Source organism: Lepisosteus oculatus, chromosome 14, assembly GCF_040954835.1.
Source record: "Lepisosteus oculatus isolate fLepOcu1 chromosome 14, fLepOcu1.hap2, whole genome shotgun sequence".
NCBI lineage: Eukaryota > Metazoa > Chordata > Actinopteri > Semionotiformes > Lepisosteidae > Lepisosteus > Lepisosteus oculatus.
The window spans coordinates 24,866,025-24,997,220 of NC_090709.1; the positions used below are offsets into that span (position 1 = coordinate 24,866,025).

The 131,196-nt window shown below is 41.9% G+C and overlaps 1 protein-coding gene, 23 non-coding genes and 3 pseudogenes across 24 annotated transcripts; 16 read left to right on the forward strand and 11 right to left on the reverse strand.

Moving 5' to 3' along the window:
* Positions 1–346: 346 nt before the first annotated feature.
* Positions 347–465, forward strand: LOC138244197 (5S ribosomal RNA). Its single transcript, XR_011192810.1, has one exon. It is a non-coding gene; the product is annotated as a 5S ribosomal RNA (ribosomal RNA).
* Positions 466–1,002: 537 nt separating this feature from the next.
* LOC138218583 (5S ribosomal RNA) lies at positions 1,003–1,121 on the forward strand (annotated as a pseudogene).
* Positions 1,122–1,658: 537 nt separating this feature from the next.
* On the forward strand, positions 1,659–1,777 carry LOC138216791 (5S ribosomal RNA). The gene has a single exon (XR_011180503.1). It is a non-coding gene; the product is annotated as a 5S ribosomal RNA (ribosomal RNA).
* A 537-nt stretch (positions 1,778–2,314) lies between these two features.
* Positions 2,315–2,433, forward strand: LOC138218743 (5S ribosomal RNA; annotated as a pseudogene).
* A 537-nt stretch (positions 2,434–2,970) lies between these two features.
* LOC138218634 (5S ribosomal RNA) lies at positions 2,971–3,089 on the forward strand. Its single transcript, XR_011181524.1, has one exon. It is a non-coding gene; the product is annotated as a 5S ribosomal RNA (ribosomal RNA).
* A 537-nt stretch (positions 3,090–3,626) lies between these two features.
* Positions 3,627–3,745, forward strand: LOC138244198 (5S ribosomal RNA). The gene has a single exon (XR_011192811.1). It is a non-coding gene; the product is annotated as a 5S ribosomal RNA (ribosomal RNA).
* A 537-nt stretch (positions 3,746–4,282) lies between these two features.
* Positions 4,283–4,401, forward strand: LOC138218410 (5S ribosomal RNA; annotated as a pseudogene).
* A 537-nt stretch (positions 4,402–4,938) lies between these two features.
* On the forward strand, positions 4,939–5,057 carry LOC138216753 (5S ribosomal RNA). The gene has a single exon (XR_011180465.1). It is a non-coding gene; the product is annotated as a 5S ribosomal RNA (ribosomal RNA).
* Positions 5,058–5,594: 537 nt separating this feature from the next.
* LOC138218223 (5S ribosomal RNA) lies at positions 5,595–5,713 on the forward strand. The gene has a single exon (XR_011181483.1). It is a non-coding gene; the product is annotated as a 5S ribosomal RNA (ribosomal RNA).
* A 10,072-nt stretch (positions 5,714–15,785) lies between these two features.
* trnaa-cgc (transfer RNA alanine (anticodon CGC)) lies at positions 15,786–15,858 on the reverse strand. The gene has a single exon. It is a non-coding gene; the product is annotated as a tRNA-Ala (tRNA).
* Positions 15,859–19,308: 3,450 nt separating this feature from the next.
* On the reverse strand, positions 19,309–19,390 carry trnal-uag (transfer RNA leucine (anticodon UAG)). The gene has a single exon. It is a non-coding gene; the product is annotated as a tRNA-Leu (tRNA).
* Positions 19,391–22,878: 3,488 nt separating this feature from the next.
* trnay-gua (transfer RNA tyrosine (anticodon GUA)) lies at positions 22,879–22,966 on the reverse strand. Its single transcript is given in 2 exon segments — positions 22,879–22,914; positions 22,930–22,966. It is a non-coding gene; the product is annotated as a tRNA-Tyr (tRNA).
* A 5,566-nt stretch (positions 22,967–28,532) lies between these two features.
* Positions 28,533–28,625, reverse strand: trnar-ucu (transfer RNA arginine (anticodon UCU)). The gene is made up of 2 exons: positions 28,589–28,625; positions 28,533–28,568 (listed from the first exon to the last, which is right to left on the reverse strand). It is a non-coding gene; the product is annotated as a tRNA-Arg (tRNA).
* Positions 28,626–38,364: 9,739 nt separating this feature from the next.
* trnai-uau (transfer RNA isoleucine (anticodon UAU)) lies at positions 38,365–38,458 on the reverse strand. The gene is made up of 2 exons: positions 38,421–38,458; positions 38,365–38,400 (listed from the first exon to the last, which is right to left on the reverse strand). It is a non-coding gene; the product is annotated as a tRNA-Ile (tRNA).
* An 8,123-nt stretch (positions 38,459–46,581) lies between these two features.
* Positions 46,582–46,654, reverse strand: trnak-uuu (transfer RNA lysine (anticodon UUU)). The gene has a single exon. It is a non-coding gene; the product is annotated as a tRNA-Lys (tRNA).
* Positions 46,655–47,900: 1,246 nt separating this feature from the next.
* On the reverse strand, positions 47,901–47,972 carry trnaa-ugc (transfer RNA alanine (anticodon UGC)). Its single transcript has one exon. It is a non-coding gene; the product is annotated as a tRNA-Ala (tRNA).
* A 6,294-nt stretch (positions 47,973–54,266) lies between these two features.
* trnai-uau (transfer RNA isoleucine (anticodon UAU)) lies at positions 54,267–54,360 on the forward strand. The gene is made up of 2 exons: positions 54,267–54,304; positions 54,325–54,360. It is a non-coding gene; the product is annotated as a tRNA-Ile (tRNA).
* A 4,405-nt stretch (positions 54,361–58,765) lies between these two features.
* On the forward strand, positions 58,766–58,878 carry trnal-caa (transfer RNA leucine (anticodon CAA)). The gene is made up of 2 exons: positions 58,766–58,803; positions 58,833–58,878. It is a non-coding gene; the product is annotated as a tRNA-Leu (tRNA).
* A 2,753-nt stretch (positions 58,879–61,631) lies between these two features.
* On the forward strand, positions 61,632–61,744 carry trnal-caa (transfer RNA leucine (anticodon CAA)). The gene is made up of 2 exons: positions 61,632–61,669; positions 61,699–61,744. It is a non-coding gene; the product is annotated as a tRNA-Leu (tRNA).
* Positions 61,745–64,502: 2,758 nt separating this feature from the next.
* trnal-caa (transfer RNA leucine (anticodon CAA)) lies at positions 64,503–64,615 on the forward strand. Its single transcript has 2 exons — positions 64,503–64,540; positions 64,570–64,615. It is a non-coding gene; the product is annotated as a tRNA-Leu (tRNA).
* Positions 64,616–76,564: 11,949 nt separating this feature from the next.
* On the reverse strand, positions 76,565–76,658 carry trnai-uau (transfer RNA isoleucine (anticodon UAU)). Its single transcript has 2 exons — positions 76,621–76,658; positions 76,565–76,600 (listed from the first exon to the last, which is right to left on the reverse strand). It is a non-coding gene; the product is annotated as a tRNA-Ile (tRNA).
* A 730-nt stretch (positions 76,659–77,388) lies between these two features.
* trnat-cgu (transfer RNA threonine (anticodon CGU)) lies at positions 77,389–77,460 on the forward strand. Its single transcript has one exon. It is a non-coding gene; the product is annotated as a tRNA-Thr (tRNA).
* Positions 77,461–91,425: 13,965 nt separating this feature from the next.
* trnaa-agc (transfer RNA alanine (anticodon AGC)) lies at positions 91,426–91,499 on the forward strand. The gene has a single exon. It is a non-coding gene; the product is annotated as a tRNA-Ala (tRNA).
* Positions 91,500–95,975: 4,476 nt separating this feature from the next.
* On the reverse strand, positions 95,976–96,049 carry trnan-guu (transfer RNA asparagine (anticodon GUU)). The gene has a single exon. It is a non-coding gene; the product is annotated as a tRNA-Asn (tRNA).
* Positions 96,050–97,392: 1,343 nt separating this feature from the next.
* trnar-ccu (transfer RNA arginine (anticodon CCU)) lies at positions 97,393–97,464 on the reverse strand. The gene has a single exon. It is a non-coding gene; the product is annotated as a tRNA-Arg (tRNA).
* A 2,415-nt stretch (positions 97,465–99,879) lies between these two features.
* On the reverse strand, positions 99,880–99,962 carry trnal-uaa (transfer RNA leucine (anticodon UAA)). The gene has a single exon. It is a non-coding gene; the product is annotated as a tRNA-Leu (tRNA).
* Positions 99,963–111,335: 11,373 nt separating this feature from the next.
* Positions 111,336–112,698, forward strand: LOC138242531 (zinc finger protein 211-like). Its single transcript, XM_069198064.1, has one exon. It carries the CDS (start codon positions 111,336–111,338, stop codon positions 112,266–112,268), a length of 933 nt encoding a protein of 310 aa, XP_069054165.1. The 3' UTR covers positions 112,269–112,698.
* The last annotated feature ends 18,498 nt before the right edge of the window (positions 112,699–131,196 follow it).

Consider the following 131,196-nt stretch of genomic DNA (forward strand, 5'->3'; position numbering starts at 1 on the left):
CAGCTGAAAAGAGACACAGCGCTTCGGCTGTGGAGACTTGTTCGGCTGGCGTTAGGAGAGTCGCGTTTTTCAGAATTGTTTTGAGATCGTTTTCCACAGAGCTCAGATGTCAAAGCACAGCAGCAGCTCTCCACAGCGATCCTCTATAGCGCCCTTTCTCCCGCAGCTCCGTCCTCATTGGAAGGAAGCAAGAGTGAAAGGCTGAAGTGAAATAGAGCGGGGACGAAGGCAGTGAAGAGAGAGAACGTGGGAAGAAGAGAAAAACGCAAGAGAAAAAAAGCAGCGTCGTAAAAGAGGTGACGGAGCTGTCCTCTCAATAAGAAGGGTGCCAGCGAGCTTTACTCTCGCTTACGGCCACACCCCCTTGAGCACGCCTGATCTCGTCTGATCTCGGAAGCTAAACAGGGATGGGCCTGGTTAGTACTTGGATGGGAGACCGCCTGGGAATACCAGGTGCTGTAAGCTTTTAAGCGCAGGAGGCGCCCTATCCCCGCTCGCTCGCTCATTCCCCTGTTCACACGTGCAGTGCGGCTTGTCCGTCTGTTTATTTGTCAGCTTTGGCGAGACACGGGTGCTTGTGTATTAGCGTGAGCGTTTTTTATTCTGATCAGGAACAGTTTAACAAGTCCGCAAAGGATCGAGGAAAGGTTTATCGCCAGCTGAAAAGAGACACAGCGCTTCGGCTGTGGAGACTTGTTCGGCTGGCGTTCGGAGAGTCGCGTTTTTCAGAATTGTTTTGAGATCGTTTTCCACAGAGCTCAGATGTCAAAGCACAGCAGCAGCTCTCCACAGCGATCCTCTATAGCGCCCTTTCTCCCGCAGCTCCGTCCTCATTGGAAGGAAGCAAGAGTGAAAGGCTGAAGTGAAATAGAGCGGGGACGAAGGCAGTGAAGAGAGAGAACGTGGGAAGAAGAGAAAAACGCAAGAGAAAAAAAGCAGCGTCGTAAAAGAGGTGACGGAGCTGTCCTCTCAATAAGAAGGGTGCCAGCGAGCTTTACTCTCGCTTACGGCCACACCCCCTTGAGCACGCCTGATCTCGTCTGATCTCGGAAGCTAAACAGGGATGGGCCTGGTTAGTACTTGGATTGGAGACCGCCTGGGAATACCACGTGCTGTAAGCTTTTAAGCGCAGGAGGCGCCCTATCCCCGCTCGCTCGCTCATTCCCCTGTTCACACGTGCAGTGCGGCTTGTCCGTCTGTTTATTTGTCAGCTTTGGTGAGACACGGGTGCTTGTGTATTAGCGCAAGCGTTTTTTATTCTGATCAGGAACAGTTTAACAAGTCCGCAAAGGATCGAGGAAAGGTTTATTGCCAGCTGAAAAGAGACACAGCGCTTCGGCTGTGGAGACTTGTTCGGCTGGCGTTCGGAGAATCGCGTTTTTCAGAATTGTATTGAGATCGTTTTCCACAGAGCTCAGATGTCAAAGCACAGCAGCAGCTCTCCACAGCGATCCTCTATAGCGCCCTTTCTCCCGCAGCTCCGTCCTCATTGGAAGGAAGCAAGAGTGAAAGGCTGAAGTGAAATAGAGCGGGAACGAAGGCAGTGAAGAGAGAGAACGTGGGAAGAAGAGAAAAACGCAAGGGAAAAAAAGCAGCGTCGTAAAAGAGGTGACGGAGCTGTCCTCTCAATAAGAAGGGTGCCAGCGAGCTTTACTCTCGCTTACGGCCACACCCCCTTGAGCACGCCTGATCTCATCTGATCTCAGAAGCTAAACAGGGATGGGCCTGGTTAGTACTTGGATGGGAGACCGCCTGGGAATACCAGGTGCTGTAAGCTTTTAAGCGCAGGAGGCGCCCTATCCCCGCTTGCTCGCTCATTCCCCTGTTCACACGTGCAGTGCGGCTTGTCCGTCTGTTTATTTGTCAGCTTTGGCGAGACACGGGTGCTTGTGTATTAGCGTGAGCGTTTTTTATTCTGATCAGGAACAGTTTAACAAGTCCGCAAAGGATCGAGGAAAGGTTTATCGCCAGCTGAAAAGAGACACAGCGCTTCGGCTGTGGAGACTTGTTCGGCTGGCGTTCGGAGAGTCGCGTTTTTCAGAATTGTATTGAGATCGTTTTCCACAGAGCTCAGATGTCAAAGCACAGCAGCAGCTCTCCACAGCGATCCTCTATAGCGCCCTTTCTCCCGCAGCTCCGTCCTCATTGGAAGGAAGCAAGAGTGAAAGGCTGAAGTGAAATAGAGCGGGGACGAAGGCAGTGAAGAGAGAGAACGTGGGAAGAAGAGAAAAACGCAAGGGAAAAAAAGCAGCGTCGTAAAAGAGGTGACGGAGCTGTCCTCTCAATAAGAAGGGTGCCAGCGAGCCTTGCTCTTGCTTATGGCCACACGCCCTTGAGCACGCCTGATCTCGTCTGATCTCGTAAGCTAAACAGGGATGGGCTTGGTTAGTACTTGGATGGGAGACCGCCTGGGAATACCAGGTGCTGTAAGCTTTTAAGCGCAGGAGGCGCCCTATCCCCGCTCGCTCGCTCATTCCCCTGTTCACACGTGCAGTGCGGCTTGTCCGTCTGTTTATTTGTCAGCTTTGGCGAGACACGGGTGCTTGTGTATTAGCGTGAGCGTTTTTTATTCTGATCATGAACAGTTTAACAAGTCCGCAAAGGATCGAGGAAAGGTTTATCGCCAGCTGAAAAGAGACACAGCGCTTCGGCTGTGGAGACTTGTTCGGCTGGCGTTCGGAGAGTCGCGTTTTTCAGAATTGTTTTGAGATCGTTTTCCACAGAGCTCAGATGTCAAAGCACAGCAGCAGCTCTCCACAGCGATCCTCTATAGCGCCCTTTCTCCCGCAGCTCCGTCCTCATTGGAAGGAAGCAAGAGTGAAAGGCTGAAGTGAAATAGAGCGGGGACGAAGGCAGTGAAGAGAGAGAACATGGGAAGAAGAGAAAAACGCAAGAGAAAAAAAGCAGCGTCGTAAAAGAGGTGACGGAGCTGTCCTCTCAATAAGAAGGGTGCCAGCGAGCTTTACTCTCGCTTACGGCCACACCCCCTTGAGCACGCCTGATCTCGTCTGATCTCGGAAGCTAAACAGGGATGGGCCTGGTTAGTACTTGGATGGGAGACCACCTGGGAATACCAGGTGCTGTAAGCTTTTAAGCGCAGGAGGCGCCCTATCCCCGCTCGCTCGCTCATTCCCCTGTTCACACGTGCAGTGCGGCTTGTCCGTCTGTTTATTTGTCAGCTTTGGCGAGACACGGGTGCTTGTGTATTAGCGTGAGCGTTTTTTATTCTGATCAGGAACAGTTTAACAAGTCCGCAAAGGATCGAGGAAAGGTTTATCGCCAGCTGAAAAGAGACACAGCGCTTCGGCTGTGGAGACTTGTTCGGCTGGCGTTCGGAGAGTCGCGTTTTTCAGAATTGTTTTGAGATCGTTTTCCACAGAGCTCAGATGTCAAAGCACAGCAGCAGCTCTCCACAGCGATCCTCTATAGCGCCCTTTCTCCCGCAGCTCCGTCCTCATTGGAAGGAAGCAAGAGTGAAAGGCTGAAGTGAAATAGAGCGGGGACGAAGGCAGTGAAGAGAGAGAACGTGGGAAGAAGAGAAAAACGCAAGAGAAAAAAAGCAGCGTCGTAAAAGAGGTGACGGAGCTGTCCTCTCAATAAGAAGGGTGCCAGCGAGCTTTACTCTCGCTTACGGCCACACCCCCTTGAGCACGCCTGATCTCGTCTGATCTCGGAAGCTAAACAGGGATGGGCCTGGTTAGTACTTGGATGGGAGACCGCCTGGGAATACCAGGTGCTGTAAGCTTTTAAGCGCAGGTGGCGCCCTATCCCCGCTCGCTCGCTCATTCCCCTGTTCACACGTGCAGTGCGGCTTGTCCGTCTGTTTATTTGTCAGCTTTGGCGAGACACGGGTGCTTGTGTATTAGCGTGAGCGTTTTTTATTCTGATCAGGAACAGTTTAACAAGTCCGCAAAGAATCGAGGAAAGGTTTATCGCCAGCTGAAAAGAGACACAGCGCATCGGCTGTGGAGAGTTGTTCGGCTGGCGTTCGGAGAGTCGCGTTTTTCAGAATTGTATTGAGATCGTTTTCCACAGAGCTCAGATGTCAAAGCACAGCAACAGCTCTCCACAGCGATCCTCTATAGCGCCCTTTCACCCGCAGCTCCGTCCTGATTGGAAGGAAGCAAGAGTGAAAGGCTGAAGTGAAATAGAGCAGGGACGAAGGCAGTGAAGAGTGACAACGTGGGAAGAAGAGAAAAACGCAAGGGAAAAAAAGCAGCGTCGTAAAAGAGGTGACGGAGCTGTCCTCTCAATAAGAAGGGTGCCAGCGAGCCTTGCTCTCGCTTACGGCCACACTCCCTTGAGCACGCCTGATCTCGTCTAATCTCGGAAGCTAAACAGGGGTGGGCCTGGTTAGTACTTGGATGGGAGACCGCCTGGGAGTACCAGGTGCTGTAAGCTTTTAAGCGCAGGAGGCGCCCTATCCCCGCTTGCTCGCTCATTCCCCTGTTCACACGTGCAGTGCAGCTTGTCCGTCTGTTTATTTGTCAGCTTTGGTGAGACACGGGTGCTTGTGTATAAGCGTGAGCGTTTTTTATTCTGATCAGGAACAGTTTAACAAGTCCGCAAAGGATCGAGGAAAGGTTTATCGCCAGCTGAAAAGAGACACAGCGCTTCGGCTGTGGAGACTTGTTCGGCTGGCGTTCGGAGAGTCGCGTTTTTCAGAATTGTATTGAGATCGTTTTCCACAGAGCTCAGATGTCAAAGCACAGCAGCAGCTCTCCACAGCGATCCTCTATAGCGCCCTTTCTCCCGCAGCTCCGTCCTCATTGGAAGGAAGCAAGAGTGAAAGGCTGAAGTGAAATAGAGCGGGGACGAAGGCAGTGAAGAGAGAGAACGTGGGAAGAAGAGAAAAACGCAAGGGAAAAAAAGCAGCGTCGTAAAAGAGGTGACGGAGCTGTCCTCTCAATAAGAAGGGTGCCAGCGAGCCTTGCTTTCGCTTATGGCCACACCCCCTTGAGCACGCCTGATCTCGTCTGATCTCGGAAGCTAAACAGGGATGGGCTTGGTTAGTACTTGGATGGGAGACCGCCTGGGAATACCAGGTGCTGTAAGCTTTTAAGCGCAGGAGGCGCCCTATCCCCGCTCGCTCGCTCATTCCCCTGTTCACACGTGCAGTGCGGCTTGTCCGTCTGTTTATTTGTCAGCTTTGGCGAGACACGGGTGCTTGTGTATTAGCGTGAGCGTTTTTTATTCTGATCAGGAACAGTTTAACAAGTCCGCAAAGGATCGAGGAAAGGTTTATCGCCAGCTGAAAAGAGACACAGCGCTTCGGCTGTGGAGACTTGTTCGGTTGGCGTTCGGAGAGTCGCGTTTTTCAGAATTGTATTGAGATCGTTTTCCACAGAGCTCAGATGTCAAAGCACAGAAGCAGCTCTCCACAGCGATCCTCTATAGCGCCCTTTCTCCCGCAGCTCCGTCCTCATTGGAAGGAAGCAAGAGTGAAAGGCTGAAGTGAAATAGAGCGGGGACGAAGGCAGTGAAGAGAGAGAACGTGGGAAGAAGAGAAAAACGCAAGGGAAAAAAAGCAGCGTCGTAAAAGAGGTGACGGAGCTGTCCTCTCAATAAGAAGGGTGCCAGCGAGCCTTGCTCTCGCTTACGGCCACACCCCCTTGAGCACGCCTGATCTCGTCTGATCTCGGAAGCTAAACAGGGATGGGCCTGGTTAGTACTTGGATGGGAGACCGCCTGGGAATACCAGGTGCTGTAAGCCTTTAAGCGCAGGAGGCGCCCTATCCCCGCTCGCTCGCTCATTCCCCTGTTCACACGTGCAGTGCGGCTTGTCCGTCTGTTTATTTGTCAGCTTTGGCGAGACACGGGTGCTTGTGTATTAGCGTGAGCGTTTTTTATTCTGATCAGGAACAGTTTAACAAGTCCGCAAAGGATCGAGGAAAGGTTTATCGCCAGCTGAAAAGAGACACAGCGCTTCGGCTGTGGAGACTTTATTAATAAGGCCCCTCAGTAGTTGAGATCTCTGTTATTCCCATCTAGAAACATGCAATCAGCATGTTATTGCTGAAGCAATAGTCACAACATTATTCCACACCTGGGTGAGATGCGGGTTATGATGACAGTCATGCTTTCTACACCTTATACTGAGCTCAGAAATGGACCAAGCGGACATCTCACGAGCAGATCCCTCCGCGTATAAGAAAGGCAACTTGTCTCAGCAAAAATACAAAAAGGCAAAAATCCCACACTTGGAATGCAAACGTACCCTAAAAAGGAAACACGGTTTTAAAACGAACTTGATTTTCCCCTGGAGAAACCTTTTTATGGACACACATCGCATCTATTACACATGTAGAACTAAATATAAAGATAAAACTTAATATAAGAAGTCATGACATATCACACATGACGAAGTCTGGTCCAGAATAAACAGTTTACACTGACCCACCTTTATTTACCCTGGTCACTCACTTCTATTAACTGTTTAACTGGGTAACAAATTAATATTTGTTTCAATTTGGGATCTACACCTGGGAGCCCTGAAATGTTGGCCAGAGGGGAGAAGCTGATATTCAGACGTGAGAATATATTAAAATAAAGGATCTGATGTTGTTTTTCACCTGTCTAATCAAAGCTTGTTCAAAAATTATCTGATTATAGGACACACGAGTTTATAATCATACTCATTCCACTTTTTAACCCCGTATATATGCACAATATGAAACGTATATACACTAAATCTCACGTGTGACTCCCATAATATACATTTCTTTACGAAAATTAGGAACACTTACTACAATTATCAACCCCCCATGACGAGGCAATATTTCATACCTTTGTTTCTTTGTGGGTTCAAAGTTCTGTCCTGTCGTTTCACACGTAATGTTTTGGTAGTTATCTCAATTTTCCTTTGCAATTATCTCCAAGATCATCATCAACTTTTTGTAAAACGCTATGCACAACTGATATTTAAAGAAAGTCCTGTACCAAAACGTCTTCGTAGGGAAAGACAACTTTTTTTCCTTACGTTAGTCGCTACACGGTTACTCAAAAAATCCATTCACCGCCTTTAAAAAAAAAGTTTCGTTTTTTATTGTGGTTCACTGACATTTCTGTCACAATTCTGAGGGACCCCAAATAAAATTCACTTGCCGGTATAAAGACGCCGGCGAGGATAAGACAGGTATCGAGCCACCTGCGTATCTAGCGGACGTTTAAAATAAAAAAATGGCGTGTAATGTTGCGAAGGGCTACTGTTTTTTTTATAGTTTGTCGATTGTAAGGGACGTGGGCCGCGACAGAAATACTGGACGGGGTGGGAAAAGGTTTATTGTACCGCAACGGTCACAATTGACTCACCAGCAAAGATGGCGCCGAGGCCACATCGGCTCCCTCCCGCCCTGCCTCGCACCGAAGCTCGAGCTGCGGAGCGCGACGCCAAACCGCCAGTCAACGGGCGCGGGCGCCGGACATAGACGTCATAAACCCTTCCGAGGCGCAGGAATTATAGATCACTGTAGTTTCTTCTGGACCCGGGTTAGGGACAGTGTGCCCTCCGTGAGAGTCTTCTGAGGAAGCCAGTGTCTCATGGGTGTCCAGGCTTGGTACCATCTGTCCATCACAGGACACACAGACACACACACTCACACACCCTGGACAGGACACCAGTCCATCACAGGACACACACACACTCACTCACACACCCTGGACAGGACACCAGTCCATCACAGGACATACACACACCCTAGATAGGACACCAGTCCATCACAGGACACACACACTCACACACCCTGGACAGGACACCAGTCACTCACAGGATACACACACACACTCACACACCCTGAACAGGACACCAGTCCCTCACAGGACACACACACACAACCTGGATAGGACACCAGTCCCTCACAGGACACTCAGACACACACACTCACACACCCTGGACAGGAACCAGTCCATCACATGACAAACACACATTCACTCACACACCCTGGACAGGACAGCACTCCATCATAGGACACATACACACCAGGGCCAGTTTTCCCAGAAGCCAATTAGCCCAAAAGCCTGTCTTTGGACCCGAAGAACACAGGGAGAACATGCAGACTCCACACAGACAGCCCCCCCCCCCCCGGGTCCAGCCGAGCCCGGAGCCCCCCCGCGCTGAACCCCTCCGTACAGACGGCCGCACACAGCTCCGTTGTTCCCGATTCCCGAGGTGATCTGTTAAAAGAAGCCGGTGTGTTGCCTCCAGGTGACATTTCCTACTGGAGTCAGGACAGGAGGCTCTTCTGTACACAGAAGGGGATGGGGGTGGGGAACAAGCCGCCCAGCCCTGTGGTTGAAGCCGATACCCCGGCTTCTCTCCAGACACAGCTGGGTGAGCTCCTCCAGTCAGTACAGGGGGCTCTACTGTACACAGAGGGTGGCGGGGGTGTGGAACAACTCCTTTGTTCGGGGCCTTGGGGCATTCTTGTTGTGAAAGGCGCTATATAAAAAAAACTGAATTGAAATTGAATCTTACAGGTTTGGGTTTTTCAGAGATCTTGTCAGAGATCTTGTCTGACGTGCCCGTTTCAAAAACGTAACGACACTCCTCACGTCCGAGCGCCGCCGGTCTGTGACGTAACGTATCCTTACACAACCATGACGGTTTCATCATGGACAGCACGAAAGCCCGAAAAGTGGTTGACATTTTAATTTGGCAACGCCACGATGGATCCCAGTTTTTTTTTTTTATTTTGGAGGCCAAAAAGGACAAAAAAGGAAACGTCCGGAGTGGATCGATGGTCATCTCTGCGGTTGTTCTGATGTTCTGAAAAAACAAAACAAAAAAAAAAACGGCTCGCTTGCCCGGTCGTGTAGTGTTTCCACACCCCACGCAAATCAACTTCTCTTCGCCCCCGGGGGCTCGTCGCCCGCAGCACCCCTCTCACGTGATAGGGGCTTCCCCCGGCTGTGACGTACTTACCCTATCCCCTTCCGCCAACGTCATACCGAAGGTCGCGCTTCGGGCCGCGGCGATGTTGACGGACTGTCTTGTAGCGTGAGAAGGGTTTAAATTTCGACTTAAGGAGTTGGCCATCGTTATATTTCGCGAGGTATCATACGGGGGGAAAAAGAACATTTATATTTATCAACCTACTAGTAATACTGGGTGGATGTCACGTTCCCCAAAGTTCAGTGCCTCTCTCTAATAAAGTAGAAACGTGACATTGAACTCCGTTCGAAACAGGAGAAATCACCAGGACACGATACAACTGACGTCCGGAAAAGAAAAAAAGAACTCCTATTCCCATTTGTAATGACCCCGTAGTGTTTTTCCCGGTGTGCGCTCATCTTTCGGAGACCCGTTTCTCTCTGGTGTTTTGCTGTTGGAATAAATGCCGAGGTGACCCTTCTGTGTGGAGTCTGCGTGTTCTCTCCAGCGGGTCGTTTCCTACACCGCAGGGGCTGATCGAACCGGGGTCTCCCAATCGTCACAGAAGTGTGTGTCATTTTGGGTGGTGGTGGGGGGGTGCATCGGGGATACTGCGCCCCGAGGGGATAACCTCTCACCTTACTCCGGACGAAGGGAGAAGACCTGTACCTTCACGAGTCCAGGTTGTGAAAACTTCTTCTGGCAGTTCAAAACGTTTCGAAGAGACTACAGCGCTACCCTGTTTTCCATTTCTATCGTGTATTATTATACAGTCATAAGTATCTGTACTGATCACAGATCCCCCTCTCACTACCAGGACTGAAGCCCAGTGCAGCACGAATAATAATAATAATAATTAATCCGTCTGGACTCTCCACTCAGAGCTCTTCCCAGGTCAGGGGGATCCCCTCCAGCCCCCCCAGTGTGCAGCCCCCACGTGGATGATGCTCCAGTCCGCTCAGCACACAGCAGCTCTCAGTGGGGAGGAGAGCAGAGGGATGGAGCCAGTTCAGAGAGGGGGGGTGATAAGGAGGCCATGATGGGTCAAGACCAGGGGGGGAATCAGGCCAGGACACTGGGGTAACACCCCTACTCCTCTCCAGAAACACCCCGGGATTGTTAATGAGCACAGAGAGTCAGGACCTCGGTTTGACGTCTTATCCGAAGGACGGCGCCTGTTTACAGTCCAGTGTCCCCCGTCACTATACTGGGGCATCAGGACCCACACAGACCGCAGGGTGAAAGCGCCCCCTGCTGGCCCCACTCACACCTCTCCCAGCAGCAACCTCAGTTTTTCCCAGGAGTCTCCCCTCCAGGTACTGACCAGGCTTCTACCTGCTGGGCTCCAGTGGGGAGGGGGCTGCTAGCTGGGAGCTGCAGGGTGAGATGGCTGCTGGGCAAACGATGGCTAAAGAGCTTCCTAGGACACCCTGGAGTTCGTGGTCAACTTCCTTCTCTTCAGACGGAGGTGGCTTGAAATCTGTCTCGTTTCAAGGAGTATTGGACACGATGCCCCCCCTGCTTTAGCCCCGCTAACTGGTGGCACGCCGACAACGAGGGCTCTCGGCCTCAATCCATCAACCACAAACTCTCCGGGATGAAAGAGAAAGACAGACTCTGTTTGTTCGTTTCGGGGGGGGAGGGAAAAAACCAAAAGCTTTTTTTAAAAAACATTTTAATGATGCTTAACAAAAGAACAAAAATTACAATACAGATTAATGTCAAGGGACACCCCCCCCCCCCCCCCCATCTTACGATCATCACAGGACCTTAAAATAATACTTAATAATACAAGGTCATGCAGACGATCTGAGGACTCAGGTGGAGATAATGTGAAAGTTTTCCACAGTCCAGTCTGGGGTCCCTCAGCTTCAGTCCAGACTGGGGTCTGGGGTCCCTCAGCTTCAGTCCAGACTGGGGTCCCTCAGCTTCAGTCCAGACTGGGATCTGGGGTCCCTCAGCTCCGGTCCAGTCCAGTCTGGGGCCCCTCAGCTCTGGTCCAGTCCAGTATGGGGCCCCTCAGCTCCAGTGCAGTCCAGTCCAGTCTGGTGTCCCTCAGCTCCAGTGCAGCCCAGTCTGGGGTCCCTCAGCTTCGGTCCAGCACAGTCTGGGGTCCCTCAGCTTCGGTCCAGCACAGACTGGGGTCCCTCAGCTTCAGTCCAGACTGGTGTCCCTCAGCTTCGGCCCAGCACAGACTGGGGTCCCTCAGCTTCGGTCCAGACTGGGGTCCCTCAGCTCCAGTGCAGTCCAGACTGGGGTCCCTCAGCTTCGGTCCAGCACAGACTGGGGTCCCTCAGCTTTGGCCCAGCACAGACTGGGGTCCCTCAGCTTCGGTCCAGCACAGACTGGGGTCCCTCAGCTTCGGTCCAGCACAGTCTGGGGTCCCTCAGCTCCAGTCCAGTCCAGTCTGGTGTCTCTCAGCTCCGGTCCAGTGCAGTCTGGGGTCCCTCAGCTTCGGTCCAGCACAGTCTGGGGTCCCTTGGCTCCAGTCCAGTCCAGTCTGGTGTCCCTCAGCTCCAGTCCAGTCCAGTCCAGTCCAGTCCTTGGTGGGGAAGGCGACTCCGATCTTAGCTGGCACAGAACCAGGAAAGGAACCTGGAAAGAATATTGTTATTGCAGGTGTGAGGGACACAGACACGGACATCACCATGACATCAAACAGCAAGAGGAGACTCCTTCTTGAATCACAGACACGACCGGGCGGCGTCCCCCTGTCTGCTCACCTGCACCTCCTCTTCTTCTTCTTGTCCTTCCCGGCAGCCTGCTCCTCCTCTCCCTCGCTCTTCCTCTCCTGACACACGGTCTCCGCCGCCTCCATCGGCTCGTCCTTATCATCTGTCTCCACCGACATGCAGCTCAGGGACTTTAAAAAGACGCACCAGCACTTCTGAAGCAGAGACAGGAGAGTCACGTTAAGAGTCGGACTGGACACTCCAGGACATGAACACTGCACTGAGAGAGAGAGGGGTTCATACACACACACTGACTGGACACTCCAGTACATGAACACTGCACTGAGAGAGAGAGGGGTTCATACACACACACTGACTGGACACTGGACAGGAGTAAAGAGAGAATCAGAGCATTACCCACTTTCTTTTTCTTCTGTCTCACAGGAGGTGGTGATTGGACCTCCTCCAGCTGGAGTCCGAGTAGGGAGAGAGGGGGCAGGAGAGGGACAGCACAGGGAGAGAAAGAGAGAGACAGGTGAGTCAAGTGTCCCAAGAGTACAGAGACTCTGCTGAGATCACACTCGCAGTGAGTGAGCCAGGGTGTAGCCCACTAATACTGACCCACTGTACACCATAGGACAGAGAAGAGGAGGAGGAGAGAGACACACTGCCTAGACACCACAGGACAGAGAGGAGGAGGAGAGAGACACACTGACTGGACACCACAGCACAGAGAGGAGGAGGAGAGAGACAGTGACAGACAGGGCTGACAAGACAGACAAGATGGCGAAACTCCACCACAGACAGGACAGGAGGCAGGGTGGGACCAGCACTGACCTTCTTCCTCTCTCCTGCCGGAGGAGCTGTCTCCACCTCCTCTTCCTCCTGCAAGTCAAGAGACAGGCTGAGAGAGAGACGGGCTGGTGGGACATCGGCGAACAGAGCTGAAGGCAGAGAGCCGGGGAGACAGGCCCAGCTGGGACAACGCAGGACAGACAGAGAGACAGACAGAAAGGAAGGAGAGAGAGACACAAAGATGAAGGCACAGAAAGACAGCAGGCAAAGAGAAAGATTGAGATTGAGGGACAAACAAACCGAGAGAGAGAGCGGAAGGAGAGAGAGAGAGGAAGGAGAGAGAAGGACAGACAGACTGACAGACGGGGCTGAAAGAGAGAGAGACAGAGAGGCAGGGACAGACAGACAGCAGGACGAGAGAGAGACAGAGATCGAGGGACAATAATTTGGTTTCGAAATTTATTCTGAAAATATACAATCATTCACTCCTGAAAAATATCGAGTTCAAATTATACATTATGTACAATATTGTAATCAACATATGGCTAATCATCAAAAATAAAAAAAACTGTACTGGGGGACACAGCTGGCTGTGCTGTTCTGGACAGAACACACTGAGGTCCAGTTTCCACCTCCTGCAGGATCAAACAGCACCTCCACTGGCTCTCCAGTGAACAGAGGGACAGACAGAGACGCTTCAGGCTGCAGGGTGACATTGTCTCTGTGAGCTGAAAGACAATCAGGACAGAGGATGATATAAGAACACACTCTGTCAAGAATATAGAGCCCTCTAGTGATCCTACTGTAGACCTGCTCACCACCCACAGTGACGATCACAGTGCTGATACTGCTTCCATTAAGGTCCCTCACTGTGTAGTTGCCCTGATCAGCTGGAGTGAGGGAGCGGAGTGTCAGAGAGCTGTTCTGCACTGACACTCACTGTTCGTACCTGGGGCCAGGGAGCCCTGCGCTGCTCAGTAAGACTATACGATTCCGGACAGATTGTGCAGGATCAAACAGCACCTCCACTGGACCAGCAGTGTGGAGGGGGGAGACAGAGAGGCACCAGGCTGCAGGCTGTGGACTTCTGAGTGAGCTGAAAAGGGACAGGTAGAAACATGTTGAATATTTAGTTTTACAACAATACCTTGAGTTTGGACTGCGATCAGCTTCATTTTGTATTTCAGCTGTGAAAATGCAATTTCAAAAATGCACGCCACAGTCATGTTAGGTTCAAGTTACAGTTGCATCACAACTCAATACATTTGCAATTCACTTCTGAGATAATTGTTCCTGGTGTTTGTGTTGTGTATGCCTTGCAATGGAGGGGTGAGAAATAATGGACTTATTACATTATAATGAATAATAATTGCTTACACTTATATAGTGCTTTTCTGGACACTCCACTCAAAGCGCTTTGCAGGACATGGGGACTCCCCTCCACCACCACAAATGTGCAGCATCCACCTGGATGATGGGACGGCAGCCATAGTGCACCAGAACGCTCCCCACACACCAGCTATGAGTGGGGAGGAGAGCAGAGTAATGAAGCCAATTCATAAATGGGGGTTATTAGGAGGCCATGATTGGTAAGGGTCAATGGGAAATTTGGCCAGGACACTGGGGTAAAACCCCTACTCTTTTCGAGAAACACCCCGGGATTTTTAATGACCACAGAGAGTCAGGACCTCGGTTTTACGTCTCATCTGAAGGACGGCACCTGTTTACAGTTTTTCCAGTGTCCCCGTCACTATACTGGGGCATTAGGACCCACATGGGCCACAGGGTGAGAGTTCCCCCTGGTGGCCCCACTAACACCTCTTCCAGCAGCAACCTTAGTTATTATTGTGAAGAATGAAAGAATATTAGGAACATGAAAAGGTTGAATGTTTTAAATGCGTTTTTTTACTGAAACATCCGCTACAGAGATGCGCACACACGTCATTACAAACGCACACCTGCACAGAGACGTCCTCAAGCGCCTTGTTCACAATTATGGGCTCCAATAGGAACAAAAAACGCCAGCCTGACAACTCGAGCATTCAAACCAAGAACCCAACACGTACTTATGTTGGCAGCCTGTGCAGAAAAGCAGAAAGAACCACAAGCCTTCTCTATTGGGAGGAAAAACACACACTCCCTCTCTCACACTCCTGATTTCCTTAAATAGCTCATTCTTCATCTCTGACTCCTACATACAGTATAGCAGCGCTCAGTCTGCTTTGAATAAGCCATAAATCTAAGATTTGTTTTATCTGTTCCTCTTGTCTAGGCCTAGAGCTGCTTTTCATAAAAGAGCTGTTTGCATTAATAGCTAGGGTTACAGCTGAAGACACCAGCTTCATCCCCCAGTGTGTTATACGTCGGGAGCAAGAGAAGAGGGCCAGGCCGTGCCTTTTCATAGATTTTTCTTCTGAAAAGTCAGTTTCTCAGAGGCAGATTTAGCCCCTCATGCATTGTCGAGAGATAGACACGCCCGCGCGCGAACAGTTAGAGCTGCACCCTCACACAGAGTCAGACCCGCACAGACACGTCCTCTTGTTTAAACAAATACACAAACCTGACGGCGCTCACAATGATCCAGACACACACACACACACACACACACACACACACACACACACACACACACACACACACGACATCAGTAGTCACTCTTGCACACTGGACCCCAGCTCAGTCCTCACCTCCAGCTCCTGCAAACCGCTTCGAACAAACTGCATTAAGAAAATTAGGTTGCGTTCCGGTAGCAGGCCATCCTGGGCACCAGTGTGAGTTACACACTCATTTGTAAAAGCCCTTCCGCATCGTCGGGCATGCTTCACAGTGCTGGACCTGGGGTGTGGGTGCTGTCTGTGTGGAGTTTGCATGTTCTCTCCCTGGTCTGTGGGGGTTTCCTCCAGGTGCTCCAGTTTCCACCCACAGTCCAGGGACAGGCTGCCACTTTCACTGGGCAGTGCACCGTCACCGTGGCAGCATGGTGGGTCGGATCTGATTTCAGTCTTTATTTCCTTTTTTAGAGATCCTGTAACCAGGACCTGTTCACTGCCATGACGGACACAAGGAACAATAAAGCCGAAGTCTTGTTTCCCACAAGAAACAACAAAACCGAAGTATTGTTCGATGTGCCGGTACAAACTTTTAGGTTATATAGTCCTTCCTTGCTGCTTCAGACGTCATTCGGTGTTATGGTAAGGGGGGGGTCGTGGTATTTGGCCAGTTAAGAGACCCTGGCCAAATGGTCAGTTTAAGATTATGCCCCCTCGCATCTGGAATCCTTATCAGTTAACCCCCTTTCCTGCCATAAACCCCTGTTGCTTAGAAGTCTAATTTTCAGGCAGAACTGACTTAAGTTAACCCTATTTACATCTTGTCTCTTACTTCAGCCCTCTTCCATTTGCTAGTTAAAAGTTGTACAACCCATTTGTATGCAACAAAAGAAGCCAGTCTGTTTCCGCCCGTTTTCGAACCAAGGGCCTTTCGCATGCGAGGCGAACATGATAACCACTACACTACGGAAACGGTGGTAAGATGTGCCCAGCGGCCCAGTGCTGAGCTTCGCCAATGCGTTTCAGCTGCTTCCAGTGCCTTTATTGGAGTGCGCTGATGGACCGTGCTCTCTCTCCAGAGACCAGCACGCCTGTCATGGACGGAGCAGGAAAGGCGGTGCCACATTCTACAGCCCTCTCCACGCAATCGGGCTACTGAAGTGGAGAAAATCACCTCTCCAGAAAGTGCAAATATCATAGAGGTAGAGGTAGGGAGAGAGGAGGAGTACAAATTCAAGCAGAGGCCTGAGTGGAGCACTGTCGTATGGCCCTGACATCAATCCCTCAACTCTCTGCATAAAGCAGTGTCTTATGGCCATAACATCCCATCCCCACTACTCTCAGTGGAAAGCACTGTCGTATAACCATGACATCCCACCCCCACCACTCTCTGCATAAAGAAGTGTCGTATGGCCCTGACGCCCACCCCTCCACTCTCTGCGTTAAGCTGTGTTGTCAGGCCCTGACATCCCACCTCCGCCACTCTCTGCGTAAAGCAGTATCTTCAGGCCCTGACATCCCACCCCCGCCACTCTCTGTATAAAGCAGTGTCATATGGCCCTGACATCCCACCCCCACCACTCTCTGTGTAAAGAAGTGTCGTATGGCCCTGACACCACCCCTCCACTCTCTGCGTTAAGCTGTGTTTTCAGGCCCTGACATCCCACCTCCTCCATTCTCTGTGTAAAGCAGTGTCATATGGCCCTGACATCCCACCCCCACCACTCTCTGCGGAAAGCACTGTCATATAGCCCTGACACCCACCCCTCCACTCTTTGAATAAAGCAGTGTCGTCAAGCCCTGACATCCCACCCCCGCCATTCTCTACGTAAAGAAGTGTCATATGGCCCTGACACCCACCCATCCACTCTCTGCGTTAAGCTGTGTTGTCAGGCCCTGACATCCCACCTCCGCCACTCTCTGTGTAAAGCACTGTCGTATGGCCCTGACATCACACCCCCACCACTCTCTGCGTGAAGCACAGTCATATAGCCCTGACGACCACCCCTCCATTCTTTGCATAAAGCAGTGACGTCAAGCCCTGACATCCCACCTCCGCCACTCTCTACGTTAACCCCTGTTAACTCGCTTGCTGAATGATCTCTCAAGAAATCCCTGGTGAGATTCAACAGGTGTTTTCTTCAACAGCCACTAAAAGTCTGATGACCTTCTCTGGATTTCCTGAATATGATGTAAAATTAGTTCAAATCATTTGGTAGTTAACAGAACAAAATGCTTTGGAGGTACATTTAAAACAGCAGAGCAACACTGTAGCACTTCGTGTGTGACTGAGTTTAATTGTGTAAACCTGTCTCTCTATGAACACGAGCAAAGAGTTCTCACTCAACAGAAGATTGCGATGTGAGCACAATAATGTAAGACATCTGGTGATGCCAGGGATTGAACTCGGAACTTCTTACATGAAAACCATTGAACTACATCCCCTATGGCACAGATGGTGGAACTGACTTAAAGATGTGCATATGTTCACTGACCACAATCCACCCTTCATGAATAATTGAAATGAATAATTTATTTTTATATCCAGTCACATGGGCGACGGTGGTTGATTCTTCAATGGGGGAGAGCGTTTTTCTACCTCCTTACTCGACTGTCTTTCAATTATGTTTTCCTTGAAATCTTTTTGCATCTTTTAAGTGCTTGCGATTAAATTACGCATAGAAAAACAGCAGTACAGTTGATGTTCATGGACCGATGCACACAACTCCAGTGATAAAGCCCTGTCTGTAAATATTGTAGAAGAACGTTAAAGGGCGAAACAACGCTCCAACCACGGGAATGGTAACAAGAAGGATCGTGTTCTTATTTAATATGTGCTTTTGAATTGCCTTGTCAATACACACAGGCTTTAGAGATGGACAAATAATTTACAGTGGTGTTTGTAAACAAAGATGGAACATGTTTTTTTCTATACCAGGAAGAAAGGAGCAGACTCTTAAACTTTAAGAGACAGAAACAATACCTCATCACAGCTAACACTAATTAAAACAACATCACAACAGAAGAGTGAAGCCTTGGGTGAATCAAATTAGTTTTCATTGGTCGTCTGTGTCTTCATAACTTTGTAGGTGAGAGAGAGGATTGCGAAAAAGTGCGGGTGCTTCTTAGAAGTGTGTTGGTAGTACAGGTGACTTCCAAATAATTGAGCCGGGTTTTAATCCCGGCCAGTGCATCCCCAAACCTTTTCAAGATAATCATTTATCCGGTAGCACATCTCCTGAAACTAACATTCGAGGTAGGAAGCGTGCTCTTAAACACCAAAACACTCAAAAAGGAAGAAGCAGATCTCTGTACACAAGACAGTAGTGCGATATTAGAATTTCTGAGTTCTTGATGGATTCAGGCTCCTTCTCAGAGGTCCTTGCTCGCCAAATAACTTTACATCTGAGGAAGAGCACCACGGAAAAAAAACCCAACTCAACAAGCGAGCGTGTTGGTTGCTCTTGCTCTTAATGCAAGGAGCTGTTTTTTTTCCTTGCAATAATCATTATTAACCAAAAACAGCAGCACAGGTAAGTCGCATTTGTGATTATGTCACTTCTCTGCTTCAGCAAGGTCAATAAAAGACTCTGAAAGTAGTAAAGCAAAACTGAACTCAAAATCATATTAGGAATTCTGAGCGATATATCCATACAGGTAATCCAATAAGAACGTTGAAATATTTGAATATCATCTCTCTATATATTTCGCTGCTTTTTACCCGGAGTAAAACTATTGGATTGAAGGAATGCTAACCGCTGGGTTAAAATGTATAGTTGTTATTTGGAGAAATCTGTAAACTCGTGATCTTATATGTTTTAAAAGACAGCACAGGGAAAAACGACAGTGCTGATTATTTTCCAGAGACAGAGCACTGATGACCTCTCCGAGCTGATTGATAAAGCCCACCCAGTGGATACTCTAGCAGAACGTCAAAGAACATTCACCTTTGTATCCAATGAAACGACAGGAACAACATCAGGAAGCACAATCAATTCCCCTTTTAAATCTTTCCTGTAAGGTATGCTATGTGAATCCATGAAGTTAATCCTCTGATCTCTTTTGATCACGAACAAAGTATTTCTGATGGAGCGCTATGTTCAAAGATTTAATAAGCTTTACCCCTGCCAACGATTCGGCGTGAAGAATTAAAAGTTTCACAGACAAAAGCAGCTCACCACCACAGCCAATATTAAATGTACTTGCCGGTACACTATCATGTGCACTGCCTCAAAAGTGATCTCGGCAGACGTTGTTCCCTACATAAAGCTGAACGTGCCAAAGAGAATTTCTATTGAGAAAAAATATTTTTTCTGCCTTGATGTTAAGCCTGTCTTTTAGAAAGTCTATCTCTAAACACCTCCCGCAGCCTAACAAAAAGCGCTTTTACTGATTGTATTGCAGGTCTTAACACATTAATATTTGGCAGCAGTGGGATTCAAACCCACGCCCCCAGAGAGACTGGAGCCTAAATCCAGTACCTTAGACCACTCAGCCACGCTACCTTCCTCCATACCCATCTTCACATTGCTGGCTTGGACTAGGGGGGGCTTCAGCTCTTGTCGTCAGATCTAATGATATCATGACGTGGAAGTGACTGCACCTTCATCTTCCGAGATGCTTTCAATAACACAAACGCTACTTTCACTGGCACAAACACAGCAATAATGAAGGTGGTGGGATTCATCCTTTGTGCTGTTTGTAGGGGTGTAACTCTACGGTGATCTGCTGACTTGAAGAGCAAAAATCAAAATCCTCTGCTATTACTGTTGCTTTTTTCATAGTTTCTTCAAATCCTTCATTTGAACGTAGATTTTGAAGGATATTGATGATAATACCACATAAATTGTGGTTTTCTTGTGATCGCCAATTTTATTCAAATAACAGCCTTTTTTACAGTTCCTTGCGTGTTTCACAAGGTATAATAGCCCCCTTCGCACCCTCAGCTAACATATTTTAAAATTACAATAGCTTATACAGCATGCATGTTTACATTTATATTAAAATTAAAGTAAATATACAAGAATACATACAGTGCTAACCCAATAATTCTTGTCAGGTTCTGCAACAAATCTGCGTTGTTATTTTAACATGTTTCAGCTGAGGGTGCAACAGGAGTATAAATGAATTTTCCCGCCAGCCATTCAAAGACCAAATTCCATGAGTGAACATTATTTTCTCAGATGTTGCCGGCATTGGACTTTGCCGGTGGTATTGAATTATGTCCACAACTGTTGTAGTAGTTCCTTCTTGAAATTCGACACGTGCAAAGCACTCGTAATATCATAGGTGTTAAAGTTCGCTGAGTCTATTCGAGTCATGGTGTGTATCCCTGCCTATCATTGGGAGACGGGTAACTTTTTTACACTCAGATTCCAATCTTCAATGCTTTGTGTGAGAGCTTACATAACTTTCATTTTCTCACAATTTCTGACGATTGTTCCAAAGGGGCACCCTGTCAATTCCGAATACTTTTCAAAAATCTGCCTGCATGTTTGATTATTGTCATTTCACTTAGAAAAAGTTCAATATTGATCATAACTAAAGAAAATAATGATCACGAACAAAAAAGGGATAAAGATGCAAGTCGATCTTGAATCAGAGCTGGGTGAAATGGGCTTCTGTTCTGATATGGTTGTATGAGAAACAGGAGGAATCGCCAATCTCCTATAGAACATGAGTTGAATCAGGAGTGAGACATTTAGTATACTCGTGCATATGTCAACGCCTGACCTACATCGTAAAACTAACATTAAGTTGTCAGAGACATTCATTTATATACAAACAAGAGACAGACCAAGTAATAATTCTACATTAGTTCAGGTGGGTAAACCTGAACTAACTAACTAATAAACCTTTTAATAATTCTACATTAACGTGTCCTACATTGATCAGACTAATTGACATGGTCTGATTCAGAGCCTGTGCAGTTCGTGCTAATTACAACAAGGACAGTTCTGATCCCTCATCACCGAACTGAACACAAGTTCAGCTGTTCTCCAGTTTTGTTACGCATGGTTTTTCATTGCAATTGAGTTCAGAGCTGGAGCTGATCTCCAGACAGTACAGTGTTTTGGGTAAGTTGTCGAAATTCGCATGAGGCTGCAGACAACTTACCCAAAGTGTTTTCTATAGCTTTCAGGTGGAGTTCATTTATATAAAACAACGTAAGTGGTATAAACGCAACAAGCCAGACGGCAGTCCAACTTATAATTTTCTGACGCGAGGCCTGACGCGTTATTCATTATGCCACTGACCCTGCTATTGTAGTGCTAAAAAACACGTTTTCTACATTTATGTCTGTTCACTCTAAAAACTCTAAAAAGGACAAAGGGTTTGTGTGTCCCGCTAAAATTCCGCTTCATTTCGAATGCAAATAAAAACCGTTTTGTTCCAAGAAATCATAGATTTGTCACATCCTTCATACTATACTTCTCTCTTGTATTAGTAAAGCATTTTGATTTAAACTGAACAATATATGAAAGGTTTCATCTATACACTTACACATAATAAGTATACGAATAAATACTCGGAAGAAGCCGCAGCTCAGGTATTAGAGAGATTTAAAATCGGATCGGAGGATTTAGAGTCCAGACTGCAAACCAACAGCTTACACAGGTCTTTTATAGAACCCTTTTGATTTCCTCTACTTTGTCCCTGTGATGTCATTGTCCTGCTCGCAGCCGAGCCCGACACACGTCTGGTTTCTGTCGCTTGACGCACACCCTGCGGTCCATGCGGGTCCTAATACCCCAATACAATGAAGGGGACACTAAACTGTAAACAGGTGCCGTCCTTCGGCTGAGATGTAAAACCGAGGTCCTGACTCTCTGTGATCATTCAGGAGAATGGTGGTGGTGGAGGGGAGTCCCCATTACCTGTAAAGCGCATTGAGTGGAGTATCCAGAACAGCGCTTTATAAGTGTGCGTAATAATAATAATAATTATTATTATTATAATTGTAATGTAAAATGCAATAAAAAAAATATCAAACTTTGATTCAAAATAGATTAATGTAAAAACTGATAAAGCTAATGCTTTTTTCAGGGCTATAGCTGTAGCTGCGAGAAGGTTAAAAGCGCACAAGTGATCTGTCTTTCGTCAAAGTAATTGCCAGAGCAGTAAGACGCAGAGCACCATCCAGCAGCTGTAGACGATGTTCGGGGAAGAGCTAATTCTGTTTTTAGCACAGGGAGTGAGAATGAGATCAGTCCGGCTCCGAGCAGAATCCATCCTGGTTTGGTTACAGTGCGCCTGAGGATTTTTGGATCGCAACGTAAAAAAAACAATTGCTCACATCGTGTGACTTCCACGACAGGAAGGAAAGATATCACTTAAAAAAATCAGAACTGAAGATTTGGATCCTGGGCCTCAATTTGATCAAATAATTAAAATAATAATTATTAAAATATCAAATTGTGTTTCTGCAACATTTCGTGCACAGTAAGCCATTTTTATCTAAAAATAAAACAACAGTCACAACGAGAGCTTATACGCAGTCTGGGGTATATTCCCCTTTTATATTTTTGCCACTTTATATCGAACCTGTTATACTCCCAGAAGTGCACAGTAGCTTGTACAAATGTACAATTCACCACTGGTATAAACAGATGTGTGCCCTGTTTGCCTTTGTAAGCATTTGTTTAAAAAATAAGTTCACAATACGATAAAAACACAGAAAGCACAAACTTCATAATACAACGATACAAAATCAATACCAAATCATTATGCCAATTAAGTACCTATCCTTTGAAAACAGAGAACACCTTTATATCTACAAAAAACTTGACATTTGTATGTATTTTTGAATTACAAAGCAGACAGAGTAGTCCCTTAATTCAAAGATCGGATCTTGGCCAAAACAAGACAATCAGACGTGGGCTGAATTCGGATCAGGAACCTCTACTTCGTCGTTTATTGAACTTTTGATAAATGTCTGAATGAAACAGATTCGCTTTTTTAACTCTTTGATTAAAGTACACAAAAAGCACCTTCCTTCGAGCCGGAATCGAACCAGCGACCTTAGGATTCCCTAATGACTCCACTACAGTCCTCCGCTCTACCAACTGAGCTATCGAAGGGATGTCAAGCAATGCTCCCTAGCACATACTGCCCAATGTAGTGAAATGTTCCGGGTGATTTAAATCCCACTTCGACATTAAGTTTCCAACTCGTTTCCTTAGTCTTGTTTACCTTGAATTTAAGCCACGAACCAGGATTCTACTGTATAAACTTCCAGGGATATTACAAAATGTTTGATGGGGCATCAATCATTCCAGGCGGAAATTGACTCCTTTTTTTTCTCGAGGGATCATATTAAACATGTCATTAGTATCGAGAGGAGGATCACCATGAGACACAAAACAAATAGTTTCTTTCTGTCTTTATTAGAAAGTAGCGTTTGTGCTACATTAATAATATTTTCGTGGAAATAAAGAAGTTTCGAAATGTGGTTTTGAGTTAAATATTAGCGTGTTCATGTAATTAGTTTGTGTTTGTCATTACTATATATATATATTGCCATGTTACTAGAATTTGTAACTGAAGTTTACTAGTTGTGTTTTTTATGATGGTAAGACATTTGTTGATTACAATATTGTATATAATGTATAATTTGAACTACATATTTTTCAGGTGTGAATAGTTGTATATTTTAAGAATAAATTTCTAAAATAAATCATTGGCTTTATTTACTAGTTTCTACACCTATAAAAATCTTTCTTTGATGTATAATAGACCTTTAACTATATATGTATAGTAGTCTTCTAAATTTATCCGTATAATAGAACTACAACCATTTATGTATAATAAACATATAATCAATTTCATTCTAGACCAGTTACGGAGCACAGTTACACGTCTGGTATGCGTTCAATAGTCGTATATTCTACATCTTTTGCCCACTGGGATGTGCCGATTTTAACTTGGCAAACCAAGATACACATTTTCTAATGAAACCTTAATTAAAAGACAGTTTGTTTCTCGAAAGCGTGTTATGTAAAAAAAGAGAAAAACGAAAATATATGGATGGTAATCTTTCAAAGCTGAAGATTTTACTTTTGAAAAATTGACATTTTATGTACTGTATGCAGATGCATTCGCTGGTTTTAGAACTTTGCTGTACTTCCTGAATCGTTTTCAGTATTATAAAGTGGGTGTAGATTTTTCTTTCAGGTTAGGACGCGAGTGTGTACATGTGTTTGATTTTCGTTTCACTGATTCTCATTGAAGATTTGGGAATTAACGACGAAAGAATCAGTTGCCTCGGAAAGCAGAAGGTTTGGTTCTCAACGATATTGAAGACACGCCCATGTAGAGCAGCGGGTGATGATTTGTGCTATAAAAGACCAAGTGCTCAAAGTGACGTCTGCGTTTACCGTTTAGACTTTTCATCTCGGGCGCACTTTTAGAAAGCAAAGATAGAGCAGTTGTGTTGAATCACATTATAACAGCTGTCAGCAGAGTGGCGCAGCGGAAGCGTGCTGGGCCCATAACCCAGAGGTCGATGGATCGAAACCATCCTCTGCTATGTACACTTTATGCACGATTGATAAGCATACCATCAGTTTAATGAAGTGCATTAAAACTGTTTTTTTCTCTCGTGTGTATGAAAGCTTCACACTTAAGGTACTCTTTCATCTTTACCAATAGCAGATGCCCAAATGTATCTTTGGTTGTTCTGCGATCCTTCATAGTTTCCTCAATTCCTTCAAATGAACATCCATATCAAAGCAATTATGTATATATATATATTACAATTAAGGTACATATTAAAAATATCAACGCACATTTGTATAATGCTCATTTAATAATGATTGTCAAGGATTGTCAAGTTCTCCAACAAATCTGTGTTCTAATTTTAAAATATTTTTGCTAAGGATACAACGGGTGTATAAATGAATTCTCCCAACAGCCAGTTAAAGAAAAATTCCACACGTGAAGATGGTTTTCTTGGACATTGACTTAGGTACTTATTTGTTTACTTGTTGTAAATGCACACGAGTAAAACACAAAGATTTCCTGCCACATTCAAGAGGGTTTGCGAAGAAATCCCTTCAATTTTTAGCGGAGATTTTGTTTACATCATCACAATCTGAAGCACGTCCCTGAGTACGTTTGACCCACCAGCCCTTTGTTTAACAGCTGCACAGGGACACATTCCCGTTGCTTTTCACAACTCACATGTTTGTAGTTAAAGAAAATAAAATACTGTCATTTTCCTGCCAGCTGGCAGTATTTCTTCTGCACTGACTAAGAGTAACCAAGAAGTTCATTTCATCTTTCGCAGGCTGTAATCTACAGAAAAGGAAGTGAATACTTGTATTAAGCTAAATCAAGCCGACGGAGTTGCACTGCTGTTGTTTTTCTCCACTTTTCGTTAAAAGGAGAAAAAATCACTGGCATTTTTTGGAAGCATTTCTTCTGTCCTGAGAAGCAAGATTTGTATTTTATCTTTCAGAAGTTGTATGAATTTCTTGAAGTTCAGAAACAACTTGTTCCAGAAAAGAAATTAACACTTGCTTCAAAGTAAATCAAGACGTCGGTGTCTCTTGCTGTGTGTGCTCTTATCTGTCCATCTCTCTATCCTCTTCTCTCTGGCAGTCTGTGTAGAGTATCTGAATGGGATGTAACACCACTTGGAAAAGAAAAAAATTCTCAGGAAAATTCTCAGGCAGAATAAAAAATCATTATTCTCTTCTCAGTGAGATTCACAGCTCAGACTCACACTCAGACAGGATCTCAACTCCGTACTGCTCTCTATCCTCACAATCCAGAACCAGAAGATATTCAGACAATCAGTGCTGCTACATGAACAATATCAGACAGAACAGCCTGGACTCATGTCACATTTCCCCCTTTTATCTTTCCTCCCAGCCCTCTTAGAGACATAGAAGAGCTCCTGGTTCTCCTCTCTGTGAACTGGGCTCAGGGGTCACTGATCTGGCAGTTGTGGGCTCTGTTCCAGGTCGAAAGCAAGAAGGATCTATTAACGCTTTCCAGGACTTCCAAACTCTTCAGTATTACTTTCTTTACTGTATGTCAGCCTCCCAAAATGTTTATAAATGTTTTATGAGTGTGGAATTATCTTATTATTTATATACAGTATTTATGTAATAAACAACAGTAGTGACACTATGATCGGTATATTGATTATTTGTAGCCTATGGTCCGATGGTCGTGTCTACAATAGTGACCATTTGACCAGTCTGTAGCTCTGAGCAGTGGGACTCAGATCACACAGAAGACCCGCCTGTGTGTGATTCCATACCAGCCCTGGGATTCAGCTACTCTCACAAATGTCTCACAGACCGTTTTATAAATTTACAATTAGATGAAGTCATGTAACAGTTTTATAGATAATTTAAATAATCAGACAGCAGTTTTGGCAGTGGATACATCTCCACATGGGAGAAAGGAACTGAAATATAGGTGCTCACTGTAAAGTAGGAAGAGGTGGTCAGACAAGCAAAACAACTTTGCAGATAATGTGAAGTGACATTGTTTTGTGTCAATCAGCTCACAGATTTCGCTTCATGTGCCTTAAGCTGTGCAATTTGTATGGTTGTTGAATGAGATTGATTTCTTCACAAGCCCAGTCAATTGACAGTGGAGAGCTTGCCGACACACACCTTCATGAAGACTCTCTTCATTGTCAAGTCGCCTCCTTTGCATACAATAGTAGCACCGACACTAAGAGAAAGGATGAGAAATAGCGTTTATCAAGCGATTGCAGTGTTTGTTTGACTGAGGATCCTTGTGTGCTGAACTGGCCTCTGGAGAAGTGTAGTGCAGTAAAACAGAAGGTTTGTGTCACTCAAGATTGTTACAGAACAGAACAATACAATTACAATACTTTTATGAGAGTAAATATTACTGGTGCATCACAGTTCTTATAATGGTGAAAACAGGAGCACCTTCTCTACATTTTTGACTGAAGTATTTAAATGGAAAGAAATACTATCACTATGCAATTCATAAATGCAATTGACCTCCTCTAAATGTTCTAGTTTGATGAAACAATGTATGGAATTAGGTGACAATATCGGAATTCATTCAAATGCTCAGGATTAATTTTCAGCAACAAAAAAAGTGCTCGGAAATATTTTACAAGAATGAAACCTTACATTCACCTAAATAAACATTCACCATCTACATTAGCAGAGAACAGTAGGACAGAAGGTTAGTGTCACTGGACACTGCATCAGAGAGGCCGATCTCTTCTCCCTCATTATGCAGGCTTACCCACTCATGATGAACTGTCCTCCAGCGATACTCAGCTGCCATCATCGACTCAGACATGACGTTCATGTACATATTATACCTTAATATGGCACTGCGTTACAATAATTTGATCAAAACAACTGGTGAAAAAAAAGATAAAGACTTTGTCCAAAAAAGAAGCATTTATACCTTTCCTCTCCTACCAGCCATTACAAGTCACCTAGTTTTTAATTTAGAGCTAGATTAAAGCTCTAGTCTCTTTGGGGGTGTGAGTTGGAATCCCACTGCTGCCAAATAAGAAGCAAAAAACACACATTTGCTGCAGAAGTAACAGGAGAATTTGTGCCATTCAGCCTCATAGCGTGATGTCATTTTCTCAGGCTCATTTTTAGATGCTTGTGATCGAATCTATGATTCTTATGAGTGTGCCCTCCATAAAGGTAGCACAGATATAACGTGCCAAGTTTTCAGAGAATCGCATTAAATACAGGTCAGAAGAAGGCGACAAAGTGTCCGCTAGGCAGTTCAGCTATTTCAACGGTGTTCTCTGTTGTTTAGGTCCAGAATGACACCCGTTACAACCAGGAAACACACAGTGTCAGGCATCAAAAAGACTTCCCAAAACCCTGATCCTCTCCTTGATCCGGTGATGGCATCCAGACATTTCCTGCAACAAAGCCAGGATACGGTCTTCAACAACACGAGTGAAAGGCTAATTCCCAGCCTTTGCAATCCTTTGCAAAGAAGGACCGCATGTGCTCAGTGTTAAATGCGCTGTTCATTATTATTATTAATAATAATAATCTATACATTATATAGTGCCTTTAAAAGTGGCTTTTCAAAGTGCTTTACAGAATGAAACCAATAAAGTTAAAAAATACACAAGATAAGCAGGATGAGAATACACAGTTAGAGGAGACAATAGATGGTGGTATTAAATACAGTAGGAACAGAGGGGTAAAGAATAGTTCATTAAAGGCTCTTCTAAAGAAGAGGGTTTTGAGTCTGGATTTGAAGGAGTTTAGAGAAGGTGACTCTCTGATATCCTTGGGAATAAAGATCCAGAGCTTTGGTACAAAACAGGAGAAGGCCCTGTCACCCATAGAGTGTAGATGGACTGGGGGACAGATAGGAGACCAGAATTAGAAGAGCAAAGGTTGTGAGGTGGGGAGTAGGGCGATAACCCAGACAGGTACTGTGGTGTCAAGCCATGGAGAGCCTTATAGGTGAGCATGAGGATTTTGAAGTTGACAGGAAGCCAGTGCAAGGAGTCCAGGACAGGAGTAATGTGATCACAGTCCAGTGCTAATTTCTTTCTTGTGGCTGCTGGTTCATTTTCAACTGTGGACTCTTAAGAAGTCCTTTATTTGACTTGATCAACACTAATCCCTAGAGGATTTTGAAAGGTTGAATCAAAGTGATACATGACTCTGGTAGGACTCGAACCCACAACCTTTGAATGACTTCATTCTATCAAAGCCTAGAAGTCCAATGCGCTCTCCATTGCGCCACAGAGCCAACCGATACATTGCTATATAAAACAGCTACAGAAAGCTGTAACTCATGCTTCTCCCGTTGTCTTTAAATTAAGCTCCATAAATATTGACAATGAGTGGCCTGTTGTCTACGAATAGATACCGCTGGGATTCACACCCAGGGTCTCCTGGTTTTTAGTGAGGCGTCTTAACCAGCTAAGCCATGGTGCCAAACCTGCTAAATGTTATCCACAACTTCAACCACCTGTGAGAAACGGGCAACTGCAGTGTTACGCCTGCTGGCTCAACAGATAATCCTTTTCGAAGTTTAAGGAGAGGATTTCTTTGTCAATTCAATTAAACATTTTAGAAATGCTGAACGATTGATGTGTTTCACGCGCAGAAATATTTTATCGTTACGTACTTTTTCTGTGCAGTAAGTTCTCCTTCAACTCCGCCCAACAACAGAGGTCGTTTTTAATACAGGAGTAAAGGCACACTGCACATCAGCAAAACATCCCGTACAGGTTTAGGGAGAGCGACATCAGTGATTGGAAGGTTGGAAGTTTCGGGTCACTTTTTTATTATAGATTCAAGCAGCCCTGAATACCTTTTCAAGAAACATTTCAGAATCCCAGTCACGTCCAGTATGATTGCTACACAGGTCTACAGTATACAATCAGAATACTGTTTGTGCATTATATAAAACACACCGCCCAAAGCATTTCTAAAACAGGAATTACATGTTTCTGAATGGCCCTCCTTTATAAATAAAATAAAAGGTCTGAAGCCTGCTCCAAAGAAGCACTATATTCAGAGCTGACAAAGATGTGATAGGAAACATCTCGGAAAACGAAGATGCAGTCATTTCCACGCGTCGCACAACAAGAGCTGAACCCACCCGACTTTCTCCAAAAGAGTAAGGTGTAAGGAGTGTGGCTGGGTGGTCTAAGTGCTGGGTTTGTGCTCCATTTTCTTCGCTGGGTTAGGTTTGAATCTTGCCGCTGCTAAGTGTTGGTGGGTTAAGACCTTCCTTCTATTGCGACGTCAATGGGTAAAAGCTTTGCTTGGCAGTCTGTCGAGAGACTGAACTAGGTGTTTCAAGATAGTCTTTGTCAGCTTAACATCAAGGCATAAAAAAGCATCAGCAATGCTCTTTGGTCCCTTCAGCATTGTGCAGGGAACAACATCTGCCGTGATCACTTTTGAGTCAGTGTGAATCGTAGTGTGCCGCAATTGTTTTTAAAATTGGTTCTGTAGTGTAAGAAAAACCGGCCGTTCAGGGACACCAAATATGTAACTGTAGTGGCTCTCTGAAGGCACCAGTTCTGTAGGGTTTGGGCATTTACTGAGACAATTATTAATTGTAGCAGTAAATCACAAAGTTGATTCTTTTGATGGCTTTAGAGTCCAACCATGCGACATAACTCAAACAACGCACACACACAGGTGCTAATACACGAGGATACATTTATTAATACATAGAATATGCATGTAAACCTAACAGATCTTATCGAGAGGGTTATCAAAATACAAAAGATATATATTCAATCAGTTACAAAGTGTTACACATATCAAGAGGACATACGTTCAGTATATCATTCATTAAGACTGTTTCGTAAAGTGAACTTGGTTACAACTTCTACATTAGATACTCAAAACAAGTACATAACTCTTAGGAATTAAATTGATATCAACTGGTTTGGATAACAATTGAATTCTCAAGCTGTAATGCAGTGAAGTTGAATACTCATCCAATTTCTGGGGATTCAGATCTTCTGCGGGCACAAAGAAACAGTTGCAGGCTGTTGCTGTCCAATCCGCGCTCTCTGGCTCGGTGCCAGGCTGTGCTGTGCGGCTTGTGACGGTGCACTGCTGATGCTCACTGTTGGCTTTAACTAGCAAAGTTTGTGCACAGGAGAAAAGATGACTGTGGGTCCCAGAAAGTCAGGAAGAGGACCGGTTCATTCCTGATGAAGAGCTAGTTCTGAATAGTGATTCAGCTGTCCACAGTTCCGACCTGTTCACGAGGCCTGCTGCTGGTTACTCTCTGGCAACCTCCACTCTAGACTCTAAGAACAAAGGAAAGTTCTGGCACTCGGACACACTGGCCGTTCCGTGGTTGTCCGGGCTGAGTCTCAGGATGGTCAGGAGGCACGCTGCGAGAATGTCCTGCCCTTGGGAGCCTTCTGCTCCTGGGCCGTCCTGCCCTGGAATTCTCCTTTGAATTCCCTTTAGAACAGTCCACAGAATCCTCTCCAGAATCTTACTGATCTCACTGAATCTCCCTGAATCTCTGTGTTGCCTGTTTTTACCTGGAGGAACTTCAGCTCGTTGATTGGCTGAAAGTTCCATGGGCATCAGAGTCCCACGTGGGTTACTCGGCCCTACCAGCCCCTGATTGGTTGATCAAGGTGAGATATGAGTCACTTACTCCTGACACTTAGGAATGCAGTCCAGATGTCCAACTGGCACTCCCTAGACAGATAGGCACCAATGGATGACCATTGATCATGATAGCCAGGCTTAGCTAAGTGCATCCCCCTTTGGGAGCTGTCCTTATCAAGAACCTTAAATCAGCCTGCATGAATAGTTTCTCTGTGGCTGCACCACAGAGATGAACAGAGAAATGGGGCCTCATTTGGGAAGGCTCAGAACACTTAATTCTTTCTTATTAATAAGCCTCGCCGCTACAGTAGGCATGGTGCATTTGTCTGTGAAACTTGAATGCTGTGCTTTTTCACGCAGAATCATTGGCAGGAGCAAAGCTTATTCAATCTTTGCGCACAGCGCTCTATCAGAAATACTTTGTCCAAGTTTTGAAGAGATTGTGGGATTCTCTGCACACGTTCACATCGCGTACCTCAAACAACACCACCATTCGATGGGAAATTGATTCTACTTCTTGCAGTTGTTCCTGTGGTTGCGATAGTTACAAAGTTGCACTTTCCTCCACCTTCTGCTATAGTATTCATTGGGTGAGCTTCATCAATTGGCTCAGAAAGGTCAACTGTGCTTCGGAAAAAACCAGCAGCAGTGTCTTTATTTTGTCGGTGAGTATGGCTGTCTTTTAAAGCACATGAAAAACACGAGTTTGTGGATTTCTCCAAATAGCAACGAATTCAGTTGTGCAGAGCTTTACTGCTTTCAGAGGGTCTTTTACCGACGTTGCTGTAGTAGAGAAGTGACATAATCACAAATGCAACCATTTGTGCTGGCTGTTTAACTAAGTATTAAGCTTTTTTAACTATCACATGATTTTAACTAATTTAACATCATCTCCAGAAGAGCACCTCACACTGCTCACTGAGCTGATGTATGTGCCCATTTCTCAAAAAATTAAATATAATCTGAACTGATTTTTTTCTACTTTAAATGCTTTCCTACTCTTTTAATATTTCAGTTAAATCTTTTATTTTGAAGTACTTTCCATTGATATTAATCCTAGTCCCGATGAATGATTCTGGGACATGGTGCGTCTTGAATAATGTTCTTATAGGTTTCAGTTTGGAAAAGTGCGCTCTCCAGAAGCTACCGAAACCTCTAATGGTCACACAAAGCTTAATGCAATAGCAACGTTTGGGGTTGAAAAAGAATATAACTTGCTATGAATACAAACACTGTTCCAGGAGGCGTGTAAGGACTATTTTGGCTCAGATCACCAATTTACCTTACATTTCTGATCCATTAATATCGCTATTGAATGCTAAAGGTAGGTCCTGGCAATAAAAAAAACAAGAAATCATGTAAGGGAAAAATGTATTTTTTTTCATGGAGAAAACCTGCACCAGGAAATGTTTTGTTTTGAAGAAGTGATTTAACATGATACATGACCTAATTTACTGGAGTAAATGCTCACACTGCAAGGTCTGCTTTACTACAAGAGAGAAGTAGAGTGAAAGATGTCATAATTTCACTGCGTTGTTCAAGAAAACATCTTTTTCTTTGAATTCTAAATCAATCAGAATTTCAAAGTGACACACAAACCCTTTGTCTGTATTAAAGAGATGATATTTTAAAACTGATAAAAATGTAGAAAACACGTTTCTCACTTAGAAATTTAGGATGGGATTATTACTATTACTAGTAATTACTAGTTGCAGTGCTGAACTCACCATGGTGCAATTCAGTTACATGATTGGCCAGTGGTTTCATGGATAACGCGTCTGATTTTGCATCATGAGATTGGAGGTTCGACTTCTACTTCTACCGGGTTCGTGTGTTTTTAAATCAGGCTACTCAGAAATAGATGTCCATTATGTGAATGAACCGCACCTGAAAGCAAACGTTGGTCGGGTTTCCTTCTTTCCAGCATGAAATAGTAAATCGTTACAAAAGCACCAGCTAATGTCCAATTAGCATTAGTCATTTTAATTAACATGAATATACTGTAAGGTCTTGGTACATGGGATTGGATTTCATCCACAATTTAAAAAAGGGCAAATTATATTTATAGGCTTCAGACACATTTTAATACAAAAGTGACCTAAAACTCTGTAACTTTCAGGTTAGTTTGAACCTGTAATGAAAAAGGGGCCTGAAACTTCCATTCTGTGATGTAACTGTCTCTAAAGTCGGACGTGATGTTTCACGGATGTGCAGTGTGCCTTTTCTCTTGTCATGTTCAAAATGACTTGCTGTGTAATTTCCTGAATGCGTGTCCTGTACTGCTCTGTTATTTCATTTAGATTATCTATGTGGTGTACAGATAAAACCAAACTGCAAGGTCTAATTCCTGGGTTCGGCACCAGCTGAACCTGAACATACATCATCCGATCTCAACATGATTTGAACACACAACCTTTTGATGTGGTATCAGATGCACTACCATCACACCACTCCCCATAAGTGCTTTTAATTCCCCCAAGGAGAAAAATATATTTTTTTCATTCTCTCCTGTGAGAAGCGCCGCTCTTCCAACGAGGGTCTCTTCTTCCCAGACCACAGATTATTTTTCCTGTCCGGCTCTCACACAGAGAGCAGACACACTGTCTCCACTAATGTGTTTACTACATCTATAGATCTGACCCCCTTACAGCCCTGATATTCCTGGACAGGATCCCATATTGAGCAGTATTTCTCACGTTCTGAACTTACAGTGTGTACACAATATACTTTATACACAAAGTAAGTGTTTTCGTAACTCTTGGACGTTTTGTCAAAATGTTACTGGCATGCCAAAATTGCCCCCTCAACTGAACAGTCCCACCCCCCTCAGTTTTGGATAAAAGGTTTGGATAAAAAGTTTTTGAACACTTTCACTTACTTAACTTGAGCCGTAAAAAATAGTTGTACTTTGTCAATGGTCAGATAACTACACTAACCCCGAATTCACAGTTACTACATCAGACTGTTTGATGTGCAGGAGGGCTATCTGTCCAGGAACAGCACGTTACATAGTGTCTATGTTTTGGGGTGTCAACATTATTATGACCTTATTTGCTCAGGTGGACCAATGCCTTGCAGTAGTTTATCCTTATACTTACAATCGTTATATAACTAGGACTGTAGTTATAGAAGTTTGTACTTTCTGTTGGTTTTACAATGATTTCTTAATGATTCAGAACCTCGTTACCGTTGATGTTGTTGCAAAAATGAACACATATGGTTGATGCTCCAGGCAAAAATAATCACGTGAGTTCTGATGAACGTGGAACTGTTCTTCATCACTAAATACCAGATTGCTTGTCGTTATCTTCTAACATGAAATACTAATCAGTGGCATGCTTGCGAGAATTCACTTGGATGGTTGCAATGGCTCCGTTTAAACCGAAATATCACTACCCCCCTCAGGATTTCAGACCCCCCCTACAGATCATTCCCCTGGCGCCAGTCCTGGGTATAATGATGAACATAGCTGCCTTGCAAGCAGTGAATCTGGGTGTGATTCCCACCTGACCCATCAACAAACCTTTTCCAATGAATCTTTGATCAATTTAAAAAAGTCTTGAAGCTGGTAGGCTAGGGAAGAAGCACTGTTTGAGTGCACTGAGGAAAATGTGCTACTGTGCTGTGCTGCTCCAGTAGCGCAATTGGTCAGGTTGTGGTGCTTTTATAGTGGAGTTATACCGAGGTTGTGAGCTCAATCATCACGTGGAGTAGGTTCCGTTTTCAGCTGCAGAAACGTGCTGTTGAATTTATGTCGGTTCTTGTGTTACTTTTTCCTCTCGATGGAGCTGTATTAATGCAGGCACACCTGCTTCCATGTCAAGTTATTTTATCGTTGCTTACAAACCAACACACTGCAGACACCTCTGATATTGTCACTGCTTGTGGGCCACGTGTTCCTGCTGTCAGCCTACCATGATCATACACCTATAGAAATATTACTGCTGTAGTACAGGAGCGAAGAAACAAAACGAAAGCACACCAAGTTTAAAAAGGTCAAAATGTGTCAAAGCCCTTCCTCGAGGAGAATGGGGTTCAAACCTACTTGTGCAGAGTATCATGTATTAAGAGGAGATTGCCTTAACCACTAGGCCACCTCCATACACACTTCAGCCCCCTCCGGACATGAGTTGCCTCTTTCCCCATACTCAAGGGTAATTTTCCTCTTCCACCTACAATTTCAACATTTACCTTGTGAGATGTCAAACCACAGAGCCTGTGCTGCGCTTCAGTGTTAGCTGTAGTGGACACCCCATTGAACATAAAAAGCATATTGAACTCCTTGGACATAAGCCATTTCTCGTCACTTGCTCAGCGAGCAGGCTCAGCGCACACTGAATGCAGGTGTCTCAGAGCAATTGAGATGTGTCCAAGTGGCTGTAAAAGGGATATCTGATGCCAGTGCCATGGCTTAGTTCTCCGACGGCAGGCGTAGCGGCGCGCCGGTTGGAGTATTCTCGGTCGCATTTAATGGCAACGTCATGGCAACGTCAGCTCAAACCACCAAATGGAGACAGGCGTGCTGACAAGCTGACCCTGCTGATGCGGGATTAACACTAGGATGAGAGAATGCTGTGGCTTAGTTGGTTAAAGTGCCTGCCTAGTAAACAGGAGATCCTGGGGTTGAGTCTCAGTGGTGCCTGTCTTGCCACACAGTTTATCATTATGGAAAGCAACATGCTTCTACATTTAATTTAATGGAAGTGTTCATTTAATTTTTGGAACAACTTGTTTTTAAAAAAATCCATACAAATTGCGAAAGATAAAATACTCATCTGTTTTGTCAGTGCAGAGGAATTACTGCCAGCTGGCAAGGAAACAAAAACGATTTTTTTGTCTTTAGCCAAAAACCTGTGAATGTAGAAAAAAGGTGATGTGCGTTAGTTTTTATGGCACGGTCAGTCTGCATATCCTTCAGTTAAACATAACGTTGGTAAATCAAAAGTCCCCAGAGATGCATTTCAAATTAATCGGACCTCAACACCGTCTCCCCTAAATGTGATGGGGTTTCTTTGGATGTCCTTAAGCATCCTGATAGTTGCAGAGATTTCAAACTTTTGGCTAAAGTCAAACTACAAGAAGTTAATAGTTGAGCGCCTAAGTCAATATCACTGGGAATGTGACTATGTAAACTTAAATAGTATTTAAAATATTGCAATTTTGTTGTAGTTTAAAAAGATATTTTAGCTGGGGATCCTCAAAAATGATGAGGGTAGAAAAGAGAACTATTCGACACCATCAGGAGTGCTTAACGTGTGATAAAAGTGTTTTTTAATCACAAAGTGAAAATAGTGAATTTGTCTTTCACTTAGATGTTCATCAAAAGCTCATTAAACAATGAAGGAGAGGCTCGTGTTCCAAATTCAATTCGTGTCTCATTATCTTGCTTTGATTTTTAAAATGTACACTGTTGACTATACACTCTTCCTAACACGATTAAAGAGCCAAGTTTAGTTCAGAGGTAAAGCATCTCATGCATCGTATGAAGCTCTGTTTTCTATCACCAGCGTCTCCACTCTGATTTCTTTTTAAGCGTGATATCTTTTCTGTGATTTCTTTCGTTTGAATGCCCTCATGTGTGAATTTCAGCACAACACATAAACTCGTTTGTCTGTTTTAAAGAGATGCAATTTTTAAAACAGACAAAATGAAAGACTTATTAACTAAATACACATAGAAAACGTGCACCTAATTGAGAAAATTTGGACTGGGGTGATGTATTATTGTAGCGGTGCAAGCTCACAGTGGTGCACTTGAGGAATGCGGTACAAGGGCCAGTGGCGTATTGGATAACGCATCTGATTACGGATCAGGAGACTGTAGGATCATAATGCTCTTAAACCCAGTACCATAACCGTAGTGTGTTCAGTCCTACACAACCTTTCTATCGACTGAATAAGCCTCCTGTTCCATCTCCATCTTCTTCCCACACATTCCGGCTATTTCAGCACCATTATTGTTGGACCACAGTCACAGATACGTAAGGGACACTATTCTGAAGAACCGTCTTAAATAAATAACGTTGCAAAAGGTAACAATAATGTTTTCTTAACGTAACCTTACATTTGGGCGTACAATACAATTTTCTGTACCCTCAAATAAAACAAAATCTTACTGCTTTCTCCTGAGAAACACAAGTGTAGTGTTAAATCACAATAAATAATACAACAAATATACTAAACTAACACCCAGATGTGACAACACACAGCTATGACAGAACACATTGAAGACTTAAAAGCCCTTTAAATTTTTATTTCCTTAATTTCCATTCTCTTCCCTCCCCAGGATAACTGAAAACTAACTATAATAAAGACTGTATATGCATTACTTGTAATACAGCTACTAATAAAAATATACATGGAACATATACATAATTATTAATAAATAACACTTTTATTAGTAAATACGTGTAATGATAACATTCATTGTGAATATTTGTGGTGTCTGGAAAGCAATTTTAGTTAAATATAATAATAATTTTCAAGCAAGTGGTGCATAAGCTTGTTACTTAATGAGTACATTATTTCCATTACATTCAAGACAGTTCTAATGTGATCGATTGTTCTGCTTAGTCCGCTACTGAGTAGCTTAAAACCTATGAAAAGGTGGTTTAAGCTAGACTCCTAATGCAGTAACATCTAACGGGCAGCAGCTGTTATTTTAGGTTTGTTGCAATTGAGAACAGGTTTAGTACAGAACTGCTGACAAATTTCAGTGGAGTTTATTGTATATAAGTTTATTGCAATTGACCCATTGTAGCTACCAATCAGCAGCAAGGAAAAACAAACTTCACTTGTGCCTTTTAAAAAAAGGGAAACAGAGTAGTAGTTTATGTGGTAATTTCAGGTACAATGTAAGAACTAAAGTTATCTACTCCCATAGTAATGCGTGGGGTCCTATAAATAGAAAAAAACAATTTTAACCCGAAAACACAACAAACACAAAACAAGAAGTCTTCCAGGAACCTAGGTAAATCCCTGTAGTAGTCTAACAACTACAAAAAAAAAAAAACAAATGCAACAACTTCAAAAGAAAAAGAACATTAAAAACAAATCTGGGGAACAACAAAAACACAGAGTCTAATTCGAGAGCTTTTTCAAGTCTTCAGTGCTCCTCTCGTCTCAGTAGACCTCTCTCATATATTTGTGTACAGGTCAGCTGGAGGTACACAGCTGATGGTAATTTAAGTAGGGAGCTGCATGCATGGGCTTCAAAGGAAAAAGTCAAGGTTTATTCCATGCTGAAAAGAGAAGGAAACACAATGTTTCAGCTGTGGAGCCTTATTTGATTGTGACTCGAAGTAAACCTTTACTTCTTCGTTTGATGTTAATTTATCTCCATCAGATACCTAATAATATCTAAACTTGACAGTTGCTTTCAGTAGCTAAAGACGCTGCTCCAGGTGAGGCTCGAACTCACAACCTCGGCATAACTTCGCTGTGCACTGCTGTATAAGTACCGCGCGCTGACCGATTGCGCCACTGGAGCTGTGCAAAGTGTGCTCCTCATACAGACTGACGCTGCAGAAACACAGGGTGAAAACGGTTTCGGTTGTGGATCCATCTATACATGGGGAACACTGAAATAGCAAGGAGAATACAAGAAAAGAAACTGAAAGAATTGTGCTAACAGCAAAGGGGGACGGAGGGAGGTGGTCGGACAAGTAAATCAGCCTGGTAGATTGTTTGTAGCGACATTTTTGAGTCAATCGGCACACTGATTTCTCTTCATGTGCCTTGAACTGTGCAGTTTGTATTTTCGTTGTAGATAGGTTTCTTCAGAAGTCCAGTAAATTGACAATAATGGAGAACTAGCTGACGCACCCCGTCGTGAAGACCCTCTGTAAGGTGATTACATGTTTCATTTTCAAGTCGCCTCCTTTACACTCAATTGCTTCCTCGACACTGAGAGAACATGAGAAATGGCTTCAATTTCAATGTGAAGCGCAGTTCAGGCTCGATGGCTTCACATCTCCAATCAATCAAATAAAATTGCAGTGAAGCGATCTAAATAAGAGTCTGAAGTACTGGGAAAGATGATTATTTTGAGCGTGCCTCCCAGGGTCTGCTACGAGGCTGAAGTTGGCTTCTTATTCGCCAGCTTCTTATGCTTGTTTTTCGTTCCACCTTAAATGCTGCTGCTGTGATGTTATGTCGCCTTTCGCCTGTAGATGGCTCTCTTCGATCAGTACTAATCCGGCTGGAAAACTGTAGACATCTTCACTGAAAGGGAATATCCAAATAGCGACTGTCCAAACTATATTTTTGTATGGAATATATTTCAGAAAATCGCAAACCAATTTTAAAAACTCACCATAACACGGACTTACACTGGGAAAAAGTGATTGCACTTTCTGCTTATTTCTACGGCCTCCCCCCCGATTATGAAAATGTCTCACAGTTCTGACACTGATGTGTGAAAGACAATGTAACAGACTATCAAAATCCTGAAGTACAAACAATTTTAATGCACCAGTTTTTTAAATATGACCCTCTGATCTTGGCATGTCAGAATACATCGGGAAAAAATATGGCACGAATTGCAATGTCACGTATTGTTGAGAATATCACTGACCTTGCCGATATTTGCAGGGGATACGAATGTTTTGCACATGTTGAACTACAACATGTAAAAATTGAGCTCCTTAGTCAATATCACTGGGAATGTCCAATAATGACGTACATCAGTAGCCTCAAAGAAACTTAGACTCACACATGGAGTTTTATCTTTGTATGGAGATTGGGAGAATTAATTTATACTCTCGTTGCTCATTAGCTAAATTATTTTAAAAATATGACACAGATTTGTTTGAGAAACTTGTAATTGCCTTAAAGAGAGTCTTCTTGAAGATGTGCACCAGCTAGCTCTCCACTGTCAATTGACAGGACTTGAGAAGAAACTGTTCTCATACAACCAACATACAAATTACACATCTTAAGGAACATGAAGAGAAATCCGTGTACTAAATAACATAAAACTGTCGCTGCAAATTATCACCAAGCTGTTTTATGTATCTGACCACCTCTTTCCTACTTTGCAGCGAGCACAATTCTTTCTGTTTCTTCATTGCTATTTTACTGTCTCTTTCCCCCATGCGGAGATGGATCCACAGCCGAAACTTTAGGTCGGTTCCTGTTACTCTGTCCGATTGAAAGAGCTGTATGAAAGGCACTCCCATCTCTGCAGGAAAGTTATTGCTGCTCTCAACACAATATACTGCAGCCAAATGTGATAGCGATACTGTCACTGCCTGTGGGCCACGTGTTCCTGCTGTCAGCCTATTATGTCATGTTCATCCACACCCAGAAACATTACTGCTGTAGCACAAGAGTTATAGGTGCAGTTGATAGAGCATGAATCTCTTAATCTCAGAACTGTGGGTTCAGTCCACACATTGGGTCCCTCTGTGTCAGTTTGATCCCCCAAATCCTCCTAGCATGACCTGATGGTGTAACAGTGATACCCAGTACCCAGCGTAATTCAGCTTTCTTTCCACTTGATTCAGATTTTGATCTGAAATCATCGGCCGAACAAAAGTTTGTCTAAATCGAGGGAGATCTGCTCTCAATCAAGTATTAAACACTTCAGCATTTACTGTTTGAATACCGCACTTTGTCAAAACACTGCAGCTTCTTAAGCTAATAAGTAACGGTTTTTGAGCATGCATTGTATTGTTAATGCTTATATTAAAAAAGCATAAATTCACATAATGGAATTTTGATGGAACAAAGTAGTCCAGCCCCTTTACAACATTACATACCCACTGATTAAAGCTTAAAACTACAGTAGCAGGAGTAATAATAATGGCAAGAACATGTTTGGAGTTCGGCATTTCATTTATTCTGCGGAAACATCGTATCGGAATGAACTGCCCGAGATAAAAGAGTAATTGCAGCTTCAGATCATATTTTCCAGAGCATTGCATTGTTCTGTTCATGCTGACTACACGCTTTAAATTTGTAATTTACTGCAAGCGTTGCTTTTCCAGATTTTTCTGAAATTCCTCGCATTTGACTTGACTTGAACTTTATTGCCATATGTAACCGGTGCTGGTACAATGGAATTCTTACTTACAGAAAGTCTCTCGATTGTAAAACAAGTGTAAAAAAAACAAAACAAAGTGCAAACAGTGCATCAAGACAATGTACAAACAAACAATAGACAATGTGCAAGTAAACATGCAGACAGTTTGAATATAAACAATACAGACGTGTAAACAATGACTGGAGACGTACAATAAATAAATTAAAATGAGGTAGATGGTGATGGTGTAGGTGTGGTCCGAGGGGGATGGCTAAATGTGTTCGCCAGTCTCACTGCTTGTGGATAAAAGCTATTGAAGAATCTAGTGGTAAGTGTCCGTATGCTCTTATATCTCTTGCCTGAGGGCAGTGGGGTGAAGAGCTCATGCCCGGGGTGGTGACTGTCCTCTGTGATGGCCAGAATTCTACCACGGCAGCCGTCCTCATAGAGCTGTTTAATCTTGGTGAGACCGCAGCCGATGATCTTCTGGGCCATATTTACCATTCTCTGCAGTGCCTTTCTTTCTCGCGAAGAGGTGTTGCCATACCACACGTTGATCCCGTTGGTGAGGACGCTCTCGATAGTGCAGCGGTAGAAGTTCACCAACACATGTATTGGCATCCCCCATCGCTTGAGGCACCTCAAGAAATAAAGGAGCTGCTGAGCCTTCTTCATGATAGAGTCAGTGTTCACAGTCCAGGTTAGATCTTTAGAGATGTGAATTCCCAAAAACCTAAAGCTGGTGACTGTTTCCACTTCCGTTCCATCAATACTGAGTGGGCTGTGAGTGTGTGGCCTGTGTCTCCGAAAGTCCACTATTAGCTCTTTCGTTTTCTTTATGTTCAAGTCCAGGTTATTGCTATGACACCACCGAAGCAGCTGTACAACTTCATCCCTGTAAGTGGACTCGTCATCATCACTGATCAGTCCTATTATAGTGGTGTCATCGGCAAACTTAATGATGTGGTTGTTGCTGTGTCTTGCTGTGCAGTCGTGAGTAAATAGGGAGTACAACCTTGGACTCAGACAGCAGCCTTGTGGGGTTCCAGTGCTCAGGGTGAGTGGTGTTGATGTTTTATTGCCTATCCGCACCACCTGTGGTCTCTTGATAAGAAAGTCCAGCAGCCAGTTGCAGACAGAGTTGCACAGACCTAATCCCCTGAGCTTTGTCACCAGTTGACTGGGTATGATGGAATTGAATGCTGCACTGTAGTCCAAAAACAGCATTCTCACATACGAGTTCTTAGTGTCCAGGTGTTCCAAGGCTGTATGCAGAGCCAGGGAGACAGCATCATCCACTGATCTGTTGCTCTGGTAGGCGAACTGCAGGGGGTCCAGGGACTCTGTGATGGAGGAGTTGATGTGTGACAACACCAGCTTCTCCAGGCATTTTATCACCACAGATGTTAATGCTACTGGGCGGTAATTATTCAGGCATGCCACTTTTGTCTTTTTGGGGGTTGGAACAATAGTGTTTTTTTTAAAGCAGAGCCAGCACTAAAATATTTCATTCCCGTCGCTGAATACATCGTGGAAACGGTATTTGCAACGGAATGCTGTCACACATGAAACCTTTTTGTTTTTCGTTTCTGAAGTTTGAAAATGAAAATAAAACGGGGGTCACCTCATAGGCTTGAAAGAAGTCCAAGCAGCATAAAAACCCGCGAATTCTCACAAATTGTGTTGCATTGTGCTGCACCTTTCTTCTGCTGCTTTTTTAAATCAGCCTTAAACATTTGAATGCATACCTTACTGCTGCTAATCACATTCACGTGTTTACGAAGCTTTTTTCTGTCCGTTATGTTTTTGCTAAGCAGTTTCTCCATTTTCCTCGTACTGTGATTGTGAGCGAGCACAACAACACTGAAACAGTGTAAAGACAGATAAAAAAGTCAGGGTAAAACGCCTGACTGTCGGGAGTGGGATTTGAACCCGTGCCTCTATTTGGAGAGCGAAACACAAAGCTTAAAAGACATGAAGCTGTGAATTTGCTGTTTTAAACCGCTTGGCTATCCTGAAAAATGTGTGCTGATTGTACCAGTCACATCCGATTTTCCGTAACTTTAGAACGATTGATATGACTGGACGAACACAATTTATGGCGTTTAGCATGACATGGAAAACGGTACCGGAGCATTCGGGTCCGGACTACCAGACTCAGAAACAGTTTTTACCCCCGCACTATCAAACTATTAAACTCCCAGCCTCTCTCACTCTCTCCTCACCTCTCACGTATGATCTGAACCTCACGGTGCCTTCTTTCTTACCAAAAACCCAAACACACATTGAAAATCTACCTCTACCATACATGTCAAAAGCTCACTCCCCATCATTTCTATCCCTTTATTTCATTCTTTTGATGCATATTTTTGCACATAACCTGTTACCTTTTTGTTGTTTTGCACACTGCCTGTTGTTGTTTTTTGCACATCGGCTGTTGTCTCTTTCTTTTGTTATACAATTGTATTGTTGTTGTGTTTTTTTCTTTGTACTACTTATGTCCGAGAGCTAGCTAAATACCATTTCGTTATTCCATATACCTGCGTATGAGTATAATGACAATAAACTTGAACTTTTAACTTGAATTTGAACTTGAACTTGACATAGTCTTGCAGGCAGTATATTATTTTATCGTTTACTCGTATAAAAAAACATGGTCTTCTCGTTCCTAAGTCAGATTTTTAGTGCTTTCGAACGTTACTTCCAACCTGGACTGACAGCTCACCAGATCTGTTTGTGATCAGACCATGGAGTCTGGGGCTGTACCAAGCGCACGTTCCTTCCCAATGCTGAGGCGATCATTCAGAAGATGGGTGTGAAGAGAGATAAGCTTTGTCGACTAAAAAACAAGGCAGGATATGCACGAATACTAATCACTGGCGACAGTTATGCTCTCTTACTATTGAGATCCCTACATTGCAAGTTTTTTTAAGACTTTGAAACTAAAGGAAAGCGGTGACAAATGAAACAGGCACAGGTGGGGCTTGAACCCACGCTCTTCAGTTTACAAGTCCAACGCCTTACCACTTGGCCAACGCGCCTTTGAGTAAACATGGGAATAAGGTTGTTCAAATTATTTTTTTCTGAATCTGGTTTACATCGCCTGGATGCAGCAACAACAATAAAAGGTATACTTGTCCTTAAACTCGGACGTGATGTTCTGCAGACATGTGCACAATGTCCTGTTTTCTTGCAGTGTAGACATTTTGCTGTTCACGCTCCGCATTCATCTGCTTTGTGCGTTGTTAGTCCGCACCTGTAACATGTAATGTTAGCCGTCCCCTCTTCTTCTGTTTCTCTAGCATGACTGTGTCCTGCTGCTCGGCTTTTGTTTGTAAAGTTTGAGCGAGCGCCCCGTTCAGTGTCACTTTGTCACTGTGGTCAGAAAGCATTCTTGATTCTGCTTGAGCTGCTTCATGAATTCTAGCGACTGTAAGAGCTCTTTCTATAGTCAGCCCTTCCTCCTGCAGCAATTTATAGTCTCTTATGTGCACATTTTTCCACAAGTTGATCTCTTAACATGTCAGTTTCCAATACTCCAAAGTCACAAGATTTAGCCAATTCTCTTAGTGCAGTCACAAAAGCATCAACAGATTCGTCCTGAGACTAAGTTCTCTGCCTAAATTTATGCCGTTCCAAAACCACATTTCTCCGCGGTGTAAAGTAAGCGTCTAAGGCAGCTACAGTCTGTTCATATGTACCTTTTTCTCCAGGGAGATTGGCGAAAATCCGCTGCACGGGAGCCCCGATACAGTGCAGTAATGTAGCACGTCTCACGGCATCCTGAGCTTCTGTAGATCCACCGGCTATTTAAAAAAAATCTGTACGACTCCATCCATATCTTGTATTCCGTATACAAATCCGGAGCTACGAGGTTCAGTAGAAGCGGTGAAAAAAGCCGGGCATAAGCAAAGCTTCTCGGCGCGGCTGCCATATCTTCCAATGGGCAAGCTAAACGAACAGTCAGAAAATTCAAAAGTTCGTTTCTACCAGCAAGAGAACTAAAATCTGCAGTGTTCTGCTCGCTTTGAGTCCGTCAAGCACTCATCTCTCGTCGCCATAAATGTTGTGTATCTTAATAAAGAGACGTTTTAATATTATTTTAACTATTTTGTTAACTACACAGATCATGCCCTTACACCTTATATTCCTGCTTTCTACTCTCGTTCTGTTGTCTCGCGATGTCTACTCACTAAACTACATTTAGCATGACTTCTTGTTGCAGTTGAGCTCAAAGCTGGAGATGATCTCCATATTCTACCGCACTAACTAGTCCGAAACGTAGTACACAGTACACACTTTTTAAGTGAAGTCAGGTTGTTAAAAAATTAAACCAGCGCCCTGTCACAGAAACGTACCCCAGTCTCCCGCGCAACAAGCGGGGGTACTCAGCACTATACTGTACTAACGAGGAGCGCTTGTCTGCAGCTGAGCGTCAGCTCTGTTTACTGTCGGCAGTCATTTCCTCATTTCCAAAGACTTTTTCACCTGCTCTCAACTTTTAAAGACGGTCATAAACGCTCAAGAAGTAATTAATGTCAGTTGGAAGTCTGTTTCTGTTGTCTCAGCTCTTGATAAAGACAAGCCGTGCATGGGAGACTCCCTCCCTGAGGACGTTTGCCGTCACCCTGCGAGGGAGAAGAGCCATCAATCACCAAAGCAACCACTGAGACAGTTAACATTAAACACGTGAAATGCGAGATGTTGTGTTTTTTTCCCCGCTTAAGGCTTCTATCGTTTCTACTCTAACGAGAAAGACCTCTTTATTAGAAGTGAGATTTTAACAAACGTCTCCAGGGGTAACTGCGACCTGAACGCAACGGCATCTTGCCTGTGGTACTTATAATGAAGTATATATTTTATTTCTTTCTACTCGTTGATAAGAAAAAAAGTGAAATCATGTAATTAGGGATATGTCTTTTTTTCATGGGGAAAACTAGCCCGAGCAAATGTAAAGTTTAGAGCAGCGCTCAATAAAAATGATCAGAACCCGAAAGCGCTTCTTATGCGGATCAGTATATTCCGATACCACTGGTTCTGCAGAAGAAATAAGAAAAGCCGAACTCAAAGCAGAAACGTGTTGCCATTACGGGTACTCTGTCTGCAGCTGCTTTAAGATCTACTCACACCGCGATGCCATTAAGGCTACCTAGTTAAAAAAAAACATCGTCACCTTTTTGAACGTGATTATTAGACACCCGTTAAATCTCAACCGAGGTTTCTTGAGAGATCGTTCAGCGAGCGAGTAATAAAAAACTACTTCGCTTCCAACCTCTGCTGTCACTGTAAACTCGGACGTGATGTTCTGCAGATGTGCAGTGTGCCTTTCCTCTTGTCGTATTCAAGAGTACTCACTGTGTGAGCCTCTCACTGCGTGTCCTGTACTCTACTGTGATTTAATTTAGATAATGACGTGGAGTAGAGTGACAAGATCTACTTGAATATTTTCGGTTTGTGAAATGAAACACTAAATACACTACTGTAAATACAAGTAATGGACATTTAAAATAACCACAGTACAGCTAGAAGAGTGAAAGATAAAAGACTATTTAGAATGACATTCACAATAGACTTAAGAATAGCACATCCGCCCGAACAGGGACTTGAACCCTGGGCCCTCAGATTAAAAGTCTGATGCTCTACCGACTGAGCTATCCGGGCTCTGAAAGAAAGTCACCACTGTCGGGATCCTCGCAAGTCACGTGTACCATTCCCAGTAGAATGAGTGAGAAATACAGCATGACATGGGTAGTTAAGGGGCTCCCACAGTCCATCTTTCCTCACATTACTGATTTTTTTCAATAGCATTTTGACCTTTTTTCACATTCAGATTTTTTTCACATTTAATAAAATCTTTTAATCAACAACATTAAAAAGAAAACAAATGGAACATTTTTTGGAACAATAATTAAAAAAAAACTTTCAATGCCTTGGTTGTATACGTGTGCACACCCTTTATAAAGGGAGTTGCAACAGTGCTGAAATTTAAAGAGCATTTTTGTAGAGAAAACAGCCTTGATGTTAAACTTAGGGAGCCTGTCTTTTAGAAATTCTATTTATTAACACCTTGCACAGCCTCCCGCCAGACTAACAAATATTTTTTTGGAGAAATTGACTCACACACCGGAAGACACTAACGTTTATTTACGTTAGAGCATGTGAATAACAGTTTAACCGAAAAAGGTTGTAATTGTGATTTTGTTAAAATTCAATAAATCGTCTATCAACAGTTAGAATTCATTTAGAAATTGTTTTATTTCATAAACTATAAGACAATTAAGAGAGTTTATAGGTCATATCCGTCGCTTATGTTCTTTTAACTCTAGCGTTCAGGATCCAAACCCAGGTGCGGACGATTGTGTTTCTTGAATCTCTTGTAATCATCAAAAGTCGATGTGTTGTCCTTCAGTACTTTCTCGAGTTGTGCCATGGATATTTTTTTATATGATCAATACTTGTCATGCTCTTTTGCATTTTCCTTAACAAACGGAAAAAGTTCAAGGTGTTTACGGCTGTGCTTCACATCTACACGAGAGCACTACAGGACACGGAGTGAGGAGTTCGTGAAGCTTTCAGTTTAGTGCTGAGTTCAGAAGGAGGATTCGCTCGCTGAATGATCAATCAAGAAATCCCGGGTGAGATTCAACAGGTGTTTTCTGCAACAGCCACGACAAGTGTGAAGCAATCTCTGGATTTCCTGACTTTGAACTAAATTATTAGTTCAAATAATTTAGGATTTAACAGAACTAAAAGAGGTACATTTAAAATAGCAGCGCAACCCTGCAGCACGTCGAGTTTAATTGTGTAAACTGCATTTAATTGTGTAAACCTGGCTCTCTTTGAACACGAGCAAAGAGTTCTCACTCAACAGAAGATTGCGATGCGAGTACTCTAATATAAAAGCACCTGGAGATACCAGGGATTGAACCCGAGAACTCATACATGCAAAGCATGCGCTCTACCACTGAGCTACATCCCCAATGGTAAAGTTTATGGAACAGACTTAGAGATGTGCAAATGCTCACTGATCACACCACTCACGAAGAATGCCTGCAGTTTCCCACTTTCGCGTTTCTTCTACTACAGAGTAAATTCATAGGAATGAAGAAATAAGGAAGGAAAATAATCGCATCGAAGCTTCAAGAGACTGGGCACAAATTAATCTGTTATTTTTGTATCCAGTTACATGGGCGACGGTGGTTGATTCCCAGACGGGGGAGTGCTTTTTTTCTACCTCCTTACTCGACTGTCTTTCAATTCTATTTTATTTGAAAGCTTTTTGCATCTTTTAAGTGCTCTTGATTAAACTATCCATAGAAAAACAGCAGTACTGATGATTTAACGCAAAAGGGTGAAACAGCGCCTCAACCACAGGAATGGTAACAGGAAGGATCGTGTTCTTATTTAATATGTCCTTTTGAGATGTCTTGTCAATGCTCACAGGCGGTAGAGCTGAATAATTTACTTTTAGTGGTGTTTTTAAACAAAGATGGAACACGTTCTTTCTATACCAGGAGAAAAGGAGCAGACTTTACCTTTAAGTGGCAAAAATGACACCTTATCAAAGCTAATATTAATTAAAATGATATCACAACAAAGGATTTGAGCCTTGAGCTTTCATTGGACGTCTGTGTCTCCATAACTTTGTAGGTGAGAGAGAGGATTGTAATAATTTGTAGGTGCTTCTCGGAAGTGCGTTGGTGGTACAGGCGCCTTCCAAATAATTGAGTCAGGTTTCAATCCCAGCCAGTGCAAACCCAAATCTTTTCAAGATAATCTGTGGTCCGCTAACACATCTTTTGAAACACTACAACAGGTAACACCCCGTGTGAAACATCGTGAGCATCTGTTAAACCTCTCTACCTACCCGTTCCTCACAGAGACATGACGAGGGTCTAAAGGGACATTTTGAGCCGTAGAAACATTTTATCATTCTGTACTTTCCTGTGCGGTCAGGCCAGTTCCACTTCAACTGCGCCCGACAACGGAGGTCGTTTTGAAAACAACGAGAGTAAAGGGACACTGCACGTCTGCAGAACATCACGTCCGAGTTTAAGGACAGCAAGAGATTGGAAGCTAGGGAGTTTCGGGTCTGTGTTTTTATTATAGGTTCAAGAAAATCTGAATACCTTTTCAAGAAGTATTTCAGAATCCCAGTCAAATCCAGTACAAATGCCGCATAGATCTGCATTGTACAATTACTATACTGTTTGTCCATTGAATCAAACATGCCTTATGAAGCATTTCTAAAACAGGAGAGATCGTTAGGGAATGCGTCTTCCTGTAAAAATAAAATGACTTCAAGGGCACTATAAGCAGAGGTGCTCTACAGGAAAAACTATAGCCAGAGATGCCAAAGAGGTCGAGATTTCACCACATGAGAGAAAGCATCTCAGAAAATGAAGTTGCGGTCGTTTCCACGCGTTATAAAACCACTAGGTCAAACAACAAGAGCTGAAGAGCCGCTGTTGAGAGTAACACGGCCGAGCGCTCTAAGGAGCTGGCTTAAACCTCCAGTCTCTTCAGGAGCATCTGTTGGAGTCGCACTGCTACAGCGCATCTCCTTGTTAAGTATCCCTTTTATTGTTGTTGCTGCCTCCAGGCGTTGGTCTCGTAAACCGAAGATCGTGGGTTCAATCCCCACCCGTACCTGTTTCGTTTGTCTCCGCTTACCTTTAGTTTCAAAGTCTTCAAAAAAAATGTAGGAGTCTCAATAGTAAGAGAGCATAACTGTCGCCAGTGATTAGTATTCATGCTTATCCTGCCTTGTTTTTTAGTCGACAAAGCTTGTCTCTCTTCACACCCATCTTCCAAATGATCACCTCAGCATTGGGAAGGAACCTACGCTTGGTACAGTCCCCCACTCCATGGTCTGATCACAAACAGATCGGGTGAGCTGTCAGTCCAGGTTGGAAGTAACGTTCGAAAGCACTAAAAATCTGACTTAGGAACGAGAAGACCATGTTTTTTTATACGAGTAAACGATAAAATAATATACTGCCTGCAAGACTATGTCAAGTTCAAGTTCAAATTCAAGTTAAAACTTCAAGTTCAAGTTTACTGTCATTATACTCATACGCAGGTGTATGGAATAACGAAATGGTATTTAGCTAGCTCTCGGACATAAGTAGTACAAAGAAAAAAACACAACAACAATACAATTGTATAACAAAAGAAAGAGACAACAGCCGATGTGCAAAAAACAACAACAGGCAGTGTGCAAAACAACAAAAAGGTAACAGGTTATGTGCAAAAATATGCATCAAAAGAATGAAATAAAGGGATAGAAATGATGGGGAGTGAGCTTTTGACATGTATGGGAGAGGTAGATTTTCAATGTGTGTTTGGGTTTTTGGTAAGAGAGAAGGCACTGTGAGGTTCAGATCATAGGTGAGAGGTGAGGAGAGAGTGAGAGAGGCTGGGAGTTTAATAGTTTGATAGTGCGGGGGTAAAAACTGTTTCTGAGTCTGGTAGTCCGGACCCGAATGCAACGGTACCATTTTCCATATCGAACTTGAACTTGAACTTTATTGCCATATGTAACCGGTACTGGTACAATGGAATTCTTACTTACAGAAAGTCTCTCGATTATAAAACAAGTGTAAAAAACAAAACAAAGTGCAAACAGTGCATCAAGACAATGTACAAACAAACAATAGACAATGTGCAAGTAAACATGCAGACAGTTTGAATGTAAACAATACAGACGTGTAAACAATGACTGGAGACGTACAATTAATAAATTACAATGAGGTAGATGGTGATGGTGTAGGTGTGGTCCGAGGGGGATGGCTAAATGTGTTCGCCAGTCTCACTGCTTGTGGATAGAAGCTATTGAAGAATCTAGTGGTAATTGTCCGTATGCTCTTATATCTCTTGCCTGAGGGCAGTGGGGTGAAGAGCTCATGCCCTGGGTGGTGACTGTCCTCTGTGATGGCCAGAATTCTACCACGGCAGCGGTCCTCATAGAGCTGTTTAATCTCGGTGTTTAATCTTCTGGGCCATATTGACCATTCTCTGCAGTGCCTTTCTTTCTCGCGAAGAGGTGTTGCCATACCACACGGTGATCCCGTTGGTGAGGACGCTCTCGATAGTGCAGCGGTAGAAGTTCACCAACACATGTATTGGCATCCCCCATCGCTTGAGGCACCTCAAGAAATAAAGGCGCTGCTGAGCCTTCTTCATGATAGAGTCAGTGTTCACAGTCCAGGTTAGATCTTTAGAGATGTGAATTCCCAAAAACCTAAAGCTGGTGACTGTTTCCACTTCCGTTCCATCAATACTGAGTGGGCTGTGAGTGTGTGGCCTGTGTCTCCGAAAGTCCTATCATGCTAAACGCCACAAATTGTGTTCGTCCAGTCGTATCAATCGTCCTAAAGTTACGGAAAATCGCATGCAACTAGTGCAAGCAGCACACATTTTTTCAGGATAGGCGAGCGGTTAAAAACAGCAAATTCAGATTCGTGTCTTTTAAGCTTTGTGTTTCGCTCTCCAAATAGAGGCACGGGTTCAAATCCCACTCCCGACAGTCAGGCGTTTTACCCTGTCTTTTTTACCTGCCTTTACACTGTTTCAGTCTTGTTGTGCTCGCTGACAATCACAGTACGAGGGAAACGGAGAAACTATTTAGCAAAAACATAACGGACAGAAAAAAGCTTTGTAAACACGTGAATGTGGTTAGCAGCAGTAAGGTATGCATCCAAATGTTTTAGGCTGATTTATAAAAGCAGCAGAAGAAAGGTGCAGCCTTTGTGAGAATTCGCGGGTTTTTATGCTGCTTGGACTTCTTTCAAGCCTATGAGGTGACCCCCGTTTTATTTTCATTTTCAAACTTCAGAACCGAATAACAAAAAGGTTTCATGTGTGACAGCATTCCGTTGCAAATACCGTTTCCACGATGTATTCAGCGACGGGAATGAAATATTTTAGTGCTGGCTCAAATGCGAGGAATTTCAGAAAAACCCGGAAAAGCAACGCTTGCAGTAAATGACAAATTTAAAGCGTGTAGTCAGCATGAACAGAACAACGCAATGCTCTGTAAAAACGATCTGAAGCAGCAATTACTCTTTTATCTCGGGCAGTTCATTCCGATACGGTGTTCCCGCAGAATAAATGAAATGCCGAACTCCAAACATGTTGTTGCCATTATTGTTACTCCTGCTGCTGTAGTTTTAAGCTTTAATCAGTGGGTATGTAATGTTGTAAAGGGGCTGGACTACTTTGTTCCGTCAAAATTCCATTATGTGAATTTATGCTTTTTTAATATAAGCATTAACAATACAATGCGTGCTCAAAAACCGTTACTTATTAGCTTAAGAAGCGGCAGTGTTTTGACAAAGTGTGGTATTCGAACAGTAAATGCTGAAGTGTTTGAACCCACAGTTCTGAGATTAAGAGATTCTTGCTCTATGGACTGCGCCTATATAACTCTTATGCTCCAGCAGTAATGTTTCTGGGTGTGGATGAACATGACATAATAGACTGACAGTAGGAACACGTGGCCCACAGGCAGTGACAGTATCGCTATATTTGGCTGCAGAATATTGTGTTGAGAGCAGCAATAACTTTCCTGCAGAGATGGGAGTGCCTTTAATACAGCTCTTTCAATCGGACAGAGTAACAGGAATTGACCTAAAGTTTCGGCTGTGGATCCATCTCCACATGGGGGAAAGAGACAGTAAAATAGCGATGAAGAAACAAAAAGATTTGTGCTCGCTGCAAAGTAGGAAAGAGGTGGTCAGACACATAAAACAGCTTGGTGATAATTTGCAGCGACAGTTTTATGTTATTTAGTACACGGATTTGTTCCTTAAAATGTGTAATTTGTATGTTGGTTGTATGAGAACAGTTTCTTCTAAAGTCCTGTCAATTGACAGTGGAGAGCTAGCTGGTGCACATCTTCAAGAAGACTCTCTTTAAGGCGATTACAAGTTTCTCGAACAAATCTGTGTCATATTTTTAAAATAGTTTAGCTAATGAGCAACGAGAGTATAAATGAATTCTCCCACCCTCCATTCGAAGATAAAACTCCATGTGCGAGTCTAAGTTTCCTTGAAGCTACTGATGTTCGTCATTATTGGACATTCCCGGTGATATTGACTAAGAAGCTCAATTTTTACGTGTTGTAGTTCAACATGTGCAAAACATTCGTATCCCCTGCAAATATCGGCAAGGTCAGTGATATTCTCAACAATTTGTGCCATTGCAATTCGTGCAATTCGTGCCATACTTTTTCGAAATGTATCCTGACATCCCAGGATCAGAGGGTCATATTTAAAAAACTGGTGCATTAAAATTTCTTGTACTTCAGGATTTTGATAGTCTGTTACATTGTCTTTCACACATCGGTGTCAGAACTGTGAGACATTTTCATAATCGGGGGGAAGGCCGTAGCAATAAGCAGAAAGTACAGTCACCTTTTCCCAGTGTAAGTCCGTGTTGTGGTGAGTTTTTAAAATTGGTTTGCGATTTTCTGAAATCTATTCCATACAAAAATATAATTTGGACAGTCGCTATTTATTTGGATATTCCTTTTCAGTGAAGATGTCTACAGTATTCCAGCCGGATTAGTACTGATCGAAGAGAGCCATCTACAGGCGAAAGGCGACATAACATCACAGCAGCACCATTTAAGGTGGAACGAAAAACACGCATAAGCTGGCGAATAAGAAGCCAACTTAAGCCTCGTAGCAGACCCTTGGAGGCACGCTCAAAATAATCATCTTTCCCAGTACTTCAGAGTCATATTTAGATCGCTTTACTGCAATTTTATTTGATTGATGGGAGATGTGAAGCCATCGAGCCTGTACTGCACTTTCACATTGAAATTGAAGCCATTTCTCATGCTTTCTCTCAGTTTCGGGGCTGCAATTGAGTGTAAAGGAGGCGACTTGAAATTGAAACGTGTAATCACCTTACAGAGGGTCTTCACGACGGGGTGCGTCAGCTAGTTCTCCATTATTGTCAGTTTACCGGACTTCTGAAGAAACCTATCTACAGCGAAGATACAAACTGCACAGTTTAAGGCACATGAAGAGAAATCTGTTTGCTGATTGACTCAAAAACTGTCGATACAAATAATCTGCCAGGCTGATTTACTTGTCTGACCACCTCCCTCAGTTCCCCTTTGCTGTTAGCACAATTCTTTCAGTTTCTTTTCTTGTATTTTCCTTGCTATTTTAGTGTTCCCCATGTATAGATGGATCCACAACCGAAACCGTTTTCATCCTGTGTTTCTGCAGCGTCAGTCTGTATGAAGAACACAAGTTGCACAGCTCCAGTGGCGCAATCGGTCAGTGCGTGGTACTTATACAGCAGTGCACAGCAGAGTCATGCCGAGGTTGTGAGTTCAAGCCTCACCTGGAGCAGTGTCTTTAGCTACTGAGAGCAACTGTCGAGTTTAGATACTCTTAGGTATTTGATGGAGATAAATTAACATCAAACGAACAAGTAAAGATTTATTTCGAGTCACAATCAAAGAAGGCTCCACAGCTGAAATGTTGTGTTTACTTCTATTTTCAGCATGGAATAAACCTATACTTTTCCATTTGCAGCCCACGCATGCTGTGATGCAGCTCCCTACTTAAATTACAGCTGTGTACCTCCAGTTGACCTGTACACAAATATATGAGAGAGGTCTACTGAGACAAGAGGAGCACTGAAGACTTGATAAAGTTCTGCATTAGATTCTGTGTTTATGTTGTTCCCCAGATTTGTTTTTAATGTTCTTTCTCTTTTGAAGTTGTTGCGTTTGGTTTTTTTTCTGATTGGTAGCTACAACGGGTCAGTTGCAACAAACTGGCTGCTGAAATTTGTCAGCAGCTCTGTAGCAAACCTGTTCTCAATTGCAACAAACCTAAAATAACAGCTGCTCCCCATTAGATGTTACTAAAGTAGGAGACTAAGCAGACGAAGTGGAACAATAGATTACATTGGAACTGTCCTGAATGTAGTGGAAATAATATCGTCATTAAGTAATGAACAATTGCTTTCCAGACACTACAATTATTCACAAGGAATTTTATCAATACATATTTTATTAATAAAAGTGTAATATCTTAATAATGAAGTTTAAAGTTATCTATATTAGTAGCTGTATTACAGGTAATGCATGCACAGACTTTATTATACTATAATGAATTTTCAGGTATCCCGGGGAGAGAACTGAAATGAAGGAAATACATATTTAAAAGGGGTGTAAGTCTTAAATGTGTTCTGTCACATAGGGGTGTTAATTGAATAGATTTGTTGTAATATTATTTGACTCTACACTTCTGTTTCTCAGGAGACAGCATTAATATTGGGGATTTGCGGATACAGATAATAAGTTGTACTATACAGGCAAATGTATGGTTACCTTAATGAAAAAAACTCTTATCATTAACCTTTTCAACATTATTATTTAAGACAGTCTTTCAGAACAGTATTCTCGTATTAGTGGCTATAGTCTAATGATAACGGTGGTGAAACAGGTGAAATGTGCGGAAAGAATTGGAGATGGAACAGGAGACTCATCCAGTCGATAGAAAGCTTGGGTAGGACTGCACAAACACCGTGCCAGTGCTTAGTAGCGTCATTTAAAAATAATACGTGGTTTAACTATATCAACTGCTCTTCTGTGAGCTCAGCTCCACTACTAGTAATACATTGCCCAAATTTTCAAATTAGATACATGTGTTTTCTACATGTATGTAATTGGTACTTTTTTTGTTTTAACTGATTTAAAATATAATCTTTATAAAACAGACAAAGGGTTTATGTGTCGCGCTGAAATTCACACACAAGTAAGGAAAGATATCGCGCTTAGGAAGAAATCCAGAGTGGAGACGCCGGCGATTGAAAACAACCACATACAGCCTGTATGTGCTCTACCACTGAACGAAACTTCTGACAACTACTGTATCTTTATCTGCAGCACTTTCTTTTAGGAAGAGTGAGGAGTCTACAAGCCTAGAAAATAAGACAACTAAGTGAAAGATACATTTTCACTTTTTGATTAAAGAACATAAAAAACACCTTTCTTCCAGCCAGATTCAAACCAGAGAGCAAAGAGTTCCCAGCTGTTTCCACTATATTCCTCCGCTCGTACAACTGAGTTATCGAAAACACAGGAAGCCCACCTTTTGTCTTACATAAAGCACAATGTAGTGCAGTGGTCCTATTTATTTAAATCCCAGTTCGAAATCAAATCTCATTCCCATAGTCCTGTTTAGTTTGAATTTAAGCAGTTGTAGCAGCAATACTTGGTAATAAGACAGAATTAAGCGTTGCTGTGCTTTCCTAAATGAGGCCCCATCTCACTCTCCATCTCTGTGGTGCAGCCACAGAGAAAGTATTCATGCAGGCTGATTTAAGATATTTTCTTTTGATAAGGGACAGCTCCCAAACGGGGATGCACTTAGCTTAGCCTGGCTATCATGATCAATGGTCATCCATTGGTGCCTATCTGTCTAGGGAGTGCCGAATGGACATCTGGACTGCATTCCTAAGTGTCAAGAGTAAGTGACTCATATCTCACCTTGATCAACCAATCAGGGATTGGCAGGGCGTGGTAACACCACGTGGGTCTCCAATGCCCGCCAAAATCTCAACCAATCAGCACACATCTGTGTCTTGGTCAAAAAGGGAGCGCAACCTCAGATCGGGGCTCTCCTTGGCCATTTTCGCGCATCCTCAGAGACAATCACATGATAACTGCTGTTGTCTGCACTGGGACTTGGACTTTGTTCTAAGCGCGAGGCCTAGGATCCCGTACGTACTCAGAATTCTACCAACGTGAATGCTCCGCTTGATCAACGGCAGCCTACAGTTGGACCCTTGTCGACAACCTGAATAGCTTATTCAGTAGCAGCGCTGGTCCGGGAACGAACCAGCTTCTTCCCGGGCAAAAGAGTGACTTGTGCGGACTTGCGGTCACACTCTGTGCATAGATACTTTCTACTAGCCAGCCGGACTGCTGGTAGATCCCCTCGGAGCAACGACTGCCCTGCGCATCGCAGTTAGATTCCTCCGCCCGTCCAACTCCGAGCTGCACCTCTACTGGTTGGCCGGTAGCCAGAGGATGCCGGGACAACGCCCATTGGACAACCACTGGAACCAAGGCTGCAACAGAGCCTGTCAGCTGGTTTGGTGTTCGTGCCGGGAAATTCCAAATCCATACACAGTGGATAAGTAAACCCCATGTCCTACATTGCGTCTCGAGAATTCAATTGTACCTCAACACAAGTTGTTATCAATTTAATTCACGAGTATTGCATTTACTTCCGAGTTTAGAGTAACAGTGGGAAATAACACTGATTAGCGATTTGGTAACTGAACGATATATATTGTCATATATTCTCTGTTGTGTATCTCTTTGTGTTTGCATCTCTTCGAGATTATATTCCTTGTATATTGATAATCCTCACAGTAAGGTCTGCCGCTTGTATCCAGGCAGACTGGTATATGTTTGGTGCACAATTTATATTAATAACTGTATCTCGTGTATTGAACATGTATGTGTGCGTTGTTAGTTGTTCTGACGATTGATTTTCTAAAAACCACAGCGAACCACCTCGTGATTACTGCTACAATGAATAATTGTCTCAGTAAACCCATCAAACCTCTACACAGCTAAGGAAGAGTAGCTCGGAAAATACCCAACTCAACAAGCGAGCGCGTTGGTTGCTCTTGCTCTTAGTGCAAGGAGCTGTTTTTTATTTCGCATTCATCATTATTAACCAGAAACAGCTGCACAACTGGTCGCATTTGTGATTATGTCACTTCTCTGCTTCAGCAAGGTCAATAAAAGACTCTGAAAGTAGTAGAGAAAAACTGAATTAAAATCATATTAGCAATTCTGAGCGATATCTGCAAACAGGCAATCCAACAAGAACGTTGAAATCTTTGAATATCATCTCTCTATATATTGCGCTGCTTTTCACTTGGAGTAAAACTATTGGATTGAAGGGTTAAAATGTATTGTTGTTATTTGGAGAAATCAATGAACTCGTGATTTTATATGTTTTAAAAGGCGGTCATGCGCACAGAAAAAAGACAGTGCTGATTATTTTTCTGGAGACGGAGCACTGATGACCTATCCGAGCCAATTGATAAAGCCCACCCAGTGGATACTCTAGCAGAACGTGGAAGAACGTTCACCATTGTAACCAAGGCAACCACAGGAACAACATCAAGAAGCACAATCAATTCCCCATTTAAATCTTTCGTGTAAGGTATGCCATGTGAAAGAATGAAGTAAATCCCCTGATCTCTTTTGAACATGGACAAGGTATTTCTGATGGAGCGCAATGAACAAAGATTTAATAAGCTACTCCTGCCGATGATTCAGCTTAAAGAAGTAAAAGCTTCACAAACAAAAGCAGCTCGCTACCACAGCCAATATTAAATGTACTTGGTGGCACATTACCATTTGCACTGGCCCAAAAGTGGTCTCGGCAGACGTTGTTCCCTACGTAAAGCTGAAAGCGCCAAAGAGCATTTCCATTGAGAAAAAAAAATCTTTCTTGATGTTAAACATAGAGAGCCTGCCTTTTAGAAGTTCTCCCTCTAAACACCTTGTGCAGCCTCCCGACAGACTAACAAAAAGCGCCTTTTCACCAACTCAATTTATAATACGCCCCTCAAAACTCACAACCGAATAAAAATCCATCCGTATATTTGATTTCCAAGATCCATTCAAGGCAACTTGGGTCTTCGCAAGCAAATAATTTCAGGGAAGAAACTCAGTTTAGTCAACTACTGGTGCATTCAGCACACCCCTTGCTTTTGCTTGTCAGGGTGGCCGAGTGGTCTAAGGCGCCAGACTCAAGGACATGTGTCTTCCCAGCTGGCTGGGGTGTTCTGGTCTCCAAATGGAGGCGTGGGTTCAAATCCCACTCCTAACAGCTTCAGTTTTTACCTCTCTTGAATTGTTCCAGTGCTAGCTGACAGTGAATGACTGAAATATAAAAGCAGCAGAAGAAAGCAAGCAACTCAGTGCAGTTTGTGAGTATTCTGCACTGTTAAAATGCACAGGTTTTCATACTTTTTGGAATTTGTAGCTCAAGAAGTGACTCCTGTTTCATTTTCTATTCACCAACTCGATTTGCATTCCGCCCCTCACACCTCACAACAGAATAACAAACGGCTTCATGTGCCACAGCATTCCCCTGTAGATTCGGTTTGCACTATGAATTAGGCGACCCCGAATGAAATATTTTAGTGTTGGCTCAAATGTGAGGAATTTCATGAACCTTCAAAAAGGAACGCTTGCAGAAAATGCCAGCAATTCAAAGCGTGTAGGCACCATGAACAGACCAATTGTGCAATTTCTTTTATCACTGGCGGTGCTTTTCGATGGCTCTGCATTAGAAATGAGAAGTTCTGAACTCTAAACACGTTCTTGCCATAACTTCTACTACTGCTGCTACTCCTTCGTCCTCGAAAAAAGAAAAGACAGGCATGTTTTGAGTCTCAAAATGATCTTCTGGATCCACAAGAAACATGTAAATCTGATTGATTCCGCAGTATTTTGGATGTACTGTACTTATAACTTCCATCGAAGAGAGATTTCATCAGTTGCATGAAATTGAAACTTTTGACTTTTTGTCTGGTATTGAAAATATGTTTAAAAAAAACCATAAACAATTTTCTAACAAACAACTCATGAATTACTGCCAGGATCTATATTTAGCGTTCGGTAGTGATAACACTGCTGATATTGATTGAGTAGAAATCTATGATGTATTGACAGCTTTATCTGAAGCGAGGTCCTAGAACGCCATCGATGAAGTTTAAGGATTCATACCAAGAAATGCCTTTTGTTTCCCACCCCAACTGCTGCTTTTGCATTACACATTATGTGAACATTACCAGTTTTGGTAGCTTCTGGGCACGATTTTCCTAAACTGAAACTTATTACGAAATTCTTTAAGATGAACCATGTCCAAAAATTGTAAATCAGGACTAATTTTAATATCAAATGAAATTACTACAGAGGAAAAGGCTTAACTGAAATATGAATAAGACTATGCAAGTCTGAAAAATAGAACAATTCAATTTATAGAACTTATTTTTTTATTTTTTGAGAGATGGGCTCACACACCGGAAGACACTAACGTTTCTCTTCGTTAGAGTATGTGATTAACAGTTTAACCCCATTTGTTTGTAATTGTGATTCTGTTAAAATTAAAAAAAGCATCTATCAATAGTAAGAAATTATCAAGAAAGTAAGAAATTGTCTTATTTCATAAACTGTAAGACATGAAGACATTTACAGGTTATATCCTTTGCTTTGTCTTTTAACGCAAGTGGTCAGGATCCAAGCCCATGTTCGGACGGTTGTGTTTCTCTTGTAATCATCAAATGTCATTGTTTTGTCCTTCAGTTCTTTCTCGAGTTGTACCATGGATATTTTATACCATCAATACTTTTCATGCTCTTTTGCATTTTCCTTCACATACGGAAAAAAACTCAAGGCGTTCTTGTCACTGTGCTACACAGTACAGGACACGCAGTGAGTAATTCGCGCAGCTTTCAGAGGAATCCAGAGGGAGGACTCTTAATGCAAGGAGCTGGGTTTTTTGTCGCATTAATCATTATTAACCAGAAACAGCTGCACAACTGGTTGCATTTGTGATTATGTCACTTCTCTGCTTCAGCAAGGTCAATAAAAGACTCTGAAAGTAGTAGAGAAAAACTGAATTAAAATCATATTAGCAATTCTGAGCGATATCTGCATACAAGCAATCCAATAAGAACGTTGAAATCTTTGAATGTCATCTCTCTATATATTGCGCTGCTTTTTACTTGGAGTAAAACTATTGGATTGAAGGGTTAAAATGTATTGTTGTTATTTGGAGAAATCAATGAACTCGTGATTTTATATGTTTTAAAAGACGGTCATGCGCACAGAGAAAAGACAGTGCTGATTATTTTTCTGGAGACGGAGCACTGATGACCTATCCGAGCCAATTGATAAAGCCCACCCAGTGGATACTCTAGCAGAACGTGGAAGAACGTTCACCATTGTAACCAAGGCAACCACAGGAACAACATCAAGAAGCACAATCAATTCCCCATTTAAATCTTTCGTGTAAGGTATGCCATGTGAAAGCATGAAGTAAATCCCCTGATCTCTTTTGAACATGGACAAGGTATTTCTGATGGAGCGCAATGAGCAAAGATTTAATAAGCTACTCCTGCCGATGATTCAGCTTAAAGAAGTAAAAGCTTCACAAACAAAAGCAGCTCGCTACCACAGCCAATATTAAATGTACTTGGTGGCACATTACCATTTGCACTGGCTCAAAAGTGGTCTCGGCCGACGTTGTTCCCTACGTAAAGCTGAAAGCGCCAAAGAGCATTTCCATTGAGAAAAAAAAATCTTTCTTGATGTTAAACATAGAGAGCCTGCCTTTTAGAAGTTCTCCCTCTAAACACCTTGTGCAGCCTCCCGACAGACTAACAAAAAGCGCCTTTTCACCAACTCAATTTATAATACGCCCCTCAAAACTCACAACCGAATAACAATCCATCCGTATATTTGATTTCCAAGATCCATTCAAGGCAACTTGGCTCTTCGCAAGCAAATAATTTCAGGGAAGAAACTCAGTTTAGTCAACTACTGGTGCATTCAGCACATCACTTGCTTTCACTTGTCAGGGTGGCCGAGTGGTCTAAGGCGCCAGACTCAAGGATATGTGTCTTTCCAGCTGGCTTGGGTGTTCTGGTCTCCCAATGGAGGCGTGGGTTCAAATCCCACTCCTGGCAGCTTCCATTTTTACCTCTCTTGAATTGTTCCAGTGCTAGCTGACAGTGAATGACTGAAATATAAAAGCAGCAGAAGAAAGCAAGCAACTCAGTGCAGTTTGTGAGTATTCTGCACTGTTAAAATGCACAGGTTTTCATACTTTTTGGAATTCGTAGCTCAAGAAGTGACTCCTGTTTCATTTTCTATTCACCAACTCGATTTGCATTCCGCCCCTCACACCTCACAACAGAATAACAAACGGCTTCATGTGCCACAGCATTCCCCTGTAGATTCGGTTTGCACTATGAATTAGGCGACCCTGAATGAAATATTTTAGTGTTGGCTCAAATGTGAGGAATTTCATGAACCCTCAAAAAGGAACGCTTGCAGAAAATGCCAGCAATTCAAAGCGTGTAGGCAGCATGAACAGACCAATTCTGCAATTTCTTTTATCGCGGGCGGTACTTTCCGAGTCGATGGCTCTGCATTAGAAATGAGAAGTGCTGAACTCTAAACACGTTCTTGCCATTACTGCTACTCCTGCTGCTACTCCTTCGTCCTCGAAAAAAGAAAAGACAGGCATGTTTTGAGTCTCAAAATGATCTTCTGGATCCACAAGAAACATGTACATTTGATTGATTCCGCAGTATTTTGGATGTACTGTACTTATAACTTCCATCGAAGAGAGATTTCATCAGTTGCATGAAATTGAAACTTTCGACTTTTTGTCTGGTATTGAAAATATGTTTAAAAAAAACCATAAACAATTTTCTAAGAAACAACTCATGAATTATTGCCAGGATCTATATTTAGCGTTCGGTAGTGATAACACTGCTGATATTGATTGAGTAGAAATCTATGATGTATTGACAGCTTTATCTGAAGCGAGGTCCTAGAACGCCATCTATGAAGTTTAAGGATTCATACCAAGAAATGCCTTTTGTTTCCCACCCCAACTGCTGCTTTTGCATTACACATTATGTGAACATTACCAGTTTTGGTAGCTTCTGGGCACGATTTTCCTAAACTGAAACTTATTACAAAATTCTTTAAGATGAACCATGTCCAAAAATTGTAAATCAGGACTAATTTTAATATCAAATTAAATTACTACAGAGGAAAAGGCTTAACTGAAATATGAATAAGACTATGCAAGTCTGAAAAATAGAACAATTCAATTTATAGAACTTATTTTTTTATTTTTTGAGAGATGGGCTCACACACCGGAAGACACTAACGTTTCTCTTCGTTAGAGTATGTGATTAACAGTTTAACCCCATTTGTTTGTAATTGTGATTCTGTTAAAATTAAAAAAAGCATCTATCAATAGTAAGAAATTATCAAGAAAGTAAGAAATTGTCTTATTTCATAAACTGTAAGACATGAAGACATTTACAGGTTATATCCTTTGCTTTGTCTTTTAACGCAAGTGGTCAGGATCCAAGCCCATGTTCGGACGGTTGTGCTTCTCTTGTAATCATCAAATGTCATTGTTTTGTCCTTCAGTTCTTTCTCGAGTTGTACCATGGATATTTTATACCATCAATACTTTTCATGCTCTTTTGCATTTTCCTTCACATACGGAAAAAAACTCAAGGCGTTCTTGTCACTGTGCTACACAGTACAGGACACGCAGTGAGTAATTCGCGCAGCATTCAGAGGAATCCAGAGGGAGGACTCTTAATGCAAGGAGCTGGGTTTTTTGTCGCATTAATCATTATTAACCAGAAACAGCTGCACAACTGGTTGCATTTGTGATTATGTCACTTCTCTGCTTCAGCAAGGTCAATAAAAGACTCTGAAAGTAGTAGAGAAAAACTGAATTAAAATCATATTAGCAATTCTGAGCGATATCTGCATACAAGCAATCCAATAAGAACGTTGAAATCTTTGAATGTCATCTCTCTATATATTGCGCTGCTTTTTACTTGGAGTAAAACTATTGGATTGAAGGGTTAAAATGTATTGTTGTTATTTGGAGAAATCAATGAACTCGTGATTTTATATGTTTTAAAAGACGGTCATGCGCACAGAGAAAAGACAGTGCTGATTATTTTTCTGGAGACGGAGCACTGATGACCTATCCGAGCCAATTGATAAAGCCCACCCAGTGGATACTCTAGCAGAACGTGGAAGAACGTTCACCATTGTAACCAAGGCAACCACAGGAACAACATCAAGAAGCACAATCAATTCCCCATTTAAATCTTTCGTGTAAGGTATGCCATGTGAAAGCATGAAGTAAATCCCCTGATCTCTTTTGAACATGGACAAGGTATTTCTGATGGAGCGCAATGAGCAAAGATTTAATAAGCTACTCCTGCCGATGATTCAGCTTAAAGAAGTAAAAGCTTCACAAACAAAAGCAGCTCGCTACCACAGCCAATATTAAATGTACTTGGTGGCACATTACCATTTGCACTGGCTCAAAAGTGGTCTCGGCCGACGTTGTTCCCTACGTAAAGCTGAAAGCGCCAAAGAGCATTTCCATTGAGAAAAAAAAATCTTTCTTGATGTTAAACATAGAGAGCCTGCCTTTTAGAAGTTCTCCCTCTAAACACCTTGTGCAGCCTCCCGACAGACTAACAAAAAGCGCCTTTTCACCAACTCAATTTATAATACGCCCCTCAAAACTCACAACCGAATAACAATCCATCCGTATATTTGATTTCCAAGATCCATTCAAGGCAACTTGGCTCTTCGCAAGCAAATAATTTCAGGGAAGAAACTCAGTTTAGTCAACTACTGGTGCATTCAGCACATCACTTGCTTTCACTTGTCAGGGTGGCCGAGTGGTCTAAGGCGCCAGACTCAAGGATATGTGTCTTTCCAGCTGGCTTGGGTGTTCTGGTCTCCCAATGGAGGCGTGGGTTCAAATCCCACTCCTGGCAGCTTCCATTTTTACCTCTCTTGAATTGTTCCAGTGCTAGCTGACAGTGAATGACTGAAATATTAAAGCAGCAGAAGAAAGCAAGCAACTCAGTGCAATTTGTGGGTATTCTGCACTGTTAAAATGCACAGGTTTTCATACTTTTTGGAATTCGTAGCTCAAGAAGTGACTCCTGTTTCATTTTCTATTCACCAACTCGATTTGCATTCCGCCCCTCACACCTCACAACAGAATAACAAACGGCTTCATGTGCCACAGCATTCCCCTGTAGATTCGGTTTGCACTATGAATTAGGCGACCCTGAATGAAATATTTTAGTGTTGGCTCAAATGTGAGGAATTTCATGAACCCTCAAAAAGGAACGCTTGCAGAAAATGCCAGCAATTCAAAGCGTGTAGGCAGCATGAACAGACCAATTCTGCAATTTCTTTTATCGCGGGCGGTACTTTCCGAGTCGATGGCTCTGCATTAGAAATGAGAAGTGCTGAACTCTAAACACGTTCTTGCCATTACTGCTACTCCTGCTGCTACTCCTTCGTCCTCGAAAAAAGAAAAGACAGGCATGTTTTGAGTCTCAAAATGATCTTCTGGATCCACAAGAAACATGTACATTTGATTGATTCCGCAGTATTTTGGATGTACTGTACTTATAACTTCCATCGAAGAGAGATTTCATCAGTTGCATGAAATTGAAACTTTCGACTTTTTGTCTGGTATTGAAAATATGTTTAAAAAAACCATAAACAATTTTCTAACAAACAACTCATGAATTATTGCCAGGATCTATATTTAGCGTTCGGTAGTGATAACACTGCTGATATTGATTGAGTAGAAATCTATGATGTATTGACAGCTTTATCTGAAGCGAGAAGTCCTAGAACGCCATCTATGAAGTTTAAGGATTCATACCAAGAAATGCCTTTTGTTTCCCACCCCAACTGCTGCTTTTGCATTACACATTATGTGAACATTACCAGTTTTGGTAGCTTCTGGGCACGATTTTCCTAAACTGAAACTTATTACAATATTCTTTAAGATGAACCATGTCCAAAATTGTAAATCAGGACTAATTTTAATATCAAATGAAATTACTACAGAGGAAAAGGCTTAACTGAAATATGAATAAGACTATGCAAGCCTGAAAAATAGAACAATTCAATTTATAGAACTTATTTTTTTATTTTTTGAGAGATGGGCTCACACACCGGAAGACACTAACGTTTCTCTTCGTTAGAGTATGTGAATAACAGTTTAACCCCATTTGTTTGTAATTGTGATTCTGTTGAAATTAAAAAAAGCATCTATCAATAGTAAGAAATTATCAAGAAAGTAAGAAATTGTCTTATTTCATAAACTATAAGACAATGAAGAGAGTTTACTTCGCTTTTGTTCTTTTGACTTATGCGTTCAGGATCCGAACCCATCTGTGGACGGTTGTGTTTCTTGAATCTCTTGTAATCATCAAAAGTCGTTGTTTTGTGCTTCAATTTTTTCTCGAGTTGTACCATGGATATTTTATATGATCAATACTTTACATGCTCTTTTGCATTTTTCTTCACATACAGAAAAAGTTCAAGTTGTTCATATCACTGTGCTGCACATTTACGCTGGACCACCTGTAACAGTAGAGGACACGCAGTGAGGAATTCGTGCAGCTTTCAGCTCAGTGAGGAGTCCAGAGGGAGGACTCGCTCGGTGAATGATCTCTCAGGAAATCCCGGGTGAGATTCAAAAGGTAAACCTTGCTCTCTATGAACACGAGCAAAGAGTTCTCACTCAACAGAAGATTGCGATGTGAGTACAGTAATATAAAACACCTGAAGATGCCAGGGATTGAACCCCGGACCTGTGGAGCAGTAAGTGACTTGTAACGCTGACATAAGAAATACTTACATAAAGTGCTTTTACTGACCATATTACAAATCACAGGAAGTAAGGTCTTAAAACATTGGGCAGTAGTGGGATTTAAACCCACGCCCCTGAGAGAGTGGAGCCTAAAATCCAGCATATTAGACAATTCAGCCACACTACCTCTGGCCCCTTCTCCTTTCCTCTCGTTGCTGAGTATAGGTGCCTTCATGCAATTGAGCCAGTTTTGAATCCCAGCCAATACATCTCCAAATCTTTTCAAATGAATCTGTGATCTTGTAGCACATCCTCTGAAACAAGCAATCGAAATTGGAAACGTCTTCTTCAACACTGAAAAGCTCAATTAGGACGAAGCAGTTGTACACAGGACAGCAGTACCGTATATGTTCTTGATTGATTCAGACTCGTTCTCAGTGGTTCTTGCTCACCAAATAACTTAAAAGCTGAGGAAGAACGCTACGAAAAATACTAATCAAAATACAAAATAATAATCATTATTAACCAGAAACAGCAGAAAAACTGGTCACATCTGTGATTATGTCGCTTCTCTGCTTCAGCAAGGTCAATAAAGGACTCTCTGAAAGTAGTAAAACACTGAAGAACTGCAAAACTGAATTCAAAATCATATTAGGAATTCTGAGTGATGCCTGCTGACATGCAATCCAATACGGATGTTGTCTTTAAATAAGAATTCTCTATGTTTCCCTGCCTTTTCCCTGGAGTGAAACTATTGGATTGAAGGAATTCTTATCACAGGTTTACAAGGTGCCGTTGATATTTGGATAAATCTATGAACTCGTGATTTTTATATACTTTAAATATCGGCCATATGCACAGAATAAAATGACAGTACTAATGATTTTTCCTGAGACGAAGCACAGCTTATCTTTCCAAGACAGCTGATAAAGGCAAGCCTGTGGATACTCTAGCAGAACATGGAAAAACGTTCAGCTTTGTAACCAACAAATTCCCCATTTAGATCTGACATGTGAGGTATGCTTTATGATTGCTTGAAGTGAAACCCACAATCTCTTTGGAACTTAGACAAGTTATTTCTGATGGAGCGCTATGCGGAAAGACTTAATCAGCTCTACCCCTGAGGATGACTCGACTTGAAAATGCAGAACATTAACGTTTCACAGATAAAAGGAGCACAACCGACATTAAAATTGAGGGCGCATTGTGATTTGCACTGACTCAAAAGTGATCTTGGTAGACAAACTTCCCTGCTGAAGGTGGAAAAAAGAATTTGTGTTGAGAAGAAGAAACACTTTTTTCTCCCTGCTTTGATGTTAAGCTGATAAAGTAGCTTTTAACACATTGCTCCACTTGGTGGTTGTAACACAAAAACTCTTAGCAGCAGTGGGATTCAAACACACACCTTCAACAAGACTGGAGCCTTAATCCAGCACCTTAGACCACTCAGCCACACTAACCACTGTGTCCTGTCTCTTTGTCTCATTACTTGCCCGGAGGAAGCCGGGTGGGTTTTGCTCTTGTCCGACAGTGGCGCTATGACTATGAAACCGAGTGCACCTGCTTTTCCTGAGATGCTTCCCCTCTCATGGTGAGATCTCGACTTCTTTAACACCTCTGGATACAGTTCTTCTGTGGATCGGTTATGTGGGAGACGGCACTTCGATACTAAGATCGAAAGTGATCTGAAACTACCCAGCTTTCAATCTCTGAGGTAGTTGTCACTAAACTCGGACGTGATGTGCCGTGTGCCATTACTTTTGTTGCGTTCAAGAGTATTCGTTGCGTGAGCTCCTCACTGCATGTCCTGTACTGTACTGTGATTTCATTTAGAGTACAGCGACTAGAATGCCTTGAATGTCTATGTAACGAACAGTTCTTTCCGGACCCTATGCGGAGGACAGTCCGACGGAGTGGGGAGACACTAGGGAAACGTCATGCAGGAAAACGGGGCTGAAGACAAGGGGGCGTGTCCAAGGTGCGCTGGTGCACGGGGGAGGTGTGGCCGAGGCGAACAATCCGAGAGTACTCCTTAGGGAAAATCCAAAACACAAGGGTAAGTCCAAAACCAGGAGATCCATCAGAAGAAGGATTAAAAACCACGAAGGCCGGGTCGGAACCGGCGGACGGGGAACAGGAACGGGAACAGAGGTTAAAACCTTAACGGGACCAGGCGCTCCCTGGTCCCGGACTCGCATGATATGGAAATCAGAGCAGAGCCCGGATGAGCGTCAGCACCTGGCTTTTAAGGTGGGCTGGGGATAGGGAGCAGGTGCACAGAATAAAGACAAGTGAAAGGGCTGGAGCACCCTTAAGGAGGGGGGACTATAATCGTGACAGTCTATTAAACAAAGTAAATAAAAACAAGGTCCACACAGCTTTCATGTTCCTACATTTCGAAAGAGTCTGTAAATATCCATTTACGTCTATTTAGAACTATTCAAACGTAGAACTCTTTGCTGATTTAGGTGGTAAATTTCCTCAATTACAGGACAGCACAAACAGTTCTTAATGCAGAAATGGAAGCCTGTCTAAATTTTCCTTTCTGTTAAAGACATTTCGGGAAGCACTTTTTTTGGGACACTGATTTTTCTCCTTTGGGGAGCTAAAGAAGACTATAGGGTGTGGCACAGTGGTAGTGTAGTTGATTCTAGCTCAGAAAGTTGCGCGTTCAAATTAGGTGGGGGTCAGCTAAGAGTTTTTCACCATCTGCTGGTGCTGAACCCAGACTTCTCACCATGTAGTTGAGTTCTTCTCAATATCTCAGCATCTCCAAAACATCATGTCCAACTTTAGAGACAGCTACATCAGACAATGAAAGTTTGAGACCACTTTATTATTACAGGTTCTAGCAAACCTGAAAGCTAAGGCATTTCAGGTCACTTTTTTAATTAAAAAAGTGTCTGAAGCCTCTAAATAAAATTAGGCTTTTTTAATTGTGTATGAAATTCACTCCCATGGGCTCTGAAAGGGGAAATATACTGTTGGGATCCTCGCAAGTGAGGTGTCTCTTCTTGTGGTGAAGCACAGTCATACCTGACTTGTCCGGAATGACCCAAGACAGACTTTATCCAGAAGCGACGGCACCACTCCAAGTAGAATGAGAGAGAAACACAGCACGACATGGGGAGTCAAGAGGCTCCCACAATTCACCTTTCCTCACATTACTGATTTCTTCACTAACATTTTGACCGTTTTATAATCACAATGACCGTTTCACATTAAATAAGTTTTTAAACCATCAATATTTAAGAAAAAAAATAGTAAATTTTTTTCCAATTATTAAAAAAACATTAAATGCCTTGATTGCATAAAGTTTCACAGACAGAAGCAGCACGCCAGCACAACCAACATTAAAATGGAGGGCACACTACGATTTGCATTGACTCAAAAGTGATCTCGGCAGACGTCATTCCCTGCATAACGCAAAAGGTGGCAAACCGCATTTGGTTTGAGTGGACGCAAGAAAGTTTTTGTTTTCTGCCTTGATGTCAAGCTGACAAAGTATCTTTAAACACTTTGCTTAGTTTCTCGAGAGACTGCCAAAAAGCAGCTCCCTCCCCTTTGAAGTCAGTTGGAAGAGGGTCGGTTACCACTGTACTGTGTCTCTTTGTCACATTACTTGCTCAGAGAAAGCCAGGTGGCTTTCGCTCTTCTGGTCCGACTTAGTGGCATTACGACTGTGTAACGAACTGCACCTGCTTTTTTTGAGATGCTGCCATTCTCGTAGTGAGATCTAGACTTCTTTAACACCTCTGGATATAGTTCTTAAATGAAACAGGCTTCAGACCTCTGCGTACAGCACCCTTGATGTCATTTTATTTTTACAGCAGCCGCATCCGGAAAGTTGTGTCTTTTACGTTTTATTTGAACAACAAAACTACATACAATACAAACAAGAGCACATATAACGTATCAAGAAAATCTTCAGGGGCACATGCTATAATACAATTACACTCTATGAAAAACGTTTACACGACGTTAATAAAGATAAGGTCCGCACAGCTTGTTCTTACATTTCGAAAGAGTCCGTATATACCCCTTTACGTCTATTTTGAACTGTTCAAACGTAGGACTCTTCCCAGACCATTTCACTTTATACCACATTCCTAAATGAGGATGCATCTCCCGTTTTATAACTATTTTGGGCGGTATGGCTTATACAACACACCCACAGTATTCTAATGGTGGACTGCAGATCTGTGCTATAGTTCAGTCGAATTCGAAGGATCCAGCAATCGTACTGGATTTGACTAGGATTCTGAAATGTCACTTGCAAAAGTATTCAGGTTTGCTTGAACCTTTGATAAAAAAAAGTGATCTAATCTGAAACTACCCAGCTTACAATCTCTGAGGTAGTTGTCACTAAACTCGGACGTGATGTGGCACACATGTGCCGTGTGCCTTTACTTTTCTAAAAAACTGGTATCGGGAAAAGTTTCTTAATATTTCTTTTGATTAGCATGCAAGAAAATGTGATCATTACCTATGGAATTTCCCGCCAGCGTGGAGCTTGAATTCACAACCTTGAGATTTAGTGTTCAAGAGTCACAGAAGAGGTCGGCCTGGTCTTCAGTTTGCCAACGATAAGCTCCGGCAGTGCTCCTCTGTAAAGCAGCTTGTTTGGATCGGTTATGTGGGACGGCATTTCGATACTAAGATCATTTGGAGTGCACTCAAAAAACATAGATGAAGAAGGTGTCACAGTAAAGTGAACCCAAGGGCGAGGGATGTTCCTGCTTCGTGTACATCTACACCACCTAGCAATACAAACGGGGTGCTAGGGCCCCTCTACATTACCACAGGCTTTGTTTGTCTCCCAGAATCACCAATGCACACACAGACCAGCGACAAGCATTTGTATTGTATAAGTGCCCTTTTTATTTTCCAACTACATTCACATTCACTGTCACCCAAAAACACAATGAAAACAGAATTCACAGCAGCAAAAGGTCCTTCCCAGGGTCAAAATGAATACAGAGGGGCAGCAGTCTTTTCTGTAAAATACATAAGAGAGGTTACTCGATCGTCTCTGCTTAGTACCTGTAGTCTCTGATGGCCCACTTTGAGGAGAGGGGTATCGCCCAGTCCTATTTCCCCAGTCTCTGTTCAGGTAACAATAGAAATCCTCTGCGACTATATTACATTCCTCTCAGTTTGAATCGGCTAACTGTGCCAGTTTCCTTGTTCCTCACCTTCAGGTGTTAAAAGTCTCTGTACAGTACCTCTGTTCCAATGCCAATGTCTCTCGTTGTCGTCAGTTACTGAACCAGTAGATCCTTGCCTCCAGGTATTAGAAGTCTCTGCGGAGTTCCTCCGGGGTCTTGCACTCTGCAGCGGGGTCTTGCACCCTGCAGCTTCCTTGTGCTGCCTGTGTCGTCTCCAGGATCCAGTGGGAATCGGGAGCCCCCTCTGTTCTGTCTCAGGTCTTTTTTATCCCTCTCCTTAGCCAATCCCTTTCAGGGGGGTTTCCACTGTCCCTGTCAGAATCAGGTCTGCCCAGTATTTTTCCAGGAGGAAGCTTGTGTTGTTTGAGAGGTGTGGGAGTGCTGAGCTAGGTGTCATGGAACCTTATCAGTTCACCCCTTGGTCTGGCTAAAACTGGCTCAGCGACTCCTCACACCTCCAAGTCTCGATACCTAATTGCTCCCTGAACGACTTGGGTTTGACTGTTTTTACTGACTGTTCCTGTATTAATTGGGACAACTGCAGTCACCCCCTTGAGTGAGAGACACCATCCTGGAATTCAACATAACCTAATCAATCACAGCCTGTTTCTGCCTCAATGACCCACATCCTGCGACACAAGCTTCACCTGGAGCACAATGGCTGTGTTTTCAGCTACGGAAACTTCCTGTTGACAAGTCGGTGTTTGTGTTGCTTTTTCTGCTCAATGGAGCTGTATTAATGCAGGCACACGTGCTTCCACGGCAAGTTATTTTATTAGTGCTCACAAACCAACACACTGCAGACACCTCTGATACTGTCACTGCTTGTGGGCCACGTGTTCCTGCCGTCAGCCTACTATACCATGTTCATGCACATCTAGAAATATTACTGCTGTAGTACAGGAGCGAAAGACGAAACGAAAGCACACCCAGTTTAAAAAGGCACATCTGTCAACTGCTGAACTTCACAAGGATGGGATTCACACCCACATGTGCAGAGCACAATGGATTAGTAGTCCATCGCCTTACCACCCCACCACCTCATCCCAGAAGTTAGCCTCCTGACATGAGTTAGTGCTCAAGATGGTCGTATTTCCTCTACTCAAGGATCATTTTCCTCTTCCACCTGCGATTTCACCATTTTCCTTGAAGATGTCAAACATAAAAAGCATATTGAGCTCCTTGGACTTGAAATTACCAGATAAAAGCCATTTCTCATCACTTGCTCAGCGAGCAGGCTCAGCGCACACAGAACGCAGGTATCTCAGAGCGGTGTGTCTAAGAGGCTGTAAAAGGATAGTGTTCTTTTGGTGCTGTGGCTTAGCTGGTTAACGTGCATGTCTAGTAAATAAGTTTCTGGGTCCAAATCACCATAGTGCTTTTCTTCCTCTCTTGCCATGCAGAGTTGGTCGTTGTGGACAGCAACAGGTGTCTGCCTTAACTTTAATGGAAGTGTTCATTTCTGGAACAACTTTTTTAAAAACAAATTCCACACATATTGTGATAGATAAAATACTTATCTTCCCTGTCAGTGCAGAATAATTAGTGCCAGCTGGCATGAAAACGACAAAAAAAAATTTTTTGTCTTTAGCGTAAAACCTGTGAATGTAGAAGAAAAGATGACGAGTGTCAATTTTTATGGCACCGTGAGCTTGTCCTTCAGTCAAACACGTAGGTAATTCAAACACACCCAGAGATGCACTTTGAATTAGCTTTGACCTAAATACTATCTACTCCAGATGTGATTGGGCCTCTTTCCACATCCTGATATATGCAGAGAACACAAGCTTTTGGCACGAGTGAATATAAATGTAAACATAAATACTATTCAATATATCGGAATTTTGTTTACCTGGGTATCCTCAAATCAGGAGTGTAGAAAAGAACACCGTTAAACACCGGGAGTGCAGAACGTGATAAAAGTGTTCTTTAAACAAAAAGTGAAAATAGTGAATATGTCTTTCACTTAGATGTTCATTGAATGCTCAGTAAACGATAAAGCAGAGGCTCGTTTTGTGAATTCTCCTCGCATCAGATTGTCTTGCTTCGACCTTTAAATTGTACACTGTGTAGACCCTTCACTCTCCCTAACTCAATTAAAGAGCTGCAGGCAAAAGTGCCTATCAGTTTAGTTCAGTGGTAGAGCACTTGCATCTCGTGTATAAGGCTTTGTTTTCTACTGCCACTCTGGATTTCTTTTTAAATGCAACATCTTATCTGTGATTGTCTTTCATGTGACATCCCCCGTGTGTGAATTTCAGCATGACACATAAAATCGTTTGAGATGCTATTTTTAAAACAGACCAAACGAAAGACCTAGTAGCTAAATACAAGTAGAAAGCACATGAATCTAATTGAGAAAATTTGGACTGGAGCGATGTATAGTATTGTAATGGTTGGGGGTTCAGGTGGGCACCCTTGCCATTGCCACTTAAGTCAGCCCCCCACTGTCGGGGACTCAAACCTGCGACCGCCACCATAGCTCAACAGGGACCCAGCCGCTTGAGCTTAGGGACGGTCTCCCTTTAGTTCAACAGGCTGGGTCCCTGTTGAGTGATGCCAGAGGTCTGGGTTTGAGTCCCTGACGGTGGGGGACTGACCTGATGTGGCAGTGGCGAGGATGCCCATGTGAACCCTGGAGCGTTACATTGGTGTCAGCAGTGGGATGGGATAGCCCTTTGCTGAGGTTGGTGAGTTAAGCGGGGGAGAGTGTAACGCATACGGCCACCATTGAGTGTGTAAGAGCCGGCTTACCAGAGCGGTGATGTCACTGCCCTTCCCTGTAATAGCAGGGCCACAGCCGCAGGACTGAGGGAGATTGCTCTTTAGCTCAACAGGCTAGGTCCCTGTTGAGTGATGCAGGAGGCCTGGGTTTGAGTTCCTGGTGGTGGGGGACTGACCTGATGTGGCAGTGGCGAGGATGCCCATGTGAACCCTGGAGCGTTACATTGGTGTCAGCAGTGGGATGGGATAGCTCTTTGCTGAGGTTGGTGAGTTAAGCGGGGGAGAGTGTAACGCATACGGCCACCATTGAGTGTGTAAGAGCCGGCTTACCAGAGCGGTGATGTCACTGCCCTTCCCTGTAATAGCAGGGCCACAGCCGCAGGACTGAGGGAGATTGCTCTTTAGCTCAACAGGCTAGGTCCCTGTTGAGTGATGCAGGAGGCCTGGGTTTGAGTTCCTGGTGGTGGGGGGCTGTTGTGAACACCGGAGTGCTACAGTATTACTAATGACAGCACAAAGCTTACAGTGGTGGCTTTAGGGTATCAGAGCCAGTGGTGCAATGATTAATGTGTTTGACTTTGGCTCAGAAGATTGCAGGTTTGACTCCTCCCTGGCTCGTTAAGCTTTTAAACTACACTTCTCAGCGTACACAACCCTTCTATCGACTGGATGAGTCTCCCGTTACGTCTCCAATTCTTTCCGCACATTCTGCTTGTTTCACCACCGTTACTGTTGGACCACAGCCACAGAATCGAGGAGAGATACGGTTCCGATAAACTGTCTTAAATAATCATGTTGAAAAAGGTGACTAAGTTTATTTTTCTTTAACATAACCTTACATTTGCCTGTTCAGTTCAAGTTATTTTCTGTACCTGCAAATTCCTCAATTTTTCTGCTGTCTCCTGAGACAGACATGTGTCAAATCACAATAAGTAATACAATCTATTCAGTTAACACCCAGATGTAACAGAACACATTTAAGACTTACACCCCCTTTAAATATGTATTTCCTTCATTTCAGTTTTCTTACCTCCCCAGGATACCTGAAAGTTCACTATCCCATATTAAGGACTGTACATGCATTACCGGTAATACAGCTACTAATAAAGATATACATTAATCTTAATTATTAATAAATTACACTTTTATTAATAAAGACATGTATTCATCAAATTCATTGTGAATAGTTGTGGTGTCTAGAAAACAATTTTAGCTACAGTAAATATTTCAAGCAAGTGGTGCGTATGTTCGTTACTTTGTGACTATATTATTTCCACTACATTCAGAACAGTTCAAATGCGATCGACTGTTCCTCTACTGAACTACATAAACCCTGTGAAGAGGTGGTTTAAGTTAGTCTCCTACATCGGTAACATCTAATGGGCAGCATATGTTATTTTAGGTTTGTTGCAATTGAGAACAGGTTTAGTATGGAGCTGCTGACAAATTTCAGCAGCCACGTTCGTTGCAATGACCCGTTGTAGGGTCATTGCCAATCAGCTGCAAGAAAAAAAAAAACATCATTTGTGCCTTTATTTAAAAAAAAGAAAAACAGAGAAGTAGTTTATGTGGTAATTTCAGGTACAATGTAAGAACTTAAGTTAACTAGTCCCACAGTAATGCGTGGGGTCCTATCAATAGAAAAAAAATACTTGTAACCCAAAAACACAACAACCACGATGTGAGAAGCCTTCCGGGAACCTAGGTAAATCACTGTAGTAGTCTAACGACTACAGAAAATAAAATAAACAAATACTTAAAGGAACAACTTCAAAACAAAAAGAACATTAAAAACAAATCTGGGAAACAACAAAAACAGAATCTAATGCGAGAGCTTTTTCAAGTCTTCGGTACCCCATCGTGCTCCCTTAGTCCCAGTAGACCTCTCGTCTAAGAAGATATCTCTCATCTATCTGTGTAGAGATCAGCTGGGGGTCCACAGCTGATGGGAATTTAAGTAGTGACCTGCGTCAGCTGCAAAGGAAAAAGTATAGGTTTATTCCATGCTGAAAGGAGAAGGAAACACAACGTGGACCCTTCTTCGGGTGTGACGTGGAATAAACCTTTACCTGTTCCTTTGATGTTAATTTAGACTGGATCTCCAGCAAACACCTAACAAGCTACAATCCCGTTAGATAAGGTGTTAAGGACGACCTATAAGTAACAGTATCTAAAGTGGACGGTTGCTTTCGGTAGCTAAAGACAGGCCACACTGCTCCAGGTGAGGCTCGAACTCACAACCTCGGCATGACTCCGCTGTGCACTGCTGTATAAGTACCGCGCGCTGACCGATTGCGCCACTGGAGCCACGTAGATTGCTTTCCATTCACACACTGACGTTGCACAAACACAGGGTGAAAACGATTTCGGCATGTTTTCCGTCTCTCCGTGGGAGAAAGGGACAGTAAAAGAGCGAGGAAACTACAAGGGAAGAAAATGAAAAAATAGTGCTCACTGCAGAAGTGGGAGGAGAGAGATGGTCAGACACGTAAATCAGCCCGGCGGATTTACACTACAAATTTGTCATTTGTAGTGACATTTATGAGTCTTCATGTGTCTGAAACTATCCAGTTTGTATTTTCGTTTCACAAATCAAGTAAACTTGAATAAGACAAGAAGGCACACTGCACATCTGCGGAACATCACGTCCGATTTTACAGTAACACCAGAGACTGAAAGCGAAGTAGTTTTTTATTAAAGTTCAAGGAAACCTGAATATGTTTGCTAGAAGTATTTCAGAATCACAGTGAAATGTAGTACGATTGCTGCACAGATCTGCAGTCTGCAATTAGAATACGGTTTGTGCGTTGTATAAAATATACCATTCAAAACTTTTCTAAAACTGCAGAGATACATTTCGGAATGCGTCTTCCTGTAAAAATAAAATATCTATTTTATTTGACGGGCGCTATAAGCAGAGTCTGAAGCCAGCTCCACAGAAGAACTATATTCGTTACTTCTCCTGCCATTGCAATTTGCGCACAGATTTTTTTTTTCAAAATGTATTAGCCTTGATGGGAAAAAAAGCTAAACTGTGTGCGCGGTGGCCAAGTGGTAAGGCATCGGTTTCGTAAACCGAAGAGCGCGGGTTCAAACCCCGTCCGTGCCTGGTTTGCGTGCCACGATATACCTTTATCGAAATCGTCAATTGTCTTGCAATGTAGAAATCTCTGTAATAATAAGAAAAGAAAAGTAGTTAATAATCCTTTGACAAAGTAACGGGCATCCTCCACTGCTTGTCAGGATGGCTGAGTGGTCTTAGGTGCCAGCCTCAAGAACTCAGTCGTGTGTAGTGACAGTTGTTATTCACAACCCGGATTTCTATGGAAGCCCGTTTCCGCCAGCGAGTAAAAAAAAAAACCGCTATGGTATCTCAGAATTCCGACTTAGCAACTCAGAATTGCGACTTAGTAACTCAGAATTCCTACTTTATATCTCACATTTGCGACTTCGAAATAGCCCATATTTCAATGTCTGCCCTTTTGTTATCGTAACGGATTCGCGTTCTAGGGCTTGTGCCCTCGCAGCTCCCACCCTAGTTCGTGCCTCACTGCATTGGCTCGAACCCAGGTCTTGCCAGCTGAGCTAAAGAAGACCTTTTTTTTAAGTAAAAAAGGACATACAATGAGATACCATAGCGCGTTTTTTTTACTCCCTGGCGGAAACGGACTTCATAGATTTCCCTTCATGTTCATTAAGATGTGTCATTTGTATGTTGCTTATATAAGAACAGTTTCTTCAAAAGTTCTGTCAATTAACAGTGGAGAGCTAGCCGATGTACGTTTTCATGAAAACTCTCTTTAAGGCGATTACAAGTATCTTGAGCAAATCTGCGTCATATTTTTTAAAAAAAGTTTAGTTCAAGATGCAACAGGAGTATAAATGAATTCTCCCGCCCTACATTACGGAATCTTATTTTTCTTGAATTTTCTGATGTTGGTCGTTATTGGAAATTGCCCGGTGATATCGACTCAGGTACTCAGTTGTTACGTGCTGTAATTCGATACATGCAAAGCATTTATATTCCCTCAAACTATTAATAAGGCCAATAATGTATTAAACATTACATGCCACTTTTTCTCTAGATGATGTTCACGATGGAACAGTGAGAAAGGCATGCCTAGATGTGCTTGAACCAGCACCTTACTATCGTTTTAGTCCCGACCTGACCGCACTGAGCAATGGTACGACAGAGACTCCAACAGGTCGGTTTTCTCCTTTTACAGTTTTTGGGAAAAAAATAATCTGCACTTTTAAGCAAGTATTTTATTTCAAATTTTGCAAAGTGTAAGTTTTTCTTGGAAAACGTTGTTTCAGAAAGAAACTGAGTTGATGGGAATAGCCCTGTCAGTAGAATATCGAACTTTTCATCTCAGCTAGTTCTTCTGTGGAGCAGGCTTCAGAACTCTACGTACAACGCCTTTGATGTCATTTTATTTCTACAGCAGACGCATCCGGAATGTTTTTTTTTACTTTTTATTTGAACAACAAAATAGATTCAATATAAACAAGAGCACTTATAACATCAGTAGAATCGTCAAGGGTACATAAAATAATAAAATTACACTTTCTGAAAACGATTAAACTAGGTAAATCAAGATAAGGTCCGCACAGCTTTAATGTTCTTACATTTCGAAAGAGTCTGTAATTACCCTTTTTCGTCTATTTTGAACTATTCAAACTTAGGACTCGTACCAGACCATTTCACTCTACGTACAGTATATCTCTTTTCGAAACGAAAATGTATTTCCTGTCTTAGAAATGCTCTGGGCGGTATGTCTTGCACAACGTGGACTGCAGATCTGTGATATTGTCGAATTCGAGGGATCCAGCAATCATACTGGATTTGACTGGGATTCTGAAATGTCTCTTGCAAAGGTATTTGGGTTTGCTTGAACATTTAATAAAAAAGTGATCTGAGACTTCCTAGCTTCCAGTCTATAATCTCACTGTAACTAAACTAGGATGTGATGTTTCGCAGATGTGCAGTGTGCCTTTACGCTTGGCATGTTCAAGACTATTCGTTGCGTGAGCTTCTCACTGCGTGTCCTGTACTGTATTGTGATTTCGTTGAGATTATCTACGAGGAGTACAGCGATTAGAACGCCTTGAACCTTTTTTTCGGTATATAAAAGAAAACGCTAAAGCACATACAAAGTAACTAACATTTCCTATATGTAGGTTTTCTGATTATATCTCTACTTTACTTAAATACCTTAGTGACAGGCGATTCTTTCCGATATTTGTTCAGGCGCGGTTATTGATCCCATACTAAAGATTATTTTTATAAAGAAATTTTTATAACGGACATTTGGTATAATTAAAAAAAAATACTCATTCACGAATGTTAACATTTTTTACAGTAACGTGTTCTATTGTGATATTGCGCCCCGTGCAGCAATATCACCAGACAGTTTAATGGTCTTAATCACACATTCTCCCTTCACTTAACGACAGACTACTGTTCTTTTAAATTTTCTCCATTCATTGGAAGTGAAGAGAACAGAACTTAAGCTATTATTTATATAAATGTAGTGTGAGCCTTTAATGTGTTCTATAAAATTGAGGAGTCAACTGGATAGATTTGTTAAATATTTTAGTGATGCGTCTCGTATTTGTGGTTATAGGAGGAAAGCAGGGATGAGGAGGAAATAGGTGGCACCCAAGCATGTTAAAGGAAAAAACTCAGCATCTTAAGTGATTTATGTTGGTTTACAGTCCCTTTTCTGTCCTGTGATCCAATGACTGTGTTGAAACAGCCAGGGTTGCGCTAGCTCTTGATGGACTGGTATGCAAACCAAATGACAGACAAGCAAAGCGTTGTTTTACAATTCTGAAAGCTTGTTCAATGTGGCTTCTTGTGTTTTTATGACTCCTGTTATAGTGCTGGTCTTGTAATGTTGTTGGATTGTGCACAGGTGTCAGAAGATACCGTCATAAAGGATAAGCACGAGTTAGCAAAACAACACGCCAGCAAGCACTTCCTCCCTTCGAAAGGAAGATGTTGGAACTGATTAAAGAACTTAATCTGAACTGACACAGGAGAGAGAGAAAATCAAAGTTCTGAAAAGTAAGCACAAGGCACACCCTGCTAAAGAAATGTATTGCCTTAAAAAAATGCTTGGAAGGTCAGAGGAACAATTGTTGTGTTTTTTTTTTTTGCTCAAGTATTTTTATAAGTTTAATTTCCAGTTCTGTTAAAAATAAAACTGAACTTTACTGGTTATTAGTCAGTGTCTTTTGTAATGATTTAGCTGTAATGATGTCTGCTTATTCATCTGGAGTGTTAAACAAAATTAATGCTGCAATAATACAGTAGTGTTTAATTTCAAATGCACAGCTGCTGTTCTCATTTGTTTCATGACTAATTATAATTGGGTATCTCATTAATAACTATGTAGCCTCATCAGGTGAATTGTCGCCTAAATGCAATTCTTAAATTAAAAACTAACTGATTTGTCAGGAAATTGAGTTTGAATATAAATGAGAAACAGAAAAGTAATTGTATATTAATGTGGCCTACATATTATTCTACTGATCAGAAGTGTTCTGATGTACAGTCCTCTCCAGTTCGGGCTAATTAGTACAACAAGGCCGAGCCCTTGGAAGCGGATTAAGCACAAGTTGAGCTGAGCTCCAACTTTGTTCCACATATTTTTTGCTGCAATTGAACTTTGGAGCGGGAGATGATCTCCAGAATGTACCATACTAACTTAGTACGCGGCTGTGTTTTAACTCGGGAAGTCCATCGCATTTGACCCTATGGGTTTATATACATGGGTTTCTCTGCATACACTACCATAAGGGAGGAATGGTGAGTTAGAGGGAGGGCACCAGTTTGGTTTATCAAGAAATCACCAAACTGAGTAGAACTACAGATCCAACCATTCAAAATGTGCAAGGTACAGATGCAGCCATTCAAAGTGCGCGGTACAGACACCGCGGTACAGATACCGCAGGTATGATGACACGGGGTACCGCGGTGCGTGATTGGTTGACCGACAGGGGCACTCGTGGTCCGTTGGTCTGTCGTAGAAAGACTTACTGTAAACGTCTTTACTGTGCCCGTTGTAGATATTGAATTTTACCACTGAAGGGAAATCTTAGTAGCTGAGCATAAAAAGAATAGGAGCATACTGTAACGCGTGTGAAGGCCATAAACGATATTAATTTTGGAACGTAAACATACAGTATATAGCTGGTCTTGGTACTTTAAAGAAAAAAATACACACCGGTATTCCATTTCTCCCTAAACATTGTAAGCTTCGAAGTCTTTAACTAACGTGATACCGGAGTCAACAAGCATACTTTTAGAATTTGATTAAAAGGGAATATAATATGGAATCGCGTATCTAAAAAATTTAATAACGGTATGATTATATCCGTGTACTGCGGCAGGGCTGTGTAGGGCTGTTTCGCCTGCCTGATCATGTGAGCTGTATTGTAGCCTACTGGTCTAGGTGCGTGACTACCAACTGGCAGGTTGTGTGTTTGAATCCAGCTGGTGCTGGACTTTTCATTTTTATTTATTTATTTTTTAATCGCGTAACATAAACATATTACCGTATGCAAACTGTACTGTATACAGTATGTATATGTATATTTAATGTCTTAACTGTGCCCGTTTAATTGAATTAAAAAAAATATTTAACACGAACATTAAGCTGTTTACATCTTCCGCCTGAGAACAGTCACCCGTTGCTACCCAACGCAGAATGGTGATTGGTTGACACTATCTGACACCCCTCTGATTGGAGAAAAAAGACGTGCTGGTGTGCTATACACACTGTGCCAGGAAGAGGATTTCTTTCTATTCAAAACGTGTATTTTAAAAGTTTAAGAAGTAAAAACCTTACAGCGTACACAGATTTCTAAACTGATCAGGATCGTTATCTTTGTCTTATGCATAATAATGTTCACCGCTCTGTCCAGCAAATTAATAATAAACTTTATTTTATATAGCGTTTTAAACGAATAAGTAATTAGATTGCTCATAAACCTAATCACTTGCTTTTTCTTTTTATTTAGGCTCAGATTTCAACTATAGATCGTATTATTAATAACCATAATAACAACCAACCAACAAAAACAACCATATAAACATAATGGTGGTGCTGGACCTTCCAGTTGTATTTATTTTTTAATCGCGTAACATAAACATATTACCGTATGCAAACTGTACTGTATACAATATGTATATGTATATTTAATGTCTTAACTGTGCCCGTTTAAGTATTGAATATTCATATCTAATTTTACCACTGAAGGGAAATCTTAACATAAACATACAGTATATGGCTGGTCTCGGTACTTTAAAGAAAAAAATACACACCAGTATTCCATTTCTCCCTAAACATTGTAAGCTTCGAAGTCTTTAACTAACGTGATACCGGAGTCAACAAGCATACTTTTAGAATTTGATTAAAAGGGAATATAATATGGAATCGCGTATCTCAAGAAATTAATAACGATATAATTATATTCATGTTGCAAAAGAACTGCAACGGACATAAAAACTCCCTTGCATGGTTTCATTACGACCAGAATCGGTCTTGAGATATTTTTAACTTGATTTACAGTATTTGAGAGGTATGTCTTAACACCGATACTACAGTGCTTAAGTACTGCTCACGTATATGTTTCTAGGTTTATATTATGCATTTCATACGGTCAAATTACTTTTGAGCAACTAATAAGAAGCGCGAAACGGTATGCGTTTTACTTTCGTTTTGTGCTGGGACCCGTGGATTGATTCGAGATATCAAGTACATACAAGTCATTTTTTAAATGTTGTAGTTCTTCTTGAAAAAATGTTACGAGTACATCATCTATCAACAATTACACAGGTTCTGTTTCCATATTGCGGATTTTGGTTACGTAATATTATTTTCTAGATTTCACGTTGTGAAGATGATCGAAACACGAGGGCGGCGTAGCGGTCGGCTCTTGCTTTCCCGTCTATGCCGATGCACTGCAAGTACAACCCCCCCTCCATCTCCTGGGTGATGGGTAGCAGTTGGACATCTGGGAGAATTATTCGTCCCACTGGCATCTGTGAATTCCGCTGTGCTTCCTGGGGGGAGATAGCCGGCGGGGACAGCATCAACAGATTCCTGCGCGGTGGTGAACTGAGAGGCCGGGATGGAGTGTCCTGAGGCGGTGTGTGCTCTGCGGGGGGCAGAGCTTCCGCCAGGCATTGCAGCCTGCGCGGCGGGGAGAGGCACTTTTCGGGAGACAGCTGCTCAACTGTTTGACTGCTGGAACTCTAGCCTCCCAATCCTCCCCAGTAATGCATCGTAATGCTCCCGCTGCTGCCGAAATGTCTCCATACAGGTGCTGCTTCTACAGGTTGGCACCCTGGCCAGTGGCCGAGAGCAGAGACCCACGGCCTGTGGCAAAATAACATAATTCATGTAAGAAATAAAGTCACACAGTAGTATTCATCAGTCGCGGAACAGAAGTCAAAATAAACTTTTCTTTTTTTCCGTCTTACCGCTTTCTTTTTTACTGTCCTGGTGGTAGATCGTTTCGCCCGTGCGGTGTTTTCTTGAAGAACAGGCTACGAAGAAATAATTATAATTGAATTTAAAATTAAAAACGTCAATAATACCTTGTAATATGCGCTGTAATCGCGTATTTCAGATGAAGTCTGCTGTATTTGCTTACCCTTCGCTCTTTGGAAGCTGGGGCGGCAGAAGCACCCCGTCTCTTCCCGTAAAACGCCTTGGTCTCCATACTGTACTATGGTCGCTGTAGTGCAGGTTTGCAGTTTTTTTTTGTGATGGGAGCTCACCCAATCCCTTGGTGTCTTTTATGCGTCACACATACTGTATTTCATCGCCATATATTTCATGGATATTATGGAATATAATGGATGGATATCTTAGTTATCTTTCTAGTTCACAGGTTTGCATGCATAATTTAATTTTGAAAGCCACTGAGACATCAGGTACTACTGTTGTATTTAAGAAAAAGAAACAAAACAAAAAACATACTAACAACTGTGCCATCCTACTCCTTAGTTAATACATTTTATTATTCATAAACAGTTAACATTGTTAGCAAAATATTTTGAATTATATTTAACCCTATTTTTTCTTTAGTTTTGTATTTAACTTATTATATGATAGTCAGACTTAATGTATATTAATGTATATTTGAACAATGAAAATATATTTTTACAAGATTTTACATTAAGCACTTAAAATTAATATGGTTAATAATAGTAAACTGTAACATGCTGTAACAAGATCGGTTAAACTGCGAAGAAAATCCTTTCAGAGAAAATGTTTCAGGTGTGAAGAACATAGATCTCCAATGCAGGGTGTTCCCACACACCCTGCCCCCACTACCATTAGAATATACACAAACATTTTAGCGTTTCATTCTGAGCAGAAGACCCTCACACCTGAAGAGTGCTGGCTGTGACGAATTAAACCGGTTTTACAGGTTTCAATCACAGACCATGTGACATGGGACTCAGTAAACTACAGTAACACCGTATTTGATAACGCTTTAAAAACGCTATAAAATAATGTGACTTGGCACAGAACAAGTCACATCAAGTCAATTTAAACACAAGCTGTCTTTAGCCCTCTAAGCTGGTTCATACAGAAATGTAGAGATCCAGGCTCAGAACACACAGCTTCATTAGCGAATACATATGCAGGACAACTAGAGAAGACATTTTACAGAGGATGGATTTTTAGAAACATCCCATCAGACATCCCATCATATTCACAACGTGAAATCTAGAAAATAATATTAAGTAACCAAAATCCGCAATATGGAAACAGAACCTGTGTAATTGTTGATAGATGATGTACTCGTAACATATTTTCAAGACGAACTACAACATTTAAAAAATGACTTGTATGTACAGTACTTGATATCTCTAATCAATCCACGGGTCCCAGCACAAAACGAAAGTAAAACGCATACCGTTTCGCGCTTCTTATTAGTTGCTCAAAAGTAATTTGACCGTATGAAATGCATAATATAAACCTAGAAACATATACATGAGCAGTACTTAAGCACTGTAGTATCGGTGTTAAGACATACCTCTCAAATACTGTAAATCAATTTAAAAATATCTCAAGACCGATTCTGGTCGTAATGAAACCATGCAAGGGAGTTTTTATGTCCGTTGCAGTTCTTTTGCAACATGAATATATTTATATCGTTATTAATTTCTTGAGATACGCGATTCCATATTATATTCCCTTTTAATCAAATTCTAAAAGTATGCTTGTTGACTCCGGTATCACGTTAGTTAAAGACTTCGAAGCTTACAATGTTTAGGGAGAAATGGAATACCGGTGTGTATTTTTTTCTTTAAAGTACCGAGACCAGCCATATACCGTATGTTTATGTTAAGATTTCCCTTCAGTGGTAAAATTAGATATGAATATTCAATACTTAAACGGGCACAGTTAAGACATTAAATATACATATACATATTGTATACAGTACAGTTTGCATACGGTAATATGTTTATGTTACGCGATTAAAAAATAAATAAATAAAAATGAAAAGTCCAGCACCAGCTGGATTCGAACACACAACCTGCTAGTTGGTAGTCATGCACCTAGACCAGTAGGCTACAAGACAGCTCACATGATCAGGCAGGCGAAACAGCCCTACACAGCCCTGCCGCAGTACACAGATATAATCATACCGTTATTAAATTCTTTAGATACGCGATTCCATATTATATTCCCTTTTAATCAAATTCTAAAAGTATGCTTGTTGACTCCGGTATCACGTTAGTTAAAGACTTCGAAGCTTACAATGTTTAGGGAGAAATGGAATACCGGTGTGTATTTTTCCTTGTGATATTTTAAGCTCTAGTTGAATGATAGGTGTCGCATTTTAAATCATTTTCGTAGTTAGAAATTATGAAACGCCCTGTTAAAAGCAAGGAAGTTTTTATGCCCGTTGAAGTAAAACAAAATGCCTGACAAAGTATGGCTTGGACAGATTCCAAGTGCTTGTACAAATGTGCTAAAGAAATTATACTTTGAGTATACAGCTTGTCCAAAGCCATCCATTATTAATACTATTAGTAATATCTTCAGTAAAGGCTTTGATGCATAAATATTTCTGATAAAGGTAGGTTGTGTACTTTTGTCCAACTGAGCAATCTTGCTTTCATAAAATATACCAACATTTTAATGACTGATGATTAACATGCTGTAATACACAGTTCAAAATTAAACGCTCAAATGCTGTACATGAGAGGTTAAGCTCCCCCTGGCGGTTTTACAAGGCGACGCCGGATAGTTAGTCACGTGACACACGTGAAATGCGTGAAACGCGTGATACCGTGACACGCCCACCGGGGTATGCCGCGAAATACCTCACCCATTTTGAATGGCTGCATCTGTAGATTGTGGTACTAAATACAGTAGGAGCAAAGGGGTAAAGAATAGTTAATTAAAGGCTCTTCTAAAGAAGGAGGCTCTGAGTCTGGATTTGAAGGAGTTTAGACAAGGTGACTCTCTGATATCCTTGGGGATAGAGATCCAGAGGTTGGGGGAATAACCGGAGAAGGCCCTGTCACCCGTAGAGTGTAGACGGGCTTGGGGGACAGATAGGAGACCAGAATTAGAAGAGCCAAGGTTGCGATTAGGGGAGTAGGGCAATAAGAGCTCAGACAGGTACTGAGGTGCCAAGCCATGGAGAGGCTCATAGGTGAGCATGAGGATTTTAAAGTCGACATGAAACTTGACAGGGAACCAGTGCAAGGACTACAGGATAGGAATAATGCGATCACCGACCTTGTCCAGTGCTAATTTCTCCCTTGTGGCCGCTTGTTCATTTTCGACTGTCGACTCAGAAGAAGTCCTTTATTTGACTTGATCAACACCAATCCCTAGAGGATTTCGAAAGCTGAATCAAAATAACATGTGACTCTGGGTGGACTCCAACCCACAACCTTTGAATGACTTAATTCTATTAACATCTAGAAGTCCAACACGCCCTCCATTGTGCCACAGAGCAAACACTTGTGCTAAAACATAAAACACCTGCAGAAAGCTGTAACACATGCATATCCTTTCATCCTTAAATTGAGCTCCATAAATATTGGCAGTGATTGGCCTGCTGTTTATGAATAGATACCACTGCGATTCACACCCAGGATCTTTTGTTTTTTAGTCAGGCACACTAACCAGCTAAGCCATGGCACCAAACATGCAAAATGTTATCTACAGCTTCAAACATCTGTGAGAAACAGGCAGCTTTGCAGTGTTACACCTGCTGGCTCAAAAGGTTAACCTTTTCAAAGATGAAGATCGGGAGAGGATTTCTTTGTCAATTCAATCAAACGTTTCAGAAATGCGGAAAGATTGGTGTGATTCATGCCCAGCGTGGGTTCTCGTTTGCTTACAAATAGAATTAATTTCTTTCTCCAATCTACTCAACTTCAATTTTTGCTAATCTTTTGTTTAATTGCTTCCTAATGTATACTTTGCTGATTACTGCACTGTTCAATTTACCAGTTGATTTTCATTTCTTGTTTTGTAAGACAAAGAGGCTGTTCAAAACGTTACCTCACACTTCAGCCGCAGAGGCGCAGAGAGAGATACTACGACAGGTAACACCCCATGAGAAATATCATGAGCATCTGTAAAACCTCTCTACCTGCCCACTCCCCACACCGACGTGTGTGAGGAGGGTTTTAAAGGGACATTTTGAAGTGTAGAAACATTTTATCGTTCCGTAATTTTCTGTGCAGTTTGTTCCCCTTCAACTCTGCCCAACAACAGAGGTAATGTTTAATACGACAAGAGTAAAGGCACACTGCACATCTGCAAAAGACCACATCCGAGTTTAGTTACAGCAACATCAGAGATTGGAAGGTACAGTAGGTAGTTTCAGATCACTTTTTTATTCAAGTTTTAAGCAACCCTGAATACCTTCTTAAGAAAAATGTGAGAATCCCAGCTAAATCCAGTACGATAGCTGCACTGATCTACAGTATAAAGTTAGAAAACTGTTTGTGCGTTAAAAGAAGACACACCGCCCAGAGCTTTTCTAAAACAGGAATTACACATTTTGGAATGCGCCCTCCTTTATAAATTAAATAAAAGGTCTGAAGTCTGCTCCAAAGAAGAACTATATTCAGAGCTGCCAAAGAAGTTGAGATTTCACCAAGTGACAGGAAATATCTCATAAAACGAAGGTACAGTCATTTCCATGTTGGACAAGAGCTAAAGCCCAGTGTTCTTTAATTGAGTAATGTGAGGAAGGCATGTGCTGCAGAAGGTAGTGTGGCTGAGCGGTCTAAGGTGTTGGGTTTTAGGCTACAGTCTTTTTGGAGTCATGGGTTCAAATTCCGCTGCTGCCAGTTTCTTCTATGTTAAGACCTTGCTTCCGATGAGAATATGATCAGTTAAGAATTTATTCGACAGTCTGTCGAGAGATTGGGATATCTTTCAAGATAGTCTTTGTCAGCTCAACATCAAGGCAAAAAAAAGCTTTAATTTGTCTTCTCAACAGAAATGCTCATTGACCCTTTCAGCTTCATGCAGGGAACAACAGCTGCCGAGATAACTTTTCAGTCAGTGCGAATCGTAGTGTGCTGTCAATTCCATTTAATATTGCTTTTGGCTTGCATTCAGCTTTTTTCAGTGAAACTCGAATGCTCTGCTTTTTCACACCGAATTGTCAGCAGGAGTACAGTTTATGAAATCTTTGCACACAGCGCTCCATCAGGAATACTTTATCAAGATTAGAAGAAATTGTGGGATTCTCTGCATGCGTTCACAACGCATACCTCAAACAACAGCACCATTCAATAGGAAATTGATTCTGCTTCTTGCTGTTGTTCCTGTGGTTGCGGTAGTTATAAAGTTGAACGCTCTTCCACCTTCTGCCATAGTATTCACAGGGTCGGCTTCATCAATTGGCTCACAAAGGTCAACTGTGATTCGGCTCCGGAAAAAATCAGCAGCAGTGTCGTTATTTTGTCAGTGGGTATGGCTGTCTTTTAAAACACAAGAAAAACACGAGTTTGTGGATTTCTCCAAATAGCAACAGCAAGTTTTAAACCTGCGATAAACATTCTTCCAGTTGAATAGTTTTCCTTCAAGGAAAAGGCAGCACAACAGGGAGAGTCAATATTTAAAGACTTCAGCATCTGTATTGGATTGCTTGTATGCAGACATCGCTCAGAATCCCTAATATTATTCTCCCGAATTCAGTTGTGCAGTGCTTTAGTGGTTTCAGAGTTTCTTTTATCGACACTGCTGTAGTAGAGAAGTGACATAATCACAAACGCAACCATTTGTGCTGGCTGTTTCACTATTAAGCTTTGTTAACTATCACATGATTTTAACTAATTTAACGTCATCTTCAGGAAGGCAAGAGAGCACTGCACACTGAGCTGAAAGCTGTGTGAGCTCCTAACTGGGTGTCCTGTGCTGTTACATGCGCTCTCATATAGCTTGCCACCTTTAAAGGTGCAATATAAAATAAAGTTATTTATTATAATTATTATATAAACTCAACCCCTGCCAATGATTCGGTGTGAAGAAGCAGAACATTCAAGTTTCACAGACAGAAGCAGCACGCAAGCACAACCAACATTAAAATGGAGGGCATTAAAACTGAGTTTCTTGAGAGACTGTGAAAAAGCAATTCATTCCCTTTCATATGAAGTCAGCTGAAAACAATAAAACTACATACAATACAAACAAGAGCACATATAAAATATCAATAACATCGGCAGGGGCACATGCTATAACACAATTACACTTTATGAAAAAAGATTACACAAGGTAAATAAAGATAAGGTCCGCACAGCTTGTTCTTACATTTCGAAAGAGTCCATAAATACCCCTTTACGTCTATTTTGAACTGTTCAAACGTAGGACTCTTCCCAGACCATTTCACTTTATCTCACATTCCTAAACGAGAATGCATCTCCTGTTTTAGAACTATTTTGGGCAGTATGGCTTATGCAACGCACCCACAGTATTCTAACCATGGACTGCAGATCTGTGCTGTAGTTCAGCTGAATTTGAGGGATCCAGCAAACGTACTGGGTTTGACTGGGATTCTGAAATTTCTCTTGCAAAGGTATTCGGGTTTGTTTGAACCTTTGATAAAAAAGTGATCTGATCTGAAACTACCCAGCTTCCAATCTCTGAGGTAGTTGTCACTAAACTCGGACGTGATGTGGCACACATGTGCCATGTGCCTTTACTTTTGTAAAAAACTGGTATGGGGAAAAGTTTCTTAATATTTATTTTGATTAGCATGCAAGAAAATGTGATCATTACCTATGGAATTTCCCGCCAGCGTGGAGCTTGAATTCACAATCTTGAGATTGAGTGTTCAAGAGTCACAGAAGAGGTCGGCCTGGTCTTCAGTTTGCCAACCATAAGCTCCGGCAGTGCTCCTCTGTAAAGCAGATTGTTCGGATCGGTTATGTGGGACGGCACTTCGATATTAAGATCGTTTGCAGCACATGCATGGTTTCCCCCCTACATGCAAAAAACATAGACGAAGGAAGCTCTCTTGTCTTGGGCTGCTGACTCCCGGATTTAAAGCGCTCTGGGTGCCAGCTAAGTCTCTAACAAGCACACTATAAAGACAGGAATTACACTTTGCTCACATCACGCATGGAATGGCGAGGCTACTTGTTCCAATATTATCTAGTGTCACCTCATATGGTGCCGATTCCTGGTTTTCATTTAAGAAAGAGCACTGCAAACACCGTAAACAGTGCAAAACGTGTGATGAAAGAAGTCTTTTCCCCCCTTTTGTCTAAAGCAGAACACAGCGGAGTCATGCCGAGGGTTGTGAGATCAAGATTTCAGTGGAGCACTGTCGTCTACGTCTTTAGCTACATGAGTTGGACATCCTCTTGTACACGGAAAGCAGATTGAGATCCTCTGACATGAAAAGTGCCAGATAAAAGCCATTTCTCATCCTTTCTCTTAGTGGTGGAGCTATCGCATGTAAATGAGGCAACTTGCAAGGCGAGCAGGCTCGGTGCACACCGAACGCAGATGTCTCAGAGCAGTTGAGACGTGTCCAAGTGGCTGTCAAAGGACAGCACTTTGCTGGCGCCGTGGCTTAGTTGGCTAAAGCGCCTATCTAGCAAACAGGAGATCCTGGGTCCGATTCCCAGCGGTGCCTTTCCTCCTGTCTTACTGTACAGAATGTATCCTTACGGGCAAAACCCATGCCTTTTAATCCAGGTGAATGCAAGTGTTCGTTTCCTTTCTGGAACAACCTGTATTGAAAGAAATCTATACAGCTTGCGAAAGATGAAACACAAATCTTGCTTATCAGTGAAGAAGAGGTGCTCCCAGCAGGCCAGCTAATACCAGCAAAGTTTTTTTTTCACCCTGACCCAGAGAATGGAGAAAAGTGAGGCGCCTGTGGCTCTGCAGTGTAATCAGTTTGCGTGTTCGGCGGTTCCCAGTGGGCAAAAGACGTATAATATACGTCTATTAAACGCATACCTTAGACGTCTAAATGTGGTCTACAATTCGTCTAGAATGAAATTCTAATATATGTCTAAAGTTATACGTCAATTATACGTCTATGTTTAGACGTTCATTATACATAGATGGTTGGAGTTCTATTATAAGGATAAATTTAGAGGACTATTATACATATATGATTGGAGTTCCGGATAACTTTAGAGGTATATTATACGGATAACTTTAGAGGACTATTATACGTATATGGTTAGAGGTCTATTATACGTATAACTTTAGACGTCTATTATATGTATATGGTTAGAGGTCTATTATACGGATAACTTTAGACGTCTATTATACGTATATGGTTAGAGGTCTATTATACGGATAACATTAGAGGTCTATTATACGTATATGGGTAGAGGTCTATTATACATCAAAGATAGATTTTATAGGTGTAGAAACAAGTAAACCAAGCCAATGATTAGGTTTAGAAATGTATTCTGAAAATACACATTCACACCTGAAACATACGTATTTCAAATTATACATTGTATACAATCAATCAACAATCAACATATGGGCAATAATCATAAAAAACACAACTAGTCTTAAACTTCAGCTACAAATTCTGGTAACATGGCAATATACAGTATAGTAATGACAAACACAAAACTAATTACATTAACACACTAACTCAAAACCACATTTTGATTCAAATATACATTTTAGAATGTACAACTTCTATATTTCCAAGAAAAAAAAATATTACAATGGAAGTTAAGACGATTTTTGTCCACTATTTGCAAACCCTGTCTAATTGTCCTAACAGAACCAAAAACCTATTATTTTCAGAGTCCAGATCTCCTGGCCCCCTGCCTTGCATATGCATTCTTCAAGTAACACATTGCGTGCTCCTTTATTTCTTTTTCTGTTGATGTAGGGTGGGACTTCAGCACCGCAGCTAGAAGAAAATTATATAATATTACTTCCCAAATAAATGATGATTAATATCTTCTTTAGTATAATCTAAAAAATGAACGGTTTACTAAGCTCAAAGCTGAAATAAATGTATAAAATTTGGCTTGCATCATAGCAGTTGAGCAATAAAGTCTGTCCTAATTAAAGAGTACCCAAAGTTTGAAAGGACAACATAGAATAAGAATAAGAGAAACGGCAAAACGATTTTGTGTCATCTTCCCCATTCACACTATTTTATGTGCCATTTTTTTGCTTATTCACGTACTATTTTAATCAAAATAATATTAAGAAAGATCTGTATGTATTCAGATAGTATTATTATTGTTCATACTTACTCGTCAAAAGAGGATTGCTGAGATATTTGCGGATATACTTCTACGTTTGAAAAACGTGTCCAAAATGGTGACCAACGAATACTAGCAATGCATTGTGGTATATAACCGGAAAATATGCTGGGTTCAATATTTTCTCAACGTATGCGTTTATTAATGTTGTCGATATTATGGTTGAAATTTAACATTGATAATACATCGCGGCTATGTGCCCCCTGCTATGAGCTGATGTGCAATTTTAACGCATGCAGTTAGTAAGGATCGGTCACTGTTGTATGGTATTATATATAATGACATTATGGAATAGGATGGGGACAGGCCTGGCAACACGGGGGGAGGGGGGAATGTCGCCCGTTCAGTTTTGGGCAAAAAGATTTACCTAACTTAATTTGCGCCCTAAAAAAATAGTTGTACTTTGTCAATGGTCAGACAACACTAAATGACACGAACAGTCACTCAGTCTGTTTGATGGACAGGAGGGCTATCCGTCCAGGAACTGCACATATCAGTGTCGTTATTGAGTGTCAACATTACGATCCTGTTTGCTCAGGTGGACCGATTCCTTGCAGTAGTTTATCATTATACTTAAAATCGTTATATAACTAGGACTAGTTATAGCAGTCTGTGCTTTCTGTTGGTTTTACAACATTTTTTTCTTAACGATTCAGAACGTCCATGTAGCTGCAAAAATGAACGCTGGTACTTTTCGCTCCAGGCAATACAAACCGTGAGAGTGACGAAAAATGTGAAACTGAACTTCATCGCAAATACCAGATTGCTAGTCGTTATCTTCTATCATGAAGCACTAATCAATGGCATAGCTGTGAGATTTCATTTGGGTTGCTGCACCGTACAGCTCAGTTTCAACCGAAATATCACTCCCCCCTCAGAATTTCAGACGCCCCCCTACAGATTTTTCCCCCACTGATGGGGGACGGGGTGTCCAGGAAATGGTGTATACGGCACTCTGCACAGTGCACGAAGTAAATTATTTTGGCAGTAATTAATTTATTATATTTACTATATTTATTATACACGTGTAAATTAATTACTGCCAAAATAATTTACTTCGTGCACTGTGCAGAGTGCCGTATACTCCTAGTTGCGGCACACACGATACATACAGTAAAAAGCCTCAGGCACTGTGTTAGATGTGTATTCGACGTTATATATGCGTTTATTCATGTCGTCGATTTTACGGTTGCAATTCGACGTTGATTATACGTCGAGGCGACGTATATATACGTATAGACGTAATTTCGCCGTAAATATACGTATATTCGACGAATCAATGCCCACTGGGAATGTATCTTTGGTTGTTCTGAGATCCTTGATAGTTTCCTCAAATCCTTCAAATGAACATCCATATCAAAGCAATTATGTTTATATTTATTACAATTAAGGTACATATACAAAATATCAACGCACATTTGTATAATGCTCATTTAATGATTGTCAAGGATTGTCAAGTTCTCCAACAAATCTGTGTTCTAATTTTAAAATATTTTTGCTAAGGATACAACGGGTGTATAAATGAATTCTCCTGACAGCCAGTTGAAGATAAAATTCCACGCGTGAAAATGGTTCTCTTGAACATTGACTTAGGTACTTAATTGTTTACATGTAGTTCCACACGAGTAAAATGCACATTTCCTGCAAAGATCAAGAGGGTTTACAAAGAAATCCCATCAAGTTTAAGAAGAGATTATGGTTATAGCAGAACAATCTGAAGCACATCCCTGAGTGGGTTTGAACCACCAGCCCTTTGTTTAACAACTGCACAGAAACACACTCACGTTGCTTTTTGCCATTCGCACGTTTGTAGTTAAAATAAAATACTGACATTTTCCTGCCAGCCAGCAGTATTTCTCCTGCACTGACCATGAATAACCAATAACTTTATTTCATCTTTTGCAGGCTGTAATCTACAGAAAAGGAAGTGAATACTTGTATTAAGTTAAATCAAGCCGACGGAAATGTACTGCCGTTGTTTTTCTCCACTTTTCGTTTAAAGGAGAAAAATCACTGTCATTTTCCTGCGGTATTTCTTCTGTCCTGATAAGCAAGACTTGTATTTTATCTTTCATAAGTTGTTTGAATTTCTTGAAGTTCAGAAACAACTTGTTCCAGAAGGGAAATGAACACTTGCTTCAAAGTAAATCAAGACATATGTCTCTCTCGCTGCGTGTGCTCTTATCTGTCCATCTCTCTCTCCTCTTCTCTCTGGCAGTCTGTGCAGAGTTTCTGAAGGGGATGTAAGACCACTTGGCAAAGAAGAAAAATTCTGAGGCAGAATAAAAAAAAAACATTATTCTCTTCTCAGTCAGATTCACAGCTTAGACACACTCAGACAGAAGCTCAACTCCGTTCTGCTCCCTATCCTCACAATCCAGAACCAGAAGATATTCAGACAATCAGTGCTGCTACATGAACAATATCAGACAGAACAGCCTGGACTCAAGTCACATCTCCCCCTTTTCTCCTTTCTCCCAGCCCTCTTAGAGACATAAAAGAGCTCGTGGTTCTCCTCTCTGTGAACTGGGCTCAGGGGTCACTGATCTGGCAGCTGTGGGCTCTGTTCCAGGGCAGAAGCAAGAGGCTTCTATTAACCCTTTCCAGGACTTCCAGCCCTTCAGTATTACTTTCTTTACTGTACTGTAAATGATATCTCCCGCCAGCCCTTCAAAGATACGTTTCCATGGGTGAATATGGTTGTCTGGGGAGTTGCGGTGTTGATCACTATTGGACTTCCCCGAGTGTTCAAGTGTTGTTCTTGGACACGGGCAAAAGACTCGCATTTTCGGTAAATATAAAGAGGGTTAAGGTTTCGGCTTTAGCGGAGGCAGTGTTTACATTGACAATAATAAGAAGAACGTCCCTGGGTGGGCTTGAACCACCAACCTTTCAGTTAACAGCTGAACGCGCTCACCTATTGCGCCACAGAGACTGACAGGAAGGTTCTACTCCATTCGCACCTTTCCGGTCAAAAAATAAACATAGCTTGCATTTTCTTGCCAGTCTGCAATATTCCTTCTGCTCTGATAGCCAAGAATTAAATTTCATTTTTCACAAGCTGCATTAATTTCTTGAAAAACAAGTTGTTGCAGAAAGGAAATGCATTCATGCATTAAACTAAATCAAGCCCTGTGCGGTTGTCCAAGATGGTAGTTTCTGCACAAAAAGACAGGAAGAAATTCACAGCTGGGATGTGGAGCCAGGATCTCCAGTTAACGAGACAGGTACTTAAACCGACTCAGCCACGGTGCCGGCAGAATTCTCCTCTTTTACAGCAGCTTGGACACACCGCTCTGAGCCATTTGCGTTCAGTAAGCCCTGAGTCTGCCGGCTGAGCAAGCTGCCTCCTTTACATGGAACAGGAGCCCTGACCGTAAGAGAAATGGCTTTTATTGGGCACTTTTCATGTCCAATGCGCTTGACATCTCCCAAGGGCGACAGAGTTCATTTATGACACTTTTCCTTTCTTTCTTCTTTCTGTACTCTTTGAAGAAACTAAATGAGAAATCATCTAAGGGAAAATGTATTTTTTCATGGAGAAAACATGCACCAGGAAATGTTGTTTAGAAGAAGTGAGTTAACATGAAAAGTTACCTAATTTACCGGAGCAAATGCTCACCTAGCAAGATAAGCTTTACTACTAGAGAGAAGTAGAGTGAAAGACATGATCATTTCACGCCGTTGTGGAACAAAACACTTTTTTTTGGGAATTCTAAATCAATTAGAAATTCAGAGCGACACATAAAGGCTTTGTCTGCTTAAAAGTACTGATTTTTTAAAACTGATAAAAATGTAGAAAACACGGTTCTCACTTAGAAATTTAAGATGGGGGTGGGGTATTACTAGTAGCGGCGCTGAACTCACCATGGTACAATTCATTTACGTGACGGGCTAGTGGTTTAATGGATAACGCGGCTGATTTCGGTTTATAAGATTGTCGATTCGACTTCTACAGGGGTTGTGTGATTTAAATCAGGCTCCTCAGAAATAGATGTCCGTTATGTAAATGAACCGCACCTGAAAGCAAACGTTGGGTCTGGGTTCCTTTCTTTCCTGCATGAAATAGCAAATCGTTACAAAAAAAAACACCAACTAATGTCCAATAGTCCAATAGTTAGTAATTTAAGTAAACATGAATATACTGTAAGGTCTTGGTACATGGGAGTGGATTTCAACCACAATTAAAAAAGGGCAAATTATAATTACAGGCTTCAGACACTTTTTCATACAAAAGTGACCAAACACTCCCTAACTTTCAAAAGCAACCACATCAGCTGACCTCGACATGATTTGAACACGCAACCTTTTGATCAGGAGTCAGATACGCTACCATTGCACCACGAGGTCACTCATGGTGAGTGTTTTTAATTCACCCAAAGAGAAAAATCAGCGTCCCTGAAAAAGATTGTTTTCATTCTCTCCTGTGAGGAGCGCCGCTCTTCCAACGAGGGTCTCTTCTTCCCAGACCACAGATTATTCTTCCAGCCCGGCTCTCTCACGGAGAGCAGACACACCATCTCCACTAATGTGTTTACTACATCTATAGATCTGACCCCCTACAGGCTCGATATTCCTGGACAGGATATTTACCACCAGCCCCGTGAACGTCTCATCTTGACCTCTCCCAGGAGGAGCACAATTAACACAGAATCCTCTCTCCATTTAGCAAATAACACAAAACACTGTTTACCTGCAAGACAGAAAACCAGGCTGCTCCAGGTGAGGCTTAAACTCACAACTTTGGCATTACTCCACTGAATATGTCATTTTACATGGCCTGAACCAAGAAAGAGATTGGAAGTCAAGAAGTTATGGTGTTGTTTTAATACTTGCCTACTCTTTTAATTTTTCGGTCAAATCTTTTATTTGGGAGTACTTTCAATGGATGTTAATCCTTGTCCCGATGCACGATTCTGGGCCATGGTGTGTCTTGAATAATGTTCTTATAGGCTTCAGTTTGGAAAAGTGCGCTCTTCAGAAGCTACCGAAACCGCTAATGGTTACATAACACTTAATGCAAAAGCAACGTTCGGGTTTGAAAAAGAATATTACTTGCTATAAATACAAACACTGTTACAGGAAGCGTGTTAGGGCTATTTTAGCTTAGATCATCAATTCATCTTAAATTCTTGTCCATCTATAGCAACAGCGTCATTGCTACTAAGCGCTAAAGGCAGGTCCTGGCAATACAATCTTCTTTAGAAAACATTTTTAAAACTATTTCCACTACCATACGTGAAGTAAAAGATTCCGATTGCATGCAACTAATAAATTATCTTTGCCAGGGACGTTGTAGCTAGATACAAATTACAATCAAACATTTGTCAGCTTTAACATTTTCTTTTGGATCCACAGGACGATCAGCATGAGCCATCAAAGAGCCTGTAGCAGCAAGAAGTTTAAAAGCACACAAGTGATCTGTCTTTGGTCAAAGGAATTGCTGGAGCAGTAGGACGCAGAGCAATATCTAGCAGCTGTAGACGATGTTCGGGGAAGAGAGATTCTGTTTTCAGCACAGGGAGTGAGAATGAGCTCAGTCCGGCTCCCAGCAGAATCCATTCTGGTTTGGTTACTGTCAGACTGTGCGTCTGAGGCTCTTTGGATCACAATGTGAAAAAAAAAGAACAAAAAACATTTGCTCACATCTTGTGATTTCCATGAGAGGAAGAGAAGATATCACTTTAAAAAAAATCAGAACTGAAGATTTGGATCCGGGACCTCATACTTGTCAAATGATTAAAATAATAATTATGAAAATATCAGGTTGTGTTTCTGCAACATATCGTGCACAGTATGCCATTTTTTTCTAAAAATACAGTAGATTGTACTTAATAAAAATGTACAATTCACCGCTGGTATAAACAGATGTGTGCTGTGTTTGCCTTTGTTTAAAAAAGTAGTTCACAATACGATGGAAAACACAGAAAGCACAAACTTAATAATATAACGATACAAAATCAATACCAAATCATAAAGCCAATTAAGTACCTATCCTTTGAAAACAGTGACATTTGTATCTACTTTTGAATTACAAATCAGACAGAGTAGTCCCTTAATTCAAAGATCAGATCTTGGCCAAAACAAGACAATCAGATTTTGGCTGAAATCGTAACAAGAGCCTCTGCTTCATCGTTTATTGAGCTTTTGATCAACGTCTGAGTGAAAAAGATTCGCTATTTTAACTCTTTGATTAAAGTTCACAAAAAGCACCTTCCTTCCAGCCGGAGTCAAAACAGCGACTTAAGGATTCCCTACTGTTCCCACTACAGTTTTCCGCTCTACCAACTGAGCTGTCAAACGGATCTAAAGAACTCCACTCTGGCACATACTACCCAAAGTAGTGAAATATTCCGGGTGATTAAATTCCAGTTCGACATCAAGTTTCCAACTTGTTTCCTTAGTCTTGGTTACCTTGAATTTAAGCCACAAACCAGGATTCTACTTTATAAACTTCCGGGGATGTTACAAAATGTTTGATAGGGCATCAATCATTAGAGGCGGAAATTCACTCCTTTTTTTTTCTTGAGGCATCATATTAAACATTTCATTTGGATCGAGAAGAGGATCACCATGAGAAACAGAACAAACTGTTTGATTCTGGCTTTACTGGGAGCTGTATCACAGCTAATGCATGTAAAGCCTTCAGTATGCGATAGTGAGAGTTCAGTTATGCCAGGGAGTGGGAGTGAAGAGAACTGAACTGAAATTTAGTAAATTCATATTTAAATAGAGTGTTCTGTCACTTAAAACTTACTGCAACACTACCAGGAGTGGGGATTGAACCCACATGGACATTTGTCCATTGGATCTTAAGTCCAACGCCTTAACCACTCGGCCATCCTGATCTACAGCTAGATGCTGATCAGTTGTTTAACATTTAAATATGATTCAACAATTAAAAAAAATTAAACCGGCGCCCTGTCACAGAAACGTACCCCGGTCACCCGCGCAACAAGCAGGGGTACTCAGCACTATACTAACGAGGAGCACTTGTCCGTGAGCTGAGCGTGAGCTCTGTTTACGGTCAGCAGTCATTTCCTCTTTTCCAAAGACATTTTCGCCTGCTCTCAGTAATTAATGTCGGTTTGAAGTCTGTTCCTGTTGTCTCCACTCTTGACAAAGAGCAGCCTTACGTAGGAGACTCCCTCTCTCAAGAAGTTTGCCATCACCCAGCAAGAAAGAAGAGCCAACCGGGGTAAACAGCTTGAAGTTCGAAAAAGATGTTGGCACGCCTGTAGCGTTTACACGAAACCTCTTAAAGTTGCGAGAATACTTCCTTTGTGTATAAAATACATTGTGAATGCTTTCTCAGCCTTTACTTTTTCGTTTTTATGACATTTTTTTACCAAGCATGTATATTCTTTTGTCCATATCTCCGCAATGGAAGCACAGAACGCCTTCAAACCAAATGCATTTTAAAGACCACGCCTTGTGGATATTTCCACAGCCTTTACATCAAACTATCAGTGAGCTAATTATCTTTTTTTAAACCTCCAGTTTTTCATCGATGCGTAATTACGCACGAACTGGAACCTGGGGGACCGCTGTGTGCACACGTTCACAACGCGAGAAATACTGTTCAATATGGCTTCGTGTGAAAAACCCATATATGACCATAGGAAGCAGAACAGTGCAGTCTCCAATTACCCAGACTGTAAGCATGGGAATAAAGCTTTGTTTGATTTCTAAAACCCTTCCTTTATGTCCTGTTTTCATTCAGTTAAGGGTCAACTATATTCACAATACTACTGACAGCAGCAAGATTAAAATATTCTTTACTCAGCGGCTAATTAAAAACAGCTCCCATGATGTTCATACCGACTTTTTACACAGAACACTAACACAGCTTTGTGTTCAGAATCTCTTTTTCTCATGCTTTTATTTAATGTGGCACAATGCACTGGGATAGGGGTATTCTGTTCACAAACCAATAGCATTTAAACCAAAGCACCCACAATGCTGAAAGTAAGTGTTTTGCACACTAAGGAGGTCCTCTGACTTTTCCCAGCTTTGTTTTGGGTTGTGGAACCTTTATTTTTTTATGATTTTCTGAAGATAACACTACAGGTAATACACTGGGGTAGGTGGGTTGACTTCATGGCTCAATAGCAATTCAAATACAACAGCCACACTGCTGAAACTAAGTGTTTTCCACACCAGACAGGCCCCCGAACCTCATACAACCTTGCTGTGGCTGAGGCCGCTTTCTTTATTTTGTAATGATTTTTTGAAGATAACACTACAGGTAATACACTGGGACAGGTGGGTCGACTTCATGGCTCAATAGCATTTCAAATACAATAGCCACACTGCTGAAATCAAGTGTTTTACACACCAGACAGGCCCCCTTACCTTATACAACCTTGCTGTGGCTGTGGCCCCTTTATTTATTTTTTTATTTCCATATGGCACCATTAGACAGGCGGTACATGGTGATAGGAGGGTGCTATTCACGAGTCAATAGCTCTTCAAGCACAACAGCCACAGTGCTGCAACCAGGTGTTTTAAACACCAGACAGCTCCCCTAACCTTATACAACCTCGCTTTGAGTTGTGGAACATTTCTTTCAAATCACTTGGGTTCATCAATCATTTGATCATTTTTCAGCATGGAATAAACCTATTACTTGTGAACTTGAACTTGAACTTGAACTTTATTGCCATATGTAACCGGTACTGGTACAATGGAATTCTTACTTACAGAAAGTCTCTCGATTGTAAAACAAGTGTAAAAAACAAAACAAAGTGCAAACAGTGCATCAAGACAATGTACAAACAAACAATAGACAATGTGCAAGTAAACATGTAGACAGTTTGAATGTAAACAACACAGACGTGTAAACAATGACTGGAGATGTGCAATAGATAAGAAATCATAAAGAGGTAGATGGTCATGGTGTAGGTGTGGTCCGAGGGGGATGGCTAAATGTGTTCGCCAGTCTCACTGCTTGTGGATAGAAGCTATTGAAGAATCTTGTGGTAAGTGTCCGTATGCTCTTATATCTCTTGCCTGAGGGCAGTGGGGTGAAGAGCCGAGGCAACTTCTACGCCTTCCCGGACTCCGACCCCTGCCAGTCCCTTGACTACGCCTTCGCCTGTCGATTCTGTGCCTACGCCTGTACTACGCCTTCCCGGACTCGGACCCCTGCCTGTTTACTCCGACTACGCCTGCGTCTCGCGCCAACCCTACCAAGGGCACCGCATTGGATCCCTATCCTCAGCAGTCTGCCCCTGCGTGACAGGTTCTGAGTGTCTTGGTCACATCCGTTTGTGTGTATAGATGAAAAAGCTATTGAAGAGCACCCCTATACCCTCCCCATCTCGGTGGAAGTTGCCATGTTAAAAAAATCCTAAAAAGATAATTAAAGTTGCACACAACAAAGCATGACTGTGAAAGGTCAGGAGGCCTGCCTAGTGAGCACAAAAGAGAAGAAAGGAAACACAGTGTTTCAGTTGTGGCACCTTCTTTGGGTTAACTTTAACTAACCATTTACTTTTAATTAACCCAAAGAAAGCTCCTTAGCCGAAACGCTGTGTTTATTTTCTCTCTTTCCTCCCCCCAGATATGCAGCCCACCACCAGCTGTTGAATCTCTCTCTCAATCCTCTCGGGAAGAGGCATCCAGATAGAGGGTACCACAGGGTGGACAGGCACAGCATTTTGACCAACAGGACCCTTCCCTTCGAGATCAGGGACCTGCGTCTCCACCTGCCAAGTCTGACTCTTATCTTAACGAGCTTCTCCTTCCACAGCAGAAGCCCAGTGGCCTACTCATCAGTAGTAATATAGACTCCGAGGACCTTCAGGTGACCCGTCTCCACCTTGAAGGGTAGCCAAGAAGCAGGGCAGTGTCTGCCTTCCCTACCAGCAAGACCTCGGGCTTCTCCAGGTTAACCCTGGTGCCAGAGGCAGCACAGTAGGCCTGAACCACCTCCAAGGTGGAATGGATCTCCGCCACCTCTGTCAACATTATTGTGGTGTCATTGGCATACTAATAGATCAGTGAGGTGGCAGCGCCCCAAGGCAAGGTGACCCCGCGCACCCCCTCCTTCCTGCGGATCACCAGGCCCAAGGGCTCAGTCACCAAGGAGAAGAGCAGGGCAGACAGAGGGCAACCCTGCCACACTCACCTGGTCACGGGAAAGAAGATCATGAGGGAACTGTTCACCCTGACACACCTCAGTATCCCCCTGTACATGAGCTTCATGTCCTCTCCCTTTCCCGTCATGTCCTCCACAGGAAGACAGATGAAGGGAAATCCATGTGCTGATTGACAACAAAAAAGTCGCTTGAAATTATTCACCAATCTGTTTTATGTCTGACCACATCTCCCCTTCCTCTTTTCCAGTGAGCACATTACTTTCAGTGTCTTCTCCTGTCTTTTCCTTGCTGTATTACTGTCCCCTTCCCTCATGTGGAGATGGATCCACAGCCAAAACCCTGCTTGTTTCACCCTGTTTGTGCAGCATCAGTCTGTGTGAGGAGAGGGACTCACGCTGCTCCGGTGGTGCAATAGGTCAGCATACTTATACAGCAGAGTCATGCTGAGAGTGTGAGTTCCAGCAGCTCCTGGAGCATCATTACTTCTAGTTTTAGCGACTGAAACTAATTGTTAAGTTTAGGTCTGTTCATGTTTCTCTGTCCATTTAGAAGAACTGTATTAACACAGGTAAATATGTTTCCACAAGCCAATACACTGCAGCTACATCTGATACTGTTGCTGTTTGTAGGCCAAGTGTTCCTGGTGTCAGCCTACTATACCATCTTCAATTGGCCCAAGTTTTTTTCTGCCACTTGACGATTCTGCTTCTGTATTTTTGCCAGTCTTTTTTGCATTTTATACAAACAGCTAACATGCATATTCTTTGTTGTATATATATGGTTCATTCACAGAAATAGGAGAGACTGCCTTCTTCTTATTATTATTATTGTTTTGTTTTTGTTTCTGAGAGATCTTGGTACAAAGTATATACAGTATAAAACAATTTTACGTTGTACTTCAAGGCTATGGATCATAAAAATTTCACTTTTCCTTGCTGAAAGTCTAACGCACAAGAGAGAATGGTGATAAACTTCCTGAATATTTGTCCCACAATAGACACTTTTTGGGGAAAAGTTTTTTTTAATTTGATGTGTTATCATGTGAACTCTTGCTCTTATGATGGAAAAATATTGTATTTGGTATTGCATGTAATTAGATGGTAATTCTTTTATTTGTCCTGTCCTCTTGTTAAGATGTGTTGTAACGTTGCCATAGCCAAAATGTAATGTAGTGGCTCTCTGAAGGCACCAGTTCTGTAGGGTTTGGGCATTTACTGGGACAATTATTAATTGTAGCAGTAAATCACAAAATTGATTCTTTTGATGGCTTTAGAATCCAACCATGCGACATAACTCAAACAACGCACACACACAGGTACTAATACACAAGGATACATTTATTAATACATAGAATATGCATATAAACCTAACAGATCTTATCGAGAGGGTTATCAGAAGACAAAAGGTATATATTCATTCAGTTACAAAGAGTTACATATATCAAGAGGACATACGTTCAGTATATCATTCATTTAGACCGTTTCGTAAATGAACCTGGTTATAACTTCTACATTAGATGCTCAAAACAAGTACATAACTCTTAGGAATTAAATTGATATCAACTGTAATGGAGTGAAGTTGAATACTCATCCAATCTCTGGGGATTCAGATCTCCTGCGGGCACAAAGAAACAGTTGCAGGCTGTTGCTGTCCAATCCGCGCTCTCTGGCTCGGTGCCAGGCTGTGCTGTGCGGCTTGCGACGGTGCGCTGCTGATGCTGCTGATGCTCACTGACCAGCTAGTTAGTGTTGGCTTTAACTAGCAAAGTTTGCGCACAGGAGAAAAGATGACTGTGGGTCCCAGCAAGTCAGGAAGAGGACCGGTTCGTTCCTGATGAAGAGCTAGTTCTGAATAGTGATTCAGCTGTCCACAGTTCCGACCTGTTCACGAGGCTTGCTGCTGGTGCTCACCTCGGGTGGATCCTCTGATTACTCCCTGGCAACCTCCGCTCTAGACTCTTAGAACAAAGGAAAGCTCTGGCACTCGGACACACTGGCCGTTCCGTGGTTGTCCGGGCTGAGTCTCAGGATGGTCAGGAGGCGCGCTGCGAGAATGTCCTGCCCTAGGGAGCCTTCTGCTCCTGGGCCGTCCTGCCCTGGAATTCTCCTTTGAATTCCCTTTAGAATAGTCTCAGAAGTCCACTGAATCTCTTGAATCTCACTGAATCTCTGTGTTACCTGTTTTAACCTGGAGGAACTTCAGCTCGTTGATTGGCTGAAAGTTCCATGGGCATCAGAGTCCCACGTGGGTTACTCGGCCCTACCAGTCCCTGATTGGTTGATCAAGGTGAGATATGAGTCACTTACTCCTGACACTTAGGAATGCAGTCCAGATGTCCATCTGGCACTCCCTAGACAGATAGGCGCCAATGGATGACCATTGATCATGATAGCCAGGCTTAGCTAAGTGCGTCCCCCTTTGGGAGCTGTCCTAGGAAACCTTATCACAGGTTCACAGGCTGCACCACAGAGATGAAAAGAGAAATGGGGCCTCATTTGGGAAGGCTCAGAACACTTAATTCTTTCTTATTAATAAGCCTCGCCGCTACAGTGTTATTTCAGGAAAATAAAGTATATGCTCAGTAGAGGGGGTATAATATTTTGTCTGTTAATCAAACATAATCAGCAATTATGGACAACCTTTTTTTTTGCCAAGGTTGTGAATATTGTAATGCCTCTGAAGTCACATTAAAACTTCCTGTAGAATTAAAAAAACACAGAAATACAAGTGGGCATGATTTGTGTCCTGGATATTTGAATGCAACAAATCCTGCCCCGGAAAGTGCCCCTTCTCTCCTTTTGAGCCACTGCCCACCAAAAGGTCTCTGCACGGCTCTGTTTGGGAGATGTCAAGATGCTGAGCGTGTGCTGTGTTTCAGTGGCGGATGTAGAGCACACGCTGTTGTACACGGAAAGCACATTGAGCTCCTTGGACATGAAAATTGCCAGATGGTTAAAACTTCTCTCAGTAAACAGGAGATCCTGTGTTCAAAATCCCGAGGTGCCTTTCTTCCTGTCTTGTCATACAGAATGTATTGTAACCAACGGGGTTCATGTGGGTTCCCTCGCCGCCACCACATTAGGTCGGCCCCCAACCGTTGGGGACTCGAACCTGGGCCTCTGGCGTCACTCAACAGGGACCCAGACTGTTGAGCTAAAGAGAAATCTCCCTTTAGCCCAGCGGCTGCAGCCCCTGGTATCACAGGGAAGGGCGGAGATGTCACCGCAGCGGTAAGCCGGCTCTTACACGCTTCTGGTGGCCGTAAACATTACACTCTCCCCCGCTTAACTCGCCGTCCTTGGCGAAGGGCTATCCCATCCTACTGCTGACACCAATGTAACACTACGGGGTTCACGTGGGTGCCCTTCCCGCTGCCACATCAGGTCGGCCCCCCACTGTTGGGGACTCGAACCTGGGACTCTGGCGTCACTCAACAGGGACCCAGCCAGTTGAGCTAAAGAGAGATCTCCCTTCAGCCCAGTGTCTGCAGCCCCTGCTATCCACAGGGGAGGGCGTAGTCATCACCACTCTGGTAAGCCGGCTTTCACACTCATTGGTGGCTGTTAGCGTTACAGTATCATTAAGGACAATCACATAGGGCTTGATTTAGTTTCATGCAAATATTTACTTCCTTCCTTGGAATAACTTGTTTTTCAACAACATTCATACAATTTGCGAAATATGAAATACAAATCTTGCTTATCAGTGCAGAAGAAATACTGCCAGATGGCAAGAAAATGACGGATTTTTTTTTCTTTAACCAAAAACCTGCACATAGAGATGTAGAACAAAAATCCGCTTGAGATGTTTTCGTTGGGGAGGAGGGTTGTGGAAGGGCAAAAAAATAAATCTGTTGCGTTTCATAAAATTCAGTTACGAACGGCGCAAGTTGCAGGTGATTGACTCCTCTTCACTAGGTGGCGATAGGAGGTGCAGTGAAGTTTCTATCCGGCTGCAGAGACTCCTCTTTCTCAGCTCCGCTTCTCGATTGTCTTGAAGTCGCCGCCACGTTAACGAATGACGTCATCATACTACGCAACACTGCATATATTTCACCCACGTGTAGGTGATTGAATCATTTTCTTTAGGTAAAGAAGGAAGTTGTTTTTTTAATAACTTCAGTTTCTTAAAACGTAGCGTCTTGTCGGTTGTGTTTATGCTTGAACAGAGCACAGACCTGACAACAGAATCTGTGAAGAATAAAAATAAAGAAGTTGTTCTGTTTAAATCGCAAGTCAGCCTTTGTTTCTGACCGACTCTGAGGAAGGATGGCGGAGTGCTTGTTAAATCTGCAAACCCAGCTTGACTCTTTCATGCAGGTTTTGCTCAAATCGATCGTGTATGAAGTGTCAGAAGTTTTCCGAAACAGGATGTCTGACTCTGAGGACGAGTTTCAAGACAAACTCCGCAGCGTCTCCCAGGTCCTGGTGAGACGTGCCGTGTTTAAAATCACACAGTGTGTGGAGGACAGTGTCGGGAGTGAAATGGCGCAGCTGAAGAAGGAGAACGAGAGCCTGAAGTGGAGATTACAGCTGTGGGAGAAGGAGTCGGGAGCAAGAGGAGATCAGGAACAGACAGATCGTGTTGGACACACGCTTCCCTGTGAAGTCACTGCAGAAATAAAAGAAGAAATGGACACGGAACTGCAGCTCTCAGGTCAGTGTGGTGACTTGTATGAAGTCAGTGTGTTTAAAACCAGTGTCTATAACTTTCTCACTGGTGAGTTTTTTTTAACTAAACTTTATTTTAAAGAAAACATCTCGCAAGAGTAAACATTCTCGTTATCTAACAAACTATCAAAGTGTCATAAAAAAAGCTTTCCTCAGTGGTGAGAATATAGTGGCGAGATGCAGAGTGACGTGGGAAAGACTTGTGTGATGTAGCAACGGGATTATTTACTGGAAACTGAATTGTTTTGTCCGGTTACGGCGCTGAAAATACCTCGTTCACATTCAACAATTGTTTCACTGAATCAATTTGTACTCTGACGTCATTAGGAAACAACATTTATAAATGAACAAGTAATAGGTTTATTCCATGCTGAAAAAAAGAAGAGAGAAAACACAACGTTTCGGCCGTGGAGCCGTGTTTTTCCTCTCCTTTTTTCAGCATGGAATGAACCTATTACTTGTTCCTTGGAAGCCTACGCATGCTGACGCAACTATCCACATGAACATTTATAAATATTGTATTTACGTTGTATTGGTCTAAATTTTTACTAAGTATACTAATGATTGTGTATATAAACATTATTTAATTGGTTTAAGTATTACTGTCGTCCAAGGTCTGTGTCTGTATTGAGTCCTTGAATATTAATCCTGTGTGTCTATATTAACCCTTCTCTTTCTCAATGCAGTGTTAGTGTACTGTAGTGTCCAGAAAGTGTCTGTATTAACCTCTCACTCAGTGCAGTGTTAATGACCTGTAGTGTGCAGTCAGTGTGTCTGTATTAACCCATTTCTTTGATTGCAGTGTTAATGTCCTATAGTGTCCAGTCAGTCTGTGTTAACCCCTCTCTCAGTGCAGTGTTAATGAACTGTAGTGTCCAGTCTGTATGTATCTATTAACCCCTCTCTCTCAGTGCAGTGTTAATGTACTGTTATGTTCAGTCATTGTGTCTGTATTAACCACTCTTTCAGTGCGATGTTCATGTACTGGAGTGTCCAGTCAGTGTGTCTGTATTAACCCCTCTCTCTGTGCAGTGTGTATGTGCTGTTATGTCCATTCAATGTGTCTGTATTAACCCCTCTCTCAGTGCAGTACTAATATCCTGCTGTGTGCAGACAGTGTGTCTGTATTAACCCCTCTCTCTCAGTACAGTGTTAATGCACTGTAGTGCCCAGTCAGTCACCGTGTCTGTATTAACCCCTTTCTCTGATTGCAGTGTTAATGTCCTGCAGTGTCCAGTCAGTGTCTGTATTAACCTGCCTCTCTCTGTGCAGTTTTAAAGTAATGTAATGTGCAGTCAGTGTGTCTATTAACCCATTTCTCTCAATGCAGTGTTAATGTACTGTGTTGTGCAGTCAATGTGTCTGTATTAACCCCTCTCTCAGTGCAGTGGTAATATGCTCTTAGTTCCAGTTTGTCCATGTCTGTATTAACCCCTCTCTCTTTCAGTGCAGTGTTAATGTACTGGAATGTCCAGTCAGTCAGTGTGTCTGCATTAACCCCTCTCTTTCTCAATGCAGTGTTAATCTACTGTAGTGTGCAGTCAGTGTGTCTGTATTAACCCCTCTCTCTCTGTGCAGTGTCAATGTAAATGTAATGTAATAGTGATATTATTACAGTAGTCTTACTTTTTACATGGTAGTTAGGTTTCTGACTAAGCTAAATCAGAACATGCCCTTATACCCACATATTCCGCTATGTTAAAACAACCCAAATTGATTGTGATTGTGAGTGTACTAGTATGCGTGTGTGTAGTTTAAAGCTTTTTAGATCACATGGCCTCAGCTATCACTACTATGCTGATGATACTCAAATATACATCCATACCAAACCTGACGCTGATGTGGCTGTCTCTGATGTGCAAATTCTATTTGCATCCCCGATATAAAAACTTGGGTGACTCAAAATTTCCTTCATTTAACTCTGACAAGACTGAAGTCATGCTTATTGGCACCACCCATCACCTTTGTACAACCAATGTGTAACCCCATCTGTAGATGGTCTTGTACTTGAGCTTCAGTCTAAATTGAATAACTTGGGGATGATATTTGACATTCGACCCACATGTGCAGCATGTTGTCAGAACATCTTTCATTCACCTCATAAATATTGCTCGACTACGCCCTATGTTATCACAAACTGTGGCTGAAAAGTGTTGTCTAATCTTGAATCGACTACTGTAACGCTCTACTCTCTGGGGTTTCTAAATCCACATTGAACAAACTTCAGTATGTCCAAAATTCAGCAGCCAGAACCCTGACCACGTCTAGTACAAATGATCACATTACTCCTATCCTGGAGTCCTAGCACTGGCTTCCTGTCAAGTTTCATATCGACTTAAAAATCCTCCTGCTCACCTATAAGACTCTCCATGTCTTGGCTTGGCACCTCCATACTGGTCTGATATTATCACCCTACTCCCTACCTTGCAATCTTCGCTCTTCTAATTGTGTTCAACTATTTGTCCCCCAGTCTGTCTACACTCTATGGGTGACATGGCCTTCTCCTGTTTTGCCCCAAGCTCTGGAACTCTCTCCCCAAGGATATCAGAGAGTCACCTTCTCTAAACTCTAAATCCAGACTTAAAAACTTTTTCTTCAGAAGAGCCTTTATTGAACTGTTCTGTACCCCTCTGCTCCTACTGTACTTAGTACCACTGTCTACTGTTTCCTCTAACTGCGTATTCTCATCGTGTTAATTTTGTGTATTTTTTGTTGTTGGCATTCTGTAAAATGCTTTGAGAAGCCACTTCTAAAGGTATAAAACTATAAAATAAAGTTTATTCTTATAAAGGTCGTGTCTTCTTGGCCTGTGTTTACAGGCTCAGAGGCCAGTGTTCTCTCCAACGCTGGGGAAAGGGCTCTTGAACAGCAGCACAGTGAGGAGGAGTGGGGCTCCAGTCTGATGCAAGAGACAGAGCTCACTTCCGCAGAAGGGAAAGAGGCACTTAGTGAGCAGCACACAGACAGCAGACAGAGTGTCAAGGATCTGGACTCTGTGGCCATGATGAAGACAGAGCCTGAGAGTGAGACACCTGGGCTCTTAGTATGTGATGATTTTACAGAGAAGATGAATAATCTGGACACAATCAATATTACACAAGGTTGTAATGAACTGGGCTGTGTCTCTGTACAAGAGCACAGTGAAGAACTGGATGTTTTAAATCTTACAGAGCAGGATATGGATCCCAAGTTGATTGACCCTGCAGAGCAGCAGGCTGATGTACCTGGTGAAGAGAACATTACTCATATACAGCACACAGAGGAGAGTCAGTACAGGGAGGAGCAACAGCAGCTCCTACAGGGCTTGATAATAATTAGGCCTTGTTCTGTTCAAGTGGAGAGACTGTCACTGCAGAGTCTCAAACAATCATACGATCCCTTAGTATCTGATGACTTTACACACAGGTTTAATAATCTGGTTACTGGGAAAATTGTTGAACTGGAGAGTATGACTGTTCTTGGCCAAAGAGAGGAACAGCTGAATGAACTGGATTGTTTAAGACTCAGAGAGCTGGAGAACGAGCCCCAGATGATTCACACTGCTGAGCACCACACTGAAGGACACGGTGGAGAAAACACAGCTCTGTTTCAGCACATGGAGCAAGACCATTCCATGGAGCATTTGCAGAATAAGAGACCCCAGCACGATCAGAGATTGTGGAAGAATAACTCAAGGCCTTGCTCAGATGGAGTGGACAAACTGCAATTATGGCACGGGGAGAAACCGCGTTTCTGTCAGTCTAGCATTTCACAACCCTACCAGCACCTTCACACAGGAGAGAGACCTTTCAGCTGTAGTCATTGTGGGAAGAGTTTTAGTCGGTCAGGTGACTTAAAAACCCACCAGCGCATTCACACAGGAGAGAGACCATTCATCTGCAGTCAGTGTGGGAAGAGTTTTAGTCAATCAAGTAACTTTAAAACCCACCAGCGCATTCACACAGGAGAGAGACCGTTCAGCTGCAGTCAGTGTGGGAAGAGTTTTAGTCGGTCAAGTATCTTAATAGCCCACCAACACATTCATACAGGAGAGAGACCATTCAGCTGCAGCCAGTGTGGCAAGAGTTTTAGTCAGTCAAGTGACTTAAAAACCCACCAGCGCATTCACACAGGAGAGAGACCTTTCAGCTGCAGTCAGTGTGGGAAGAGTTTTAATCAGTCAAGTGCCTTAAAAACCCACCAGCGCATTCACACAGGAGAGAGACCGTTCAGCTGCAGTCAGTGTGGCAAGAGTTTTAGTCAGTCAGGTGGCTTAAAAACCCACCGGCGCATTCACACAGGAGAGAGACCGTTCAGCTGCAGTCAGTGTGGGAAGAGTTTTAGTCGGTCAAGTGACTTAAAAACCCACCAGCGCATTCACACAGGAGAGAGACCATTGTAGCGGCAAGGTTTATTAAAATACAGGAATTAAGTTTACTGCTCCCTTGCCAGTCTCTCTCTCCCTCATCTCAAGTGGTGCTTGATAGAGAGAGGTCATTCCATTTGGTTCACATTTAAGGTGTTTTTCTAGCTGATAAGAGTGTTCTGATAAGGAACAACTCCCAAAGCTGAGACACGTGAATGGTCATCGCTGGTGCCTCACTGTCTGGGAGATTGCAAGGGAGAGTCTCATCCCAAGTGGTTTACAACCCCAAGGTCAGAGTGCATGGTTACTCATCCTCTCACGAGGCACCAATAAATGTAGGGGTTTGTGCATTTACTGGGACAATTGTTAATTGTTCCAGTTAGTCACAAAATGATTCTCGAATGCCCATGGATCTTCCAACCAATGAGCGACCGTAGTTCCTCCAGGCACAACTCCAGCTCCTCCTGGACATCCTCAGACTCAGCTCAGACAGTCGCGTAACGGCCAGTGCCAGGACTTTTCCTTGTTCTAAGAGTTGAGAACAGAGGTTACCAGCATGTAACCAAAGGATCCACCCAAGGTTAGCCCAGCAGCAAGCCTCGTGAACCCACCGCGAACGATCACCTGATCAACGAATAAACTACGGTTGGAACTGTGGACAGCTGAATATCAGTACTCAGGACTCGCGCTACATCGGGAACGAACCGGTCTTCTTCCTGTCTAAAGATTGTGACTTTTCTGTGTGCAAACTCTGCTAGTTTCAGCCAACACTAACTAGCCGGTCTTCAGAGAGCATCAGCAGCGCACCACAGCAGAAATCTCTTCTTCCTTCTCCTTCTCTCACGTCGAACCAACACTGCCTTGCACCGGGCCAGAGAGCGCCGATTGGACACGGCAACAGCCTGCCACTGCTTCTTTGCGTCCGCGGGAGATCTGAATCCCCACAGAGCGGATGAGTATTCCACATTCTGCATTAAAGCTCGAGAATTCAATTGTTACCTCAACCTGAGTTGATATCAATTTAATTCCTATGAGTCATGTACTTGCTTTTGAGTATCTAATGTACAAGTTGTGACAAAGTTCATTTACAAAACGGTCTAAATGAATGATATACGGAATGTATGTCCCTCTTGGTTTGTAACTCTTCGTGATGGAATGTATACCTTTTGTATTCTGCTAACCCTCACAATAAGATCTGTTATGTTTAAATGCACATTTTATGCATTAATAAATGTATTAGTATCCGAGTGTGTGTGTTGCTGAGTTATCCCGCAAAGTTGGTTTTCTAATAGCCATCAAAGCCATTTTCTGACTTAATGCTACAATTAATAATTGTCCCTGTAAATGCACAAACCCCTACATTTACTGGAGCCTCGTGAGAGGATGCCTATAAGCTCCTCCAGTCAGAACAGGAGGTTCTACTGTACACAGAGGGGTGGGACGGGGGAACAAGCTGATACCCTGGCTTCTCTCCAGACACAGCTGGATGAATTCCTCCAGTTTGGACAGGAGGATCTACTGTACACAGAGAGGGGTGGGGGTGTGGAACAAGCTGATAACCTGGCTCTCTCTCCAGGCACAGCTGGATCAGCTCCTCAAGTCAGGACGGGAGGCTCTACTGTACACAGTGAGGTGTGGGGGTGTGAAACAAGCCGATACCCTGGTTTCTCTCCAGACACAGCTGGGTGAGCTCCTCCACTCAGGACAGGTGGCTCTACTGTACACAGAGAGGGGTGGGAGAGGGTAACAAGCCGATACCCTGGCTTCCCAGTGGGCAGTGATTCGTCAAATATACGAATATATCACAGCAATAATATAGCTATACGTGTATATATACGTTGCCGCGATGTATAATCAATGTTGAATTGCAACCGTAAAATTGACGACATTAATAAATGCATATATAATGTCAAAAACACATCTAACACAGTGCCAAAGGCTTTTTATACATTGTTTGTGCCGCATCTAGGAGTATACGGTAATCTGCATAGTGTACGAAGTAAATTATTTTCGCAGTAATTAATTTATTTACACAGCTTTGCCTGCCTGAAAAAAAAGTAAAATGTTTGAGTGCCTATAGATTTTCTATTTTTATTTTCTCAAGAAAAGTTGATACCATATCCTGGACACCCCGTCCCCCATCAGAGCCGGTGCCCAGGGAAAAATCTGTAGGGGGGCGTCTGAAATTCTGAGGGGGGGTGATATTTCAGTTGAAATGGAGCTGTACGGTGCAGCTACCCAAATGAAATCTTGCAGCTATGCCATTGATTAGTGCTTCATGATAGAAGATAACGACTAGCGATCTGGTATTTGCGATGAAGTTCAGTTTCACATTTTTCGTCACTCTCGCGGTTTGGATTGCCTGGACCGAAAAGTACCACAAGCGTTCATTTTTGCAGCTACATCAACGGAGGTTCTGAATCGTTAAGAAAAAATAGTTGTAAAAACCAACAGAAAGCACAGACTGCTAGAACTAGTCCTAGTTATATAACGATTTTAAGTATAATGATAAACTACTGCAAGGAATCGGTCCACCTGAGCAAACAGGATCGTAATGTTGACACTAACGACACTGATACAGTACTTGCCCTTCCTGGACGGAGAGTCCTCCTGCACATCAAACAGTCCGAGTGACTGTTAGTGTCAATTAGTGTTGTCTGACCATTGACAAAGTACAACTATTTTATTAGGGCGCAAGTTAAGTAAATCCTTTTGCCCAAAACTGAAGGGGCGACACTCCTCCCTCCCCCCGTGATGCCAGGCCTGTCCCCATCCTATTCCATAATGTCATTATATATAATACCTTACAACAGTGACCGATCCTTACTAACTGCATGCGTTAAAATTGCACATCAGGGGGGCACATAACCGCAATGTATTATCAATGTTAAATTTCAACCATAATATCGACAACATTAATAAATACATACGTTGAGAAAATATCTAACCCAGCATATTTTCCGGTTATATACCACAATGCATTGCTAGTATTCGTTGGTCACCATTTTGGACACGTTTTTCAAACGTAGAAGATTGAAGTATTCGCAAATATCTCAGCAGTCCTCTTTTGACGAGTAAGTATGAATAATAATAATACTATCTGAATACATACAGATCTTTCTTAATATTATTTTGATTAAAATAGTACGTGAATAAGCAAAAAATGGCACATAAAAATAGTGTGAATGGGGAAGATGACACAAAATCTTTTTGCTCTAATTATTCTTATTCTATGTTGTACTTTCAAACTTTGGGTACTCTTTAATTAGGACAGACTTTATTGCTCAACTGCTATGATGCAAGCCAAATTTTATACATTTATTTCAGCTTTGAGCTTAGTAAACCATTCATTTTTTAGATTATACTAAAGAAGATATTAATCATCATTTATTTGGGAAGTAATATTTTATAAGTTTCTCCTAGCTGCGGTGCTGAAGTCCCACCCTACATCAACAGAAAAAGAAATAAAGGAGCACGCAATACGTTACTTGAAGAATGCATATGCAAGGCAGGGGGCCAGGAGATCTGGACACTGAAAATAATAGGTTTCTTGTTCTGTTAGGACAGTTAGACAGGGTTTGCAAATAGTGGACAAAAATCGTCTTAACTTCCATTGCAATATTTTTTTTCTTGGAAATATAGAAGTTGTACATTTTAAAATTTATATTTGAATCAAAATGAGGTTTTGAGTTAGTGTGTTAATGTAATTAGTTTGTGTTTGTCATTACTATACTGTATATTGCCATGTTACCAGAATTTGTAGCTGAAGTTTAAGACTAGTTGTGTTTTTTATGATTATTGCCCATATGTTGATTGTTGATTGAATGTATACAATGTATAATTTGAAATACATATGTTTCAGGTGTGAATGTGTATTTTCAGAATAAATTTAATCATTGGCTTGGTTTACTTGTTTCTACACCTATAAAACCTATCTTTGATGTATAATAAACCTCTACCCATATACGTATAATAGACCTCTAACCATATACGTATAATAGACCTCTAAAGTTATCCGTATAATAGACCTCTAAATTTATCCGTATAATAGACCTCTAAAGTTATCCGTATAATAGACCTCTAAAGTTATCCGTATAATAGACCTCTAAAGTTATCCGTATAATAGACCTCTAACCATATACGTATAATAGACCTCTAAAGTTAACCGTATAATAGACCTCTAAAGTTATCCGTATAATAGACCTCTAACCATATACGTATAATAGACCTCTAAAGTTATCCGTATAATAGACTTCTAACCATATACGTATAATAGACCTCTAAAGTTATCCGTATAATAGACTTCTAACCATATACGTATAATAGTCCTCTAAAGTTATCCAGAACTCCAACCATATATGTATAATAGTCCTCTAAATTTATCCGTATAATAGAACTCCAAACATTTACGTATAATGAACATCTAATCATAGACGTATAATTGACGTATAACAATAGACGTATATTAGAATTTCATTCTAGACGAATTGCGGACCACATTTAGACGTCTAAGGTATGCATTTAATAGACGTATATTATACGTCTTTTGCCCACTGGGGTGTTTTTGTATCCACGCAAAACCTCGCATGAAAGTGAAGTTGATAAATTTTACTTGTAAAATATTTAACACGTTACAAACTATTAAAATACATCAGAAAAGTACCCGAACTCATCCAATTTATGCATTTGAAACGAACGGATGGGGGACTTTAACATGACTTTAAGGAATCTGGAAATTCACTTTTAGGAGTCTTCGGAAGTCTGGACCCAGATGTGCTCGTACAGTGAGGAGGAGTGTTTTGACTTCCTGCTTTCAGCTCGTGCATTGTTTCTTCTTGTGACCACCAACAGAGAGAGCTTTACCGGTTCACAGAAACGTCCCGGGAGTTTTCTGGGTTAAGAGGGAAGAATAAATGTAATAAATGGAGATGTTATTGCCGCTGGGGAGTATGAAGGCGGTTTAGCGAGGCGGTGGCGTGTGGAGGGAGGAGACGCGCATTCCGCACGGGCAGCGTAGGGCAATGAGTCGCACCTGCTGCGCGCTGAGTCCTGTCCTATATAACCGCTGAGCCCGGACACCCACAGCCTCTCCAGTCAGTGCTGGAGTTTTTTTTTTTAAATAATACTTCAGAAGGTGCAGAAACGGACTCTTTTGCTCAGTTGAGGCTATAGGAATCTTTGTTTCTTTTCAGGCTGTCAGGAATAGCGCTTATTATATTTTTTTTTCTCAGACTAAACAGTATCATTGGGCTGAATTTCAGTTAAACGCCTAGTTTAGGAAGATCAAGAATGAGTTAGGGAAGACAGAGGTGGAGACTAATGGAAGTTATGAAAGCCATTAATGGGTTGTCTCTGCTTGAGCTTGATTTACACCTTCGTAGTGCAAAGTCTAAGGGTTAATTGCAACAAACTGAAAGTGAAGTACTAACAGGTGTTCAACCCGTGTTTAGTACGCAGCTGTGGTCTGAAGTTGTGCTCCACTTTAAGTCCAATTGCAACGAACGTTGCTGCTGTGCTTAGTCCACAGCACTGTACTTAACCTGTTCTCAATTGCAACGAACACAGAGTAATATTTGTTGCCCTCTAGAAGTGACTAAACTAGTTAATTATTTTAAACCACCTTTTAATATGGCTTGAGCAACTTAACACCATACTTGGTGTAACGATGAATTGCATTAGAAGGCTCTAGAATATAGTGGAAATAATAGTTACCACGTACTGAATTTATGCATCTGCTTGAAAACATTGTAATATTTAATTAAAATTGCTTAACACTCATACCACATTTATTCATAATGAAGTTGATTAATGTGTGTTTTTACAAAAGTGACATTTACTAATTATGTTGAATGTTAATCATTACTAGTAGCTGTGAAGTTTAAGGTGCTAGGGAGTGAAGAGAACAGAACTTAAACTATTATTTATATAAATGTAGCGTGAGGCTTTAATGTGTTCTATAAAATCGAGGAGTCAACTGGATAGATTTGTTAAATATTTTAGTGATGGTTCTCTGTGTTTGTGGTTATCAGAGGAAAGCAGGGATGAGGAGGAAATAGGTTGCACCCAAGCATGTTAAAGGAAAAAAACTCAGCATCTTAAGTGATATATGATGGTTTACAGTCCCTTTTCTGTCCTGTGGCTGTGATCCAATGACTGTGTTAAAACAGCCAGGGTTGTGCTAGCTCTTGATGGACTGGTATGCAAACCAAATGACAGACAAGCAAAGCGTTGTTTTACAATTCTGAAAGCTTGTTCAATGTGGCTTCTTGTGGTTTTATGACTCCTGTTATAGTGCTGGTCTTCTAATGTTGTTGGATTGTGTGCAGGTGTTAGAAGATACCATCATAAAGGATAAGCAAGACTTAGCAAAACAACACGCCAGCAAGCACTTCCCCCCTTCGAAAGGAAGATGTTGGAACTGATTAAAGAGCTTAATCTGAACTGACACAGGAGAGAGAGAAAATCAAAGTTCTGAAAAGTAAACACAAGGCACACCCTGCTAAAGAAATGTATTGCCTTTAAAAAAATGCTTAGAAGGTCAGAGGAACAATTGTTTTGTTGTTTGTTTTTTGCTCAAGTATTTTTATTAGTCTAATTTCCAGTTCTGTTAAAAATAAAACTTAACTTTACTGATTATTAGTCGGTGTCTTTTGTAATGATTTAGGTATAATGATGTCTGCTTATTCATCTGGAGTGTTAAACAAAATTAATGTTGCAATAATACAGTAGTGTTTAATTTCAAATGCAAAGCTGTGGTTCTCATTTGTTTCATGACTAAATATAATTGTGTATCTCATTAATAACTATGTCACCTCATCAGGTGAATTGTCGTCTAAATGCAATTCTTAAATTAAAAACTAACTGATTTGTCAGGAAATTTAGTTTGAATATAAACAAGATACAGACAAGTAATTGTATATTAACGTGGCCTACCTATTATTCTACTAGTCAGAAGTGTTCTGATGTACAGTCCCCTGCAGTTCAGGCTAATTATTACAACAACGCCGAGCCCTCGGAACCGGATTAAGCACAAGTTAAGCTGAGCTCCAACTTTGTTCCACATGTTTTTTGCCGCAATTGAACTCAGAGCGGGAGATGATCTCCAGAATGTACCATACTAACCTAGTACGCGGCTGTGTTTTAACTGGGGAAGTCGATTGCATTTGACCCTATGGGTTTATATACATGGGTTTCTCTGCATACACTACCATAAGGGAGGAATGGTGAGTTAGAGGGAGGGCACCAGTTTGGTTTATCAAGAATTCACCAAACTGAGTAGAACTACAGATCCAACCATTCAAAATGTGCAAGGTATGCTGCAGTAAATCGCAGTGCTTGTTCCGCAAAGAACTGTAGGATACCGCATGATGTATCAAAGTAGGGTGGAATATCTTGTAAAACCACCAGGTGGAGCTATGAAAGCTCTCATGTGCAGCATTTGGTCTGTTGCCAGAAAACACTTGGTTTTGAATCCCTGTCAATGCTGAGGGACAATTGTTTGTCAATTACAGAATTTAACAGTCTAAACGGTATATACAATTTAATAAGTTTAAGCTTTGTATTACATTGTTAAACATTAAACTGATTAAAAAGTACACTGAAGTGTTATAGAGGACACAAATTGTGTATTGTCTCTTACATTAAAAAAAACATTCATTTTAATGTGATATGAAAGATTAATAATGAATAACATTTGGATAGGCTGTAAGTTCAAAATATTACTGTAGTCCACTTTCTTTCTAAACATCTGCATCAATTTGTCTTGTTCACCCATGATTACTTAAACATTTTGCCTGCCCTTTTCAGCTATAGCTTTGTTTGAACCCAGCTCCTGGCATGAGTTTTCCTTTAACAAAAACATTTCTTTGAAAAACTAAAATAGTAAATTATATTGATTTGTTGCTATTTCTAAATATCACAAGATGTTCAAAATTAAGTGATTTATTAATAACAACTAATAATTTCAAACTGCTTGTATTCTAAAATTGTATTTTGTTTGGGGTATTTTGTAACTGTTTTCACAAACTAATAAAACAAAATTTATTAAACATCTGAGATAGGGTGTTCTATACCTCCGTTTACTTTCTGAAACTCCATCGATATTTCCTGTTTTCACACAGATAAGAATAAACTGCACGTGCAAATCTTTTCACAAGTGTAAAGATGTTCTGTGCTCAATAGCTCTTTAACACAGTGCGCATTATGTCATATCTTTAAGCATCAGTTGAAGCATTCTGAAGTCTGACAATCGTAAAAAGTTACCAAATAGTATTGGTGAAACTGTTACCTGTCCTGGATAAAGCGATTAGAAAATAGTTGGATTTACACGTGTAAGAAACTTTCTGATTTTAATGGGATACGGAAGATATTAATAATAAATGACATTGGATGGTCTAAATGGAAAATATATAGAGGGGACATGTTGAGTCTTTTCTTTTCAGCTTGAAATTAACTTTTGCCTACTACTGTATATTCCATTGCAGCCATTTTAATGCAACGCAGCTCCATACTTCTCACAAAGTCTAGGCTAGGTGTTACATCCCACTGTGTTTATGTAGATTAGACAGTTCTACTGGGGGGAGGGGAAGGAACTTTCAGTTTTCTGGTGTCATTGTTGGCCTTTAACATAAGGCAACCAGCAATCAAATGTCCTGTTTTTTCTCAAGTTGAACAAAGACGTGCCACATGCATATGGTGTGATATTGTATACTTTTAAAGCTACTACAGTATAGCTTGTGGGAAATACATTTGTCCTGTATCAAAGTTTAACTTGTTCAGAGCACCCTACATTACAAACTGAGTGAATTCAACAGTATCGACGGCTAAAAGCAACATGTCAAAATGTTCCCAAAATAACAAAAAGTGAACGAGTTGAGGATTCGTTAATAGAGTAATCATAACAATAACTCCCGAGTTGTTTCATACAATCCAAATGAAAGAAGGACACTTAAATAAACATGAAAAGACTATTTTTTCATTGACGAAAAGTAACGTCGCACTCTCTCTTGTTTAATCTGATTGTTTTATTGCTACACAGACTAAAACCAGAGAGAAAGAGCACCTCTTTCTTTGAAGCATTTTGTTTATCCTATCATGTATCGGTTTCCAATCACACAATCCCAGTCACAAAATTACAAAACAGAAGAGCGGTATAGCGGTCGGCTCTGGCTGTCCCCTCTGTGCCGACACACTGCACATTCAATCCCCCCTCCTTCTCTTGACTGATGGACAAAAGATGGACATCTGTGAGAACTGTACATGGCATTGGCATCTGTGAATTCTGCTGTGTAGATAGTGCTTCCTGAGGGGAGAGAGACAGTGGGGATGGCATCAGCCAATTCCTGGGTGGTGGTGAGCAGAGAGGACAGGACGGAGTGTCCTGAGGCGGTGTGTGCTCTGCTGGGGGTGGAGGGCTGTGTGGAGATATGCATTGCACCAGGCACAGCAACCTGTGTGGCAGGGAGGGGCACTTTTCAGGAGATGAAGTTCTGTTTGGAGACCCGCTGCTGTCGTAAACACTCCAAACAGGTGCTCTTGCTCTTTTTACAGACTGGAACCTTGGCCAGTGGCTGAAAACAGAGACCCACAGCCTGTGGCAAAAAAACAGAATCTATTTAAGAAATAACGTCACACAGGAGTATTCATCAGTTGCAGAAGAGACGTCAAAATATTTTATTTTCATCCATCTTACTGCTTTCTTTTTTACTGTTCCTATAGTCTTTGAAGAATGTTTAGTGTGTGCGAGGTTTCCTGAAGAAGAGGCTGTGAAAGAAACATTTATAATAAATTATACATTCTAGCACAGCAAAAGTACCTTGGATTTTGAAATATAATCGGGTATTTCAAATGAAGCCCCTTCGCACTTTGCAGGCCAGAGCAGCTGAAGCACGACATCTCTTCCTGTAAAAAGTCTTTACCAAGTCTCTAAATATCTGACTTTCAGTTTGAAGCGGTACAATGGATTCCAGGGCACATTAATTCTTGATTCAGGATATATATGAGTGTGCTAACGGTTAAAACTGTGTTAACATGAGGTACAAGCGGTAACATTTTCATTCCGAGAAGAAAGCCAGTCTGTGCGCATTTCTCAGCATGCACATTGTCAGGAACAACAAACCCACAGTGCCAGCAAACCTATCGATAGCCTGTAGGTACTGTCATTGACCGGGGTAAAGTAAGCATTCAAAAACGATTTTGGCTCACCTGTATCATTTTCACAAAACCTCTTAGGTTTAAGAAAACACTTGCTTTATGTGCAAACTACATTGTGACTGTTTTCACAGCCTTCACTATGTCATTTTTAAGACATTTTTTTTACCACGCACGGATATTATTTTGACCATATCTTAGCAATGGAAACACAGAAAGCCTTCAAACTAAATGCATTTTAAAAACCATGGGGTGAATCACACCCTCTACATCAAACTATAAGTGAGCTAATTATCTTTTTAAACCTCTGGTTTTTCATTGATGTGTAACTACGCACTAACTGGAACCTGGGGGACTGCTGTGTACACACGTTCACAATGCAAGAAATACTGCTCAATACGGCTTTGTGTGAAAAACCAGTATATCACCATAGGAAGCAGGACAGCGCAGTCTCCAATTACCCAGACTGTATGCACAGGAATAAAGCTTTGTTTGATTTCTGAAACCCTTTCTTAATGTCCTGTTTTCATTCAGGTAAGGGTCAACTATATATACACTATAGTGCTGACAGCGGGAAAATTAAAAATATTCTTTACTCAGCAGCTTAATTCAAACAGCTCCAATGATGTTCAAACCGATTTTTTACACAGAAGACTAATACAGCTTTGCATTCTGAATCTCATTTTCTCATGCTTTTAATTATTGTGGCATTCTGCGCTGGGATAGGGGTATGCTGTTCACAAACCAATAGCATTTAAACTACAGCACCCACAATGCTGCAACCAAGTGTTTTACACACCAGACAGCCCCCCCCCCCCCTCACCTTATACAACCTTGCTTGGGGTTGTGAAACCTTTTTTTAAATTATTTTTTCAATACAGCACCATTAAACATGCATTACACTGGGATGGGGGGTGCTATTCATGAGTCAAAAGCTTCATCACAACATCTGAAAATTTTAGATTTGACATTCTTTTTATTTCATGCTTTTTTAGTTTTTCCTAATTTCACATTTTAAATAAGCTGTATCTGTAGCAAATCACAATGAAGGTGTGGTATGCAGATGTGACTGTGTAACCATCAGGCACGAAGGAGAGAAACAAAAAAACTCCAAAGAAGAAAAAAAATCTCTGGGGGACCAAGGCCTGATGATTGACCTCCCCTCCAGGTATGACAAGTAGTTACTAGAAACAGTTCACATGCACCACCATGCAGATTGACACAGTGAATTCTATTCGCTGTATTATGTCAGGCTAGATATTAATGTTGAGTATGTCCCATCCACTGGGTTGAGCAGTACAGGATCTTGAGTTTTGTAGGGACTCATATCGGCTGGGTTCCTTGCTTCAGAAATCCAGGAGGATCCCTTGTCATGGGGGACGGAGCTCGATATCAACCAAAGGCACCGAAGAGTGGCAGGCATGGTGTGGAGAAAAAAAAAGGGTTAGACACAGAAAAAACAATTGCAATGTGGTTGTCTACTTACCCACTTGATATCTGTTTCTGCACCTCCTAAAGAATTAGATCACTCAGGATCAATAAGACTACAGAGATGATGTAGAAGACTACAGCATTGTTAAATATGCTTGTAGGTATGGGGCATCCTTAATAAGGTCTGACATATTTCTACAATTTAGGGGCTGTGTGTCTAAATGCTATGCTACCTGCTCGCTATTATTAACGTAAGCTGTTCATTGATCTAGACAGCATCCTGCAAATGCCATAATCTTACTGGAAGAAAAGGATCACTTTGGTGTCTAGGTTGTTCTTTTTTGATGAGTCTCCAAGCCTGGAGATGTACACGGTATGATATTGAAAGTCAGTGGGGTTCAGACTTCGATGATGTGATTGTGTTTTATTGTTTCGGTTAGAATCCTTTTAGTAGTGTGTCCTGTCTGAAAGGTACTGTAGAGATGGTAATATTTGGTTAACCTAATAAGGAATCACGTTGGATACACCTCTATTTGACAGAAGCCAGTTTTCTTTGATCTTTCTTACAGCAAAGTGGAATAAATCATGTCATGGTGACATACTGTTGATTTAGAATTCTTTGCACTACTACTTTGATGTTAACACTGTGTAGTGATCATATATAAAAGGGACTGTGTTGTGTTATGATGAACTTTTTTACTGTTTTCATACATACTTTGTTTGGTTTCTGGCAAAAGATAACAAATAATTAATAATAATAATTGCTTACACTTACAGTATGAACAGACTGTAGCTGCCTTAGACACTTACTTTACACTGCAGAGAAATGTGGTTTTGGAATGGCATAAATTTAGACAAGGATCTGTAAAGAATCCCCCACGAATAGGTATGCAGATCGTATGCAGACGCAGGACCAGGTAGATATCAAAACAGGAGTACAATCCAAAACGTCAAAAATCCTGGAGATCCGAAGAGAATATTACAATCCAAATCAGTAGGCAAGGTTCAAGGTCAAGGGCCAAAAGGATAGTTCAGGAACCAGGAGAAGTATAGTAAGCGAGGTACAAAGAAAGGCGAGGTAGAGCTCTCTAAGAGAAGACTCAATTGTTATTTTCAAACTGCTGCTGGCACTGGTTAGTTTATCTGGGCTGGCTGGCGGTTGTGACAAGATCTCAGTCTCAGGACGAGTCTGTTGATGCTTTTGTAAATGCACTAAGAGAACTGGCCAAATCATGTGACTTTGAAGGATTTGAAGCTGACATGTTAAGAGATCGACTTTAGAAAGAGCTCTTACAGTTGCTAGAATTTATGAAGCAGCTCAAGCAGAATCAAAAAAATGCTTTCTAACCACAGTGACAAAGCTAGAGAGAGTCATGTTTACTTCAAAAGAAACATTGAACGGGTTGCTCTCTCAAACTTTAGAAACAAAAGCTGAGCAGCAGGACGCAGTCAAGTTACAGACATAGAAGAACAGGGGACGGCTGACATTACATAACTGACATTACAGGTGCGGACTACCAACGCACAAAGCAGATGAATGCGGAGCACAAGTAACAAAATGTCTACACTGTAAGAAAACAGGTCATTATGCACCAGAGTGTGTAGAAAGAAAATCAGTTTCCAAAAAGAAAAGAAAGTTAATACAAATAAGGAAGGGACAAAGCTTAAAAAAACGGATAAACCAGTGAGCGCAGTTCAAGAACCTTCTTCAGACTCAGATGAATTTGTTTATTCCATTGACCCTGAAGGTAAAGAAACTGTTCAAATAAATGGCCAAGAGATAAAAATGTTGATAGATACAGGAAGTGGAAGAAACCTCATTGGAGTAGAACGTTTCAAGAAAGTGTTTGCACACAGAACTAAACTTAAGCAGACTAATAAGAAATGCTATGCCTATGCACAAATTAGTCCACTTCAGTGTGTTGGCTACTTTGAGGCACAGCTGAAATGGTAGGAAAATGTAATAAAGGACAAAGCCTATGGAATTGAAGGAAATGTAGAACAATTGTTGGGAAGAAAAGCATGTTTCGATCTGAAGATTCTGAATGTAGGAGACACTGTCAATGTGGTTGACCAGTCCTCACAGAAGTTTCAGCAGTTAGCACAGGAATATGAGTCACTCTTTAAAGGTTTAGGACAGATCATGTAGATACAGTAGATGAGAAAGTTTTGCCAGTAGCTCAAAGTCTGAGACGAGTACCCTGTCCAGTGATAGAAGCTGTTAATCAGGAGTTAGATAAAATCCTGGATGATGGAATTATTGAAGAAGTGAATCAAGGTGCAGATGGATCTAAAATATTCTGATAATACCTAAAAAGACACCAAGGATGTGTGGATCTGTGAGAAGTGAATAAAGCAGTAATCAGAGAGAGACATCTAGTACCAACGGTTGACAGCATATTGCAAGCAGTGCAAAGAGCCAAAGTTTTTGCAAAGTTAGATGTTCGAAAAGGATTCTGGTAAGTTGAGTTGGCCCTGGCATCAAGACACCTTACTACTTTCACCACACACAGGGGTTGTTACCATTTCAGAGTAGTTCCTTATGGCTTGTCTAGTGCCCCAGAGGCCTATCAGAAGGCTATGGACTCGATGTTGTGTGAAATGCCTGGTGTTGTATGGTATATGGATGATGTTGTAGTACATGCGGAAAATGAAGAACAACTTGAACAGAGGCTCAGGCAAGTATTCCAAAGATTCCAAGACAGAGGCTTAACTTTAAATAAAGATAAGTGCATCTTTGGCCTAAAAGAGATCGAGATACTGGGACATTTGGTCACTGCAGAAGGAATAAAACCAGACCCGAAAAAGGTGAGAGCTGTTTGCAGTGCACCGAGACCTGAGAATGTTGCGCTTCTGCACTTGTTCTTAGGCACTTGTGGATTTTTGATGAAATTAATTCCTAATTATGCAGATATATCAGAACCCTTAGAAAACTAATGAGGAAAGGACAGAAGTGGGAATGGATATCGAAAACTGAGAAAGCCATTGCCGAGTTGAAAAGAGCACTTGTAACTGAACCATGTCTGGCATACTTCAAACTAGATGCATCAACAGTAGTGATCAGTGACGCGAATCCTGTAGGACTTGGAGCAGTATTGCTACAAAGACAAGAAGATGGACAGAACAAACCAGTGGCATATGCAAGTCGCTCACTTACCCCAACAGAAAGGCATTACTCACAAATAGAGCGTGAAGCCTTGGGTTGTGTTTGGGCAGTGGAACATTTTAGGACATATTTATGGGGAGGCAAGTTCACACTTCAAATGGATCATAAACCCCTCATTTATATGTTCAATCCCAAAAAGGCAACATTGTTACCACCCAAGATACAAAGACTTGGATTGAGATTATGGCCTTATGATTACAAAATTGAACACATAGTAGGGAAAACCAATGTCGCAGACTCATTGTCACGTCTTCCTTTACCAGACACAGAAGATACTGGTTATGTAGACACCTATGTTGATGGAGTGCTTTCAATCAGCACTTATGATATGCATGCACTGACACTTGAGGAACTTAAACAAGCAACAAACGAAGATGACACATTGAAATTGTTGATGTCCATAGTGGAAAAAGGACAATGGCCTAATCCAATTCCAGACGAACTGCAGCCATACCACAGGTGTAGGTTGGAGTTATCTACATATGATGGACTGCTTTTAAGAGGACAGAGGATTGTGTTACCGAAAACAAAAATCAGACAAGCACTGAAAATAGCACATGAGACACATCACGGTGTAGTTTGTACAAAACAGTACCTGAGAAGCAACTTTTACTGGCCCAACATGGACAGTGATGTTGAAAGACTAATCAGGAATTGTTCCACTTGTGTGTTGAATCAGCCATTGCAGGAGGATCAACCTCTCCAACCACTTGAATTACCACCAAGGCCTTGGACAAAATTGGGCATTGATCTGGTAGGTCCCATTCAGAATGAATACATATTGACTGTCATAGACTATTATACTTCTTACCCTGAGGCGGTTGTTGTATCAGACATATCTTCAGCCACAGTTATTAGAGAGATGATGAACATCTTTGCACGATTTGGTTATCCACTAGAGGTAGTAACAGATAATGGCAGGCAATTCATAGGACAGTTGTTTGAATCATTTCTGACTAATTGTGGAATTAAACACATCTGTGCATCACCTTACTATCTGAGATGTAATGGCAAAATTGAAAGATTTCACAGATACCTGAAAAAGGCCTTAAGAGCAGCTGTGACAGAAGGAAAAAAGAGAGAGAGGAACTCCCTAAGATTCTGCTGACTTATAGATCAACACCACACAGGGCATCTGGAGAAACCCCAGCTAATCTTATCTTTGGGCGTGATATCCGGACTAAACTACCAAACATGGAAAAGAAAGAAGAAGAGCCAAGGGACATTCAAAAGACAAAAGATATCCATAGACATCATGAGGAGTATGCACACAAAATGAAATTATATGCAGACCAGACACATCGAGCAAGGGATCATAACTTCAAGGTCGGTGACGTAGTGTTTGTGGCTGGCCTAGACACCGGTAAATTGGATGCCAAGTTCAAAGACACTCGCTATGTGTTATTGAGAAACACCTCTTGTAACTCTTTTGAGTTAGTGAATGTGGAAGATGGCTCAAAAATAATGAGAAATGTAAAACATCTTTGACACGCTCCTCCATTGGATCTTGATTTTGAATCTGCAGAAACAGAAAATGCTGAGAATACAGGACTTTCTGACGTGCAGGAAGTGCCGAGTCCTCAGACAGTGGAGAGTACATCCGTAGGAGAGCCAGTAACTTTACCCAGAAGTAAAGTAACAACCATTAGTGGCAGGGTTATCAGGAAACCGGCTCATTACAGAGACATTTAAAAATACAGGACTTGCATAGCTCTCCAAATGTTAAATTGCCCTATTTTGTTTGTGTTATCTATGTAGATGTTGCTTAGACTGCTAGAAATGAGGTGATATTTAGAAGTGACTTAAGTAGAAATTGAACTAAAATTTGAGTTGGTACATATAGAAATTGTTGTAAAAAAAGATGAATGTATTGAATAGAAATGAAAGGCTTTATGTACATTTTGTTGTAATAGTTAATAACAGTTTACTGTGTGTTGATATAAAATTGTTACAATTGTATGGTAAAGCTATAGACTTTAAAAATAACAAAGGAAGGGATGTCGTATAGTGAATAGACATCGCGAGACAACAGACCGAGAGAGTAGAAGGCGGGAACATATGGTGTGAGACCGTGATTTGTGTAGTTAATAAAATAGTCTAAATCATATAAGAAAGGCTCTTTATTAAGATACACAACATGCTCGATAAGCTACTGGACACACCCACCCCTCCTCACACAGACCGTGGAAAAGCCCCCGAGTGGGAGGGCTCTCTCTTCCTCCCAGGACCTCTTGGACACGACGCACAGACAGAGCGCGGGGAGCCGCTGCCTGCAAACACGGCTCCAGGCAGGACTCCACTCCGCAGGAGGAGATGGGGGCAGCTTAGCTCCTGTGCAGAGACCTGAGCTGTTGTTGCTGCGGACGCTGTCTTTTCTGTTCTCGGGGTAGGAGTGAATGTTGAGTTGCCCTTAGAAATGAAGCAGAGCACTTCAACGGCACGGGTGTGTGTGTGTGCGTGCGCCCTGGTGATTCTGGGAGACAGATCGAACCTGGGCTAAAAGAAAGGGGGCTTAGCCCTCTTGCATTTGCTAGATCGAAGTTGTACAACCCATTTGTATCTGCTAGGCAGCGCAGTCGTTGTGCACAAAGAACGCTTTGAAAAGTGTCAAAAGCAAGTCATTCCGAGTTGGTCGTTTGTGTTTTCCGTTCAGACGCGAAATGCTGAAATGATCTCTCGGCTCCTCGGTTGTCATTTCTGCTCTGTAAAGGAATCACAGTACGCGTCGGCTTCCAGCACGGTGGGTCAAGACACGATGCCTGGGGTCAGAGAGGGCGATGTCTTCCTTGTTAGTATAGTGGTGAGTATCCCTGCCTGTCATGTGGGAGACCGGGGTTTGATTCCCCGACGGGGAATCGCTCTTCTTCTACCTCCTTAGAGAAAGGACTGCCTTTCACTTCTCTGTATTTTCTTTCACAGTGCTGTGCAGCTTTTCATTGCTCTTGCTTTCCTGTTCCTGATGGTAGCGGTTTACAGAACAGAAAGTCCTCATGAGACATACCCTCAAACTCATATCTAACATAAACGAGTGAATTGGCCAAATCGATTACAGACTCACCTAATTGCAATGAAAAGCATCTGCTCATCTTAACGCGCTCTACCAGTGTACTTTTGAAACCATCCGCCATTTCAATAATTCTATGAGTGACTGTGTCTTTCAGAGGGGGCAGCAGGTCGAGCTGTTTAGCAGCTTTTTTTCACACATAATACGTGTCAGCTCTTTTGTTAACAGTAAATAAGGGTGTTCAAAAAAAGTGTCTGTTTATTAGGTGTAAAAATTCCTTAACGTCTTTGATTCTGTCATCAAAGATAAACTGCAATCAGCAAAGATAAAAGGATAATAATCTTTGCATACTGCCCTGTCTTTCTCACACCTGAAGAAGGCTCCACAGCCGAAACAGTGTGTTTCCTTTCTTCTCTTTTCAACATGGAATAATCCTTTACTTGTTCCTTTGCAGCCTACGCATGCTGACGCAGCTACCCACCTGATATATAACATTCCTATAATCACAACTATGAATTTCCACTGTGGGTATTACATGTCACAACGCAGAAATGCAACAGTGACGTGTCGTAATTACAAATGTACATGATAAGTGATTTTGTCTCTCCTACCTTAGTGTCGGAATATTAAGATGTTCTGGTGACAAGGAAGGAGGGAAAAAGTAAATCAGCAGAAGGGGTGCTATTTTGTTGACTGTTAATCCTTACATGTTCATAAGGTCATATTTAAAAAATGGTACAGTACATTTTCTTATACTTAATGATTTTCATAATTTGTCACATTACCTCAGTGGCAGAATTGTGAGACTATTTAATAATCAGGAGGGAGGGTCATAGCAATAAGCAGAAAGTGCCATCACCCTTTGCTCATCTTTGGTTAACCATATTCTCACAAGCCATGTTCTAAATGTCCCATTGTAGACTGCTATATTAACATTTCTTGCAAAATGCAAGATTTTGAGACTTTTAATAATCAGAAGGCAAGGTCGTGGTAAATATGCAGAAAATGCCAGTGAATGAATGGTTTGCTTTTGTCTTATTTACTTGTCGTCTAACATGCCAGTTTGTGTTATTGTGAGTTTTGAAAATTGGTTTTCGATTTTCTTAAATGTGTTTCATACAAAAATGCAATTTGGATAATCATTATGTACATATTCCCCTTTACTGAGGCTATGTCCAGTAATCCACTCGGATTAGTATTTTTAAAAATAACTA

Coding starts and splice junctions, on each gene's coding strand:
- LOC138242531 (XM_069198064.1), top strand. CDS start 111,336: ATGACTGTTCTTGGCCAAAGAGAGGAACAGCTGAATGAACTGGATTGT.